Genomic DNA, 144,179 nt, shown 5'->3' with positions numbered 1-144,179 from the left:
GTGTCTTGGGCCAATATTTATCGCTCAACCTACATTACTAAAACTAATTAATTGTCCAGCCATGATCTCATTATGGTTTGTGGTGACAAGCTGCATGTGTATTTGCAGCATGTTTTCCTACATTAAAATAGAGGCTTTAATTCAAGCACTTCATTGCTTTAAAAGCTCTTTGGAATGTTTTGAGGTCCTGACAGGCATGTCGTAAATGAAGACTTAGGCTGATTCATCACTCCTCACACTTTTTTTTATTCATTCGTGGGACATGGGCGTCGCTGGCTGGCCAGCATTTATTGCCCATCCCTAGTTGCCCAAGGGCAGTTGAGAGTCAAGCACATTGCTGTGTCTCTGGAGTCACATGTAAGCCAGACCAGGCAGATTTCCTTCCCTAAAGGACATTAGTGATCCAGATGGGTTTTTACGACAACAACAATGGTTTCACGGTCATCAGTAGATTTTTAATTCCAAATATTTTTTATTGAATTCAAATTCCACCATCTGCTGTGATGGAATTCGAACCCGGATCCCCAGAATATTAGCTGAGTTTCTGGATTAATAGTCTAGCGATAATACCACTAGGCCATCGCCTCCACTCTGAAGCAGCCCATGTCCAAATGCAACAAGACCTTGACAATATCAAGGCTTAGGCTAACAAATGTCAAGTAGCATTCGTGCCACAGAAGTGCCAGATATAGACCAACTCAAACAAGAGAGAATCTAACCATCTCCCCTTGACATAGAAACACAAACAAAGGAGCAGAAATAGGCCATTCTGCCCTTTGAGCCTTCTCCGTCATTCATTGCTGATCATCAAACTTAATAGCCTGTCCCCACTTTAACTCCAAGAGTTATATCTATTTTCCTTCTTGGAAAACAATGCTTTGGCATCAACTGCTTTATGTGATAGTGAATTTCACATGCTCACCACTCTGGGTGAAGAAATTTCTCCTCACCTCAGTCCTAAGTGGTTTATCCCATATCATTAGACTGTGACTGCTGGTTCTGGATTCCCCATCATCAGGAACATCCTTCCTGCATCTACCCTATCTAATGATGTTAGACTTTTATTGGTTCCTATGAGATCTTCCCTCATTCTTCTAAATTCCAGTGAATACAATTCTAACTGATCCAATCTCTCCTCGTATGTCAGTCCCGTCATCTCGGAATCAATCTGGTAAACCTTTGTTGCACGCCTCTTTAAGTAAGAACATTTTTCTTCAGATTAAGGAGACCAAATCTGCACACAATATTCCTGCATGGTCACACCAAGTTCCTTGAAGGACAACATACAATTTGCTTTCTTTAATACCTGTTGCACCAGCATGCTTACCTTCAGTGACTGGTGTACAAGGACAACCAAATCTTATTGCACATTCCCCTCAATTCATCACAATTCAGATAATCTGTCTTCCTGCTTTCGCTACCAAGTGGATAACCTCACATTTAACCACATTATGCTGCATTGCTATGCATCTGCCCACTCACTAAGCTTGTCCAATTCACACTGAAGCATCTCTGCCTCCTCCTCACAGCTCACCCTCCCACCCAGCTTTGTGTCATCAGCAAATCTGGAGATTTTACATTTAGTTCCCTCATCTAAATCATTAATATATATTGCGAATAGCTGGGGTCCTAGCAATGATTCCTGTGGTACCCCATTAGTCACTGCCTGCCACTTGGAAAAAGGTCCATTTATTCCTGTCTGCCAACCAGTTTTCTACCCATCTTAATATACTACCACCAATCCCATGCACTTTAATTCTACACGCTAATCTCTTATGTGGAAACGTGTTAAAAGCCTCAAATGCCAAACAAACATATCCACTAGCTCCCCTTCATCAACTCTACTCGTTACATCCTCGAAGAATTCCAGTAGATTTGTCAAGCACAATTTGCCTTTTGTAAATCCATGCTGACTCTGTCCGATACTGCCACTGTTTTCCAAGTGCTCGGCTATAAGATCTTCCACAATGGACTCTAGCTTTTTTCCCCACTACTGACGTCAGGCTGACTGATCTATAATTCCCCATTTTCTTTCTAGCTCCCCGAGGGGTTGCATTAGCTACCTTCCATAGATTCTGGAAGTGTTCCAGAATCTATAGAATCTTGTAAAATAACCAATGCATCCACCATTTCTAGGGCCACTTTCTTAAGTAGTCTGGGTTGTAGATGATCAGGCCCTGGGGATTATTTGACTGTGAGGGACCTACATTTGTCTTCTCCAATCTTTTCCTCTTCACATACCTATAGAAAGTTTTACAGTCAGTCAGTTTTTATGTTGCCCACAAGCTAACTCTACTTTCGCCTTCTTAATCAATACCTTTGTCCCCCTTTGCTGAATTCTAAACTGCTTTCAATCCTCAGGTCTGCTGCTTTTTCTGGCCAATTTGTATGCCTCTTCCTTGGATCTAATACTATCTCTAATCTCACTTGTAAGCCGTTGTTTGGCCATCTTTCCCACTTTACTTTTGCGCTAGAGAGTAATAAAACAATTGTCACAGTTCACCCATGCGCTTTTTGAATGTTTGCCATTACCTTTCCACCATTACCCATTTAAGTAACGTTCCCCAATCCATCATAGCCAACTCGCACTTTATTCCATCATAGTTTCCTTTATTTTCAGGATCCTAGTCCCAGAATCAAATACGTCACTCTCCATCTCGATGAAGAATTCTATCATATTACAGTCGCTCATCCCCAAAGGCCTTGGACACCTAGATTTCCAATTATTATTTTCTCATTACTCAATAACCAGTCTAGGATGGACTACTCTCTCATCAATTCCCCAACGTATTGATCCAGAAAACCATCTCGTACACACTCCAGGAATTCCTCCTCTATGGTGTTGTTACTAATTTGATTTGCCTCCATGCAACCTTCGAAGGATGCCAAGGCAGATATAAAAAGCAGCAATCTAATCGAAGAGGGAGTCAAGCTTGGGATGGCAGCAGAGGGGTAGGAAAGTCGAGGAGTTGGAGTCAAGGATAAGAAAAGGCTGAGTACCTGAAAGAGGAGAAATGTAAGGAGCCTAATGACAGGAGAGAAGGGTCTTAAAGGGGCAGAAAAGCACAAGATGGGAAATAATACGGTCGAAATGGAATCAACGGGCTCAGGTCTGCAGCATCAGGAACGTGTGCATGCAAATTGACAGAGAACTTAAATTACATAAATAAAAGCAAATTACTGTGGATGCTGGAATCTGAAATCAAAGGAAAACCCAGCTTTGACAAAGAGTCATCTGACCTCGAAACGTCAGCTCTTTTCTCTCCTTACAGATACCGCCAGACCTGCTGAGATTTCCAGTGCTTTCTCTTTTGGTCTTAAATTACATAGGCTGGCTATGTAGCTTGTGGTGTGTAGAGAATATAGGGGAAACAATAGGGCGAGTCCAGAGTTAAAGTCATAGCAGTGGGTTAAAGTTGGCAAGTTAGGTGGGATCAGTGTGGTGCATTAATGAACCATTGTCCAAGTTTGGTGACAGATGCCACCAAACAAATGAAAATGAGTCTCAAAGGACATACTAAGGGAGGAATTCCTGCCAGAATGAAGGTCCAGGAAATGCGTAGAATCGGTTGCAGGACAAAAGATGACAGCAAAGTTAGAAGTCACCATACAATCCAGAAGTGACAAAGCAACAATGTGCTTCAGTTCAGAACGATATATAGCTTAGCAAGAACCAATTTATAACTGAAGCCGACAAACCAGAAGAACCAGTCCAAACACTGGCTACTGGCTCACCAGGATACTGAAGTCCCTCAGACCCTCCACAGCAGCAGGGAAAACGGCTGAAGCTGATCAAAATTACTTTAAAATATATGCAACAGAAAGTCAAAGACATGGTAGCTGCGTCTTGCAGTGCAATCCAGTGCAGAAGTATAAACTTAATATCCAGAGGATTCAAGAGTTTGAAACTAAAATTCGAGGATAAAAGCTCAGAGGAATTTGGTGAGCATATGGTCAGGGTTGGGCAGTTGAGTCAAGAGAACTCAATAGTGAAACAGGGAACATTTGGGGAGAAAAGGGCCAACAAATATGACAGCAGTTGGAGGGGGACTGAAGTTCACAATAAGCCGATTTCCCTGGAGCCGTCTTGGGGCGGGCGGGCGGGCGGCGGGGGGGGGGGGGAGAGACAAAACTACAAAGTTAAAACCTTGCGTCCCTGGATCATGTCGCAACTTGCCACCCAGTTCATTCCTGATCAGTGACATATTTTCAGTAGTAGGGCAATGTTTTTAAAAGCAATACAAAAATTATAGGCAAAACACACCTTGTAACTCACTTTTAACACTGCACGATATTCACAATGACATTTATCAGGAGAGCAATGACTGATATAATAAACACACGTACAGCTTCAGGGTAAGACAGCGAGCAAAGAGAAACCCTGCCGTTCTGGCGATGAAACGAGGCGGGGGGGGGGGGGGGGGGTGGAAATGTGCACGCAACTCAAGCGTGTGAAGATTTACGAGTTCCTCTTAATCTTCAACACGATTTCTGTCGATTTAAAACAAGTGAGAGCGGGGAAGGCTGTGGTTTGGAGGGTGGTGGTGGTGGTGGCGGTGGATGTGTTGAGGGTTGTAGGGGAAAGGGCTATGTGGAGAGGAGTGGCTGTGGGTAGGACTAACAGTGCATGGAGGGAGAGTGGTTGTTGTGTTGAGGGTGGAATAAATCTGCCAGTGCATGGAGCCCGACTCGGCGCGATGGTTGATATCTCTGACCTTTGGGGGGGGGGGGGGAGGAGTGCGGCCGCTGAGTGAATCTCAGGTTAATCTTGTGGTTGCCGCTTCCTCCTTCGTTTTAACCGAGGCCCCGGTCCCGGCCTCCTCGCCCACACACACACCCACCCAACCGGGAGAGGCAGGGGAAGGCGATCACACTCACACTGGCGACAAGCCATGAGGAGAAAGAGAAAAAAAACACAAAGGGAGAACAACAGAAACTTTTTCGCTGCAAATTCACTTCACGCTTCAAACTTTGAGCAATATAATTTTTTTTAAAAATTAAATCATCACGCACCTGCTCCGGGACGGTGGCGACAGCAGCCGGGGAAGGGGGTGGTTGGTGCAGGTTTAAATCACTGGAAACCTGGTTTAATGGCTGTAAACTGACGACTCCCTCACTGATGTGATTTTATTTCTTTGAATCATTATTCTAATCCCTCCAACAAACAACATCTCGCCTCGTTTCCACTGGCGGCGCATGCGCCCACCCGCCGCTCTGCCTCCGTCCGCCCGGGCTGCGCGCATGCGCCTCTCTTCCCCGTTGTGAACCAGCGTGCGCGCATGCGCCTCTCTTCCCCGTTGTGAACCAGCGTGCGCGCATGCGCCTCTCTTCCCCGTTGTGAACCAGCGTGCGCGCATGCGCCTCTCTTCCCCGTTCTGAACGAGTGTGCGCGCATACGCCTCTCTTCCCAGTTGTGACCAAGTGTGCGCGCATGCGCCTCTCTTCCCGGTTGTGAACCAGTGTGTGCGCATGCGCCTCTCTTCCCAGTTGTAAACCCGCTTTTCAACTGGGAAGCGATTGGACGCGCATGCGCCTCTCTCCCCGTTCTAAACAGCGAAGGGCCAGGGATATAGTTCAAACACGCACGCGCCTCTCTGCCCCGTCGCTCCAACTTAGACGGTGTGCGCGGGCGGCGCGGGCCGTTGCCTGGCAGCGACGCCTCGCGGCTGCATGGGGTCAGAGCGCCGGGCGCGTGGGACGCTGCCACCAACGGACAACAAAAGGCCCCGAGGCTGGAGGCTCAGGGTCTAATTATGGCGCAAGATCAACAGCCGCTCTCCTGGCTCTTCCCCAGCGCACCAAACCAAAGTAAATCGCACTCGCTGCCATTGGATGTGAGGGTTGTTTGAAGAGGCGAGCGATTACTAATTGTAAACTGTTAACAAGCAATGCAGGCTGCTGGATTGGCTGTGTTTCCCCCCCTGGCAGGCTGCTGGATTGGCTGTGTTTCCCCCCCTGGCAGGCTGCTGGATTGGCTGTGTTTCCCCCCCTGGCAGGCTGCTGGATTGGCTGTGTTTCCCCCCCTGGCTGATATCATTGATAGGACCCCGGGATCAAAACCTTGAGAATTACCCTTCAACACCAGCCCGTATCTGAGCTTGTATGAAGGATCTCCACATCTTGTATAAAGGAACAGGATCATTCTAGTTTCATACTTTAATTGCACATCAAGATGTCGAAGTGTAAGCAGCTTTGCTGCAAGAGGTTAACCTCAATATAATCACATCGCAACCGTCCACTCAAATGGGAGTTAGTACTGCGTGGGGCATTGATAGTTTATGAAGAAAATGACCCTGTGGATTTTCACAAAATAAACTGTGGCAAATTCATTAGAACGTCTTTTTAAAAATCACTATGTAGCAACAGTGGAACACCCAATTAGCAAAGGAAACTATTCTGGCTCCTCCAGTACATAGTAACAAGCTCAATTAAGTAATCAGGGACACCCAAAAACATATTCGAACATCCTCTTCTAAAAATAATAAAGACAGTAAAGGCGCTACTTCTGTTATGTCAGCAGTAGCTCTGTACCCCAATGTTCCAGATCCAATAAAGACATTTTTAAAGTTTCATTTTAAAGTAATCATTTCATTGATTATTTTTATTCCACATTGTGATTTTGCACAGGGTTGACAACAGCTAATACTGAGGAACATAGGAATAGAAGCAGAATTCAATGAGATCATGGTTGATCTGCAACCTAACTCCAAATACCCACCTATGTCTTTATTATTTTGCTTTTATTGTGCTTTAAGACTGTTGGTTAACAAAAATCTATCAATTTCGGTTCTAAAATGAATATTGAACTAGCATCAATTGCAGAAGAGGGTTCCAAACCTCTATTATCTTTTTAGTCAAGAAGTGTTTCCTAATTATACTCCTGAACATCTAGCTCAAACTTTCAAGCCAGAATTTTCCATCCGTTCACACCCCACTGCAAGGACAGGGAATTCGGCGCTCAGCCAAATCTCCACTCACTGCAGTGGGACCAGAGAGTCATGCCAGAGTGAATGGCCTGAAAATTCCGGCCTCAGACTATTCCCTCTGGTGCAGCATAAATAGTTTCTTACTATCAACCTTATCTAATCCCTGTTAATATCTTGAAAGCTTTGATTAAATCACCTCTTAACCTTCAAATTTCCTAGGAATACAACATTTCTTTGTGTAATTTCTCCTTGCAGTTTAAATTTTGGAATTTAGGTATCATTCTGATCAATCGATGTTGCACTCCTCCAAGGCCAATATATTCTTCCTGAGGTGTAGTGCCTAAAACTGCACGCAGTACTCCAGATATTGTCTAACCAGTGCTTTGTATATCTGAAGCATGACTTTCTGCCCATCACATTCTGGTTTTCTAGGTATAAAGGGCAGCATTACAATGTCATTTTTGATTATTTTCTGTACCAGTTCATGACATTCTAGTGATCTACATACCTCGAACCCCAAGTCTCTATGGACCTTTCGATTTGAATTTGATTTGATTTTTTATTGTCACATGTGTTAGTATACAGTGAAAAGTATTGTTTCTCATCATTCAGAAAGTACCCCATTCTATCCTTTGTAGGTCCAAAGTAGATTACCAGTTGCCTACATTGAAATCCATTTGCAACAGTTTCACTCAACACTTCATCTATCAATGTTTCTTTATAATTTTATGCTTCCATCTACACTGCTTAGAGTGTTACATATCTTTATTTCATTGGCGAATTTAGATCGGTGGCTCTCCGTCCAGTATTTAAGTCATAGAAACATAGAAACTAGAAGCAGGAGTAGGCCATTCGGCCCTTTGAGCCTGCTCTGTCATTCATCTTGATCATAGCTGATCATCAAATTCAATATCCTGATCCCCCTTTCCTCCCATATTCCTTGATCCCTTTAGCCCCAAGAACTATATCTAATTTCTTCTTGAAATCAGACAACGTTTTGGCCTCAACTACATTCTGCGGTCATTAATAAATATGGTGAATAGTTGTGGTCCCAACACAGATTCTTGCGTGACTAATTATATTGTGCCAATTAGAATACCTGCCCATTAATCTACTCACTGTCTCCTGCCACTCAGCCAATTTCCTAATCAGGTCAATAATTTTATTTGAATTCTGTGAGCTTCACCTTGAGCTAACAACCTCTCGTGAAGGCATTTACAAAATGCCTTCTGGAAGCCCATAATATAACATCCACAAACATTCCCCTATCCACTACTTTAGTCACAACTTCAAAATATTAATCAGATTCATCAGGCACAGCTTAACCTTTACAAATGCATACTGTTTCACTCTGATCTGCCTGCAGTTTTCAAGGTGTTCACTCCCCCTATCCTTAATTATAGATTCAAGCAATTTTCAGACAACAGATGTCTGACTAACTGGTCCAAATTGCCTGGTTTCGCTCTCTCACTTCTCCGAATAATGGAGTGGATTGCACCATTTTCCAATTTCACGGAATGAAATTTCACGAAATTTGAAAGATTCTACTTAGGGCATTTTCAATGTTCTCATCTACTTACTTTTAAACCCTGGGGTGGAAAACATATATTCTTGGGCATTTGTCTCTCTCTCTAGAGCGATTATTTTCTTCCTTATTGTTATTTTACTTCCGTTAATTTTGGCAGGTTCCTGACTCTGACTTAATACTAGTTTTCTTGGAAGTCTGGCATGATGATCTCTTCCTCAACTGTAAATACTTGTACAACATAGTTATTCAGCATGTCCACCATTTTCTTATTTTCATTAACAACATCACTTATCAGTTTTCCAAAGGCCCATATTCATATAATCCCTCATTATCATATAATCCCCACAGTGCGGAAGGAGGCCATTCAGCCCATCAAGTCTGCACTGACAACAATCCCACCCAGGCCCTATCCTTCTAACTCCACATAATCCCCCTGACACTAAGGAGCAATCCCACCCAGACCTGTCCCCCGTAACTCCAAGTATTTACCCCGCTAATGCCCCCTAACCGACACAGCTTGGGACATTGAGGGTCAATTTAGCATGGCCAGTTCACCTAACCTGCACATCTTTGGACTGTGGGGAGAAACTGGAGCACCCAGAGAAAACCCACACAGACACGGGGAAAAATGTGCAAACTCCGCACAGACAGTCACCTGAGGCCTGAATTGAACCCGTGTCCCTGGTGCTGTGAGGCAGCAGTGCGAACCACTGCTGCCATATTGTTTCTGACCATTCTTTTACCTCCGCCACTGAAGGTGGGTGGAGCATAGGAACTGGAGTAGGCCATTCAGCCGCTGAGGCTGCATTGCCACTCAATACGAACATGGCTGAGCAGATACTTCAGTGTCTTTTACACCCATTATCCCCATAACCCTTTATTAATTAGAAATCTATCAATCTCTGCTTCAAACATACATAATTACTGAGCTTCCACAGCCCTCTGGACAGACAATTCCAGCTCTCTGTGTAAATAGATTTCTTCTCATTTCGGTGCAAGTGGCACCCGCCCGCCCCCCTCCCCCCCCCCCCCCCTCTTAGTTTCACCCCTGTTAGTCTGTTTGCCTGTAAACAATATATCTCAGAAAATAGTGGACAGATTTAAATGAAACTTGGTGCACAGGTAAGTTGTGGCTCGGGGAAAAATTGATTCATCTTTCCAAATCTGCATCCTGGATTTTGTTTTTGTTATGTTACAATTATGAAGTTTGTAAGATTATTACGGTTTGGGACTGTACATTTAAATTTTGGGTAAATGAAGAGGGTCACGTGACTTGTTCTGAAGTCTGCCTGACAGTAAGCCTGGGTGGTTTGATTGTTAAAGATCAAGGGAACAATCGTTTTACTGGGAAGAACCTGTAAAGGATTTGTGCTTGGAAACAATGGCTGCAGTCTTTGAGTTCAAAAGGGTAGACTCCAAGTTTCCCTAAGTCTCAGAAATATGTTTCAGGTATTGCATTGTAAATAGTTGTGCTTTAAACTGACAATTTATTTCTAAGATGAAAGAGAATTGGGGTCAAGAATAGCTGATCACATTCCCACCTGGATATAAGGTTAACGTGTTTCACGTTGCCATGGAGAAGAGGGCAGAGGGAGCCATTTTTTGAGAGCAGGTTACAGGCTGTCCTATAAAACAATGAATATCTCAGAAAGAAGTGTTGCAAGAAAAAAAGACTGCTTGCTTTTGTGAATTGCCATATCTGCGAGAAGGAGATGCTCTCTAGTTAAAGAGACACATCCTGTGGCCCTCTAAGGATACCAGGAGATTTATCCAAGAAGAGGGAGAATAATTAGAACAGGCTTTAAATGCTGGTTAAAACTGAGCAAAGCACCTGGAGACGGTCAGTCAAAGTTACTATTCGGTGAAATGGGATATAGGAATCCATTCAGAGCTGGAAGCAACTGTGGACTATTTGCTAAAAGGACCTAATTCTGTGGAAAGTGCGATATGTGATAAGTTACAATAGTCTTTAGTCTATAGTGCTTTTATTCATTTGTTACAATTAAGCTTTAAAACATGAAATCTTGTTCATAAATTCATAATTTCTTATTTGTGAATCCAGTGTCATGACAATGGGTTTTACTGGAATACAAAGGCGACACAATGGAGCAGGATGGGATTATTGCTCATTCTGAAGGGCAGGACAAAGGGATAGTTGTATATGGTGTATTGTTTGATATTGTTTGATAATGGCATTTTTTTAAGGCTGTGGAAAGGGTACTGGTGATATGAATCAGCATTAGGCCCAGTAAAGATAGATCTGTGGGAAAGAACCTGGTCAGAAGGGAATTTCTCCTAGCTCTCATGATGGAACTCAAACTTCAGTATGGCTCCACAAATGTCATCGGCTCTCCATCTCTCACTCCAATGACTATTCATAACATATGCCAATGGATATCAGCAAAACTTTTAAGCTGTGAGGAGCAGCAGTGCCAGGAACAATACTATCCTTACCCAATATTTACATATGCATAATAATAATCATAAATGAATAAATATTTTCCCTCTCTTACCCAAAGATGCTATTATGTTCTACTCTGGTTGAGAACCACGTATCCAGTGTAAATTAGGAATCAAACTGAGGATCAGTGGAGCCAACAGGGAGCTCGAAGTCCTGTAATTTTTATGCATCACATATACACAGGGCAAAGGATCTGCAGCAGGAAATGGATAAATAACACCGAGCAATCAATCTCCATTTAACAAAGTAATATCCTGTCATATTTAATTTCATTCCTATTTCTCAAAACTGTTCAAAGGGATAGCAGGCTCACATTACATTTATCACAGATGTGTGCTGGATGATGTTTGATAATCTGTGTTTTAAATCTCAACCACAATCAAACTGACATATGTGCAATTCTAATAGTTCAATTACCAATAGGTAATTTGTTGCCAAATCTCAACTTTGCTGTTTATGTCATAATAATATAATTCTCCTGATGTGCTCTGAGACATGTGATGCAAGCCAGTGAGATTCAAAATAATATGATTAGGAAGAGATTATCTACAGGGAAATTAACTGAACTTCATTCTGCAAAACAGTGTACAGCATAGAAATTGAAGGATACATGTGCAGTGCATTATAATATTTGCATTATCTATTTAAGCATTAACCTGTAAGGGAGGCTCATGATCTTCAATTGGAAACAAAAGTATAGTAGAACCCATAGAATCCCTACCGTGCAGAAAGAGGCCATCCGCCCCATCGAGTCAGCACTGTCTCTCTGAAACAGCCCACCCAGGCCCACCCCATGCCCTATCCCTGTAACCCCACACAATTACCATGGTTAATCCATCTAACCTACACATCTTTGGACACTAAGGGGCAATTTAGCATGGCCAATCTACCTAACCCGCACACCTTTGGACTGTGGGAGGAAACCGATGCCGACACGGAGAGAATGTGCATACTCCATATAGACAGACACCCAGGCTGGAATTGAATCCTGGTCCCCGTGAGGCAGCAGTACTAACCAATGTGCCACCATGTTGCCCAATAGTAACATTAAATTGAAAATAAAGGGTAAGATTTTCAGGTAATTACAAGGGAGTAATCTTACTGAACCTCCAGTTGGGATTATTTTTATTGCCATTTCTATTTACACTTTGCTTTATATATGTAAATTAAATTAGTTTAAATGATAACAAAAGTAGCTCTAGCTTGCTGTTGGCATGTACTGCTTTCCATATTCACTTGATGTAAAATGTTTTACAGGAATGTAATCTGTAGTAAGTTCATGTAAGTAGCACTGCCTTGTGTATTTTGTTTCATGGGCATCACTAGCAAGGTGTGGAGATGCCGGCGTTGGACACAGTAAGAGTTTAACAACACCAGGTTAAAGTCCAACAGGTTTATTTGGTAGCAAATACCATTAGCTTTCGGAGCGTTGCTCCTTCGTCAGAGCAGATTTCCACTCCATCTGATGAAGGAGCAGCGCTCTGAAAGCTAATGGTATTTGCTACCAAATAAACCTGTTGGACTTTAACCTGGTGTTGTTAAAACTCTTACTGCCATCACTAGCAAGGCCAAGATTTGTTGCCCATCTCTTATTGCCCTCAAAATGAGTGGCTTGCAAGGCCATTTCAGAGTGCAGTTAACAGTTAATCACATTGCTGTGGGAGTCTGGAGTCACATATAGACCAGACCAGGTAAGGGCAAGCAGATGGTCTGAGAGTAGGGCCAGAATTCTCCAGCCATTTATGCCCCACTGCCGCTGAAAGCAAGGACACAGAATTTGGTACTCAGCCAAATCTCCGTTCACTGCAGCGGGATCAGAGAATCCCACTGGTGTGAACAGCCAAATAATTCCGGCCTAGGTTTCAATTCCTGTTTCTAAAAAAATTAATCAATTGAATTTATTAATTAATTGAAATCAAATTCCATCAGCTGCAGTGGTGGGACTGAAACCTGTGTCTCCTGGGTATTAGCCTGGGTATCTGACCAGTGACACTTCTGCTACACTATCATCTCCCCTGTATGATACATAAACCAATACAAATATAAGAAGCATACATGGATGAGCACTTGACACATTATAACATTCAGGGCTATGGGCCAAGTGCTGGTAAATGGAATTAGGTAGTTCAGGTGTTTCTCAAGTGTCAGTGCAGATTCGATGGGCTGAAGGGCGTCTTCTGCACTGTATGATTCTATGATTTTGCATTTTCACTGACATAATTGTGAATTTATGCTTGTATTCTGGTAAACAATCATTAAAATAAGCCTTAACAATAGAAACTGTTTTACAGTGAAAGCTCTTTATGAGCATACACAGTAAACAATAAAACCGTGCTAAATACACTTATCCAGATAAAAGGAAAAGGTCTCATATTTCAGGGAAAGCAAGAAAAGGCATTCAGATGTATCAAAGCATAGTTTGTCAACATTAAATGCCCAGTCTCTTTTGTTGAAAATATTGTTCTGTTATTGCAAAGCAGTCGCAAATGAAATAAATCAGAGATAATGACAAACAATTATCGTTGTGATGTATAAGGGTAACAAAAGATGAAAAGCCATCAGATTTAACTGGGATGCAAGTCAGCCAGGATTAAATTCCACAAGAAATGCAGAGTAACAGGGTCAGTGGAGCAAGCAAGTTGAAACTGGAAAAACATTATTATTTTCAAAATATTTTGATTTTTCATATATTGAACAAATAATCGATGTGGTAGTCTACATCGATGCATTGACTGAAAAGCCAATAAATAATGGATTATTTGCTTGGGTCATTGAAGGTTCCACAAAGTAAGCCAACAGAGGTGGGTTTTACAAAGTGCTAAAGGTGCAGCTTGAATGAGTGATTGTACAAAATATTATGTCAACATGTATTGCATTAAAAAATATTCCAGCTATCCTAGCATTAAAGGCTGAATAGCATAAGTTAACACAAAGCATTCATATGATTGGTTGAGCATTAATGCACCGACATAACGCAACCATTTAGTAATTTAGAAGCTGCAACCCAAACCAGTAGGAACTGTACTTGATCGACCAAAGATTAAAATGCCATTAACAAAGCCAGATTTACTGAACTTCTTAGCTTGTTTTTACAACATGGTTCTACAATGATATAACACAAATATCTTTACACTTCTTTAACAAGGGCTGCACCTAACCTGTCATTTGTTAATGTGTATCTTATGCTGAAACGCCAGCTCTATATTTACTGACAAAGTACAGCTTTCAGAGCAGAAACGGCTAAAGGGTGTGTCTGGCATTCTTCAGCAGCTGCAGGGTGATATTAGTAAGAAATGTTTACAAAGAAGGTGTGTGGTTGTTTTCACTATGCACCAAGCTTGATAGGAGATAGTGAGGTTTTGTGGCAATGTTACACACATTTTATACAGAAACTTCCTCTGAAGTACTTAGTAATAACCAATAATAACGTTTTTGTTTGAAAGAAATATTCCAATTTATGGCAGAGGGAATTTGGATCCAGATCCTGGATTTTTTAAAAGATCTGTTAACATTAAGAGACAGGGCAAATTAACTGCTGTAAATTTTTTACCTTCATGACTGAAGGTGGGTGAAGGTCATGTTTTTTAGTCTGTTCATCTCTTTGCAATCAATACATCTCAAAAACTAATGGATATCAACAAAACTGTGTACTCCCTCCCTATCCCACCCCCTGCCCCGTCCCCATACTCCCCTCCCCTTCCATCTCCTCCCCATCACCTGCCTCAACCTTCCTCCCATTCACCTCCCCTCTTCCTCCCTTCCTTCTCCGTACCCCTCTCTCTGCCCACCCCTCTTCCTCTCCTTGCCTTCCCCTCCCCCACTCCCACCCTCCCTCCCACCCCCCCTTCCCTCTTCCTACCCCTCCTTCCCTTTCTCTCACCCTCCCCTCCTCCCGCTCCCCCACCCCCTCCCCTTGCCTCCCCTCTGCCCACTCTTTCCTCCTCCTCTCTACTCCATCTCCGTCCCCCCGCCCTCCTTTAAAGCCTACTGCGGGATGTTATCTCAAGCTGTCTCTTAACTGACCAGTCTTCGGCACACAAAGAGATTGCAGATAAATCCTGCCGCTTGTACACTTCCTTCCTTTGAAGAACAAAGCAAAATAATCAAATATATTATCAAACTAAACTGCAATAGAATTATTCTTCATTAATTCAAAGTATATTTAATTGTCCATATTTTAAGAATAAATTGAACTCATAAATCTATTCTAATTAAACACTGAAGGTGCTGGGGGGTAGATACAGAGGAGATGTCAGGGGTAAGTTTTTCACTCAGAGGGTGGTGGGTGAGTGGAATCGGCTGACGTCGGTGGTGGTGGAGGCAAACTCGTTGGGGTCTTTTAAGAGACTTCTGGATGAGTACATGGGATTTAATGGGATTGAGGGCTATAGATAGGCCTAGAGGTGGGGATGTGATCGGCGCAACTTGTGGGCCGAAGGGCCTGTTTGTGCTGTGGCTTTCTATGTTCTATGTTCTATGAATTCACTGGGCTATGTTAAACATGGCTTGCTCTTTCATTGGAGATGAGATTTGTCTGTGTGTGGCTTCTGTTTTGGGGATTCAGTTGGGAGAACTCTTGGTGTTAGATAGCAAGTTGGTTTTCAGTTTTGGTGTTTAATACTACATTGCATCAAACGAGTCAGATTGGATTGTGTTAATTCCATTTTTTGAGGTTAATTTCCATTCCAGGAAACAGTTTTCCAGCTTGAAAGCGACAGGTGGCTTTCTGTTTGAATTGTGCCAGTTTCTGGCACACGCTGCTTACTGGAAACAGTGTGCCTGTGATATCCTTCCTAATCCTTCTGTTTCCGCTCCACCCTGTGTGAAAGTTCTTGCCTTCTGTCTGTTGCTTTCTCCTGATGATATGTTCCAGATTCACAATATTCCACGGAGGGGATCGTGAAGACAAATTATATCCTGCAGTCTGTGACAAGGAGCTGTGACAATTTGCACTTTTTTTTCCGCGTGCTACTTTCACCATTAATGTTTTGGTTCTCACAGCGTGTTATAAACATTATCGCAAGAGGATAGCCATGCATGTTGAAACCAAAAGAGAAAAGAGCTGACGTTGAGTCCAGATGATCCTTTGCCATGCATATTGGTCTAAGTTGGATTATGGCACTTAAAAAAATATATTGGGACGTGACATTGGAAAAATATCAAATCAAATCAGTAGCAGGCAGTAGGTGTAAGTGCAATTCCTGTTCAGCATGTGACGGAAAGGAAATTGGAACGTCTACAATCCATAGCTCCAGGTTGCAGCCTGCCTGGAAAAGTGCATGTTGCCACAGTACTCGGATTCCCTGAGTGAATTGTAACACACCACCACGTCAGCCAGAACAGACAGATGCAGGGGGAGACTGGATACGTATCAATTCCTTTCCACTTCCCCCTGGATTTCCCAGGGATTTGTTAACTGTGAGGTGATCCACCGCCCCCCCTCCCCCCCCCCACAGGAAGGCATTGAGCGCTCAACACATCATCATTGCAGCACTCAACTGCCACGTGTCTGCCTATTCCACCAGCCTGTCTATATCGTCTAATGACACCCATATCTTGAGTGACTTTTAAAAAATAGTTGCAGGTCTTATACTGTGACTCCCAGCACCAGGGAATCATTAGCAAGGAACATTGGATAATGGAATCAGCCTGAATTCATTCACTTGTACTGGCCAGATTTTTGATTTGATTTGATTTATTATTGTCACATGTATTAACATATAGTGAAAAATATTGTTTCTTGGGTGCTATACAGACAAAACATACTGTTCATAGAGAAGGAAACAAGAGAGTGCAGAATATAGTATTTACAGTCATAGCTAGGGTGTAGAGAAAGATCAACTTAATGCAAGGTAAGTCCATTCAAATGTCTGACAGCAGCAGGGAAGAAGCTGTTCTTGAGTCGGTTGGTACGTGACCTCAGACTTTTGTACCTTTTTCCCGAAGGAAGAAGGTGGAAGAAAGAATGTCCGGGGTGCGTGGGGTCCTTAATTATGCTGGCTGCTTTGCCGAGGCAGCGGGAAGTGTAGACAGAGTCAATGGATGGGAGGCTGGTTTGTGTGATGGATTGGGCTACATTCACGACCTTTTGTAGTTTCTTGCGGTGTTGGGTAGAGAAGGAGCCATACCAAGCTGTGATACAACCAGAAAGAATGCTTTCTATGGTGCATCTGTAAAAATTGGTGAGAGTCATAGCTGACATGCCAAATTTCCTCAGTCTTCTGAGAATTTAGAGGCATTGGTGGGCTTTCTTAACTATAGTGTTGGCATGAGGGGACCAGGACATGTTGTTGGTGATCTGGACACCTAAAAACTTAAGTGGGTGAGGCAACATTCTTGGTGTGGGAACTTGCTGGATGAAGTGTGTCAGAAGTAGGACTACAAAACATTGGGCCAAATCTGAGATCTGCCTTGCCATCTAATAAGATTCATCATTTTGAAGACATCATGCAAAATCATCCCTCAGAAGCACAATAAAAAGATACAAATGTTTAAGCAGTCGTTCACAAATGCTGACCATTTAGGCAGGGCAAAATAACTCTCTGGAACCAGTTCTACCCCGCCCGCTTTTTCCTGCCACCACAAAAGCTCAACAGAATAAATGGGAAGAATGGGACGGCCTTTGATGAGACACCGATGAGCTGATCTCTGGTTCAAAGGTAGAGAGCTCCACATTCAGCCGCTTCCTGTTTTCAACACCTCAGAAGTTGAAATCTGATCTTGCAGTTGTTTGCTGTAACAGTAACATAAATCTTGCTTATAAAATGACAGCAATATTGCTAGTGCTTATGATGACTCATACAGCACACACGGGGAGCCATTCTGCTTGTCTGGCCTTATGCCAGTGATGAGTGTTCTGGCCTGTTCTCTGGTACAGCTACCTATGTGCTGTTGCACGTCAGTGAGTTGCAAGGCATAAAATATATCCTTCTCAATAATATTTTTTATCTTTTACACTTCGGTTGGGAGTATTCCCCAGCATTTGGGAATCTATTGTGTCCTTTAAGCCAAAATAACTTGAGTTACAGGTGGTCTTAAAATAAACTAACTGACTGCAATCCAATTTTCTAGATTAAGGTTTCGTCCGGTGAAAATGTAACCAACATTTTATACAAATAGTGTCTGCTTCTACACTTTTGCAAGTAAGCAGCTATGTTCATCTGAGATCACCCAATAATCCACCTCTGCAGCAATTCCAGTGTGGTTGCACAGACTATTGGGGGTAGAGTGGAGGTGGAAGAGGGGGACAGGGTGAGTCCTACATAAGGATTTTGTGGGTTTCGGTTGAGCTAACTCTTTTAATAGCATTGCCATGAATGACTAATTTTATTTACACACAAACCATTTTTAATTCATTACAATTTAATTATTACTTTTATCTTCCCAGCATGCAGCAAGTGACTAATTTTAAATCAGATCACAATAATTAATATTTATCACATTACGATTGTTTATACATTGCAATTACATCACATAAATCACCTAACTGAGCTTCTGTCCCTCTGCCAGGAGAGAATAATGACACTCTCAGTGACTTTTCATTTCAGGGGTTGTGTGCATCGCTGACGAGGTCCTTTAACCTGAGTGGCTTTTTTTTAGGCTGTTTCAAAGAGCTATTTATTAAGCGTCAACCACATTGCTGTGTGGGTCACATGTAGTCACATGCATTAGTGAACCAGTTGGTCTTTTCGTGGTCACTATTACTGAAATTAGCTTTACAATTCCAGATTTATTAGTTGAAATTAAATTTCACCAGCTACAGTGATGGGATTTGAACTCATGTTGCCAGAGCATTAGCCGGGGCTGCTGGATTACTAGTTCATATTAGTACTATAATGCATATTGGTGCTACCGTCCGCCATGCAGAGCAGCTGTGAGTGCAATGACAGAGTCGTCAGAGACTTAAAGACATTAAACCTCTGGAAACTACAATGTTTATTATTTGAATGAAGACATCCCAGGAGCAGGATCCCTTTTTCCTGTTTTCATGATCTTAGCAGTGTTTTGAAATGCTGAATTGAAACCATGGCTTGTCACATGGCCAAATCATGAGCACTTTTGAAGGGGTAAAGTTGAGCACACTGTAGTTAACACTTTTGTTACAAACTGCGCCAGAAAATATTATCAGATTGTAAATCAGTGTCAGCTGCAGCCAAATGTGTCAAGCAGGAAGCTGTTCTGGGAGAGAGAGGGTAAGGGGCATTTGTTCTAGTGCTTTGTAGCACTAAACCCAATCCACCTCCCTGTTGTGACAAGTGAAACTTTGCATTGAACTTTTCCTTATTTTGTAACTGAAGAATATCCCTTGCATTGCACACATTAAATCAGAGAATATGCTGTTCCCCTTAACTCCTTCCTGTTGGTCATCTGAAATCGTTCCTTTGACTGGTCTTCCATCTGTTAGAACCAAATCTTCAAGAACTAATGTGCTTTTAAAATTTAAAAGGACATTACATTATTTGGATGCCTTTGAACTAAATGCTGACCCCCATTGTTCTCACCTCCCCAAATCTGTATGTCTCCTGCTCACTCCTCCATTCACACCATTTGAGGGGGTAGATAGAAACCCTCTACCTTTGGGCACCTTCACCCCACCGCCTTACACCATCCATCTTGCTGACTTCCATCTCTGCTTGCCTCACTATCTCAATCCTGTGTATACTCCCACATTTTGCAGCATTAGAGTTCAATGTGCGGAAGCACGAGGTCATTCACTGCAGACCTAAGCTCACTATAGCTCGAACACATAGTCAAGGCTGCAATACTGAAGGAATGCTGCAGAAATCCTTCTGATTGGATTTTAAACCCAAATCCAGAAGCCTTTTAAGGTAAACATAAAATATTCCCAGGCGGTATTCAAAGACAAACAGGGAGTTTCACCCAGAGTCCTGGCTAATGCCTATGCTTTGATCAGTCAAACATTGATTAGCTGGTCATTTACCACATTGCTGTTTACAGGATCTTGGTGTACACAAATCAGTCACCTTTGCCTACATAGGTCAGTGACGACGCATCAAGTGGGCTCCTCCATCATTGAGAATGGGGATATTTATGGTGCCTCCTCCTCCAGTGAGTTAATTCTTCACCATCATTTATGACTGGATGTGGCGCAACTGCAGACTTAGATCTGATCTGTTGATTGTGGAATTGCTCAACTCTTGTCTGTTACTTGCTGCTCCTCTGTTGTAACTTCACCAGATTGATACCTCATTTTTAGGTATGCCTACATTTTAGGATTTGAAAAGGTGGAGTGATAATAGCGTTTCGGTTTTGATTTTCCAGAATTGTCTAGATTCTAGAACAGTCTTAATGGATAGAAAAATATAAATCCTACTGTTTAAGACAGGAGGAAGAGAGAAAACAAGAAATGGTAGATGTAATAAGTGGAATGCTGAAATGATCAGTGCTTGAACAGCTATTTATCACCCATCTCAATGCCTTAGTGAAGGGGACACAAATACCACAAAAGGCTACTAGGCAGGTTCAGTGATTGGGCAAGAGAATGGCAGATGCAGTCTAGTGTGGGGATGCGTGAAATTGGCCAGTTTGGTAGAAAGAATGAAAAATCATCTTTCATAAAAAAGATGCCAGAATGCTGGTATGCAAAGGGATTTGGTGGTCCTTGTACACCAAACTCAAAAGTGAACGTGCAGGTATACCAAACAATTAAGGCGGCAAATGGGATGTTCATCTTTATTGAATAGAAGAGCAAAATTGTTATATTGGGATGTAGCCAGACCATATCTATTGTGTAGAGTTATTATTCTTTAAAAAGCAAAGAATAGGTTTGCTTTAGAGAGGGTGAAAAGGTTCACTCGATTGATTCCTGGGTTGATTCCTGGGATGAGACGACTGTCCTGTGAGGACAGATCGAGTGGAATGAGGATATTCTCCAGAGATTAGAAGAATGAGCGGTAATCTCACTGAAATATAAATACTTAGCAGGCTCGATAGGGTAGATGGTGAGAGGCTATTTCTCCTGAGTGGAGAGTCTAGAACATGGAAGCACAGTCTCAGAAAAAGGGGTCAATTTAGGACTGAGATGAGGGGAAATTTCTTCACTCCGAGGTTGGAAAATAACATGGAAACATTCAGCTTTTATCTGATTGAAATGTAGAGCAATCTTGATGGACAGTATGACCTGCTCCTGTGCCTATTTCATATGCAAGACAGTTGCTAACAATACATCATGTCTTTCAATCTGTGTGTTTGTGGACGGATCTAACCCAGGGTGGGAAACTGCAATCCTCAATTGGCGTGTTCAGTGCACAGTACATGATCTTTACTCAAGCAACCAATTTATTTTGCTAAAATTTACATGAACTTTACCTTTCATGACAAAATAACCCTCTAGCAAGCTAGACCATAATGTATCTAGGTGGTCTTTTAGAACCAAATAATCTATTTAATTCCTCAAATCAGGTTTCCACTTCTCCCACATGTAATAAATGACATCCTTTGCGCAAGGTAAATTGTAACTCCTGGCTCTTTACCTGTTTGTGGCCACTGACAAGGTTGACCACACCATATTCCCTCTTCCAACACCTCTCCTCTAATGTCCAACTTGGTGAGTCTGTACTCGGTTTGTTAGCTATCCAGTTGTCACCAGAGAATCGTTTGCAGTGGCTTCACACTTCAACTATGCTTTGTGTGACCCTAAGGATTTATTCTTGCACCCTGTCCCCCTCCCCTCCAAATGCTCATCCACCGGCTACTGTTTGGTGGCGACATCATTATAGAAAACAGTACCTGTTTCCACAACTATGCAAATGACTCAGCTCCACATCACCACCACCTCTCTTGAACCCTCTTGCTATCTTTAAATTGTCAGACCATCTAATATTGGTATTTTAAACATAAGTGAGGGCATGAAAGCTGAACTAGCTGAAGTGAATCGGGATTCTAGGCTAGAGGATAGATCCGTAGAGAAGCAGTGAGGAATTTCATAATATTCAGAATAAGTACATTTGTATGATAAAGAAAGGTTCTAAGGGAGGACCCACCATCCATGATTAACTATGATGAGAAGTCATATGACACCAGGTTATAATCCAACAGGTTTACTTGAAATCACAATCTTTTGGAGTGCTGCTCCTGTGTCAAGTGAAGTGTGACCTTCACCTGAAGGTGCAGTGCTCCGAAAGCTTGTGATTTTAAATAAACCGGTTGGATTATAACCTGGTGTCATGTGACCTCTCATCTTGTCCACCCAGTCCAACGCCAGCATCTCCACATTGTGATTAACTAAAGTAGTTAAGGAAAGCATCAAATGTAAGGAAAAGGCATATCACTGCGTAAAGAGGAGTGGCAGGACAGATGATTGGTCAAAATTTAAAGAATGGCAGAGAATGACTAAAAGGATAATCAGGACAAAGAAATTAGAACATGAGGAAGGTGGCTAGAAATGCCAAAGCAGATAGCAAGAGTTTCTACATTATTTAAAAAGAAAAAGAGCAAGTGTTATCACTCGAGTGACCACGAGGTGTTAATAAATAAGGAAATGGCGGATGAAATGACCAAATATTTTGATTTTCTCTTCACTAAGAGGATACAAAAAACATTCCAGTAATAGCTGTAAATCAAGAGAGGGTAGGGAGAGAGCAACTTGTTGAAATGGACTCTGGAAATCCTTCCTTAAGCATCCCTGCCTCATTTTCCACCACTCCTTAGAAATTACCTTTGACCGAGATTTTGGTCATCTCACCTAATATTTCCTGCTTGATGTGAAATTGTGTTCGATAGCATGCCTATGAAATACCATTGCACATTTTACTACTTTGCTGTTGCTTTTCAGACAATGAGATACTTGAGCAACTTACAAAATTCAATACTGCAGTTCCAAATACTCAAAAAATTGAAAATACTTGAAACACAGCTGGTGAGGTCCTCACTTTCATTTAATGTTTCTTTAGGGCAATTAATGGCTAATGAAGTTTGTTTATAGTTAATATACATAGTATGGCCAGAATTTTTCTGATGGTGGGAGCTCGCTTTCCGCCATCCAAAGAGTCGGTGGGGTACACATCCCCACACTTGGGAGGAACTACTGCCTTAGAGAGCTGCTGACCAATTTGATTGATCAGCAACTCTCCTGCGCCTGCAGCAACAGTGTTGTGGAGAACTCGAGAAAAACTGCACCAGGAAGCCCAAGACAAAGTACAGGAAGTGGAGGAAAAAATAAATGTCAAGGGTCCCAGGACAGGGAGGGTAGAGAAGGCCAGGGAGTCAGAGGGGGATGTTTGGAGTCCCAGACGAGGTAAGCAGGCCTCAAGAATGTGGAGGGGCAGGGGCAGTCAGAAGGCACTCCCCAGACCCCCAAATGTCAAAAATGTTCCACTAATTAAAATTGGGTCTTAGACCAAAGATTACGATCCAAAGATGGGGTGGCATGGTGACAGTGGTTAGTGTCTCACAGCACCAGGGACCTGGGTTCGATTCCCGACTTGGGTCACTGTCTGTGTGGAGTTTGCACATTCTCTCCGTGTCTGTGTGGGCTTCCTCTGGGTGCTCTGGTTTCCTCCCACAGTCCAAAGATGTGCAGGTTAGGTGAATTGACTGTGCTAAATTCTCCCTCTGTACCCGAACAGACACCGGAGTGTGGCGACTAGGGGATTTTCACAGTAACTTCATTGCAGTGTGTATGTAAGCCTACTTGTGACTAATAAATAAACTTTAAAACTTTAACTTTACTTTAAAGATCATAGGTTTATAGCTTATATGTAGTGTTATGAAGGAAGAAGTCTATACCTCAAAAATAACTCACTTTCATTATGGTATTAATTTAACAAACTTTTCAGCCACACAGTAATAACCAGCGTTATTTTAATTTGCAAACAGCTGGGCTAAACTCAGACTAGAATTTTCATTAACTGGACTGAATATTTTCCATATGAACTTTCCACTGGACAACTTGGTGCGAATCTAGGTGAACACTGCATTTGTTTGCATAGAAACACCAAGATTTGTATTTTATAATAAAGCAGCCATTAGGTGTGTGCTGGACTGAAGTTTTAATATAAAAAATGTTTCTACTCAAAAGTTCACTGAATTCCCAGACAAAAAGTCATTTATTTAAACACAAATACATTTACAGCATGCAGTCAGTCAAAACTAAATGATGGCTTAACAAAAAACAGAATTTTATGTGCCTTCCGCTGTCCGACTTATTCTGCACCATATTCCACAGGCGGAAACCTTAGTGTCATCTCATGTCAAATTTAGAACTATTACAGTAATTTCCTTAGCATTGTTTAAATTATGCAAATAATTTAGTTGATCACCATGAATAAATACGAGGTTTTTATTCAATTGCGTTTATGCTTTAAAACCATTCATTTCTACAAGATCTGAGGAACAAGCTTACAATAAGCACTTGAAGAGTACACTGCAATGCAATCAGGATAGCAAGGCATTTACTATTCAACAGATGAGAATAAACACCCTGGGTGCAGTCCTGTCCAGATGATTTGCCATGGCAACTTTGATGCATGTCACATATTTGAAATTGTACAAAGAAAATTGCAATACAAGAGATAGGTCCTTAAACCAGTCATGTCACCAGTGCAGTGACTGCACTTTCTGGCCAATATTGAGTGTTAGGCACATATACGACCCAATATGCCAAACAGAAAATCCAACAAGTAAATATGCAAAATTAGGTTGTTTGTACTATTGTCAAGACAAGAAATGTACAAAAGAAATTACATTTCATCTTAGATAATAAATCAAGCCTTATGGTCCAAATATTTTTTTTTTGAAACCAGATGGAATAATGCATTGTTTTTTGAAGTAAGGATATTCCAACAAAGATGTTTATATCAATCCTTGAAAGCCTTTTTAAAAATAAAATCAGATGCCCTGATATACTGACTGGTTTATCAGTATCAAGAGCAACAGATCCAAGACCGATTGACCTTGCAATGAAAAGGCTTTGGATATAATTGACCTTGAAGTATGTTCGGCACTATGTTTAACTCGAGTTGCTTTATTGGCGGATTTGTTGGTCAGCCTCCAGTAAGTAAAACATAGAGCTGGAAAATTTGGAGGCTGTAGTGCACAATGCCAAAAATAACCATCTCATGTTTAAAGTGGTACATCAATGAGTCATTTATTCAGACCACACAAAAACATTTATACTACCTGTGAATTTGGCTTTTAAGTTGTAAAGTGCATTTTCTTCTGCACAAGAATGAATTCACTTATTCACACATCCAATAGTCTTTTTTTGCCAATGCCTTGTCACAAGGCTTGATCCACTAAGTTTAGGGTAAATGGAACAGAACAACCGTCTGCCTATAGTCACACGTATTAACACCCCACTGGTAATCTTTAATGAATCAACAAGCAGAGACCTGTATTTTTGTAATTATAAATGACACATTATGAGACATTTTAGGGAAGGACCACTTCAGGATATGCCTCAACAATGTTTACATCAGGACTAGATTTCGACCACTGGCTCCTTTGAGACACTTCATTGAAGTTTAGTGCATCACATACTGCTTTCTCAATTTTCCTCCCCCTAATAAATGAATCTTACCCAGTTATCTGATCATATGCATCATTTATTTTGTTCATCACATTTTCCCTTATGTTAATAACCAGCCTCTTGTGTTGTAAAATGTTTTCTGGATAAGTGCCAGAATAGAATCAGTTTTATTTCGTGTGGATAAGATTTGTTTTTAAAGACAAGGTAGATCAGTATTTTGCTTTTCTAGAAAAACCCAATGATGGTAAAATAGTAATTTACAAATTTGCACCCACTTTCCATTTGTGCCTATTTTTATCAGCCATTTTGCATTTTATTGGTTATCACTAAACAGTGTGATTAACAACATATATTAAGTACTTAGACACACCAGAGAGGAGGGCATAATGTTCAAGCAATGGCCAGTTGTTAATGATTTTATCAATGACAACTTAAAAAAATTAAGTGTTTGCATTTCACCTGAAATCCATTATAAAACTAGTACAAGTACAATGTCTTAACTCAAATACTTTTAAATAATGCTGTCTTGCTATATAAAGAACACAAGGGTGAAATACTGATCCTTAATTTACCACAAAAAGCAATGACAAAAATCTGGACAGAATATGCTGTTGTGTGCTCCATCTCAAAATATAAAGCCTTTTAATTTTCCCTCATACATTTATGGTCAGCCAATGTGTTTCAGCGTTCTCCCATAACCTTAGTCAGACAATGCCACAATATATTCATGTTTAACAGTTTCATTGAACATTCCTGTATTTCACTGTTAGCAGCTTTTTATTCAGTACTACCCTAACACTCTGCTCTAATCCCATACGGTCATGAATGTACCTTCAGTATTCAAATTGTACTACTCCTCTTCATCTCAAACCAAAAAAAATCAGTTTCAAGAAAAACTTCAAGTACTATCTTAATTTACACGAGGGTGATAGCTGCGTTCCTCCAAATCATTTTTCACTGTAAAACAAGCTTATTAAATCTACTTGGCGACATTGTTTCACAAGTCCTAAAACAATGAAATGTACACAAATTAGGCTTCAACGCTTCTGCTAAAGTTTTCCTGCAACAACGTACATTCAACTTGGCACAGTGCAGACTAAATTTAAGACATGAATGACAATGTACTGTGCAATGGAGCTACACGTTAAATTAGATGTAGTTATTTGCAAGACGCCTACATTGCACTCTTGTTTTGCAAGGAGATCAGTAAGGAGATTCTGCCAAGGGTGGAGCTGTACAGGCCAATTTTTTTTATTTTTCAAAAATAATCCTGTGAAAAGTCTTAGTTGGAGAGTTCACACTGCTTTGGAATGATGGGTTGTTTGGATTATGTCTGCGTCTCTTTGATTATGTTGTTGCTTTAGCAGCTGTGAAGAAAAAAAGAAACCAGCATTAAAAAAAAAACTAGTAAATCCACATTGTAGCTTGTAGAAAGTCACTTCAATGATACAAATGCCTGAACATTATTATAAAACAAAGAGCATTTTAAAACAGAAAGCTGGCACAAACTTCCCCCTTAATGAAGCTGTAGGAGAGACAAGAGAAAAAGTAAAAAAGGTGATTGAAAATTGAGGAACTGTAACTGGGAATCCGGATTTTAAATAGAGTTAAATTCAGCATTCATATTTTAGTATTTAAAATCAGTGATACGTCTTTCACAAGAGAAGTTGGGAAGTGTTGAACTTCCTCCCACAATCAGTAGATGCTGGCTCAATTAACATCTTGAAATTGGAGGGATAGATAAATAGATTTTGGCTGGGCCAGGGTAAAAAGGCCATGATGTGGAGATTCCGGCTTTGGACTGGAGTGGGCACAGTAAGTAGTCTCACAACACCAGGTTAAAGTCCAACAGGTTTATTTGGTATCACGAGCTTTTGGAGCGCTGCTCCTTCGTCAGGCGAGTGGAGTCTGGTGTTGTGAGACGTCTTACGAGGGTATAAAGAGATATGGCGCCAAGGAAGATGGGCACAGCAAAGGACACAGATTAGCCATGATCCCATTGAATGGCAGAACAGGCTCAAGAGGCTGAATGGCCTAATCCTGTTCCTAGCATTTGTTGAGCAAAGCAAACAATTAAATCAATTTACTTTTCCCTTTCAGATGACCATCATGGAATGAAATGTATAGCAAAGCTGTAATGTGTTCAATCAGCCTTTAAGTTTTTATACTAAAATTCTGAGTTTTTATTGCAATTCGAATATTAATAAACTTCGAAAAATACTGATAGATTCAACAAACTGTTAAAAGTGGAATTCCCTATACACAGGGAAATTAGATCTTTTGCCCATCACATTGTGACAAAATTATGGGTCACATTCAGAAGACATATTTTCACCAGAAAAACACAATACCATCAGATTACCAAAATCTTGGCTACCACTTAATAGTCTTGCGAATTCAGCAATAACCTAAGACTATTAATCTTAATTTAAGTGCTTTCCACATAGGAGTGAAGTATGCTCACCGTAGAAGGCAAACTGTTGTTGTGTACTATTAATAGGATATCAGTGAAAGCAATGTGATGGTATTGGATGCAAGGAGTTAATCTCAACTGCTCCAAATTCATATTACCAAAACAACAAACTTAGTTAACTTTTTGAAAATGTATGGTGTTGAATAGATTCCACTCATCATTTTTGAAGTTTATAATTTTAAGAAAATACCAATTATCTTGTGTTTCTAACAGAAATATAACAAGCTAGTTGGAGGCTTTTGAGGAGGTGGGTAATTGTATTTTGTTCTCTGTTTGGAAAGCAGTGTAAATGAGCAGAATACTGGTGTTGTTTTCTGGCAACTTAAAGTAGTTGAGTGTGACACCAAGAGAACAATGTAAAATCATGATGTGCTGGACTCGTGCACACAGCAAGAAAAATCTTAACCAGTGATCTCTGTATACAAATCAATAAAGTCCAGTCTTATAAAGAATAACTTGGGAGGGGTCAGTACAAATGGGACGGATAAAAAAAATCCTAAATTATTTAATATGCGATTTCATTGCACTACTAAAAGTCACAGGTAAATTCTAAAGGATTTTAATTTAAATTATTTCAAATACACAGAAGTTCAATGGGGATCTACAGGATTAGGAAAGATTTTGGGGGAGGGAATTAACTATCACTACAAGTGTGAAAATAGAGATTATGTATTCACCTATTGTCATTTACATCTCTCAGGTGACCTGCATGATCCAAGAATATCCAGAAGAGAAAGAGAGAGAGAAAGTGCAACAGTAAAGTTAATGAAATGTTAAAAAATTATGTTATTGAACAGGAGAATGCGAAAGGATGAGGAAAGCTTGAAGACAACTCTTCTTGAAAATGCAATGTTGCTGGAACAATACTTCAAAAAAAATTCTTGCCTTCCACTGATGTAGTGGAGTAAACTCAACTATAACTGCCAGTGCAGCAAGGGCAACAAATTAATGTGAGACAAGGCAAATGACAAAAACAAGATGGTTTACTCAAAACTGCATGTAGAAATTTTCAAAATATTTGCATTTACATTTACAGATAATGGCCCACATATGGTCAGTGGCAAAGTGACAGTGCTCACCTGTGACCTTTTTATAGAACCCCTACAGGGCAGGAGGCTGCAAATTGGCCCATCAAGTCTGCACTGTCAACAGTCCCACCCAGGCCCTATCCCCATAATTCCATATATTTATTCTGCTAATCTCCCTGATGCTAAGGGGCAATTTCGCAAGCCAATCAACCTAACCCGTACATCTTTGGAGTGTGGGAGGAAACTGGAGCACCCGGAGGAAACCCACGCCAACACAGGGAGAACGTGCAAACTCCACACAGGCAGATAGTAACCCAAGGCTGGAATTGAACCCGGGTCCCTGGCGCTGAGAGGCAGCAGTGCTGACCACTGGGCCACTCTCTTAAGAAAGCTGTCCGCAAAGATCTAGTTATCTTCAAGGCATGGATTTTTCCCTTCCCAGATATCCAGGGGATCTCCAAGGATGTTACCAAACAGGATAAACAACCAATCACACTGAAGTACTCACAGCAAACCAGGAAGTAAAATGCACCATAAAATGGTATTAAAAAGTGAAGGCTAAATAGAAGGAAATGAGTGATTGGACCATGCAAATTGGATTAAGGTAGAAACTGGAATATCAAAAAATTAAACCTGTGTTTCTACCACAATGGAGAAATTTGACATTCATTAAATAAAAATGAGTTTATGGTCAGAGTGGTTCTTATAAACTTTGTATGCCATTAAATACCATTCAATAAGGCACAACTTGAACAGTTCAGGACTTAGAGATTTCTGTTTTTCTGCAAAGAACTCAAGGGGTTGCTGTCAATTGAAGAGGAGAAATGCCAGTGAACACGGACTGTTTCACTGTCACTGCAAAAATCAAGATCAATATCTCAAATGTCATTCATCCGTTCTTCACAGTAAACAATTAATCCACAACTTTTGCATAGAAAACTAAGCAGAGATGGTTTAGGAACAATTACAGGTGTTCAAGAACACAGAGCAAAATATGCAAGACCATATGCACTTAAATACAGATTGTTACATAATTCTGAACATACCCAATAACCTGTGGAAAATACATTCAAAACACTCCCTTAACCTCTAGCTTACACGTTGAGTAACAAGTTTGGCGTCACTTTTATATTTAGCAGATGACCTACCTTTAACAGATGAAGGCAAGAAGCCAATGTCTCCAATTTCAGCATTATTAGCCATCCCTCCACTGACACTACAAAACAAAAAAAAACATCTTATTTAGTACAATTCCAGACTTCCAAACAAATTTGATTTTTATATTTTGGAGACCAAGTGACTATTAGAAATTTTTGTCTAGTTGACCCACAATGATTTGCAATCTGAAATAGCTTCTGATCTGCAGCTAAAAAGCACGCAATTCTAATCAGAGTACAGAATTTTCAGACACATTACTTCACATCCAGGACCAGGTTCCACATCACTGTTCACTGCGGCTACTGCTACCCACTACACTACACCACTTCCTTTTTGATGACCATAAATGCTTTTCCTGAAGCTACCACATCCCTCCACAATATGGTTATCATTTCATAATAAAAATGTTAATCCTCTGAAAAGAGCTACTACAACTGCAGTCTTGATACTTAATATATTTTGTTCCTTGAACATTTTTAATAAGAGTTTGTAATGAAATTTAAATGGTAAATTGAATATACCACTGGAAACATATTTTGGGCAAACATAAAAGGAGAAATATTGCACTTGAAATTGCTAGTCAGAACTGTTATCACACTATTCATCCAAAATAGTTGTGGTCTGTACACAGAAGCATCACAGAAGATCCAAAATTTGATGTCAAACTTCAAATCAAGAAACCAACTGAAGGTGCTAAGTAATTTATGTGGTAGATACATCAGGAATGGGCAACAATTGCTGGCTTTGCCCACAATGTCCACAACCTGTGAAGAATATAAAGAAAAATCACTCCAATTGAGGGCAGCTTCAATCTCAACTTAGTGATTTCACAAAATAAATGTCACAGCCAGGCCACTAGCTGCTGACAGCAGGTTTCACACCTCTTTCCTTTTCAGTGAACCACTTCAGTGAGCAGTTTATAGACTAAACTATTGCAGCTTCCCAGCTGAGGGTAATAGTGCAGGGTTAAATGATGGGGTCAGATAGTATGAAACATTTTAAAATAACTACCTGCTCACAATCTACAGTACAATCAGCTAGTATCAATGGAAGGAGTTACTTCACAAAATTCTGCTGTATAGAATTATAGAAACTTACACCACAGAAAGTCCTTTGTACCTATTGCTGGGTTGTTGAAAAATCAGTCAATATTTTTGTCCATAACTCTAATTCATTCTCTTCAAATGCCCTTCCAACTGTCTTTTAAATTTTGTGAATTTGCTTTCAGCATCTTTTCAGGCTGAACGTTCCAGATCCAAGAATTCTGGGGTGGAAAAAAAACTACCCCCATATTCCTGCACATTAGATCCTTTGCTAATGATTTGAAATCTGTGACTGCCGATTGCTTACAGACTAGTCAGAGGGAACAGGTTTTCTTAGTCCTCCAATGTTCTTGAAATTGAACTCCATCTCCCATGTTTCTGACTATTTAGTCATCCAATTCAGGTTATCCTGCAGTCTACAACTACCCTCATCAGTTTGGCAAATTTCATAACATCTGCAAACATTACATCGTTGCTTCCTACATCAGTGTCAGGGTCATTCATAAAAACAAAGAGTAACGAGAGGGGGGATTTAATAGTGGGAAATGAGGAAATGGCTGAAACTTTAAGTTTTTGTGTCGGTCTTCACGGTGGAAGACACAAATAGTTTCCTGAATATTAACGATAGAGGGTTGGTAGGAGGGGAGGTACTCAATAGGATTAATGTTACCAGGGAGGCAGTGCTTGGTAGACTAACGGGACCGAAAGCGGACAAGTCCCCGGGCCCGGATGGAATGCATCCCAGGGTACAGAAAGAAATGTCAGAGGTAATAGTGGATGCGTTAGTGGTTATTTATCAAAATTCGTTGGATTCTGGGGTAGTGCCGGCGGATTGGAAAACAGCTAATGTTACGCTGCTGTTTAAAAAAGGAAATAGACAAAAGGCGGGTAACTACAGGCCGGTTAGCTTAACGTCTGTAGTTGGGAAAATGCTGGAATCCATAATTAAAGAAGAAATAGCAGGCCATCTGGATAAGAATGGTCCGATTAAGCAGACGCAGCATGGATTCATGAGGGGAAAGTCGTGCTTGACGAAATTGTTGGATTTTTATGAAGATGTGACTAGTGCGGTTGACGGAGGGGAACCGGTGGATGCGGTGTTTTTGGATTTCCAAAAGGCGTTTGATAAGGTGCCTCACAAAAGGTTGCTGAAGAAGATTGGGTCACACGGAGTTGGGGGTAGGGTGTTAGCGTGGATTGGGGATTGGCTATCTGACAGGAAGCAGAGAGTCAGAATAAATGGGTGCTTTTCTGGTTGGCAGATGGTAACTAGCGGTGTGCCGCAGGGATCGGTACTGGGGCCTCAACTATTTACGATTTATATAGACGATCTGGAGGAGGGGACTGAGTGTAGAGTAACAAAGTTTGCAGACGACACAAAGATAAGTGGAAAAGTGAATCGTGTGGAGGGCGTAGAAGGTCTGCAGAGAGATTTGGACAGGCTGAGTGAGTGGGCGAGGATCTGGCAGATGGAGTATAATGTTAACAAATGCGAGGTTATTCATTTTGGAAGAAATAATAGCAAATTGGATTATCTAAATGGAAAGAAATTACAACATGCTGCTGTGCAGAGGGACCTGGGGTCCTTGTGCATGAGATGCAAAAGCCCAGTCTGCAGGTGCAACAGGTGATCAAGGCGGCAAATGGGATGTTGGCCTATATCGCAAGGGGAATAGAATATAAAAGCAGAGATGTCTTGCTGCATCTGTACAGGGCATTGGTGAGGCCGCAGCTGGAATACGGTGTGCAGTATTGGTCCCCTTATTTGCGGAAGGATATATTGGCCTTGGAGGGAGTGCAGAGAAGGTTCACCAGGTTGATACCAGAGATGAGGGGTGTTGATTATGAGGAGAGACTGAGCAGATTGGGTTTGTATTCGTTGGAATTTAGAAGGCTGAGGGGGGATCTTATAGAGACCTATAAGATAATGAAGGGACTGGATAGGGTAGAGGTGGAGAGATTCTTTCCACTTAGAAAGGAAACTAGAATTAGAGGGCACAGCCTCAAAATAAAGGGGGCTCAGTTTAGGACAGAGTTGAGGAGGAACTTCTTCTCTCAGAGGGTGGTGAATCTCTGGAATTCTCTGTCTACTGAAGTGGTGGAGGCTACCTCGTTGAATATGTTTAAATCACGGATAGATGGATTCCTGATCGGTAAGGCAATTAGGGGTTATGGGGATCAGGCGGGTTAGTGGAACTGATCCACTTCAGATCAGCCATGATCTTATTGAATGGCGGGGCAGGCTTGAGGGGCTAGATGGCCTACTCCTGCTCCTATTTATGTTCTTATGTAACAGATGTAAAACTGACCCTTGGAAGAACACCAATGCAAACTGCTTCCTCGTCTGAAAAACATCAATCCACCATTCCACTAACCTTTGCTTTCTGTCACTGAGCTAAACCATGTTTGTACCACCACTTTCCCTTCAATTCCATGTGTTTCCATCTTCTTAACAAGCCTTGTGTGTAACTTTGTCCAACGGTCCATCTATTACACTACCTTCATCAACATTTCCTATTGCCTCAAAGAATTCAATTGTCAACCAGACATGATTTACTTTTAACAAATTCCCACTTGCTCTCTTCATGTGTATTTGCAACATGAAAGTTTATTTTGTCCTTGATAATAGTTTCTCCATCACTGATGTTAGGCTGACTGACCCATTGTTTCCTACCTTACGCCCCTCTCCTTTCTTAAATAATGACTAACATTCCAGCCCTCCGGCATTAACCCTGTATCCAATGTGGACTGAAAGTTTGCAAAAAACAGCTGTTATTTCTAGCGTTGCTTCTTTAATCAACCTAGGATGTAGTTGACCCAGACCTGGTAATTTACCAACTTTCCACTTTTAATATAACCTTCGCAGCATCTGCTTCCTTGGGAAGAGTACTCATTTAATACCAGGTCTTTTGCCTTGACATCAATTCAATGTAACCGTATCTGAATGGAAGTTCATTTTGGATACATTCATTAAAACATTACATATAAATGAATAATTGCTGGAAACAAAAAGGGACATGCTATTGAAGCTTTTGATCTTGCATTCACAAGGACAGAGTCACAAGAAAATGGTAGAGACAGTGCCATGGAAAATGTACCAGGGAACAGTTAATTGCTAAGCCTGTGTTTTAAATTCAAATCAGATAAGTCGACTCCAATTGGTCATGGCATTGCACTAGGGAATGAACCAGGCAATGGCTGTCCCCAAGCTTCTGTTTAGCTGAAAAAGAGTTAATGCACAGACATGTTCCTCTGTCTGCAAAGGACAGGGCCCTGTTAGCGAATGCAGCTTCTAACAGTTGTAAGTAGTCACACTGCGAACCCAACTGATAACCTCAAGTATAATTCTTAGCATGATAAAGATTGTTTAGCAAATGCTGTCCAATTGCAGGTTCACATCTAATGGTGGGCATGCGTTTGCAAGGATGGGCTGGTTGGGTCTGATCAGTACTTTGCCTGTTATGTGCTGCTTGTTATGATCTGCTAGTTGTTGGGATATACAGGGTGGGGTTTTATGGCTTTGCTCTCAAATTCCCACCTGAGGTCAATGGACCTTTTCACTGTCTGCCCCGCTTCCCATGGCAGGAGGGGCGGTAAAATTCCAGCAATGGAATCCTCACTGGGATTCAGACTCAGACTCCACTGTGCTATGGGGTAGCGAGTTCCACAAATTCACCACCCTCTGCGAGAAGTAGTTCCTCCTCATCTCAGTTTTAAATCTATCATCTCTCAACCTATACCTGTGACCTCTTGTTCTAGATTACTCCACAAGACGAAACATTTGGTCTGCACTTAATTTATCAATCCCTTTTAGAATTTTATATACCTCGATCAGATCCTCTCTCATCCTTCTACTCCAGCGAGTACAAGCTCAAACTGTTTAATCGCTCTTCATACGTCAACCCTTTTATCCCAACAATCAATCTGGTGAACCTCCTCTGAGCTGCCTTCAATGCCACCACATCCTTCCTCAAATAAGGAGACCAAATTGGACACAATACTCCAGTTGTGGTCTCACCAACACCCTATACAATTGCAACAACACTTTTCTACTTTTACTCTCCAGTTCTTTTGCAATAAATGCCAAAATTCCATTTGCCTTTATTACATGCTGTACCTGCATACTAACTTTGAGATTCATGAACAAAGACACCCAGATCCTCCTGTCCAGATGCATTTTTAATAGAATGTTTGCCTTCATAGAAAGATGATTCGAGTACAGGAGCAGAAGATGTCTTGCTGCAGTTATATAGGGCCTTGGTGAGACCTGGAATAGTGTGCGCAGTTTTGGCCCCTTTATCTGAAGGAGGATGTTTTTGCCATGGTGGCAGTGCATAGAAGGTTTGCCAGATTGGTTCCTGGGATGGCAGAACTGACGTATGAGAGCTTGACTCAGTTAGGATTATCATAGAAATCATAGAAACCCTACAGTGCAGAAAGAGGCCATTTGACTCATCGAGTCCCCATCGACCACAATCCCACCCAGGCCCTACCCCCATATCCCTACATATTTACCCACTAATCCCTCTAACCTATGCATCTCAGGACACTAAGGGGCATTTTTGTTAGCATGGCCAATTAACCTAACCCGCACATCTTTGGACTGTGGGAGGAAACCGGAGCACCCGGAGGAAACCCATGCAGACACGAGGAGAATGTGCAAACTCCACACAGACAGTGACCCAAGCCGGGAATCAAACCCTGGTCCCTGGAGCTGTGAAGCAGCAGTGCTAACCACTGTGCTACCGTGCCGCCCATTATATATTATATTTGTTGGAGTTAAGAATGAAGGAGGGAATCTCATGGAAACCTACAAAATTCTAACAGCACTAGATATGGTAGATGCAAGAAGGATGTTGCGATGGTGGGAGAGTCCAGAACCAGTGGTCACAGTCTAAGGTAAATCATATAGGACTATGATTAGGAGAAATTTCTTCACCCAGAGAGAGTTGAGGGCCTGTGGAATTCTCTATCACAGAAAACAGCTGAGGCCAAAACATTGTATGTTTTCAAAGAGGAGTTAGATGCAGCTCTTGGGTCTAAAGGGATCAAAAGATCTGGGGCGAATGCAGGAACAGGTTAATGAATTGGGTGATCAGCCATAATCAAAATGAATGACTGAGGGGTCTGAAGGGCCGAAAGGTGTACTCACGCTCCTATTTTCTATAATTTCTAGTTGTCTCAGGGATGGTATTTGCTACAATAGGATTCTATCATCAAGCCATAACAACATTCTGCCTCACACTTGGATGAGTATGTGGTAGATGAATTTCAATGCCCGTGTGATGTCAGGTACATAGACCGTATGTCCCAGCAATTGGCAGATTGCATCAAACAGCAATGTCCCTTTGGCTGCTAGCAACAAAGTACTGACTGTACCCAATCAGCCTGTGCGGGCAAAACTCAAGTGTGTCCAATAGTTGATGTGATTCAGCAATTGGACAGCACTTGCCAAACAATCCTGATTGTGCCAAGAATTACACTTGCAACCAAATTAAGATTATCAGTTGGGCACACAGTGTGGCTCAATTACACATATTCACAAACAGGGCTCTGTCCTTTGCAGACAGAAGGAGCACGTCCACACATTGCACCTTTTTCAACTAAACAAAAGCCTGGGGGACAGTCACTCTGGTTCATTCCCCAGGGTAATGCCTTGACCAATCAGATTCAACCCACCAGGTTTGAACTTAAAATGCTTGGCAATAAATGGTTCCTTGGTGCATTCTCCATAACAATGCCTCTACCAATTACTTGCCAACCAATCAGCACTCTTATGCTATTGTTGTTTCCTTTACAATTGGCATTCTTGCAACTCGTCCTGCGAAGTGCAAGATGAAAAGCTTCAACACCAAGTTCTGTACAACCAAACGTCTATAAATGAAGTATAACAATAAAAGAAAAGTACCCCATCACAGAGATCCAACTTTAATTATGTATTAACTATTCCACCACATTAAAATAAATGAGCGAGGCCCATCGTGAGTGCACATCATGATCAATATATTAAACTTCTGTTAAAAGTTCAGAGAAAGGCATAAAGGAGTTCAGGAAACAATTTGTCCTGCATTTGAGGGACTGTAGCATTTTCCCAGAATACAAGTTGCAGTAATATTGAGACAAAGGGATGATCTAATTGTTCATGACACTTTATTTCTATCAAAATTCTTTAAGAACCGATTTAATTTAAAAAGAGCCCAAATACCCTTGTTGCTTGGTTCAATAATCTCTGCACTCATAGGGAGTCTGCTTTCCTAACACAACAGCACCAGGCAAGACATCCAAAAGGGATAGCACTCAACTACAGCCATATAGAAACATTTGGTGATTATACGATCTACTCAAAAAGGATTGAGGTTGTATAATCGTGCATGTCCCCTGGCTGCTACATCTGTACACTGTTCCCTCCAATTCAACTTGTCATTTACTTTGCCATCTTGAGACTTGTAGTTGGTAACAATTTCAACGTCCACGTCATGAGTCTTCACAGGAACAATAGTCAATTACTGGCTCATTCTTCTTGTTTTTGTTCAGTTTAAGAGAATTGTTATCACACCATTTTACGAACTTCTTCAGAGTTCGAGGTTTACAGCATGGAAACAGGCCCTTCGGCCCAACTTGTCCATGCTGCCCTTTTTTTAAAAACCCTTAAGCTAATCCCAATTGCCCGCATTTGGCCCATATCCCTCTATACCCATCGTACCCATGTGACTATCTAAATGCTTTTTAAAAGACAAAATTATACTCGCCTCTACTACTACCTCTGGCAGCTTGTTCCAGACACACCACCCTGTGTGAAAAAATTGCCCCTCTGGACACTTTTGTATCTCTCCCCTCAAACCTATGCCCTCTAGTTTTAGATTCCCCTACCTTTGGGAAAAGGTATTGACTATCTAGCTGATCTGTGCCCCTCATTATTTTATAGACCTCTATAAGGTCACCCCTCAGCCTTCTACACTCCAGAGAAAAAAGTCCCAGTCTATCCAGCCTCTACTTATAACTCAATCCATCAAGTCCAGGTAGCATCCTAGTAAATCTTTTCTGCACTCTTTCTAGTTTAATAATATCCTTTCTATAATAGTGACCAGAATTGCACACAGTATTCCAAGTGTGGCTTTACCAATGTCTTGTACAACTTCAACAAGGCATCCCAACTCCTGTATTCAATGTTCTGACCAATGAAACCAAGCATGCCGAACGCTTTCTTCACCACTCTGTCCACCTGTGACTCCATTTTCAAGGCGCTATGAACATGTACCTCTAGATCTCCTTGTTCTGTAACTCTCCCCAACGCCCTACCATTAACTGAGTAAGTCCTGCCCTGGTTCAATCTACCAAAGCGCATCACCTCGCATTTGTCTAAATTAAACTCCATCTGCCATTCGTCAGCCCACTGGCCCAATTGTTCAAGATCCCACTGCAATTGGAGATAACTTTCTTCACTGTCCACTATGCCACCAATCTTAAGAGTCATCTGCAAACTTACTAACCATGTTTCCTATATTCTCATCCAAATCATTAATATAAATGACAAATAACAGTGGACCCAGTACCGATCCCTGAGGCACACCACTGGTCACAGGTCTCCAGTTAAAAAACAACCCTCTACAACCACCCTCTGGCTTCTGTCAAGAAGTGGAGATGCCGGCGTTGGACTGGGGTAAGCACACCTGGTGTTGTGAGACTTCTTTCTGTCAAGAAGCCAATTTTGTATCCATTTAGATACCTCACCCTGAATCCCGTGAGATTTAATCTTATGCAACAACCTACCATGTGGTACCTTGTCAAAGGCCTTGCTAAAGCCCATGTAGACAACATCAACTGCACTGCCCTCATCTACCTTCTTGTTTACCCCTTCAAAAAACTCAATCAAATTTGTGAGACAAGATTTTCCACTCACAAAGCCATGCTGACTGTCCCTAATCAGTCCTTGTGTCTCTAAATGCCTGTAGATCCTGTCTCTCAAAATACCTTCCAACAATTTACCCACCACAGATGTGAGGCTCACTAGCCTGTAGTTCCCAGGCTTTTCCCTGCAGCCCTTTTTAAACAAAGGCACAACATTTGCCACTCTCCAATCTTCAGGCACCTCACCCATGACTATCAATTATTCAAATATCTCGGCTAGAGGACCCGCAATTTCCTCCCTAGCCCCTCACAACGTCCTGGGATACACTTCATCAGGTCCCGGGGATTTATCTACCTTGATGCGCTTTAAGACTTCCAGTACCTCCTTCTCTGTAATATGTACACTCCCCAAGACATCACTACTTATTTCCCCAAGTTCCCTAACATCCATGCTCTTCTCAACGGTAAATACCGATGAGAAATATTCATTTAGGATCTCACGCATCTCTTGTGGATCCGCACATAGATGACCTTGTTGATCCTCAAGAGGTCTTACTCTCTCCCTTGTTACTCTTTTGCCCTTTATGTATTTGTAGAAGCTCTTTGGATTCTCCTTTGCCTTATCCGCCAAAACAATCTCGTGTCCCCTTTTTGCCCTCCTGATTTCTCTCTTAACTCTACTCCAACACCCCCTATACTCTTCAAGGGATTCACTTGATCCCAGCTGCCTATGCATGTCATGTGCCTCTTTCTTCTTCTTGACCAGGGCCTCAATGTCCTGAGTCATCCAGGGTTCCCTACCTGTGCCAGCCTTGCCCTTCACTCTAAGAGGAATGTGTTTACCCTGAACCCTGGTTAACACACGTTTGAAAGCCTGCTACTTACCAGATGTCCCTTTTCCTTCCCACAGACTCTCCCAATTAACTTTTGAAAGTTCCTGCCTGATACCATCAAAATTGGCCTTGCCCCAATTTAGAATTTTAACTTTTGGGCCAGACCTATCATTCTCCATAGCTATCTTAAAACTAATAGAATTATGGTCACTGGTCCCAAAGTGATCCCTCACTAACACGTCTGCCTCCTGCCCTTCCTTATTTCCCAAGAGGTCGTCAAGTTTTGCCCCCTCTCAAGTCGGGCCATCCACATACTGAATGAGAAATTCCTCCCGGATAACTCAACAAATTTATCTCCATCCAACCCTTTAATACTATGGCTGTCCCAGTCAATGTTGGGAAAGTTAAAATCTCCGACTATTACCACCCTATTATTCTTGGAGCTATCTGTAATCTCCTTACATATTTGCTCCTCGATTTCCCGCCGACTATTTGGGGGCCTATAGTACAACCCTATCAAAGTGATTTCCCCCTTCTTATTTCTCAGTTCTACCCATATAGACTCAGTAGCCGAACCCTCGGATATATCCCCTCTCAGTGTGGCCGTGATGCTTTCCCTAATCAAAGGTGCAGTCCCCCTCCTCTCTTACCTCTTGTTCTATCTTTCCGATAGCATCTATACCCTGGAACATTGAGCTGCCAGTCCTGTCCCTCCCTTAGCCATGTTTCAGTAATTGCTATAATATCCCAGTACCACGTACCCATCCATGCCCTGAGTTCATCTGCCTTGCCTGTCAGGCCTCTTGCATTGAAATAAATGCAGTTTAATCTGGATTTCCCTTGCTCTCTGTCTTGCTTTTGCCTAAGCCCGGGGATTTCCAGAGTTCTTTCATTATTCCTGGAGACCGACAAGCACTATATCATCAACATACTTCAAGATTGTTATGTCATTGTACTCTGACTAACAATCATTTGTAAAGATGACAGTACACCAATACAGCCTCGAGATCCAGTAGTAGTTAACATGGGTTCAGGGTAAGTCTCGGAAATTAACACCCATTGGTTTCTGTTGTGGAAGGAAATCACTGATCCAAAATATGATTGACATCAAGGTTTTTTCAACCACCTCAAATGATTGTGCAGTATTAAAAACTGGAAAAAAATATCAACAAATGTAGCACAAGCATAGTTGACTGATCTATCAGTGTGCTGTTGGAATAGATGGACCAAGATCAGCACAGGGTCATCCACTGACTTAGGAGGCAAACGATTATCAATCAACATGTGGAACAAGAGGATTTAAATGTCCCTTTAACACAATGTGCTCAAAATAGTTCATGATCATTGATGTAAGAGCAACTAGTTGGTAATCATTCAGCTCAGCAGGCCAATTCCATTTGTGAAGATTCCATTTTGTGTTTCTAATGAGCCCATTTGTCTCCAAACCTGCTCCATTTTATACGTTTATAAAATGTTTTATGGTTCAAGTTAATATGCCAAACATATAAATCTTATTTGCAAAGTACTCTGCTGTTTAAAATTTGTCTGCCTATTACATTGCTTGTCTAGGTTCACCAAGTCTTCAAGACTTGAAAATTGGGGTGTAGCTTTTACATCAGTATGACCTGTGCATTAGCTTTTTGTTAAACAGTGGCTACTTTTCAAATTCCTGGAATCAACCAAACTCACTATAAAATTCAAAACCGAGAAGAAACTGGACATAGCGCAGAAAATTATCACACATTAAAAGAAACATGCAAACAAAAGCTTACATAGCCACAATTGAAGACTTTAAAAAAGCTGCCGGGAATATGTATTTAATTACTGAAAGTAACAATGTGCAGGCATTTATAGCCTTTCCTCCCCCAAAGACACCATCAATATCTGTATATATATATATATATATATATTGCTATCTTAGCGTGATAAATCAAGGAAACCAAATAACTCCACACAGGAAGATCTCATAAATCATGTTGATGCATTTTAATTGCAACATTCCAGTCAGCAAAATCAGGTTCAGAAGCCAATTAAAGGCATTGAAATAACATTGCTGCTATCAGTGTCATCCATTTTCTGCTTCAATCCTTCAAGCTCTTTCAATGGGGCCTAACTTGTAGTTCGTTCCTTTTGGTGGTTGAAGAAAATAGGGGAAAATCCTGCACATTTGTAAAACACCTTCAAATTGATCTTTACAATTTGGAGAATTGCTTCGAGCACCAACAAACAAGGTATGTCAATCACAGAAATTTCCTTAGGACAACCTCCTCAAAAGTTGATGCCAGCAGTCTGGCAATGGGTGTCTTTTTCCTTCATTCTGTTGGTGAAACCACTGCTGAAAAAGGTAGCTTCACAAAGATGACACCCTGCCTTTGTATGTTATCAAGGTGAACAAACACACATTTCAAACAAATCTACAGAAATAGCATTTTAGAATAAAGACAGGATGCAATTAATTATAGCACTTGCCTTGAACAAGTTCAACTAATCCTCAAGTCCGCCTTTCATACTGCAGGTCAGTCAATAATTTAATTTAACTTCTATTATTCACACTTCAATTATCCACAATAATAATTTCCAAAACTTTGACAGCATAAAATCTCAAGAAATATTTCCTCACTCCACAGCATTAGGACATGAAGCTCCCCAATCTGGTATTAACTTTACAATTGAGGATTATATTCAATTTGTACTATTCGTTTAGTCCTTGATCCATTCTACGTTCAGAAAGTTGACAAACTCCAGCAAAATTTTGAGATTTTGAATTTTTCACTTAGCGGGGTAGGGGGCAATTATCTTCATTATGGCAGAACACGATGGTTCCACTATTCTGACCAATAATTAATGGTTCAAGCAAGATAGCATATCCATAGTTTTCAATGGAAAAGGGTTTGACAGAGCATGAACAGAATTCTGTAGATTTGAAAAATCTGCATGTGATTAAAGGTGTACAAATTATGAGCTTGCAGGGCCTCAAGACCCTGTGTCCCACATGCAGATTTAGTCCAAAGCATTTGCTTTATCAGATCCTTCTCAAACAATTTTTCACATGCAAGATACGTACAACTTATCTGATTTCACACCGCCTCCACCTCCACGTACGGCAACTGCTTGGCTGTTCTGGAAGAATCCGCCTCCCCCACGAATTGCACTTGGGTGAGTTGGGGAAGCCATAGGGGGCTGACCAGGCCGGATGGGTTTAGCTAGACAAAGAAAAGTACATTTGTGAAAACACTAACTGCTTAAATCTTCCTTAGTGACCAAGTTATAGATTTGCACATTAAGAGCTTGCAAATTTACATAGATAAGAAAAGGTCAGTCACTTTCATACAATTTAGGAATGGTGCATTGATTATATTGGCAGAAAAACAGACCATTATGCCCAATTGGTCTATGTTGGTGTGTACATTGCACAAGCCTCCTTATATGCTAATTATCTCTACCAATTCTGATTGCCTTTTCCTCAATGACTATTCCCCTATTCGCTTCTTGTTCATACCACTCCCTTAAATGTCTCAATGCTACCTGCTTCAACTCCATGTGGAAGTGAGTTCCACTTTGTTACTGTTATTTAAATTCTGTGAGCACCTTATATCTTTGGTCCCTTGCTCCAAATTACTCAAGTGGAAACTGTTTCTCCATATCCCTCCATCAAGCCTTTCATCCCTCCATCAAAGCCTTCATAATTTAAAAACCTGTCAGGTTTCCTCTTTTCCAGAGGAAGCAGCCCTACCTTGCTTAATCTTTCACCCAGTTTTCAAACAACCAAATCTGACTACAGTTCCAGGTGTGTGCTTAATACAATTGAGTGTACAATTTGTGACTCAAATTTAGTTGCTACATTTAAGGGTTAGGTAATGAATAAAAGTAAAGCATTGATTTGATTTCAATATCATAGAATGGTTAAAACACAAAGAAAGCCATTAATCCATCGTGTCCATGCTTGCTCCCTGCACGAGCAACCATTTATTTTAGTAAGTTATAAAATAACCTGTTCTTAACCATAAACTAAGCCATAAGATAAGTGTTAAATCAAATGTTAAAAACACTTTAAAAATAATCAATTCATGACTAGATAAGTTGTTGGATTCTACACTGCTTTAATGTAGCTAACATACCAATCTGTGCAGAGTGCACTCTCTTTGCCAAGTTCTTTGCTCGCACAGCATCCTTGATGCGATCCACTTCCTGCTGGTAACGTTTGCGATCTCGGGCTGCATTCTCTTTGGCTTCCTTTAATGCAGATTCCAATGCCTTGACTCTCTCAGCTGTAGCTCTAAGTCGTTTTTCCAGTTTTGGAAGCTCACAACGAAGATCTGCATTATCTCGTACCAACTAAAAGGCAAGTATAACAATTTAACGTTAATAAAATGTGAAAACCTGATCGGATTGCATTGGGACTTCACAAAATTACAATTTAAAATGGTTCATTTAATGCACACACAATATACCAGATTTATTTCCCAGTCCTTGACTTATACAAATCTACTGATTATATTTTTATATCTTCAGGATGGTTTAAACGTTCAATTGAAGCACCAGGGAGTTCTAAATGCTTCAAATGAAATCACAGGGCAACAGTTTCTGGGCCTGCCCACTGTGGGAATTGTGGCAGGCGAGACGGAAACTTTGACGGACCATTGAAAGGCTGGTTGACCTCTGGTCAGAATTTCTCATCTCGGGGTGGGCAGGACCAGAAAATCCTGCCTATAGTATTCCAGAATATACTGAGTGAAATCAGCATTATAAATAGATTTATAGAATCCCTACCATGCAGAAAGAGGCCTTTCAACCCACCGAGCCTGCACAGACTCTCCGAAAGAGCATCTTGTGGGGGATTGATTTTATTGGTAGTCATGAATTAATTAAAAACCAAGGGCAGGATTCTCCAGCCTCCCAGCCGCATGTTTCCTGGCGGCAGGAGGCGGAGCCGCGTTTGTTGACGGTGGGATTTTTTGTTCCGGCCGCTGTCAATACGATTTCCCAATGAAGCCACCCCAGGCTGCCAGGAAACCCGCAGGCAGGGGTGGGCTGCCAGCGGGCCAGAGAATCCCGCTGGCATGAACAGCCGGAGAATTCCAGCCCTTGACTTTTATTGCTAAGAACTGAACATTAAAGTAAGATTTCTATCTATATAGTCCTATCTGATCACTGAATAATCACAATCTTGCATTTATTCAAAGCAGACACAATCAATAATACTTTGTCTCTTCAGATCTTAAGCTATTCAATGTCCAGCCATTAAACTGGCCTGTCTTTATGGGTTAGTGGTTTAAATTGGGACAGTTCAGGCTGTTTTTTTGAGAGTTGCTTAGGGCCTTGATTAACAAGAAGCTTAAATGTAGACTCATTGATTTGTATATTATGTTAGTTACAGATCTTGGGTGTTCTGAATAAGGGTTTATCCATCAACGAAGTAGCTAAAAGGCAACCCTTATAAAATCCTGACCAAAAGATTCAAACAGGACATACCAGAAACATGAATTACAAATGTACGTTGGACTATATTCAGGGCCAGAATGGCATAGCTCAGGCACCACAAAATACCATCTAGGGTTACAGAGTGGAAACTCTAATATAAATAGGAAAATCAGAATAGATGTAGCTGCTTATAAACTGCTAACATCAAGGGCTTGTTGCTACGTCTCAAATTCTAGCCTTCAAATCAATGACTCCTTTTCTATTATAAAGCAGATAGTTTTAATCTGCAAAGCATCAACCTGAGAGAGATAGGCACAAACCAGACAAAATTGTTTACTTACACCAACAGATTTATCATGACATTTTTCAGTGCAGGAAAGACAGTGTGGTGTTTTTGTGTGGAAGTGGGGGATGGATGCACATCTTCAATGAACAACATTGGTGAGATCTTCACGAGGCAAGAAAGTATTTTCCAAAAATCAAAAGGCAACAGTATATTTCTCATTGCATGGTTCGTAAATAAGCACCAAAGTTACAAATCAAATTTCAACATAATGTGGAGAAGCAACTATTTATCTTTCATCGTTTTATCATTTTAGAATTGGGCTTTGAATAAAAGCTTTAGTTCAATCTTGTCTTTTGTGCATTTTCCTTTTACTGTCTTGCTATAATTACAGGACATCAGCTAATACACACTATACACATTTTTGCTTTCTTAAAGTTAGCTCAGAAAAAGCTGGAGTTCATAATTGATGCTGTTCTAAAGATTTAAACAAAAACATATTCTGATTATTCCTAAAATTGTTTCCGTGGGTTTTGTTTAGTAATTTACCATTTGAGTGGGTAGAATGAAATGCAAGTCCTGGCACTCAGTGGCTGGCCTTGCGTCAGCCGTAAGAAATTGAAGAAGTTGTAAGTGTGTGGCTGGATCCTGGCAAACACAGGCTGCAACACAAATCTCTTTCGTTAATTGTGCTGGATCTGGGCATAAGTGCTTAGGATTCTCAAACTGGCACCGGTCTCCTGTGAATTTACTAACTTTATACCTAGTCACAGATTTTATTTAAGCAGTAAGTACCAAATTCAATGAAGAATTCAGGATGTGCGCTAAATGATTTTCAAAACCAAAAACTGGCAGGTTATTTGAATGGTCACTTTTACTTTATAGTTTTGGAAGTTTGTGATTGGTTATTTTTAATCTCTCATCAGTATGTTTCCTATATTTTCAGCTGTTATTTGCTGTTTTCTGAATATGAAATCTGTATCAATTAAGCATAAGGTCTGGTGTCTGAAAAGGTTTCCTTGCAGAAATGTTAATGCCTTTGGCTTACCTGTTTGTGAACCTTTGTGAGCTGTTCAAGGTTGTTCTCGAGAAAGGAGATCTTTTGCTTCTGTGCAGCACTACCACCAGTGTCGTCAGAATCCATTTCTGCACTCTAGGAGAAAATATTATATTGAGCAATGATAAAGATTTACAGCTGCAAGGCATTCAGACATCGAGTTGGAACTTATTACTGTAAGACACAGTACAAGTAAATGTCAACAAACACATCAGCCCAGAATTATTTTTTCCTCCAGTGACTGGAGTGTTGGACAATAAGTCAATTAAGTAAAATACCTGGATAGACAGAGGCTTTTCACATTTATAACTGAATGCTGGTAATAGTGTGTACTGTTCAACCTGTGTGCGTAGATTTATTTTTCAATTACTCCCAATAACAGTATTACATTACTGTATACTAACCACAGCACAGAATCAAGCCATTCTGCCCAACTGATCTATGCCAGTATTTTGCTCCACAAGCCTCCTCCCACCCCTCTTCACCTAATACCATCAGGGTATTACTGCGAATATCTAGTTTCATGGTGCTTGTGTCTTAGAATATAAAACTAATTCTTAACATCTAATTAATATAACTAAAGTTATAACTGTTGACAATGCACAAACTCAAAGTAAAACAAGCTGGGGAAAAAAGTCAGACGAGAACAGCTATATAACAGCAGGCAGCGAGACTTAATGTATGACCTAACTAAAGACAGAAACTGGCCCTCCCAGTTACTAAGGAAATAAAAATAGAACCTGAGATTTGGAAACCAAAACTTCTGAACAGATTGAAATTGGTTGAGGCTCTATAAAGGGATGCAGAGCCATCCAAGCACAGTTGTTGCAGCTTGGAACTTGATGTTTGCAGTTTTCAGCTCACTGAGAAGACAGCCAGAGTAAATGACAGCTAGACAGACCTGCACTGCAGGCTGAGTAAAAACCTAACTTCATCATTCACTGTGTCGATTGCAGGCGAGGCTTAATTTTGGTTTGAATTTTGTGAGGAAATAGAAGCTGGAGGGAAGGGGGGGTTGGTAAGAAGCTCTTTCGGAAGGCTGGTGCAGGCTCGATGGGTCGAATGGCCTCCTTCTGCATTATAGGGATTCTATTGGGAAAGTAACCAGAGTGAGGGGTTGAGACATCCAAAGTCGAGGTCATAAACAAAGGTTTTACATCTGAAAATAGCTGGAGCTGAAAAGGACTGTGGCATAGATTCCTGTAGAAGTAAATAACCTTCAGACTGATATGTCTGAAGAGAATTCTTAGGGGAAGTGACAAGTTATAAACCATATCGTTAAGTGCTTTTTGTTTCAGGTCTTTTGCATACAATAAACTTGGTGTGTTTGTTTAGAAACATTAAATTTTATGGCATAGTTCTATTGGTTAAAACAAGGGGCCCGATTTTACCATTGAGACTAAGTGCCGGGTGCGGGCGCCAAATAGATCCGAGCCCGGAGGTGCGCTGCTTTTTTCTGACGCTGATTCAGTGGGCGGGGCTTAGCGCCACCAGAACGATAGAGCTCCTGACAGAACGCGCCCGGGTGCGAAAAGAAAAGCAGAAAGCGGAGAGAGCCTCTCTGCCATTCCGCAGACCCAACGGAACCCCCGACCACAGGATGAGAGTCACACACCCTCTCTTCCCCCGCCCCCCCCTCCCCAGGGGATGATAAGTCACACCCCCTCCCCTCCTCCCACCCCTCCAAGAGGGCGATGTGGGCCCACCCCTCTCCTCATCCTCCTCCTCTCCCCCCCGCACCAGAGTTCCAACTGGGCCCGCCCCCCCCTCTGGCAGATGCCAGTGGACCTGTGTGAAGCCCGGTCCCTTCAGCCATGGCTCGAAGTCAGTTTCGAGCAACGTGCTGCAGGCTGTCGAGGGACTGAAGGTGAGCGGGAAAGATGGTGGAGGGAGACCACGATCAAGGTAGGTTAGGGGTGTGCTCTGCCGGGGGTGCCTGCCTCCCAAAGGGGTCCGATCCGGGGGGGGGGGGGGGGGCTGCCGGGGTGGTTAGCGGGTGACGGTCCGTGAAGGGTGGGCCTCGGCGACTCCCCTGCTGAATAAAAGTCCAAATCGGACTTTTATACAGCAGGTCGCTTAATGCCCGGATGCGAATTGGGCCGCACGGCGGTAGAGTGGAAATCGGCGGTGGAGTTGGGCGGGAGCTTCATTAAGTCAATTTAAATGCATGCAAATGCATTTAAATAGCCACGCCGGTCGATTCGGGCACGCATCGGAACCGCGCCAAAATCGGCTGTCGGTAAAGGCGCGATTTGCAAAAACTCTGATGCGGATCACGTTTTAGGCCCAACGCTACCGCGATTTCCTGCCCAATCGGGCCCAAGGTGTTCAGATTTCTCATGAAATGTTAATTGTCCCTAAACAGATCGTAACAAAAATGCTGTTTTTTTTTCTCCCTGATGTATTTATCACGCTTCCCTTAAATGCATCAATAGTTGTTGCCTCAAATGCTCCCTTTGCAGTATGTTCCACAATTTGTTTTACATTCTTCAGGTAAAGAAGTTCTCTTGAATTCCTTTTGTAACTATCTTGTATTTACGACTGCTATTATAGACTCTCCACAAGTTGAAACATTTTCTTCTTTATGGAAGGGTTGATAGGTAAACTTAAAAATCACCAAGTCAGTGACGGCACGGTGGCACAGTGGTTAGCACTGCTGCCTCACAGTGCCAGGGACCGGGTTCAATTCCTAGCTTGGGTCACTGTCTATGCAGATACTGCACCTTCTCCATGTCTGCGTGGGTTTCCTTCGGGTACTCTGGTTTCTTCTCACAGTCCGAAAGATGTGCTGGTTCGGTGCATTGGCCGTGCTAAATTTTCCCCTCAGTGTACCCGAACAGGCGCCGGAGTGTGGCGACTATGGGATTTTCACTAACTTCATTGCAGTGTTGTCAGCCTACTTTTGAGTTTATGTATTAGGGCGACACGGTAGCTCAGTGGTTAGCACTGCTGCCTCACAGCACCATGGACCCGGGTTCCATTCCGGCCTCACGTCACTGTCTGTGAGGAGTTTGCATGTTCTCCCCGTGTCTGCTTGGGTTTCCCCCAGGTGCTCCGGTTTCCTCCCACAGTCCAAAGATGTGCGGGTTAGGTTGATTGGCCATGCTAAATTGACCCTAGCGTCAGGGGGATTAGCAGGGTAAATAAGTGATGTTGCGGTCAGTGCAGACTCAGTGGGTCAAATGACCTCCTTCAGCACTGTAGGGATTCAATGATTCTATGAAGTCACCCTCAACCTTCTCTTTGCTAGAAAAAAGAGCCTCAGCTTTTTCAGCTTGATAAATAGAGCCCCTCTGTTCTGCTATCATTCTTGCAAAGCCTTTTTCTACCATCTCCAAGTTCAAGAGAAGAGCAGGAGACCATGACTTTCAGAGTGAGAGGATAGTTTGTCAGTATTCGGATTCTAAGCAACAACTTTTATTGTTTGTATAAACTAAAATCTGGATTTAGGGACTAAATTGTGGTATGAGAAAATCCAAATGCTCGTCACTAAAATTAATTATGACTGAAAGGCTAAAAATGCAGGTGTAAAAGTTGCTCACAACTAATAGCAGTGCAGTGATACGTTACTGGACAAATGATTCAGAGGCCTGAACTAATAATCTAGAGAAGAGTTCAAATTCTATGACAACTTGAGCATTTAGATTTAGCTTTAAAGACGACTGGAAATTTTGTTAAAAATGGAATCAGTAAAAGTGACCATGAAGCGGAGAGATTTCAGTTAAAAATCTAACTGGTTCAATAAGGTCCCTTAGGGAAGGAAATCTGCTGCCTGTCCTTATATGGTGTTGGTCTTCAGTTCCATATTAACATTACCTTGGCTTCTGATGAGCCCTCAAGAACCAGCAGAGATGGGCAATAAATGCACAACAACATTCCAATAATGTGAGAAACGGCACTCCCCCAACCGGAATTACTGAATCCAAGCACTGAGCAGCAAAATTTGTGGAACTATTTCATTCAGCAATCGTGAAATCCTAAATTTTGAGAATCAAAATTCATCCCTGACCAAAAGCCTAAACCACATCAGTATTTCCACTCATGGAACTTTCTCCTCCGGAAGCAACCAAAAAGATAGTAACCAGAATCCAAGCAGTCTATGCTCTGGACTTAAAAACACATCTCTGCTAGTTTAAAACACCATTCAAATCACAAATAGTACTACTTTGCCATTTAAAAAATGCTGAGAAACCTACATTATTAATACTTTATCTGAATAAGAACTGACATAGGACATCTAGTGGTATAAAATAAGTACTACAGCAGTCGTATTACACAGGATATTGAAAAACTGGGCCATGTTCCACACAAGAGAGCAGGTGGCAAATTATCTTAGGGCAATTATGAGTTGCTAATATTTCATAATTCCTAAAGATAAAAAACATCAGCAAATTCAATTATAAATTTTAAAATCATACTGAAATATCTCCAATAGATTTCAATTTATTTTTAAGCTTGAAACCAGCCAATAGGCTTCATATCTTCCATCCTTTTCAAGGTTTATTTAGAAATTTTAAGAGTTAAAAGGCAGCAGCTATGCTGCTGCACCTGCTATCAATCAAGATTGTGCAAAATCTAGACAAATCATTTTAAACCAATGGACTGCATGTAATAAACAATGCCATGCAGGCTTAATACATGGATTTAAATTGATGCAATTACAAATAAAACTTCCTGGGGGATCTGAGTGATATAATAGGTTAGGCAGCAGACTCTCAGTCCTGGAGCAAGTGTTTAAAGCAGCTTAGACTGATGGGCTGACACTGTCTTCGTTTGCTGGAAAAAAGGTCAACATTCCACTCGCTTGGAGGGCCTTAAAACAATTCTTAATGGACTTGGGTCCAACAGTGCTAATTGCCCATTGTGCCAATATACATCCACAGTATTTTGCTTTTATTATTCATGCTGTAACTGGGTGCTCGAAATAGAGACTGCCCCATTCCCAGGATCAAGTTCTCTTTGTTTTGACCAAAGTTTACAAACATGTCAAAAGAGAAAATTTCTAGACAGCACTCAAAATTAAGGATGCAAAACCAATAATAAGACTCTTGTAATAAGAACATAAGAACATAAGAAATAGGAGCAGGAGTAGGCCATCTAGCCCCTCGAGCCTGCCCCGCCATTCAATAAGATCATGGCTGATCTGACGTGGATCAGTACCACTTACCCGCCTGATCCTCATAACCCTTAATTCCCTTACCGATCAGGAATCCATCCATCCGCGCTTTAAACATATTCAGCGAGGTAGCCTCCACCACCTCAGTGGGCAGAGAATTCCAGAGATTCACCACCCTCTGGGAGAAGAAGTTCCTCCTCAACTCTGTCTTAAACCGACCCCCCTTTATTTTGAGGCTGTGTCCTCTAGTTTTAACTTCCTTACTAAGTGGAAAGAATCTCTCCGCCTCCACCCTATCCAGCCCCCGCATTATCTTATAAGTCTCCATAAGATCCCCCCTCATCCTTCTAAACTCCAACGAGTACAAACCCAATCTCCTCAGCCTCTCCTCATAATCCAAACCCCTCATCTCCGGTATCAACCTGGTGAACCTTCTCTGCACTCCCTCCAATGCCAATATATCCTTCCTCATATAAGGGGACCAATACTGCACACAGTATTCCAGCTGCGGCCTCACCAATGCCCTGTACAGGTGCATCAAGACATCCCTGCTTTTATATTCCATCCCCTTCGCAATATAGGCCAACATCCCATTTGCCTTCTTGATCACCTGTTGTACCTGCAGACTGGGCTTTTGCGTCTCATGCACAAGGACCCCCAGGTAATCCACAGACAACATTATTGGTTTCACACTTACTGTAGGTTTTGAGAAGGTATTGGTGTATTAAAAAAAAATCTGTACTTTGTCAGACATTACTGTATTCAAACTGGCTGCTGCATTACCTAATAATGTTAACTAATTCAAAAATAATTAATTGTAGGTTAAGCACTTCGGAGGTCTAGAAGACATGATAAAACATATAAATGCAAGATTTTTTTCTTAAGACTACAATAGAAGCCAATTCCAGTAAACATGCTTCAATAGTACAAGTTTACTGATCCAAATCTCCAACAAACAAATATGCTCAAGCTCTCTTCTACCTATATTTTTTTTCATATTGAACGGAGCCAAAACATCATAATTCTGGTAGCTGTGAAATGGTTTCCACCATGTTCCAACACATGTATGACATTACTTGGCAGCAAGACCACTATTTAAATACCTTTTTAACTCTGGTCGCCAAGTCTTGAACGAACAACTTTCGAAGGTTATGGAGTGTCTGCAGTTCTTTTGCCTACAGAAATTAAAATGAGAACAGGGATTAATTTTTGCACATTTATGAATGGATTCTATAAAAATCTAAAATCCAAACTCAACATCTTCAATTTCACTTACCACTGTCTCTTCCAGTCCTTTGAGGTCCTGTCTTGCTTGTTCTCGTCGATCCTGCATTATACTAAATGACAATAGATTGTATTATTTAGAATGATATATTTACACAAACAATGACATATTATATGCACTACCAATGATTTCGAAAAAAATACAAAACAGGCGGGATTTTCTGCACAACCCACAGCAATGAAGGCGGCTTGCCATTAGCTGGTGACAGGATCATCTGGTCCTACCGTTGTCAACCGGTATCCCATTGAATGCACCCCTCGCTGCCAGGCAAACCCACGGCTGGACCCGAAGATCCCGCCGGTGGGAACAGCCAGAAAATTCCGGCCGAAATTCCTGCTCCATTAAACAGGAAAGCGTTTGAGCTAGTGTATTGATTACAACTTGTCCTAAAATAATTTTGCTTCAACACCACACAGTTTTAACCTTAAAAGTAATTTTACAAAGTCTATTAAAACTTTAAAAGTCTTGTAATTTAGACACACATAAAACCACACATCACTTACGTCAGTTCATGTAATTTGCGGCTTTTATCCTGATCCACAGCTTTTAGCTTTTCATGTTCTACATGTAGACGCTCCTGTTCCAGCATCATTTTCTGATTTTGGCTAAAACGAACACAGCATATTTTGTTTTAAGCTGTAAATATTACCATTTTAAAACCAAACCACCACCCAGCAAACCCTCCTTTGAACACCAAATAGACAGGGAAATCATCAGTTTCTGTCAACAGTTCAGCATTGGGGCCAGAACATTGTAAACTTGAGCTTTGTGTTCAATTCTCAGCCAGCATACTGTGTAATTCCAGGGCATAAAGTTCTCTGATACAAGAACTGACCATCAACTTATTTCGCCAATACAATATTTTTTAAAAAGGTACACCCGGAGAATAGCAAATCTTATTTAATGAAGCTTGTAAAGTTTGAACAGTTGTTGGGAGTCAAATATTATGTTAAAGATTTCAAACTGGATCCCTTGTTTGTTGAAAACATTAAAGATCCGTTTTAATCATTGAGCCAAATGTCATGGATCATAAGAAATCAAAAGGAAATTGATGTACTGTACAAGTGATCAGATTTCTCTTCCAAAAGAAAGACAAAAATACTTGTTTATGAATTCAAGTATTATGCTTAAAAAACATACTCTTGAAGGTCGGTAATGAGCTTTTCTTTCTTTTCAATCTCATCCCTCAAACTACTGATCTGTTTCTGATGGGCTTCACGGTGGCTCTGCATTTGTTGCTCTACAGCTTGCTGTAGACAAATGAATGAGAAATATTATACACCAGTTTGAAGAGCGAACAATCTATAAAACATTTTAATATAGTGAAATGTTATATGCATGTCATAAATTAATATACAGGCCTACTCAGCAATCACTTAAAGCATCAGAGCAAAATGTAAAGTAATTCATTTGGACAGTAACAATGGATAGAGTTACCTTCACTTCATTTGCAGTCTGCACTTTGTTCAAGTGCTCCTTTTCCATTTTGTGCACTTTTTCTGCAAATTCATAAAAGATCATTTATAGTCTATAAAATCTCAACTAACAAAATCTGAATTACTTAACAGTTTAACAACTTCAGAACAAACTATTTAAAAAAACATTAAACGTTTACTTTCAGGTCTATTTTCTCCATGCTGTCAAATTTTAAGAATTCCTGGCTTTGATCCCATGGCAAACTGCAATAGTTTATTAAAACAAAAGCAAAATATTGCAGACGCTTGAAATCTGAAATTCAAACAGAAAATGCTGGGAAAACTCAGCAGGTCTGGCAACATCTGTGGAGAAGAAACAGAGCTAATCTTGTGTGTCTAATTGGAACCTGTTCTGAAGAATCAAATTGCACTTAGTTTTGAAGTGGACTTGAAACCTTAACATTGTTTCTCCCTTCCACAGATGGTGCTAAACCTGCTGAGTTTTCCAGCATTTTCTGTTATTATGTGCCTACTACAGCCATGCTGAGATAGTTTTCTGACCCTGGCTTCTATCTCAAAGAGCATTTTTTGGCTCGATGAAGCCCAAATCACAACTGCACCCAGTTGAAGACATTTGCTTGATATGTTGCCAGACCCATTTATCTCCCTTGCTAAACTTTAGTGGCCATACCAGTCAGTTCACCCCACCACCTATAATTGTGAATGACTGCAGTCCCTGGCAGACCCCACTGCTGAGATTATCTGCAGTATGGAGCTCGTCACTTTCTCTTTAGCATCTCCTCTCCTTGCAAGCAGGTAGCCATTTTGCCCCCAGTCTGGCCTGCAGCAAAATGGCTCAGGGCCAGGTGGTGCCAGCAAATTGGCATTGCTGATCAGCGCTGTGAAATTATGCTCCCCAAATACACCCACCCATCTCAGTCCTCATCCCATATCCAGGTGAAAACCCTGCTGCATTTTACTCTTCTCCTTTCCTCAATTCAAAATTCTGCCTCTACAATTTCAGACAAAAAACTCCTCCAAATTTACAGAATAAACATATTTTCTTGGTGAAATGTAAGCAATTGCAAAGGTAACTGGTGAATAAAAGATTATAATAGATGCATCTAAACACTGCATTAGAACATTATTTCTATAAACTGCAAACCTGGTTAGAGAAATACATATAATCAGCAAAAATACTACAAGTCCATGAAAACATACTCTTCTCCAGAGAGTTATGAATCTTGAACATACCTTGTGTCTGAAGCTTGACCAAGTCTTCATTGAGTGAATCAACAGATTCTTCCAGGTGTCTCTTTTTGTGTTCTATGTTCTGCAGATACTCTGTGAGTGACTTGATCTTTGCCTCATGCTAAAGTCATTGATTAAAAAAAATATGAAGCTATGGTTTAACTAGAATGAAACAGAATCTGCTCTCCCTCTCGCTGCACCCCTCCCCCATGTAAACAAAGATTCTGGTACAAGTTTAGGTGGCCTTTTCTTTGGATATTTCTATTAAATGATAAACAGGTTAAGGTGGCAATCTAGGTTATTTCTAATTGTTAGGCTTTTGCCTTTTGCAGTTTTAGTACAATGAATCAGAATCACAGAATCCCTACAGGGCAGGAGGCAATCATTCGGTCCATTGAGCCTGCATCAACAACAATCCCACCCAGGCCCTATCCCCCTAACCCCATGTATTTACCCTCTAACACAAAGGGGCAATTGAACATGGCTAATCAACCTAACCAACAAATCTAGGGTGTAGGAGGAAACCGGAGCACTCGGGGGAAACCCACGCAGACACGGGGAGAATGTGCAAACTGAACACGGTCACCTGAGGCCGGAATTGAACCCGGGTCCCTGATGCTATGAGGCAGCAGTGCTAAACACTATGCCGTCCGTATTAAATTACTATATATGCAGAGGAGGCAGAAAAAAACCTTGGAGATGGGGGTAGTTAATATATAGCATCAATCTAAATCGAAATAGCAAATTGTAAACAGTTTTAATGAAACTATTTTAAACACGCTGTGTATTGTTTTGTACACAACAGATTTTTAATCTTGTGGTGACAACGGATACAGGAATGCTTGTGCAATTGTTACCAATTCAATGTTTCATATACTAGAACAGCATTTATAACTTAATTTCCTCCTAAATGCCACAGTGAACTTCACTGTGACTCAGTGCAGCAATATGGTTTACTAGCTCAGTTCCAATTTTATGTCAATCATGATGGTATCACGTAGATTGACATAACCGTGGAACATATGACCTGACTGAACGGAGATGGAATAAAACGCACAAATAATTCTAGAGTTGCAAACCTCAAATCAATATCAAGGTTGTTCATGGGTCAATCAAATGCATCAAAATGACTGTGGGCTAAAAATGCTGAGTTGAGATGTTTATTCAGCCTTTTGAATCATGTTGAAAAATAAAGCCTTTGCAATTTTATGAAGTGAACTTCAAAATTCATTTGATGGCCTAATTTTCAGATGTGGGATATTTTAAGTGACAACTTTCTAGATGGGAAGACAGCACGGATCATCAGCTTTCAGCAGGGCATCAAGCTAAGATTGAAGGTCCACTAGCATTCAGTCAGTGGAGGGGGTTTCCAAGAGGGGAAAGGGAGATCACAATCATAGAATCTTTATGGCACAGAAAGAAGCCATTCAGCCCATTGAATCCATGCCTCCTTTTCGATGAGCAATTCAGTCAGTCTCAATCCACACACCCCACGTCTCTGTAGCCTAGCAAGTTTATTTCCCCTCTAGTGCCGATCTAATTTCCTTTTGAAATCACTAATCCTCTTCATTTCCACCAGCCTTATAAGTGAGGAGTTCAAAGTCATTACTACTTGCTGCGTAAAAACATTCTGCCTCATATCTCCTGGTGGGAAGAAAGTTGTGATTTCCTTCATAACTTACAGGAAGACTCCGCTCTTTGTCCCCACAAAGTTTCTAACTTACTCAAAAGACCTCTTTGAACTTTCCACAGGCTACAAACCTGTTTCAGGCTGGCAGCAAAGCCACTGTAACTGTCACACTCAAGCCCTGGTAAAAATGCCATTGCAATGTTATTGCTGCAAAGGGAATATCAGTTTTGATAAATGCAAGATGATCCTGCTTGCTTTAGACAGGCGCCCATCTGCCTGCAGAACGCAGGAGAAGGTCAAGCTCCACATGGAACTAACACTAACCTCTCATCATCCGAATGACATTACCCATTAAGCTTCTTCCCATTGTTTGATATAATGGTCCACTCAGTGGGCAGCCCATTTCCAGTTTTCACCAGAACAGGTTATGTACAATGACATCTTGCTTTAGATGAGCACTTGAAACACCATAGCATACAATGCTACGCATTAAGCGCAGGAAAATGGGATTAGAATAGATAGCACTCCCTGCTCCCTGGGATCCTCAGTTTTGATTTACTTATTGGATAGTTATCTAGGAAACATTAGACAGAAAAATCCTAGTCTAACTCCTGGGTAATTATACAACCGACCTTCCCAAACAAACAGTCACTGACTATCCTGAGCACCCCCCCCCCCCCAACCAAACTGCTTGGCTCCACCACGTAAGCTGATCCCCAAGCCCCTACTCCACCCAAATACACATTCTCCTCCCCCCGCCCCTCCTCACCCACCCAAACCATTTACTCAAGGCACTCATACACTAACATGGATACTGGCTTTTCAATGCATTAAATGACCATTTACCAGAATACATTAGCTAGTGCTATTAAAGGGGAGTGGTTTGCCTTCTCCAAACAACCCTGTGTTACAAGGAAGCAGCTGGTTTGAAGGTACACGCCACATTTCTGAAGCCGCCGGGTTCAGAAGTCTTAGCCAGAAAGGCGGCACTCTGACATGTAGCAGTGAAGTAGGAGTAGTGTGGAAATCTGACCGTGACTTCCACTCCTCAGATGATTCGGGCTAATGTCGCTTTATGATTGATCATAACTTATTTGAAGTTACATGAGCCCAACATATGGTAGGACCCAAAGTTTCCAGCCTTTATTTGAAAAGCAAAAGCAGGGAAATGAGGCAGGGTAGCGATGGGATACACGAATAAAAGTCAGTTTATTCAAATACTTGACTCCTAACATGCCCTGCGAATCATGACAACGTGTTTTCATAGATCTTTCCAATTTGAAACTGCTGATATTGACTAGTCTGACAAAATTAACTTTTGGCCCTGATGTAAACATGGTGAAAAGGTTCACTGTTCAAATTATTGAGCAAGCCGATCAGAACTTTGTAGGATTTGTTGAAGCTCTGCAAGATAATGCTCTTCCTTGACAGCTCTTCAGATTGAAACTGTAACTAGCAGAATAATAAAATTAGACAACCAACTTTAGATTATTACATCAATTACCTGGGAAATGCGAAGTTGACAAGCTGCCAGTTCCTTCTCGTTCTCTTCTAACTTCTGGTTACTCTCAACCTGTGTGCTTTCCAACTGCTTGCAGCGTTTCACCATGGTCTTCACTTCAGATTTCATTTTACTAATGTACAGTCGTGCAACTGTGAATTCCTCATCTAGGAGGCCACTTCCCTCAGGCTGCAAAGAAGTAAATTTATATTCACGTAGGTTGTCACAATGCCAGTGCTGTTTTCAGACAAACAGTGAATACATATCTGAGTTAGCTTTTCTTTAATAACCAATGTGGATTATTGAAACGCAAAGTTCAGCAAGGTGTAGCCGAAATGATTTTATTAGTCTATTCTCTGCCTGCTACACTACTTACAGCAACTTGCATTACTACAACACAACTTCGTAAAGCAACACAGCGCACTTGTGCAGCAACAGTATCTCACAAATACTGACATCAAGACAAGAAATCAGAAGTTTGATCAAAAAGGTAAGTTTTTAAAGGAACATCTTAAAGGGAGGTACACTGAAGTAGAGAGGTGAAGAGATTGAGGGAGCGAACTCCAGATCTTTTGCCAGGTCGCCAATGGTAGAACAATGAAAATCAGGGTGTACAGACCAGAATTCGAGGAGCGCAGAAATGGTTACGGATTATATGACTGTACGAGGTTAGCCAACGTAATTGCTGAAAGAGCTACACATGAGCTATTTACATCCTGTGGCAATTCCTGCTTACTAAAGCAGGTTCTTTCCAATGCTATCATTCTTGGTGTTTCAGCAGCAATTCACCCCAAACACCAAAAGTTTACTAATTAAGTTCATCGTGGCTTATAGCAGTGAGATGGTGTTTTACTAAATTATAATGCTAAAACACCGTGGCTGAATCTGTGGAGTGTTTATTTTCCTGTCATCTTACAAACATACCAAAAAACAAGATGGCTCATTTATTAAACACAGACTGCAGAGCTCCATGCTAAACAATTCAGTGATTCACTCAAGGCAAACATTCTGATAATCCATTCTTACCAGAAAAGAAACCCATCATTGCTTTCCAAAAAATGGCTATCCAGATGAAGGCGGCTAGATGATATCAGATGGTTAATGAAGTCTAAAATTTGCAGATGGATTTTTAAAAAACCCAGATGGTTCCTCTTTCAGAAACCAATGTTTGAGTGCATAATTTCAAAATTCATTCACAGCATCCAATCTTCAGTTTCATCACCTCTGGCTACTCTCTCAATTTTACATTCCAAATGTACTGCAAGATACCTTTGATAACAGAAAGCACGAAGTCTAAAAGTGCTCATTCACAGCATCAAATATTTATAATCTTTTAGATAACCTACCTTTTGGCACCCTTAAGTGACAAATTGAGACAAAATTCTCAGCACTGAGAGGAATCCTAAAAGGAGGAACCTGCGCCAAAATGTGTTACAATTTTCAACCCCAAAAGTTTTTGCGCAATACAGCAGTTTAATTGAAGATCAAAATCTGTTAACTAACTCATCTATGATGCCCTAAATAGAAAATCTACACTTCCCAAGAAAATAAGTATAGATTGTGCCCTTTGTCAATATTGACTGAGCTCCAGTATTACAAGAATCTCAAAAATGACCAATTCTCATACAAAACAGTTCTTTCTCTTCTGGATTTAGTGGCAGCCATGGAAAACAACTTCACTTGAATTTAACATGAGGATTTTAGCATTACCAACTATGGGAAAGACATTATTTTTAAAAAGGTGAAGGAGGATGGTACATATGACTACATAGGCCTCGGCAAAAATAATGCCGCCATTGTAAAGGGCAGCAATATTCACTTGCATAGTCATGACCAACTGAAGTAAAATAGCAAGCCTGTTTTAGGATTTTTAAGAATCAATGTCCAAACAGCAGCAAGATAATGTTGCAGATTCTTAGAGGCAGGAGTGGGCAAAAACTTTTGTTTATATCCAATTCAATCCAATCAAAGTCCAATTCAATGTCTCAGCAAGCGAGACATTCCAGATCCAAGCTGACAAGACAGACAAGCCTCTTCATGTCTTGGGCTTGATCTACATGATCCAAGCTGATTGGAGTAGGCATTGCACCTCCTCCAAGGTTTGATCTCATTTGTATTTTAGCCAAAAGACCGAGATGCCGCTTTAGAAAATTGCTTCAAATGAAGCCACAATGTAACCTTATGACTTCAACCAAGTACAGCATGTTAATACTACACGATCTTAGCCAAAAGGCCAAGATGACGACCAGCACATTATTTTTGCAGAGGTTTGTCGGTACAATTTTAAAATATTTTTTTCAAGATTCTATGCTTACTTTAACATCATTGTTACCAACTGCAATTCCAATTTCTGCAAGATCTTTTAATAATGATGTCATCATCTCAGTCACTCGTTTCTTCTGATGATTGGTCATTTCCTTCAGTTTTTGCAGCTCTGCATCGATGGATGTTAATGTAGCCTGAGATAACGGAATTAAAAGTAATCATCTTAAAATATTCATTAACACTTTGAATAAACAAGTTAACCATTTAGGCTATAAATTAGAATCAGAGGTTCAAACCAGGAACAACTAAATGTTGGTTTGGCACGTAAAAATGGTACAAGCTCATGTTAATTTGCATGAGGGCTACTTGGAGAGAAACATCATTCTGATATCCTACAAGTTTTATTTAAAATATTCAGCACAGAAACTTCATCTTTAAACCATAAACAGCACCAAGATCTTCTCATGGAAGTTACCAGCTATGATGTTTTAACAAAATGTACAATTTTGAGAGCTTCGTATCTGGAGCAATTTCTTACCGACTTTTGACCCAGCTCATCGCTTAGTAACTCAAATTCCCTAGTCTTGTCCTCCACCTCTTGTGATTTCTGGTCATAGTTAACTGCAAGTTCTTCCAAGGCTTGCAGCACCTCCTTCACTTCCTCTTTGGAGGCATCATTCTCAGCCTGCAGGCGATTTAGTTCTGACTGCATATTATCTTGGTCTCGTCTGGTGGATGCCAAAAGCTACAAAAAGATGGAAAATCAGCACCACATAGATGAAAGTACTTTTTTCCCCCATATTGCCCACAGTATTGTAAACAAGTTACATGTTCAATGTTATATTTTAAAAAGGGACAGTTATGTCTACACTACTTCAGCCATTTTATTCCCAAAGATTAAGAAATGCCTTAAATGATGCATTTAATACTGTTGTTCATGTCAATGGTTGAAACATAGAAGATAGGAGTAGGAGGCCGCCATTTGGCCCTTCAAGCCTGCTCCACCATTCATTACGACCATGGCTGATCAACCAACTCAGTAGCCTAATCCTGCTTTCTCCCCATTCGCCCCAAGTGCTACATCCAGCCGCCTCTTGAATACATCAACTACTTTCTGTGGTAATGAATTCCATAGGCTCACCACTCTTTGGGTGAAGAAATGTCTCATCTCTGTCCTAAATGGTCTACCCCGAATCCTCAGACTGCGACCTCTGGTTCTGGACACACCCACCATCGGGAACATCCTCCCTACATCTACCCTATCTAGTCCTGTTAGAATTTTATAAGTCTCTAGGAGATCCCCTCTCATTCGTCTGAACTCCAGCGAAAACAATCCTAACCTAGTCAATCTCTCCTCATATATCATTCCCACCATTTCTGGAATCAGCCTGGTAAACCTTCATTGCACTCCCGAGAGCAAGAACACCCTTCCTCAGAAAAGGAGACCAAAACTGCACACAATATTCCAGGTGTGGCCTCACCAAGGCCCAGTATAATTGCAACAACACATCCCTGCTCCTGTACTCAAAACCTCTCACAATGAAGGCCAACATACCATTTGCCTTCTTTACCGCCTGCTGCACCTGCATGCTTATCTTCAGTGACTGGTGCACAAGGACACCCACGTCCCTCTGCGCACTCTCCTCTCCTAACTTAGACAGTTTTAAAATCTTTCAATATTTTAATGCATAATCACATCGGCATGTTGGATTAATGCAATAGAAATGAGATCCTCAAGTAGGATCTCTGAATTATAGAATCCCTACAGTGCAGGGGCCATTCAGCCCATCAAGCCTGCACCAACATCAATCCTACCCAGGCCTTAATCCCCATTTCCCCAATCCCTATAACCCCACGTATTTACCCTGCTAATCCCCCTGATACTATGCAGCAATTTAGCATGGCCAATCAACCTAACCCGCACCTCTTTGGACTCTGATCTATTCAGAGTTAGTCAGTGTAATAGTTGTAGCATCAGCCTAAAGGGTCTTAACACCTTGAGCTAGAAAAACTAGTTACACCCAATGATTTCTGCTTAGAAGAGTACCCAGACACCCAACACTAACTGAGTGGGTTGTTGATGGCTGTCACCATCCAGTGAGCCATCGCCTGACGCAGGTCTATCTCTCTCTTATATAACTACATGAACACAATTATGTCAACAAGTTTGATCAGGCTTACTTCTTCCTGGTCCAACATCTGCTGCTTAAGTTTTTCCACCAGTTGGCTCTGCTGATTGATCTCCTCATCCTGCAACCAGTACAAGCAGTTAGTGAATTATCAACAATATTATTACACAAAAGAATTCCTTGTGCAAGGCTACATCAGTGCAGTTTAATTTCGAAGTACTTTGTTTTCCCACTGCCAGCAAACAACATGTATGATCTATGAAATGGAAAAGTGATCCCTTAAATTTTAAAGTTTTTACGTTTATTTTAGTGTCACAAGTAGGCTTACATTAACACTGCAATGAAGCTACTGTGAAAATCCCCCAGTTGCCATACTCCGGCACCTATTCGGATACACAGAGAATTTAGCATGGCCAATGCACCTAACCAGCACGGCTTTCAGACTTTGGGAGGAAACCGGGGCATCTGGAGGAAACCCACGCAGACATGGGGAGAATATGCAGCCTCCGTACAGTGACCCAAGCTGGGAATTGAACCCGGGTCCCTGGCACTGTGAGGCAGCAGTGCTAACCGCTGTGCCACCCACAATCTTAAATTGTATTTACAATCTTAAATTGTGTTTAAGATGCACGCAAATACACATTTGTGTTTTGTGACCAAATCCCGAATGGTAAAATTAGGCCAAATAATCAATTTCTTGCAATATGCAGTTTCTAAATGACTAGTGCGCCGTTTTTAAAAATAATCTGGCATTATTTGCTTTGGCCCATTAAATTCCACAGGTGACAATCATATAACTCGAACAGGACAATGGCAAAGATTCGAGTCATTCATTTCCATCCTTTTATTTGTTAATCTCCTTTCTAGGTAATAGTCTGACATCTCCGTTTTTAGGAACTAAACAACACAATCAACTAGCTATCATTTAAATTATGTCACAAACCTGGCACTGAGGAAATTGGAGTCTATTTTGATTTCACATAATCAACCCAACTTAACTTGTTTATATCCATATTAAGCAATCCTTTCAATCCTATTTTAAAGACATGAATCATGCCATTCTTAATTTTACCGTCTCTGAAATTAACAAGTTCAATTACGTTACATCTTCATTATTGTGAATTTTGCTAAACTGACATTTCCTCTCCTACAATGGAATGCATATCCAAATCAAAATTACATTTCCTTTCATTTGAGATGTAACATCCAGTCTTATTTCAAAATTATTCATCTTCAACACTGCTCAGAATATTTGTTTTCTTAAACAAATTACAATCGGAATAGATTTAAAAGCATTGTGGGGTATCCAGTTTTTGAGTTAGTTCCTTCAATTTAAAATGACAGATATATAATATTTTTTATTACTGGAGATCAATTCAACTGCATCGGTCAACTACTTCACTAATTCTAGAGAAGTCTGTTGCCTTAAGAATTATTTCTGGGGATTGGGAATCAAAAGCAATGATCTATACAGTAAAGCTAACATGTTTTCAACAGCAAAGAATTGGATACTAGAAAAGAGCATTTCTACCTATTGTATAAAAGCATTGTAGAAAAATTAGGGGCAGAGGATTAGCATACCTTGTCATCAAGCTGCTTGTACAGTTTTGAAATTTCTGAATCCATCTTTAATTTTTCTGCATCAGTGAGTTTAACAGTAGGAGTTTCCTCTATTTTGTCATTGGTGAGAACAATCTCAAGTGCTTCCTTGTGTTTCTCTTTGTCATACTGTTCTTCCACAGGTACAGATTCACCTATGGGAAAGAATTGAAGATATAAAGTAAATAGTACTGGTTAAATTACTTTAATTTACCTAAAATCTCATGCAACAATGTTTACAAACTTAAAATTGTAGAATACAAATTTAGGCAGCCACTTTCAAATGGATGTGAAAATTAGCAATAGAGGCATATTAGACAATTAGGAAGTCATCGACGCTGCAAAAATAAACACATTTGAATAAGATTCTATAACATTTTGGAAGTGAGGTCACTTCACTCATTTAAAGGGACACTTGGCAAGTTTTTGAGAAGACGTCCTTTGCCAGTGACAGGAAGTTCGTGTGCAGTTTGCACATTCTCCCCATGTTTGCGTGGGTTTCCTCTGGGTTCTCCGGTTTCCTCCCGTAGTCCAAAGATGTGCGAGTTAGTTTGATTGGCCATGCTAAATTGACCCTACTGTCAGGGGGATTAACAGGGTAAATATGTAGGGTTACAGGAATAGGACCTGGGTGGGATTGTGATCGGTGCTGACTTGATGGGCCGAATGGCCTCATTCTGCACTGTCGGGATTCTATGATTCTAAGTGCTAATTTGCTTAGATTGTGATAGGGAACCTCATTCGTCAAGAGCTTGCTCGACTACCTTTGGAAACCAGAGAATTTTTTTTCTGAATAGGACACGAGGCTTTTTGCCTCTGCCAGGGGTTGGGTGATCATGTGTGGAGTTATAAAAGTCTGCTGAATGGAGCAACCTTATCAGCTGATATAGTTTTCTCACCCTGCATTTTGTATTCAGGTGTCTTTATAATAATTAGCTGAAGATCAGAGTATTCTAAATTATGATCCCACTCAATAAAATGTATGTTAATTCAAAGAAAACTCATTAAAGTTTGTTTAGAAGACAATTTCTGAATTGTATATATGCATTGCAGCTCCTGAAATTAGAACAGAACATTGCAAATGTCAACACAACTATGCGTAGATCCTCTCTAGTCAAGATTTCTAAATAACATGGGTAACCTAATAAAGCAATTGGTTGGAAAGTTAAATCACCAAGTGTAACTTGTGCGGCACAACTTTATTGATGAAAGGTTACACACCTTTCCTCCATCTATTGAGTTCATTTTCAAGCCACTGTATTGTATTTCTTAAAGTCTTGTTCTTCTCCTTTTCTTTTTCATATTTCTTCTTCCACTGTTCTGCTGTGAGCTCAACATTAACAGTTACAGTATTCTTAATGGTCTTGGCTCTGTAGGAAACAGAAAAATGAAGAAACTAGTAAATTACTTTGGTTAAAGAGATAAAAACAGTATCCTCCCTAGCCTGTAATCAGAATTCTATACATATAAATATCTCCAAAAAACAAGCATTTGCTCTTGAAGTAACATAGGTACATTTATGCACACACTACACTACAACTATTCAGCACTTTGTCATACTAGCAGAAGAAAAGACAGAATTGCCCACTACTGGCACACTTGACATTCTTATAATATACCTGTCACTCCACTGAATAATGCCCTGCTTCACAGAGGCGTTCCAAGGTTACCATCATCTGGAATCACTGCCAATCCCTATAGCAATTGAAGAGTTTCAATAGCTCCTCACATTTGAACCTTATTGCCCTCTGTGGCCCTTGTGGATGGCCAATTTTTTTTTCTTATACCATGCCTGTGTTGTGAAATGTCTATCACTGCATCTTTGATAGCCACATTGTAAAATGTATGATCAATAATACTTTACATCCCCTTTGATGCAGAAGCATGTCCAACTGTTCCCTGAGCAGCGAGCCGTTGTTCCAGAGTCAGACTTTCCATACACAGTGCAACATACAGCACCCAGATACACTATGGATCTACAACTGCCGACATAGGCTTCTGGTGCTGCTATCTAATCTACATCTAACTTAAAAATAGTGCAAGCTGATGACTCCCACTACTACTAAACTTTACTTACAAACTTAGCAAAAGTATTGATTGTACAATTAAAATCCTCCTGCCCAACTGCATTTAAAATCTGAACTCCCACTGAGATTACGGTTCACACTGTTCCAGGTTTTTGTTATCCACTGGCAGCTGTCCAAGGACAGCCTGGTAATTTCTCAACACTCTTATGGTAGATTTCAGTATGCAATATTCATATCTTTATGATCAATATAGATCAGCTGTGGTTAACCTAATCAATGCCGGAGATAGAGAGGATAAGGATGGAACTAGGAAAAAATATTGACATAGGTTGAACAGTAGTGGGAGATATTCAGCATCAAGAAAGTTTCACTAAAAACATGATTGAACGAGGTAATAATGAAACACATGGATGAATAGATACGGATGAAATTGAATCCAAAAGAAAACTACCATAGACCAGGAATACAAAAGAGTTAGCCAAGTTAAAATTATGAAGGCAAACAGGGATTGCGCAGTGAATTTATTGAAAGTATTTTAAAGACATAAATAACAATGAAAATTACAATAGGGATAAGACCACTAAGGGGTACACAAATTAATTTCATAGTTAATAACAGTGAAGTAGCAGAAATAAGGCATAGTTACTTTTCCCAGCTTTTAACCAGAGGCCAACAATTTAACATAAGAATCAAAAAGGTCATCAAGGCATTTGATTTAGAATGGAGATAAACAATTGAAAAATTATACATAACGAGAGAGCTTAAAACCCATGATCTGCATGGACTGTATCCATGCAGTAGTTCCAAATGACTGGCAGACAGCTATTATTCCTATATTTAGAAAAGAATGATAGAACAAAATGAAATCAAAAATAAAATAGCATGGATTTCAAGAGAAAAGGTTATAGTATCAAATACAGATACAAGCAGAAGCTAAGAGAGGATGACATCCTCTCTTAGCTTCTGCTTGTATCTGTATTTGAAGTGTACGGGCCTTTCTAGCTGGATAGTTGACTATGATAACCATTATAGACAGTCAAGTACGATACAAAATCCAGAAGTGATACATGCACAATTACACCAACGATTGTAGATAAATGTGAGGAATAGGAACATTGGGCTGAAAAGGTTATAGTTGACCAGCTTCTCTGAAATTAGCCAACACTTTCAGGAAAGGATAAAGATAGAAAGATAGAAAAACAAGAAAAAGGGAGTTTCAGATGAAACTCTGACTAAAATTAGTGTGCCTACTTTATAAAATCCTGTTTATTTTCATTTTGCAAAGAAATTCAAGGAAGTTCTCCATAAATTATATTTGTTTTAAACAGTAGAATTGGAAAAGATGAACAACACAATAGAATATTCTTAAAGCAAATAATACTTATGAAGTAAATGTCACAAGGAAATGATCTAGCATGAATAAAGGATACCTCCCTCTACCAGCACAAGACTCTGCCAGGAGTTTATACAACACAAAAAACATTTGTAATAGTTCCTAAAATACTTAAAAGTTTACTTACCTCTGACCGAACATCAATGTAGTTTTAGTCTCTGCTTCATTGTAGGATGATGGTGAACAGCAAATAACTATTGTAGTTCTGCAGTTACCACCCAGTGAATCTTGTAAAATTCTGGTCATTTTGCTGTCACGGTACGGTACATACGTCTAAAAGAATAACCAAGGTTTTAAAAGCATACTTTATGTACAAACCCATCTTAACTTTTATATGCCTACAAGCCTATTTTTCAAATGCAACTTGCATTCATACAGTACTCAACATTGAAAGCATCTTATGGCACTTTGCAGGGGGAGAAACAAAAATAAAATTAGCACTTCAACCTTTGAAGGACATTGGTCAAGGTGACTCAGTTAAAGAGATGGATTGTTTGGAAATCTTTAAGAATATGAAAGTAAGTAGAGGCAGAAGGGTTTTGAGGAATAGTGGAAGGAACAGTAGAAAAGGTTGGAAGCAGTGCAGGGATGCAGGGTTACAGGATGTTGCACTGGCACAGCAGGGAAGGCTAGAAAGATTTGTAAATAAGGACTTCAAATTTGTTGCAAAAGTGGAAGCTGGGAACCTGCGCAGGCTGGTACAGACAGGAGTGATGGAAGAGTGGAAATTACAACAGTTCAAAGCAAAACACACAATAGGATAGAGTGTAAATTTCGGAACAAAGGCTATGAACAATTAATGATTTCAAATTGTCAATAACTCAAGACAATAAGCAAAGAAATTATTTTTAAAAACATGCAACAAGGGCGATTCTGGCCTTGGGTGACTGTGTGGAGTTTGCACATTCTCCGTGTTTGTATGGGTTTCCTCCGGGTGTTCTGGTTTCCTCCCACAGTCCAAAGATCTGCATGTTAGGTGGATTGGCCACCCTAAATTGCCACTTAGTGTTTAAAGACGTGTAGCGTCGGTGGATTAGCCTCGGTAAATGTGCGGGATTATGGGGATAGGGTGGGCTTGGGCAGGGGCTGGGTAAAATGCTCGTGTAGAGGGTCAGTGCAGACCCAATGGGCCAAATGGCCTCGTTCTGCACTGTAGGGATTCTATGGAAAGACATTTCATAAGATGCATATTTATTATGCTTTGTTAATTCTCCTGCATAGATTGCATGTTCTCTGGAATTCTCTTGTATTTAAATTTCCTCCTAATAAAAATATATGGCAATACAACTGAAAAGTCTCAAATTGGTGGATGTATTCTATGATGTCTTTGGTCAAGTTTCAAAGGTATGCACAGGAAAAATCCTTGATCTGTTAAGAATTACACTAACAGTATATGTAGTATACTCACGCTTGATTCTGCTAGAGAAGCAATGACATTCCCCAATGCTGACAAAGATTTGTTGATATTCTTGGCTTCATCCAGTACAGCCCCTTCTGCTCCAGTTTTACTGACCTTAATGGATTTTCAACAGAAGAAACATTCATAACATTACTACAATAATTTCCACATTTTAAAAATAGTTTCCCCCATCATTCACATTACTTACTACCATACACATCAAACCAGAATGGAATGTCAGACCAGATAGACTACTTTATAAATCATGCTCATGAGGAAGCAGCCTGTTGACCTCTCAGTGCAGATTATGTCAGATAGAGGTAAAGGCGGTAAGGGCTGGGCAAGAGCAGAGCCAAGCCGCACTTCAAAATGCTCCGAGATAACATCCAGGGCATCACTCTACCAGCCATTTCCCCCCTGCCTTGCAGTGGGGCCATCAAGTGCAATTCTGAGCTAATCTACAAGGTGGTCTGCAGGGTCCTGAAGATTTTCCTCGAAAACATCAGGGACTCTGTGACCTGCACCAAACACACCAAGCACAAAATGACGATGGACAGGGATTTGGTGTACGTCCTGAAGCACCAGGGATGGACCTTGTAGGGTTTTGGTGGTTGAAGACAGTTTTAAAATCTGGAGTAGAGCAAATCACATACTTGCCCCTTTCTCAAACACAGCAAATGAGTAGAATCAGAGGCTTACAGCATGGAAACAGGCCCTTCGGCCCAACTTGTCCATGATGCCTTTATTTTTAAAAAAACCTCGAAGCTAGTCCCAATTGCCCTCACTTGGCCCATATCCCTCTATTCCCATCTTACCCATGTAACTGTCTAAATGCTTTTAAAAAGACAAAATTGTACCTGCCCCTCTACTACTACCTCTGGCAGCTTGTTCCAGACACTCACCACCCTCTGTGGAAAAAATTGCCCCTCTGGACACTTGTATCTCGCCCCTCTCACTTTAAACCTCTGCCCTCTAGAAATCATAGAAACCCTACAGTGCAGAAGGAGGCCATTCGGCCCATCAAGTCTGCACCGACCACAATCCCACCCAGGCCCTACCCCCACATATTTACCCACTAATCCCTCTAACCTACACATCTCAGGACTCTAAGGGGCAATTTTTTTTTTTTAACCTGGCCAATCAACCTAACCCGCACATCTTTGGACTGTGGGAGGAAACCGGAGCACCCGGAGGAAACCCATGCAGACACGAGGAGAATGTGCAAACTCCACACAGACAGTGACCCGAGCCGGGAATCGAACCCGGGACCCTGGAGCTGTGAAGCAGCAGTGCTAACCACTGTGCTACCGTGCCGTCTAGTTTTAGACTCCCCTACCTTTGGGAAAAGATATTCACTATCTAGCTGATCTGTGCCCCTCATTATTTTATAGACCTCTATAAGGTCACCCCTCAGCCTTCTATGCTCCAGAGAAAAAAGTCCCAGTCTATCCAGCCTCTCCTTATAACTCAAACCATCAAGTCCTGATAGCATCCTAATAAATCTTTTCTGCACTCTTTCTAGTTTAATAATATCCTTTCTATAATAGGGTGACCAGAACTCTACACAGTATTCCAAGTGTGGCCTTACAATGTCTTGTACAACTTCAACAAGACGTCACAACTCCTGTATTCAATGTTCTGACCAATGAAACCAAGCATGCGGAATGTTTTCTTCACCACTCAGCTCCCTGAAAGTGGAGTCACATGTGGGCAATGAACATGTACCCCTAGATCTCTTTGTTCTATAACTCACCACAATGCCCTACCATTAACTGAGTAAGTCCTGCCCTGGTTCAATCTACCAAAATGCATCACCTCGCATTTATCTAAATTAAATTCCATCTGCCATTTGTCAGCCCACTGGCCCAATTGATCAAGATCCCATTGCAATCCGAGATAACCTTCTTCACTGTCCACTTGCCACCAATCTTGGTGTCATCTGCAAACTTACTAACCATGTCTCCTATATTCTCATCCAAATCATTAATATAAATGACAAATAACAGTGGACACAGTACCAATCCCTGAGGCACACCGCTGGTCACAGTTCTCCAGTTTGAAAACAACCCTCTACAACCACCTTCCGGTTTCTGTCATCAAGCCAGTTTTGTATCCATTTAGCTACTTCACCCTGGATCCGTGAGATTTTACCTCATGCAACAACCTACTATGCGGTACCTTGCCAAATGTCTTGCTAAAGTCCATGTACACAAAATCAACTGCACTGCCCTCATCTACCTTGTTCGTTACCCATTCAAAAAAAACTCAATCAAATTTGAGACACATGATTTTCTATGAATAGTAAAAAGCATTTGAAATAGAGAGGATTTTGAATATTTAACTTCCCATTCAGAGGTCAACCTCTTTGCTTTTTTCTATTTCTATGACCTATGCATTGCTGGCAAAGCCACCCTTTATTACCCATCCCCAACTTACCAGAAAGTTGACAGTGAAACTTCTTGAGTCTGGAGGGATGTCAGAAGTTACAGAGGGACATAGATAGGATGCAAGACTGGGCGGAGAAGTGGCAGATGGACTTCAACCCAGATAAATGCGTAGTGGTCCATTTTGGCAGGTCAAATGGGATGAAGGAGTACAATATAAAGGGAAAGACTCTTAGTACGGTAGAGGATCAGAAGGACCTTGGGGTCTGGGTCCATAGGACTCTAAAATCGGCCCCGCAGGTGGAGGATGTGGTTAAGGCGGCGTATGGTGTGCTGGCCTTTATCAATCAAGGGATTGAGTTTAGGAGTCCGGGGATAATGATGCGGCTATATAAGACCCTCGTCAGACCCCACTTGGAGTACTGTGTTCAGTTCTGGTCGCCTCATTACAGGAAGGATGTGGGAAAGATTGAAAGGGTGCAGAGGAGATTTACAAGGATGTTGCCTGGATTGAGTGGCATGCCTTATGAGGATAGGCTGAGGGAGCTCGGTCTTTTCTCCTTGGAGAGACGTAGGATGAGAGGAGACCTAATAGAGGTATATAAGATGTTGAGAGGCATAGATCGGGTGGACTCTCAGAGGCTTTTTCCCAGGATGGAAATGGCTGCTATGAGGGGACACAGGTTGAAGGTGCTGGGGGGTAGGTACAGGGGAGATGTTAGGGGGAAGTTTTTCACACAGAGGGTGGTGGGCGAGTGGAATCGGCTGCCGTCAGTGGTGGTGGAGGCAAACTCAATAGGGTCTTTTAAGAGACTCCTGGATGAGTACATGGGACTTAATAGGATGGAGGATTATCAGTAGGCCTAAAAGGTAGGGATATGTTCGGCACAACTTGTGGGGCCGAAGGGCCTGTTTTGTGCTGTAGTTTTCTATGTTCTATGAACCCTGCAGTTCAATGGCCCTTTCACATTGTTGTAGCTATTTGAAACAAGTAAATGACTAGCTAGGCAATTTCAGAGGACAGCAAAGAGTCACAGTATGGGACTGGAGTCATAAATGGGCCTGACCAGGCAAAAGCAGGAAGGTTTCTTCCCTAAAGGAGATCTCGTGAAACAGCTGGGACTTTTAAAAACAATATGATGGCTTTGTGGTTATTTCTACTGCCATCAGCTTTTAATTTCCAGATTTTAGCTGAATTCAAATTCTCCAAAAACTTGCATTTTCTAAATTCAGTCCCCGCCATTGAAATATGGGAACATTGTGAAAGTCACATCTATCATAAGAAATATGGCTTTAGCACGCCAGCATTTCCTTCTGAATGGCAATCGATACAGCTATGAATCAAGCTTTCAAAAGGACAACAGCACTCTAAATACATTTGTGAAACAGTGCCAGGAACCATATTAAAATGGAAACTCACTTCAGTTACAAGCTTTGGGAGACAGAAAAGACCATTGTGTTGTCTAATTTTTATTTAGAGGGCAACAGTAAATGAATTAACCAACTTGTTGCCCTGTCCTAGCTTTGTGTCAGACAGTTGTTAGGATGCATACCAATCTGATTTCAGAGCCCGAACTGAATTATCTTGTTTTTCAAATGTATGCTAACAAAAAAAACCTTGAAAAATGGCATCGTTGGCAGGCCAACATTTATTTTTCATCTCCAATTGTCCTTGAGGGATGGCAGTGAGTCACTTTTTTCAGTTACAGCTGAGTAGGTAGGTGGGTAGGTCATTTAAGGGCAGTTCAGAATCACCCACATTTCTGGTGGGTTTGGAGTCGCATTTAGGCCCAATCGGGTAAGGGCCAAAAGCTTTCTTTCCTTCAGGGACATAATGAATAAGTGCATATCTAAGTTCACATTAAGACCAATAGTAGAGCTCTTGCTGTCTACATCTTAATGGCCTCTCAAAGCTAAATCATCAATTAAGTTGCCAAAGTTTGCTTTTCCATTTGGTACATGAACATTTTTCACTTGGTTGCTACTGTTTCATTACCTCTTGGATGCTTGGGATTCTCAACGGCACGTGGTATTCAATATGACTTGGCACGAATTAGTTATGCTGCTAAAGTATTTTTCTAAAACTGTACAAACATATGAATCAGGAGAGTAGGCCATTTGACTCCTCCAGCTTGCTCTGCCATACAATATGATCATGGCTGATCTGACTATGGCTCCCAACTCTACATTCCCACCTACCCTTGATAACCTTAGATTCTTGACTAACAAGAGAGTCCCATCTACCTCTGCCTTAAAACAGTCAATCATTCTGCCTCCACTGGTCTCTGGAGAAGGAGAGTTCCAAAGACTAATGGCCCTCTGATAGAAAAAAAATCTCATCATCTTCTTAAATGGGATACTGCTTATTTTTAAAAACTATGTCCACCATAATAGGTCTGGCCACTCCCATGAGAAAACATCCTTTCATCATCCAACCTGTCAAGTCCCTCAGATGCTTGGGTTTCAATAAGATCACCTCTCATTCTTCTAAACTCAAATGGATACAGATCCAGCCTAGCCATCCTTTCTTCAAGATAACATCCCTACCACCAATCCCAATTATCTGTCGAATGCATCTTCTATGAACTGCTTTATATCTTTTTATAAATAAAGAGAACAAAACTGTATAGTGTATTCCAGATGTGGTCTCACCAAAGCCCTGCACAACTGTAGCAAAACATCCCTACTTTTATATTTCATTCCCCTCTCAATAAATGACAACATTGCATTCACCTTCCTAATCAATCGCTCTACCTGCATACAAATATTTTGAGATTCATGCACCAAGATACCCAGATCCCTCTGCACCTCAAAGTTCTGCAATCTCTCTCCATTCAAGGTATAGCACTGTAAAAGAATATTCAATCTTACCTTTTCACTGCCTGCCAAGTCAACCAGATAAAGTTTGCCACTTAACTTCTGCTCTGTTGCAGTGTTTTCTTGTTTGACATTAATTTGAAAGATACTGTGGCTACGTGAGCTGTGTTCATTCATATCTGAAACAGACAGAGGCTACTGATTAAAAATGTACATTTCGTCCAGCCTCAAATGCAAAAATTACAGGGTAGTCAAATTTCATTTCTTCACTTGGTCTCCAGAGCTGTTGCAAAACCAGTGAGTGAATAGTTATAGCCAAAGGTTGATTTTCTTTTGGCGTGGTGCCATCAGTTAAATTTATGAGCTTCAGATGATGCATGATATAGAGATCATTAGGAAATGGACTGGAAGGGAGATATAACTATTCGTCTCTAGGCATTGCAGATGCAATTTTGTAAAATAAACCACCTTTATTTACAAATTTGTAAAGTTTTCATATAGTCACAGATGCAGAGAGGGAGTGATTTAAAATACCTGCAAACTTTAATGGAAAATGGTTAAGTAATCTGTAACAGAGAAATTAGAAGTGTAGTACAGACAAACTATGTTGAGGTGGGGGAGAATATCAAGCTTAGTGAAAATTTAATAGTGTTTAATTAGTTGTCAAGGAACATTACAAAAATGCTTCCAGATGCATTGATCAGAGATCAAAGATCACCTCCTATAATTTTTTCAAAGCTTGAAATTAGCTATTGTACAAGTGGAAACCTGAAAATTACTGTCCATTTCATTAGTTTTATAAAGTTGCAGATTGAAATAAATATGATTTTTAATAAATCAATCACATCAACACTACAATGACGCACATAGTTTAAAAGAGTTGGTGCTTAATGCATTGTGGCTACACTTACTTGTAACTGCTACGTGTCGGTTGGATTTTCCTTCATCAATTGTATCCATGACCTCATCAGGACTGCAGACAAAGCGCTCAGTGCAGCCCTGTATCAGGAGAACAATTAAAAAAAGACAGGTCTTGTAAAAAAAATAGTATCAGCACATTATGGGAAATACATCTTTGGGATCTTTTACCCACCTTCACATAAGGAACTCTATTTTTATCTTCGTGGACTGAGAGATTGGTCTTAGACACTGCAAACAAGAAGGAACAATGTTTTATCTCATAATCCTGCAATTAAGGTTTACACACAAATATATCAACTACACATCCATTCGCATCCCTATTTCTTGCCCCAAGTTTCCTCTACATGGAACATACTTTGACTGTATTCAAATTCTTAAGGCAACTCATTGTTCAATTAGTTTCACCTGCTAATCTTTGATTTCAATTTCTGGACCAGACCCTTTCTTACCCCATTGAAGTTGGCTTTTCCCCAGTTAATTCTTATTCTGGACTGCTCCTTGTCCAATTCCATAGCCAACCTAAAATTTATGATGCAATTTTCATTGTTACCCAAATGTTTCTCTGACACTTGATCCACCTCATTCTCAAGAATTAAGTCCAGCAACACCTTACCTGTTGTACTGGAAATGTACTGCTATAGACAATTCTCCTGAACAACTCTAAGAATTCCTGCCTTTGTCCTTCCTGTTGTAAGACTTTGATAATTCTACTAACTTTTTGGATTTGTTGCTGGTTTGCAACATCAATTTTTTAACCACAGTTTAAATTAAATAGTTCAGTTTGAATTTCTATTAGAGGCACAATGTCAGTCAAGGCAGTTGAGATTCTTTATGGGATGCCAATGGTTTGTTTAAAACTACACAAACTAAGAACTTTTGTTTAAAATCAGTTTGAAAAATTAGTTAAAAAGCAGTTTGAATATCTTTAAATAAAACCTATGCATTGATTTAATTGATTAACTACATTTGTCTGGTGGAACATCTTCTGTTTTAACATTATGGTGTTCTTAACATTTGTTCTTAATGGTTTTAGTATCGGAGAGACTTGGGTTACATTTATTTGTTGTAACTGTTCTGTAACTAAAGGAAATGTTATTTGCTTGCAAAGAAATGTTAACTCTAGAGGCCAGGGGACAAGGGATAGACCTTTAACATTAGTCTACATGGCTCTAATTACAGAGATAGAGTGACATGAGATGAATCGCAGCCCAAGCCAATGGAAGAAGTGAATTTGGACTATCTCCAAATAGGAGATTGTGAGATTCTGCAATAATGAGAAATGGGGATAAAACTTGGAAAAAAGTGGATTCTTTGTTGGTGCAGTGTTACCATGGCTTCTGGACACAGTTCAACGTCACTTCAAAGATAGAGAAAAGAAAGACATCACTTTGATTGACAATGCTCAATGACTTCTAGGAACTTGAGATACAAGGAACTTGAGAGGCATGCTTGGTTTCATCGGTCAGAACATTGAATATAGGAGTTGAAATGTCTTGTTGAAGTTGTACAAGACGTTGGTAAGGCCACACTTGGAATTCTGTGTGCAATTCTGGTCACCCTATTATAGAAAGGATATTATTAAACTAGAAAGAGTGCAGAAAAAATTTACTAGGATGCTACCGGGACTTGATGGATTGAGTTATAAGGAGAGGCTGGATAGACTGGGACTTTTTTCTCTGGAGCGTAGGAGGCTGAGGGGTGATCTTATAGAGGTCTATAAAATAATGAGGGGCACAGATCAGCTAGATAGTCAATATCTTTTCCCAAAGGTAGGGGAGTCTAAAACTAGAGGGCATAGGTTTAAGGTGAGAGGGGAGAGATACAAAAGTGTCCAGAGGGGCAATTTTTTCACAGAGGGTGGTGAGCATCTGGAACAAGCTGCCAGAGGTAGTAGTAGAGGTGGGTACAATTTTGTCTTTTAAAAAGCATTTAGATAGTTACATGGGTATAGAGGGATGTGGGCCAAATGCGGGCAATTGGGATTAGTTTAAGGGTTTTTTTAAAAAGGGCAGCATGGACAAGTTGGGCCGAAGGGCCTGTTTCCATGCTGTAAACCTCTATGACTCTAAGGAAGTTCCATATTGTTTTCACTGTGGTTAGGTATGCCTGTATGTAAATTTTGCTTAAATTATATTTAATAAATACTAGTTGTTCATACCTTGTTAGGCCAAGCACAACTGAGGACTCTTGTATGTGAAATTAAGAATTAGGAGCTTAAAAATTTAACTTGAGGGGTTTTATACCATGAGCCCCTAAAATCTTTCACTATCCGAGATATATTTAGATAATTAGTCTCCCATCATAACAACTCTAATTTCCTTGTAAATTTGTTCATCTACATTTTTCATACTAGTTGGTGGCCTATAGAGTAGAAAAAGTAATTGTACCTTTTTCCTTCCCTTGGCCTCGAGCCGCATTGATTCTGTCCTCGACTACTCTGGGACATCTCTCTCCAGCACTGCAATTTTCTCTTTAGTTAATACTGCTACCTCCACTTTCCTATCATTCCTGAACACTGGATAGCCAGGAATATTTAATACTTAGTCCTGTTCTTCTTTGAGTCAAAGTCTCTGCTATTGCTACATCATCATATTTACACATGGCTATCTTCATCTGAAAGTAATCAATTTTATTTCCCACACTCCATGCATTCACATACATGCACTGTAATCCCAATTTAGACTTTACTACTTACCCTCTTATGCTCAGCCAACCCAACACGTTATTAGTCCCTACTCTAGTGCTATCAGTCTCTCCCATCTTGGCATTCCTCTCTAATCTTGTGGCTCCCACACCCCTGCAAAATTAGATTAAACCCTCCCCAATAGGAGTAGCATATTGTCCTTGTACTTGTCCCATCTCCCAAGAATTGATCCCGATATCCCAAGAATCTACAGCCCTCCCTCCTGCACCATCTTCTCCAGACATACTCCCAGTGCCACACACGAGTGAGTAATTTGGAAATTACTACTTTTGAAGATCCTGCTTCCCAATTTCCTATCTAGCTCCCTAAATTCCAACTGCAGGGCCATTTCCCTCTTTCTAGCTATGTCGTTGGCACGGAAATGGACCACAACTGCTAGCTGCACACATTCTCCCTCACCTTCAGTTCTTCAGCAGCACCTATGACTCTGGCACCAGGAGGCAACATACCATCCTGATTCATGCCTTTGGCTGCAAAACATCTGCCTATTCACCTAACTATCAAATTGTTATCGGTATTGCGCTTCCAGTCCTTCTTGTGCCGCCCTTTACAGCTGAGCAAGACGTGGGACAATGGGCTTCGCTCTGGCTGCATTCCCAAGTGCATCACTTTTATCAACATTCAGAATGGAACACTGATCAAAGAGCAAGATGCACTACCTGCCGTTTCTTCTTAACTGCCTGTTGGGCACCCATTCCCCCTCTCCTTGCACACTCAAGCTGTGAGGTTAGTATGTCTATACATATGCTTTCCACAAAGTTCTCAGCACCACAGATATGCTGTAGTGACAACAGCTGTTGCTCAAGCTCTGAAAACCAGAGCTCAAACATAGCAGCTGATCGCACTTTCTGCATATTATTTTCCAGGAAACAGGAGATCCCACATGGAACAGGATGTGCACTCCACGAGTCAGAGCTGCCCTGGCATTTCTCCATCTATTCGGTCATCTACCGCTTTTGTCCAGAGTAAGGATATCAAAATAAATTTACATGCTGAAATGCATGCTGACAAATCATATGGCTGCTGCAGAAATGCAACATTAAAAAAAAAGTCATTGATATCCTCCAGATTTTATAGTTTCATGAATGGCGCTTCTTGAACTGGTTAATACTTGGACATTGTTGATTTAGGATGGCCATATGAGGAACAGGAAATCAATGCTTCACATAAATGAGATATATGCTATGCTTGCAGTCTTACTGGAAAGTTAGAGAGACGGATGTTAAAATAGAACAGAACTGCGCTAAAAAGAATAAAACTCATTTTATATAACACCTGTCACAACCAGAAGACCACCCCCCCCCCACCCCAAAGTACTTTATAGCCATTGAAGTACTTTTGAAGTGTAGTTACTGTTCACTACAGGAAATGCAGCAGCAATTTGCACAAAGCAAGGTCTCACAAGCAGCAATAAAAGAGTTAAAACTTTATTTGTCACAAGTAAGCTTACATTAACATTGCAATGAAGTTACTGTGAAAATCCCCTAGTCGCCACACTCCAGCACCTGTTCAGGTACACTGAGGGAGAATTTAGCATGGCCAATGCACCTAACCAGCAGGGATGAGTTAATGAATCCCTTCCCACAGTCCCCACATTTCCATGCCATCTCTTTGTTGTTACCTCAATTATGTTCCGAAAGGACAGATTAGCTGAAATCTTGTCCACACAAGAACACATGTACAGTGTAATCTATAATTAGATAATCTATTCTTAGTGATGTTAATTGAGGGATTATGTATTAGGACAGTGGGGGTGGTACCATGGGATCTTTTACATCCACCCCAGGGGGGCAGATAGCACCTTGGTCTAATGTCTCAACTGAAAGATGGCAACTTCAGCAATGCAGTACTCCCACATTACTGCACTGGAATGTCAAACTTATTTTTTGTGTTAAATCCTAGAACCTTACTTGAACCCATACCTTTTGACCCAAAACGCAAGGAAGAGGGTTATAGGTAGGTCTAGAAGGTAGGGATGTGTTCGGCACAACTTGTGGGCCGAAGGGCCTGTTTGTGCTGTAGTTTTTCTATGTTCGATGTTTCTAAGACTGACAAAAAGTGGTGATACAGGCTAAATTGATCTGTTTTCAAAAGTTTTGATGGTTTGTGATAATGTTAAAGAATTACATTTGTAATTCTCTTAGTAACCCTTTAAACTACCACTTGATTTTCTTTTGCAGTGCGACAAATAGAAAATAAGCTATCAATCCAATAGGTGGCACTAGCCACAAGCAGCAACAGCAAGATATCCCATATTCAGTGGGTATTTAGCCTATATAGGAATGTCCTTGTTTACTGCCACATACAAGACTGCCTAAAGATATGGCAACAATGATAACCATTTACCTCAAGCAAATCACATGTCAGGAAGAAATCATTTTGCATTAAAGTACATGACTCAGATGCCAAATACAATTATGTTTTGAAACCAATATTCACACAATTGACTTGTAGTTTATATTCTAAGGGTGTTCCATCACCATAGCCACACCTCATTTTTGAGGAACAAAACAAGCATTTTCTATTACATGCAAACTAAAGAGTAATTCAAGACAATTTGTTGTTTACATTTGTGCATAATTCAGTGATGGTCAAAATATAGTAAACTCAAGCAGTTTGGATCAAAATAATTGAGAAGTGCCAAGATATGTTCCCGGCTCGGGTCACTGTCTGTGTGGAGTTTGCACATTCTCCTCGTGTCTGCGTGGGTTTCCTCCGGGTGCTCCGGTTTCCTCCCACAGTCCAAAGATGTGCGGGTTAGGTTGATTGGCCATGCTAAAAATTGTCCCTTAGTGTCCTGGGATGCGTAGGTTAGAGGGATTAGCGGGTAAAATATGTAGGGATATGGGGGTAGGGCCTGGGTGGGATTGTGCTCGGTGCAGACTCGATGGGCCGAATGGCCTCTTTCTGCACTGTAGGGTTTCTATGATTCTATGATATGTAGTCTGTAAATGTCTTCTTGTTTGTTACTTGTAAATAATTATTTAATCAATATCTTTTAAAATGATTAGCCCAATTTATCAGGCTACACCAATAGAAAATAATTTAAAAGCAAGAATTAATGATTCACTGATCCCTAATTATGGGTTCTAGTGCTACCTTACTTCATCTATCACAAATTAACCAAGCAAGTTTTTTAAATGGAAAAGTGGGTTAAAAATTTCCTGAGTAGAATTTAGTTTCCCCATTCATATTCCTTTACAAACCTGTTTAATGCACAAGATTTGTTTTGATGTTTGGTCAACAGTCCATCCAAGTAAAGCCAAAATAATGTGGAGGTGAATTAACATGCATAGACAAAATATTAAGATGCTGAAGAGTTGATGTTATGTCCACTCCTACCAATGTTAACTACACTAATTATTTATACAAAAATACTCCGATGAAGAGATAATATAATTTAGAAGTCTTAAAATATTTTTTATAATTATTCTAATTTATGATCAGTTTGTTATAAAATGGAGAACAGATAATTGCAGTATTGATGTAAGCCTACTCGTGACACTAATAAACAAACTTTAAAACTAAACTTTAGATAACAAGGCTTTCCCTTCTCCATTAAAATTTTTCAAACAGTTTATACAGCCTACAAATGAGGGACAATGAAATAAAAATTAGAGTTCAGTTAAAATCATGTGTAAAAGCAAAACTAAAATTGCACTATGAAATCTGATGGTAAGCCTTATAAACAGTATTATCTCTAGAATATAGCACTCTTGTGCAGGAAATTAAGTTTTGGGCATTCACAGGTGGGTGAGACTAGTCTTTCTGGAAAAAGTTACTAAACAGCGAGGTCATTAAATTATGAAACAAAAACAAAGCTGCTAGTTAGTGAAACAAACTGCCTGCACAGAAAGCAGGTTTTTAAATGACATTGTCAGCCAACATCCAGAATCTACTTTGTTTCAGAAAACAAACAGGAACAGAAGGCAAGATATATATTGGGTATCAACCACTATTTTTGTCACATAATGCAAACAACCTGCATACATGTACAATGTTATAAACTAGTCAATATTTAAAATCTAAGCATCAATACTAATAAAAATCAGTTGATGCTGAGCAGATTATTTTATGACAATGACCAAAGTGAGCCAGAATGGCATTCACTATCACGCCAGTGGAACGTTTCTCAGAATAACGCAAGTTAAACCAATATAACTGAGCAAGAGTGAAACACATTACATTGTGATTTCACTCAACAAACATGTGTAAAGTCCAACTTCATTTGCAAGGAACCAACTCAAAATAATGGAGATTGAGCTTACCCACACCAATCTGAGAGAGTGATATTATCTAGAATAAGTAGAGAACTCACTGAGCAGTGGGAGTAAACTCACTCTCCATTTGAAAACTATCAGCCTGTAATGGTAGCATGAGGAAAAGCAAAAAGGGAACGTGCAGAAAAGTAGAACAGGGAGAGATACTAGAACTTCATATTACTAATGCCAGTATCTACAACCATTATGAAAACTATACTTAAATTTGTTGAGAATGGAGATCAGGAATTTGATGGAACTCAAGTTGTTGCGCATGTGCAGACCTGGCATGGCCTTCATATGTGCAATTCTGCATTTTATTTTGAGTTCTTTGGGCCCAGCGCACCTGTGCTGGAAGTAAGCATGGTGCAAATAGCCCAGATCATGTGCCTGGGAGCAGCACACCATTGAGAACAAATGTTCAGGCTGGGAACAGGGCCCCAAGGGAGGGGACAGGAGCAGGAAAAGGTCCTAGTTCAGTTAAAAAGAGAGGAGCAGAAAAAATAGGAAATGTCTACTTCTTGCAGCTCTAAGTGAAAAAGGGAACTGAACGTTGTTGACTCCATACTGTGGGCAAAGGTACCCACTTTCGAGCAGTTGTGTTTTGCTCAGGACAGTCAAAGTGCTAAAGTTCTGCTTGCAAATTGGTGCTGGAGTATATACACTCAAGAATCCAGGGGGACAGAATCTCAAGAGACGAGAAGGAAACCCTGCGATGTGGGCCATCGATCATGCTGTCCGAGTTGGAGCAGCTTGTGGAGAAAACATGCAGGTTAGATCTTCAAAAGGTAAAGATTGGAATCCCTTGCGAGACATCGAATGTCAGTGAGATTGGTTGACTCAGTGTTACTAACATCTAGGTGGGCTGTTGAGAAATCCATGGACTGTTTTGGTCCCATATGGCATTTATTGTGCATGTGGTGTGTTTGACCAGTTTGCCTGTTAACTCAATGTACCTCATATTAACCCTGAATGTTAGAGTACAAGGTAGATATTGTAAATTATACCTTTTTGACCTTGTATAGTAATGTTCATTTTTTTTTTTGGTTAAGACCTGTGGAATCTTGTTGCTTTATTCTGTATCCTGAATCTCAGATGTTGTCTATTTTAAATAGCATGTTATTAGTCCCCAACCGAATATCAAAAACTTGGGGGCCTGGTCTAAGATCATAACATTTCAATTTTCATAAATTGTTTCTTTTAAACAGTAAAGCAACCATTTTGTATCGCAGCAATCTTCAGTTGTGTAAATAAATTTTAAAATAAAATACTTTTAAAATCTCCCAATGGCAGAAAAAGCAAATCTCAAAAATAAATTATGTTGGCGGCAGATGACCCAGTTCTGAGGAAAGTTGGAATGGTGTGGAGCGATGGTATAAAGCTTCAAATCAATGATTAAACATAGAAACATAGAAAACTACAGCAGAAAACAGGCCCTTCGGCCCCACAAGTTGTGCCGAACATATCCCTACATTTTAGGCCTACCTATAACCCTCCATCCTATTAAGTCCCATGTACTCATCCAGGAGTCTCTTAAAAGACCCTATTGAGTTTGCCTCCACCACCACTGACGGCAGCCGATTCCACTCGCCCACCACCCTGTGTGAAAAACTTCCCCCTAACATGTCCCCTGTACCTACCGCCCAGCACCTTCAACCTGTGCCCTCTCGTAGCAGACATTTCCACCCTGGGAAAAAGCCTCCGAGTGTCCACCCGATCTATGCCTCTCAACATCTTATATACCTCTATTAAGTCTCCTCTCATCCTACGTCTCTCCAAGGAGAAAAGACAGAGCTCCCTCAGCCTATCCTCATAAGGCATGCCACTCAATCCAGGCAACATCCTTGTAAATCACCTCTGCACCCTTTCAATCTTTTCCACATCCTTCCTGTAATGAGGCGACCAGAACTGAGCACAGTACTCCAAGTGGGATCTGACGAGCGTCTTATATAGCTGCATCATTATCCCTGGACTCCTAAACTCAATCCCTCGATTGATAAAGGCCAGCACACCATACGCCTTCTTAACCACCTCCTCCACCTGCGGGGCTGATTTTAGAGTCCTATGGATCCGGTCCCCAAGGTCCTTCTGATCCTCTACAGTACTAAGAGTCTTTCCCTTAATATTGTACTCCTTCATCCCATTTGACCTGCCAAAATGGACCACTACACATTTATCTGGGTTGAAGTCCATCTGCCACTTCTCCGCCCAGTCTTGCATCCTATCTATGTCCTTCTGTAACTTTTGACATCCCTCCAGACTATCCACAACACCACCAACCTTCGTGTCGTCGGCAAACTTACCAACCCATCCCTCCACTTCCTCATTCATCCAGGTCATTTCTGAAAATGACAAACAGCAAGGGTCCCAGAACAGATCCCTGGGGCACACCACTGGTGACCGACCTCCATTTAGAAAAAGACCCATCTATACATACACTCTGCCTCCTTTGGGCAAGCCAGTTCTGGATCCACAGGGCAGCAGCCCCTTGGATCCCATGCCCTCTCACTTTTTCTAGAAGCCTTGCATGGGGGACCTTATTGAACGCCTTGCTAAAGAAAGCTCTTCAGCAATAAAGTCTACTTTAACTACTCTGACCACATTGTGATAGGGTAGCACAATTACATTTGGGTCAAGTGAAAATCCAGAAAAATAAAAGTCACAGAAAACATGGCTTAAGTACATCTTCCAGCCAGAACTAGCCCTGGTGTGATTTCACTGTACACTGTAGAAACTAACATGTCTTATTTAAACAATTTAAACTAATTAAGGATATCAACCACTACTTTTAAATTCTATAAACTATAGCAACAGCAACTTCTACAACTCTCCAAGACTTCAAATGAATATCTGGCAACATCACTTCCAAATATATAATTCATGCCCCCAAAAAAGCCCCAGTTAGTGCTAGGATAGCTTAAAATACAAACCAATCTGTCATTTACAAACACTATATCAGAAAAATTAAGAATCTTACCATCTAAAAGATCCCTAATCTTGTCCAAGTAAATTTCAAAATATGAAACCTGGAAGATACAATTTAAATGACACCAGTGAATCTCAAAGAACATGGTAATGTTCATTAAAACATATTTACATGGTAATGTTCATTAAAACATATTTTAAGTAGTGGTTGCAGAAGTTCTTTTTAACAGTTATGTTACTCGAGTAATGTTCCAACAAATGCAAACAAATCCTAAAGCAACAGTTTGAGGATCTTAGTTTCTTTTTAAAAAGTCTGCACACAAATAAAACCTGTAAAAGTGACCATTGCTGCCAAAGAACAAAAAAAGCAGCAACAGGTTACTACTGCCCTTCAAGGGTGGAAACTTTCCATTCTTATCTGGTCTGGCTAATACATGACTCAACTGCTCTCTAAAGTGACCCAAGCAAGTTACTCCAAGTGTATCAAAACACTACATTGGCTGAAGAAAAAGATCCAGCATGACCTACTCAAGGGCAACTGAGGATAAGCAATAAATAGCAACCATGCCAGTGACAGCCACATCCAGTAAATTTGCTTACCTTGATGTGGAATTCCAAATTTTCATCCATGGAGTAAATGTAATTAAAAATATCTTGGGCTATTCTGGGAATTATTCCCATACAATCAGGATCATGAAGCGTTCCCTGTAATTAGAAATACAATTATGGTATTATAAAGTACACTCAATAGAATATTTCCTTAAACCAGAGAAGTTAACTTATTCAGAATGCAACTGCAGTAAACTGTTCAGTTGATACCAGTATAGAGAGAGGGTAAGATCAGTTTTTACAGCCCAGTATTCCTAATGTTGCTGCAAATAAATTTGCAGCAACTTGTCCTGAATCACTTGTTAAACAAAAAGTTAAACTCGAGTAATGCAGGTAGAGCCCTTCAATCTTTTTGTATCTTTGGAAATAGTTTTCAGGAGCCAATGGCGAGTGCCCATACCGGTAATATTATTTGCTTATTCAAGATAAACTTTTACGGAAAAATACTTGTTGCTTTTACAAATAAATTGGTCAAGAATTGGCAGACACAGATCAATGAGGGTGAAATGAACAAATAACAGATGGGTGGGGAAAACACTTACCTCCATAGTGTGAGTTTTACCAGAGGATGTCTGCCCATATGCAAATATTGTACCATTATATCCATCAAGTACATCTAAAAAAAAGATCAATAATAGAAAGTTAGCACAACTGACCATAACAAATCTCCATGCCAATTTGTTGCTAGTACTTTAGCACATAAGAACACAAGAAATAGTAGTAAACCATATGGCCCATCAAGCCTGCTCTGCCATTCAGCACGACTAATCTTGGGCTTCGGGGTCGGTTTGGCTCAGTTGGCTGGTCAGCTGATTAGTGATGTAAGGTGATGCCAATGGGCAGACTCAATTCCCATACCAGCTGAGGTTATTCATGAAGGCCTGCCTTCTCAACCTTTCCCGAGGTGTGGTGACCCTCAGGTTAAATTACTATCAGTCATAGCCTATAGTCATCTAGGACAATGGCAACTTTACCTTAATTTACCTTTTAATCTTGGGCTTCAACTCCACTTTTCTGCCCACTTCCCATATCCCTCAATTTCTTGAGACACCAAAGATATCTCTCCTAGCCTCAAAAATGTATTCAATGTGACATTATAATACTTGAATAGAGGACAGATTTACCGATATCTGCACACCAATTGTACATTCCAGGGGACTATTGAGACACATTATTGCAGGCAAAGATTAAAAGATGTCATGTTTAACTATTATTGCTTTAAAATACTAAAAAGTATTTTGTAATCTATCTACAATCAACATGAAATTACTAGCCAGCACAATTAATAATGGAAAGTAAGGACATTGCATCTGAATTGAATCAGTATTTTGCATTGGTCTTCACAATAGAGGATAGAAGTAACATCCTAGAAATAGCTGTAACTCAAGAAATGGAAGGGAGGGGGGAGCTCAGGAAAATTACAAATCAGCTGGGAAATGGTACAGAGCAAATTGATGGAGCGATGGGCTAAGTCCCTGGGTCCTGACATTCTTCATCTTAGGGTCTTAAAAGAAGTGGTGAGGGAGATAGTTGATCTGTTGGTTTTACTTTTCCAGAATTCCCTAGATCCAAGGAAGGTTCCAACAGATTGGAAAATAGGTTACTCCCTTAGTTTCATATCCATTTTCCCAACATGCTTCTAAGAGCCTTGGGATATTTTCTATAAAAGCTCGATTCAAATGCAATTTGTTGAAGTAATATGCAAAATGGACTGCTCCTATGATGTATGCACTTTGAATTCCAAAACATGTTTGATAATGCTCTGCAAAAAGAAACTACAACTAAAGCTTAAAGCAGTGAAGATTCAAAGCAAAAAAGCCGGAGATAAGAAATTAGCAAAACAACTGGACACGATTTCGTGTTTAACTGAATTATGGTATGGATGAGTAGGGCTATTCTCGAGTTGAGGACCACAGGGATAGTATTTGGAATTCTGACTGTTTTTCTAGTCTTTATTAATGATTTGGATTCAGCAGCTCAAATGCAAAATTTCTTACATTTGCAAACAGGGATGGCAGTAGAATCTATGGAAGCATATCAGAAATTTCATGTTTTTTTTATTTGTTCATGGGATGTGGCATCCCTGGCAAGATCAGCATTTATTGCCCATCCCCAATTGCCCTCAAGGTGGTGGTGGAGGGTCACCTTCTTGAACTGTAGTATAGGTGATGTAGATGCTCCCATGGTAATGTTAGGTAGGGAGTTTCAGGATTTTGATGAAGGGATGGCTACATATTTCCTAGTTAGGGACAAGAGTGACTTGAGGGAAAAACTTGCAGGTGGCAGTCCTCCCACTTGCTCATTGCTCTTTTTCATCTAGGCAGTGGAAGTGGCAAGTTGATAGGCTGTGAAGAAGCCTTTGAAAATTGCTGCAAAGATGGTACACTGTGCAGCCATAGTGACAGATGGTGGATAGGGTATCAATCAACGGCTGCTTCATCAGGGATGGTGTAGTGTTTGTGCCTTGTAGAAGATGGTAAGGCTTTGAGAATCAGAAACCACCACAAAATGTCATGCCTCTAGGCTGCTTCTGTAGCCACAGTTAGGCAACTGGGGGCACAGTGGTTAGCACTGCTGCCTCACAGCGCCAGGGACCCGGTTCAATTCCGGTGTTGGGTGACTTTCTCCCTGTGTCTGCGTGGGTTTCCTCCGGGAACTTCTGTTTCCTCCCACAGTCCAAAGCTATGTAGGTTAGGTGGATTGGCCATGCTAAATTGCCCCTTAATGTCAGAGGGATTAGCAGGGTAAATATGTGGCGTTACAGGGATAGGGCCTGGGTGGTGTTGTGGTCGATGGGTCGAGTGGTCTCCTTCTGCACTGTAAGGATTCTATGATGCATGTGATGATTCCCCCCAGAAATTGAAGGCAGATTCAGCAATGATAATCCTTTTTGAATGACAAGTAGTGGTGGTTAGACTCTGCCTGGTACTTGTATGGTGTAAATGTTAATTGCCACTTGTCTGCCTGCCCAAGCCTGAACACTGTCCACAACTTGCTGCAATTGCAAGTGAAACGGCATACTGCACAACCTGCAGCAAATGTCTTCACTTTTTGATAGTGGGAAGCTTACTGATGAAGCAGCTGAAGATGATTCAGTCTTGGACACTGCACTGAGGAATTCCTGTTCTTAGGCTGAGATGATGGGCCTCCAACAATCATTTATGTTTGTGCTGGGTATGACTCTAGGCAACGCAAAGTATCTGTTGATTCACATGGCCTTTAATTATTCTCAGGTTCCTTAATGCCACACTGTCAAATGCTACCTTGAAATCAAGGCCATCATTCCCACTTCACCTCTGGAATTTAGCTCTTTTGACATGTTTGGATCAAGGCTATGACACAAAAACAGAATGCTGGGAAATCTCAGGAAGTCTGACAGCATCTATGCAGAGGGAATAGGGTCAATGTTTTGAGTCTGGATGACCCTTCATCAGGCTATAATGTCATTTGGAGTCAATGGTCTTCGTGAAACCAGAATGGAATATCTGTAAAATGGTCATTGGTGAGCAAGTAATGTTTGAAAGCACTATCTACAACCTTTTTCATCACTTTACTGATGACAGTATACTGATAGGACGACAGCTGGATGGACTGTCCTCCCTTCAGTGGCCATGACATAGCTAGGGACTTTTCTGCTAGACAGTTGCCAGTGTTGTATCTGTGCAGGAATGGTTTGGTTAAAGGCATGGGTAGATCTGGAGTGCTGAAGAAGTCCATCAGCCGAGATGCGTTCCAGGGCCCATAGCCTTTGTTGTACTCAGCGTGTTCAGCTATTTCTTGATATTGCATGGAATGAATGGAGTTGGCTGATGACTGGCATCTGTTATGGTGGGGGCCTTAGGAGGCCAAAATGGATCATCCATTCAGCACTTCTGGTTGTAGGTGTCAGAGCCAAGTACAGCTTACAACCGTCATTCAGGAGCCACCTCAGCCATCTGTTAACTATTTAACTGTCTATCACTATTCATGTGGCAGGATTATAGAGCTTTAGCTGGATGTGGGTTTGCTTAGCTCTCTACAATTTTGTTTTGCATGTTTGTAACTGGTGTTCTAACTTCACCAGGTTGTCATCTCATTTTTAGGTGCATCTGCTACTGTTCGTTGCATGCTTTTCTATACTCCTCATTAAACCAAGGTCAATCCCCTGTCTGGCTTGGTGGTAATGCAAGACTGATAGGTCAATGTTGGGTAATCCATGTCCAAATGCAGCAAGACTGAGACAATATCCATGCTTGGGCTGACAAGTAGTAAGTAGTATTTGAGCCACGCAAGTGCCAGGCAATGACCAGGCATTCCTCAGGGTAGTCCTTGGCCCAAACATCTTCAGATGCTTCAACAACCTTCCCTCCATTAAGCGGTCAGAAGTGGGATGTTCGCACAATGTTCAGCATCACTGGCAATTCCAAAACAGAAGCAGTCCATGTCTAAATGCAGAAGGACCAATATCCAGGCTTGAGCTGACATGTGGCATCATCATCGCACAAGTATGAAGTAATGACAACCCCTAGCAAGAGAGAATCTACCCATCGCCTCTTGACATGCAATGGCATTACCATCACTGAATCCCTCATTCTCAGCATCTTTGGGGTTACCATTGACCAGAAACTGAACTAGACTAGCCATATAAATACTGTGCCTACAACTGCAGATTGGAGGCTAGGAATCCTGCACTGAATAACTCACCTCCTTGACTCCCCAAAGCCTGTCCACCATCTACAAGGCATAAGGCAGGAGTGTGATGGAATACTCTCCACTTGCCTGGATGAGTGTCACTCATCCTGGCAAGGTAGATTCTCTCTTGCTAGGGGTTGTCATTACTTAGTACTTGTGTGGTGATAATGCACGTCAGCCCAAACCTGGATATTGGCCTTTCTGCATTTAGACATGGACTGCTTCTGTTTCGGAATTGCCACTTCAACAACACCCAAAAAGCTCAACACCATCCAGCAGACTGCTTGTTTAGCGCCTCTTCCAAAAACATTCACTCCCTCCACCAACAAGCAGTAATGTGTACCATCTGCAAGATGCTTTGTATGAACTCACCAAGGCTCCTTCGAATTATATTGCAAAGCCAAGACTGCTACCATCCAGAAGGAAGAGGGCAGCAGATACATGGGAAAACCACCACCTGGAAGTTGCCCTCCAAAACACACACCACGCCAACTTTGAATTATAGCATCTTCCTTCACTGTCACTGGGTCAAAATCCTGGAACTCCATCCCTAACAGCACTGAGAATGTACCTATGTACCACAGCGGTTCAAGGAGGCAGCTCACTACCACTTTGAGATTGGCAATAAATGCTAGCTTAGCCAGTGACACCCAGATCCCATGATTAAATAAAAAGAAAATCCTGTTTCATTTTTATCTGACATTTTCAAAGTGGTATGGCCATTTCAGAGGGCAGGTAAGAGACAACCACATTGCTGTGGGTCTAGAGTCATTTATTAGCCATTGGGTAAGTACAACAGAATTCCTTTCCTACAAGGACTTTAGTGAACCCGGTAGATTTTATGGCAATTTGTTGGTTTCATGGTCTTCATTATCAAGATGAAGATTTTATCATTGATTTAATTAACTGAACTTAAAGTCCTCAGCTTTCATGGTGGAATTTGAACTCATGTCTTTGGATCCTGTAGACAAGTACTCCATAAATTAAACTCACCCAGCTAAGGATGAAGTTGAAGGTGACAAACTTTAGCAGACTAAACAATCATCACATTCAAATATTGCATAATGACAATTAAGAGGAACCAAATGAACTATACAGAAAAGACAATGCAGTAATGGAAGGTGTACTGAAAGTAGGAAGTGCTCTGATAAGACCACATATAAAGACAGACTGGATCGACTGGGTTAGTACTCCCTGGAATTTAGAAGAATGACAGGGGATCTCTCAGAAACATAAAATTTTGATGGGCTAGATGCAATGTTGGGAAAGTCCAGAACTAGGGGTCACACTCTAAGAATAAGGGGTAAGCCATTCAGGACTGAGATGAAGAAGAACTTCTTCACTCAGAGTTGTGAACCTGTGGAATTCTCTACCACAGAAAGCTGCTGGCCAGTTCATTAAATATGTTCAAGAGGGAGCTGGACATGGCCCCTGTGGCTAAAGGGAACAAGGGGTATGGAGAGAAAGCAGGAGTGGGATACTGAAAGTGCATGATCAGCCATGATCATATTGAATGGTGGTGCAGGCAAATGGCTTACTCCTGCACTTATTTTCTTTGTTTCTATCTTCAAGTGGTGTATCCTGTAAAGAGATGAGAAGCACCTTCATATCCTAGAGATGGTACAAAGAGCTATGAGGTAAATTCCTTGCCTTAGATGGTTGAATTATACTGTGTGTTTCTTGAGTCATAGTCACTGTTGTAATGTAGGAAGCGTGGTAACCAATTTGCACACAACAAACTCCCACGAACAGCAATATGATAATGACCAGAAATCTATTTGGCAATGTTGATTGAGGCATAAATATTGGCCAGGACACCTACTCTTCTTCAAAATAGAAAACCATAGAAAGCATTCTTTCTGGTTGTATCACAGCTTGGTATGGCTCCTGCTCTGCCCAAGACCACAAGAAACTACAAAGAATCATGAATGAAGCCCAGTCCATCATGCAAGCTAGCCCCCCATCCATTCACTCTGTCTACACTTCCTACTGCTTCGGAAAAGCAGCCAGCATAATTAAGGACCACACACACCCAGGACATACTCTCTTTCAACTTCTTCCGTCGGGGAAAAAGATAGAAAAGTCTGAGGTCACATACCAACCGACTCAAGAACAGCTTCTTCCCTGCTGCCATCAGATTTTTGAACGGTCCTACCTTGTATTAAGTTGATCTTTCTCTACACCCTAGCTATGACTCTAACACTACATTCTGCACCCTCTCCTTTCCTTCCCTATGAACGGTATGCTTTGTCTGTATAGCGTGCAAGAAACAATACTTTTCAATGTATATTAATACATGTGACAATAATAAATCAAATCAAAAATTAGTGTCATGGGATCTTTTTTATCTACCCAATAGGGCAGATGGGACCTGGGTTTAATATTTCATCTCAAAGTTGGCACCTCTGACAGGTCAGCACACTCCCAGTACTACCTAATTCAAGTCCTGGGTGGGACTTGGACCCACAACCTTCTGCCTCAGAGGTGAAATTGCTATTAAAAGCAATTTCACCTCTGACATTGATCGGAGAAACTTGGAATCTTGTCTAGAGAGGAAGTAACTTCAAAAGTGACTTGGTATACATCAACAAATTATATTTATGTAACACCCTTAACATAAGAAAATGTCTAAGGTTCTTAACAGGAGCATTTTAAAACAAATATGTTTTAAGCCACATAAGGGGATATTGGGGCAGACAGTCAAAAGCTTGGTCAAAGAAGCAGTTTTTAAGATGTACATTAAGGGGAAAGTGAGGGAGAGAGATATTGGAAGGAATTCCTGATCTTGGGTCCAAACGTGGAATCGTTGTGGGTGGAGATAAGGAATAGTAGGGGGAGAAAGACACTGGTAGGCGTGGTCTATAGGCCCCCAAATAATAACTTAGAGGTGGGGAGGGCGATAAACAAGCAAATAATGGAGGCGAGCAAAAGTGGAACGGCAATAATCATGGGGGATTTTAACCTACATATTGATTGGTCGACTCAAATTGGACGTGGAGGGCTTGAGGAAGAGTTCTTGGAATGCTGTCGGGATTGTTTCATTGAACAGTATGTTACAGAACCTACGAGAGAGCGAGCTATCTTGGATCTGGTTCTGTGCAATGAAACAGGTAGGATTAAGGATCTTCTTGTGAAGGATCCTCTTGGGATCAGTGATCATAATATGGTGGAATTTCTGATACAGATGGAGGGTGAGAAAGTAGGGTCCCAAACCAGTGTCCTCTGCTTGAACAGAGGGGAGTACGATAGGATGAGGGTGGAATTGGCTAATGTAGACTGGGTGAGCAGACTGGTAGGTAGGACAGCTGAGGAACAGTGGAGGATTTTTAAGGAGATTTTTTTAAGTACTCAACAAAAATATATTCCGGTGATAAAGAAGGACTGTAAGAAAAAGGATAACCGGACGTGGATAACGAAGGAAATAAAGGAGAGTATCAAAATAAAATCAGATGCGTACAAAGTGGCCAAAAATAGTGGAGAATTACTGGATTGGGAAAGCTTTAAAGAAAAACAAAGAACGACTAAGAAAGCGATTAAGAAAGGAAAGAGATTATGAAACTAAACTAGCTCAAAATATAAAAAATGATAGTAAAAGTATATAAAAAGGAATAGAGTGGCTAGAGTGAATGTTGGACCCTTGGAAGATGAGAGGGGGGATTTAATAGTGGAAAACGAGGAAATGGCTGAGACTTTAAATAAGTTCTTTGTGTCGGTCTTCACGGTGGAAGACACAAATAGTTTGCCGAATATTAGAGATCGAGAGTTGGTGGGAGGGGAGGTCCTTAATACAATTACTGTTACTAAGGAGGTGGTGCTTGGTAGACTAATAGGACTGAAGGTAGACAAGTCCCCGGGCCCGGATGGAATGCATCCCAGGGTACTGAAAGAAATGGCTGAGGTAATAGCAGATACGTTAGTAGTAATTTATCAAAATTCGCTGGATTCTGGGGTAGTGCCGGCTGACTGGAAAACAGCTACTGTTACGCCGCTGTTTAAAAAAGGAAGTAGACAAAAGGCGGGTAACTACAGGCCGGCTAGCTTAACGTCCGTAGTTGGGAAGATGCTAGAGTCCATTATTAAAGAGGAAATAACAGAGCACCTGAATAAGAATGGTTCGATCAAGCAGACGCAGCATGGATTCATGAAGGGAAAGTCGTGTTTGATGAATCTACTGGACTTTTATGAAGATGTCACTAGTGCGGTTGACAGAGGGGAACCGGTGGATGTGGTGTTTTTAGATTTCCAGAAGGTGTTCGATAAGGTGCCTCACAAAAGGTTTCTGCAGAAGATTGGGGTACACGGAGTTAGGGGTAAGGTGTTGGCGTGGATTGGGGATTGGCTATCTAACAGGAAGCAAAGAGTTGGGATAAATGGGTGCTTTTCTGGTTGGCAGTTGGTGACCAGTGGCGTGCCGCAGGGATCGGTGCTGGGGCCTCAATTGTTTACCATTTACATAGATGATCTGGAGGAGGGGACTGAGTCTAGGGTATTCAAGTTTGCTGATGACACGAAGGTGAGTGGGAAAGCGAATTGCGTGGAGGACGCGGAAAGTCTGCAGAGAGATTTGGATAGGCTGAGCGAGTGGGCGAGGATCTGGCAGATGGAATATAACGTTAGCAAATGTGAGGTTATCCACTTTGGAAGAAATAATAGTAAATTGGAGTATTATTTAAATGGAGAAAAATTACATCGTGCGACTGTGCAGAGGGACCTGGGAGTCCTTGTGCACGAATCGCAAAAACTCAGTCTGCAGGTGCAGCAGGTGATCAAGAAGGCGAATGGAATGTTGGCCTTTATCGCGAGGGGGATAGAATATAAAAGCAGGGAGGTCTTGCTGCAACTGTACAAGGCACTGGTGAGGCCGCAACTGGAGTACTGTGTGCAGTTTTGGTCCCCTTATTTGCGAAAGGATATATTGGCCTTGGAGGGAGTGCAGAGAAGGTTCACCAGGTTGATACCGGAGATGAGGGGTGTGGCTTATGAGGAGAGATTAAACAGATTGGGTCTGTACTCGTTGGAGTTTAGAAGGATGAGGGGTGATCTTATAGAGACATATAAGATAATGAAGGGGCTGGATAGGGTAGAGGTGGAGAGATTCTTTCCATTTAGAAGGGAAACCAGAACTAGAGGGCACAGCCTCAAAATAAGGGGGGGGGGGGGGGCGGTTCAGAACAGAGTTGAGGGGGAACTTCTTCTCTCAGAGGGTAGTGAATCTCTGGAATTCTCTGCCCATTGAAGTGGTGGAGGCTTCCTCGTTGAATATGTTTAAATCACGGGTAGATAGTTTTCTGATCGATAAGGGAATTAGGGGATATGGGGAGCAGGTGGGTAAGTGGAACTGACTCGCTTCAGATCAGCCATGATCTTGTTGAATGGCGGGGCAGGCTCGAAGGGCCAGATGGCCTACTCCTGCTCCTATTTCTTATGTTCTTAAAACAACTGAAAGTATGGCTACAAACAGTGCACTGCTTAATTCAAAGGATATCTAAGACCAAATTTAGGAGGAGTGTAGCAGATATCTTAGAGGCTTGTTGGACTAGAGGAGGTTACCAAAATTGGGGAAGGGCAGGATCATGAAGGGATTTGAAAACAAGGGATGACAATTTTAAAAATCAAGATGTTGCTCACAATATGGATCCGCAAGCACAAGAGTGATAGGAACAGACCTTGGTGTGACACAAAACTGCCTGCAGCTTTGTTGACCTCAAGTTTGCAGAGAATGGAATGTGGAAGACCAGCCCGTTAGAACAGGCATGTCTCAAGCTAACAAAGGCATGAATAAGCATTTTAGCAGATGAGTGGAGACAGAAGTTAGGCAATGATGAGATGCAGAAATAGGCCATCTTAGTGATGGTGCAAATAAAACATGGCACCAAGATTGCAAACACACCAACTTTTTGAGACTGTCGTCAGGGAGAGAGAGATGGAATTGGTAGTGAAGTTAAGAAATAGAGTATACAAGATAATATGCATTATAAAAAGTAAATTTCCAACAGTACATCAAGCTATTCTGGGAGCATTGTAAATTCAAATAAAAGGGAAATTCTGAGCTTATAGCAGGAGGTTCAACAATAGCAACTTTCATTTATATAGCCTCTATAACATACGAAAACGTCCCAAGCCGCTTCAAAGGCACTGAAGACAAAAATTGAGAGCCAAATATGATGCTATGTGACAAAATACTTGGTCAAACAGTGGGCTTTGAGGATCTTCAAGTGGGACAGAGAATCACAGACAAAGCAGTGTTCCTGCCTCTACCACCCTTTCAGGGAGTTCCAGATTCTCACCACCCTCTGGGTGAAAAGGTTTCTCTTCAAATCCCCTCTAAATCTTGTGCCCCTGACCGTATACCAATGCCTCCTGGTATTGACCCCTCTACTAAGAGGAAGGTTTCTCAACCCCAGTCCAACCAGCCTTTCTTCATAGCTGAAATGCTCCAGTCCAGACAATATCCTGGTGAATCTCCTCTGCAACACGTGTGCAATCACAGCCTTCCTAGTGTAGTGACCAGAATTGCACACATTAATCTAGCTGTGGTCTAACAAGCATTTATACAGTTCCATCATAACCTCCCTGCTCTTATATGCTATGCCTTGGCTAATAAAAGCAGATATCCCAAATGTCTTCTTAACCACTTTATCACCTGCTCTGCTGCCTTCTGGGATCTTTGGACATACACCCCAAGGTCCCTCTGGTTCTCTGTACTTCCTAGTGTCTGACCATTCATTGTGCATACCCTTGTCTTGTTAGTCCTCACAAAATGCATGACCTCACACTTCAGGATTAAATACCACCTGCCACTGTTCTGCCCATCTGACCAACCGGTCTTGTAGTCTAAGGCTTTCCTCATCACCATTTACCACACCACCAATTTTCATGTCATCTGCAAAATTACAGATATACCCCCACATTCACATCTAGATCACTAGTATACATTACAAACAGCAAGGGTTCCAGGACTGAAAGCCTGTGGTGTGCCACTGGCACTGGTTTCCAGTCACAAGAACGACCTTCAACCATCATCTTCTGCCTCCTGCCATGAAGTCAATTTTGGATACAATTTTCCAAATTGCTCTGGATCTTGGGGGCAGAGGGGATGAGGGAGGAAGTGCCAGAGCTCTTTGAAAACTTATAAACCCATGCAATCAGTTTTGATGGATTAGTGAAAGCAAAACCGTAAAACCATATTTTGAAAAGTTAGGTAAAGAAAATCGCAGCATTTCTAGATGATTGAGCTCTGATGGGCCAAAAGCACTTACGCACCTATTCTACTTGACCAGTTAGTTAAAATTGGTTTAGGCCAGACATGTCACCTTTGCAAATTTATTGTGGGAAGTGTGATTTTGAAGTAAAATTGAGCGTTACTAACAACTGGGTTCCAAGTTCTCAGGACCTTTTGAACAGTAAAGATTAAAAATTGCCGTGATTCTTATTCCTGATTACTAACCAGGCACTGCAGGGAGTGTGGATGCTGGGTCAGGGCAGGCCAAGAATCTCCATGTGTGGGACACAGTAAAGTATCTTCAGACATAGTAATATCGTTTTTGTAAACAGTTCACTCTTTGATACAATTAAATAAGCCACTAGTGAGGTCACATACACTCAAATAAAATGTCAACCTATATTGATTATATCTGAAAAAATAGCTACATGAATATTATACTAAATCAAGAGTTTGTGTCTCGAATTCTGAAATGGTGGGGCTGGCCTTACCAATGGGTGCACATAAGAATAAAGACTTGGACAAAGTTTTTGGATTGCAAGATTCTTCCTACTAAGAATACATGCATGCAGAAGTAAAGCATTCGCATGCAAAGTATTTGTGGTTAGTGAAATCAAAGAATTGTATACACATTAATATATTTTGCCAAGTAGTCATTGTTAATTTTAATGCATTACAATATACTGTGAAACTCAAAAATTAATACTTTGCAATGGAAAATTTATAAAACAAATTCAAACACATCTACTTTTCATTAACATAACTCACCTTTGACAATATTTTTTGCACAGGCATTGTACACTTGTTCTTGTGTTGAATTTGATGGGAAAACATAGTCATACATGTAAGACTTGCCCTGTAAAAAAAATTAACAACTTGAAAAATAGTTTGCACAGAACTTATAATATATAGCAATACAGTGTATATGAACAGCTTTAAGTATTCATTACTGCACAAGTGGAAATTCATTAATTGGCTGTAGCTGTTTTGATCATGAGCATGCTGCTGTAAAACACTAGTGCACAAAACTAGAAATTAAAGACAACTAAATCCATTTGAAAATAGAAATTGATGGCTCCAAAGCAAAACATATCAAGTCCAAATGTTCAAAAATAATAAATGTGTAAAGACACATAAGTGAAGATGAAGTGTTTGTTGTGTTACAACTAACAGAACAGACCATTGCCACTGGGATGAAAATTAACTGAATGAAGTACATTTCTTAAACAAGGTCATATACACTACATAATCGATGTAGTACCCAAATGGCTAATCTGTACAGCCTCCTGATTCCATGATAGTTTATTAAATGAGAAAATTAAATGAAGGATAACCCAAAATCAATATAGTAATATGTTCAAGATATCCCCAAACTCTAGAAGAAGAAAAAAGAAAATTACAGCACAGTAACAGGCCCTTTGGCCCTCCATGTCTGCACCGACCATGCTGCCCAACTGAACTAAAACCCCCTACCCTTCTGGGGACCATATCCCTCTATACCCATCCTATTCATGCATTTGTCCAGACGCTCCATAAAACTCACTATCGTATCTGTTTCCACTACCTCCCCCGGCAGCGAGTTCTAGGCACCCACCACCCTGTGTAAAAAAAACTTGCCTCGTACATCTCCTTTAAACCTTGCTCCTTGCACCTTAAACCCATGCCCCCAAGTAATTGACTCTTCCGCCCTGGGAAATAGCTTCTGACTATCTACTCAGTCCATGCCCCTCATAATCTTGTAGACTTCTATCAGGTCGCCCCTCAATCTCCGTCATTCCAGTGAGAACAAGCCAAGTTTCTCCAATCTCTCCTCATAGCTAATGCCCTCCATGCCAGGCAACATCCTGGTAAATCTTTTCTGTACCCTCTCCAAAGCCTCCACATCCTTCTGGTAGTGTGGCGACCAGAATTGAATACTATATTCCAAGTGCGGCCTAACCAAGGTTCTATAAAGCTGTAACATGATTTGCCAATTTTTAAACTCAATGCCCTGGCTGATGAAGGCAAGCATGCCATATGTTTTCTTGACTATCTTCTCCACCTGCATTGCCACTTTCAGTGACCTGATCCCTCTGCCTATCAATACTCTTAAAGGTTCTGCAGTTTACTGTATATTTCCTATCTGTATTAGACCTTGCAAAATGCATTCTCTCACATTTGTCCAGATTAAACTCCGTCTGTCATCTCTCCGCCCAAGCTTCCAACCTATATGTAGATAGGCTGGAAAATTGGGCGGGGATCCTGGATTCAGGATTCAATCCTGGATTCAGGATTCAATCCTGGACCGGGGAGCGGCGTGGGCTTGGAGGGCCGAAGGGCCTGTTCCTGTGCTGTATTGTTCTTTGTTCTTTGATCCATATCCTGCTGTATCCTCTGATGGTCCCCATCGCTATCCGCAAATCCACCAACCTTTGTGTCATCCGCAAACTTACTAATCAAACGAGTTACATTTTCCTCCAAATCATTTATATATATATTACGAACAGCAAAGGTCCCAGCATTGAGCCCTGAGGAATGCCACTTGTCACAGCCCTCCATTCAGAAACACACCCTTCCACTGCTACCCTCCATCTTCTACGACTGAGCCAGTTCTATATCCACCTTGCCAGCTCACCTCTGATCCCATGCGACTTCACCTTCTGCACCAGTCTGCCAGGAGGGACCTTGTCAAAGACCTTACTGAAGTCCATGTAGACAACATCCACTACCCTACCCTCAATCATCTTCGTCACTGCCTCAAATAATTTGATCAAGTTAGTGAGACATGACCTCCCCTTCACAAAACCATGTTGCCTCGCGCTAATACGTCCACTTATTTCCAAGTGGGAGTAAATACTGTCTCGAAGAATTCTCTCCAATAATTTCCCTACCATTGACATAAGGCTCAGCGGCCTGTAATTACCTGGATTATTCTTGCTACCCTCCTTAAACAAAGGAACAACATTAGCTATTCTCCAATCCTCTGGGACCTCCCTGTAGCCAGTAAACTGGATGACAAATTAAAAGAGGGAAGGAAAGGAATTTAGGTTTGCCCAAGTTTTTTTTATCCATTCGTGGGAAACAGGCATCATTGGCTGGCTAGCATTTATTGTCCATCCCTGGTTGCCAGAGGGCAGTTGAGAGTCAACCACATGGCTGTGGCTCTGGAGTCACATGTAAGCTAAACACAGCAGATTTCCTTCCCTGAAAGGACATTAGTGAACCAGACGGTTTTTCCGACAGTCAACAATGGTTTTACGATCATCAGCAGATTCTAAATTCCAGATTTTTTTTAAAATTAAAATTCCACCATCTACCATGGTGGGTTTGAACCAGAGTCCCCAGACATTAGCTCAGTTTCTGGATTAATAGTCTAGCGATAATACCACTAGGCCATCGCCTCCCCAAGGATGGTGAACATATGACTGCTCAGAGGATGGCAATATGGAAATATGAGAAAATTAGACCTAGGGAAATAAGTGAAAGAGGGGATGCAGGCGAGCTCAGAGGCTAGATGGATGAGCGCCATGCAGAGCAATACCAACAGCACAGGTTTGATCCCTATACTGGCTGAGGTCATTCCTAGATTCTGACTCCTTGCCCCATTGTGATAAGCAACCCTCATTCTACATGGATGCTAGAGGGAGAGACAGAGGGGGAAAAGGGAAAGTGAGCATATGAGGAGAAACTAAATCGATTAGCATTATAATCATTGGAGTTTAGAGCAAGAGGGAATCTCAGAAATGGGGGGGAAATAAGGATATGGGGTAAACCTTTTAGGACTGAGGTGAGGAGAAATTTCTTCACCCAGAGAGTGAGTGATGAATCTGCCAAATTCACTACATAGAAAGTAGTTGAAGCCAAAACGTGCGATTTCAAAAAGAATTTAAATATAGCTCGAGGCAAAAGGGATCAAGAGGTATGGTGGTGGTGGAGGACGGGCGAGATTAGGATATTGAATTTGATGATCAGCCATCATCAAAATGAATACTCCTGCTTCTAGTTTCTATGTTTGAGAAGAATTGGCCAAATGGAGTAGATGGTACTCTCTCATCCGATGTACCTACGTAATACATCACCTACGATTTAGAGAACATTAAAAATTACAGGCAACATTAGTAACCATAACTTCAAACAGTCCTGCATCAAATACCACAAACGCATGTATGGTCATAGATGCCAAGCCCACCCCATGGTTGATTAAGGACTGTTGGATAATCTCTGCACTGTCCTGAGGTGGGGCTTGGTAGAATATACATTTCAGATTGGATATTTAAAAATGAAAACAATTGGTACTAAAATAAAATCTGAACACACAAGAAATATATTAGATCAATTAGCACCCATGAAAAAAAAAACAAGTTTTTGGGTACACACCCTTTAACTTGCCCTTTTTGAGAAGCTGCCAAATTGTATATACTTCAAATCTCATTTTACCTATGTATTTTGACTGTTGTTTCTGCTGAAGCCCAATTTCTTCAACCAAGCCTCAGCTCACCTTTGATTTCTGCTATAAAGATTTGGCATCCATTTACACAATGCATCTTGGGAATTTTTCCAAAATTAACTGCTATATAAAACCTTTTGTGCAAGGTGCTGTGCTTCACTCTTTGGTTTAATGTTTGTTATTGTCACAAGGCTTACACATTAATACTGCAATGAAGTTAATGAAAATCCCCTAGGCGCACTCCACCGCCTGTTCGGGTACACGGAGGGAGAATCTAGCATGGTCAGTGCACCAAACCAGCACATCTTTCGGACTGTGGGAGGAAACCCGGGTTCCCTGGTGCTCTGAGGCAGCAGTGCTAACCGCTGTGCCACTGTATCATAACACCCCTGATTTGCATGTGCATTCAGATATTCGAGGGTATCCATCTGCAGTATCTCTAGGGTGACTTTTTAAAAAGAATTTCAGGATGGGGCTTCACTGTTTTGGAGCCAAACTAACATTCCATGTTCAGTACAGTAATCGGAATCAGCAACTCAGCTTCCTCCATGAGCTGAATGGAATGCAAAAGTCCAGACAAGATCTCAGACAAATTAAAATGATGAGTTTGTTATTTTTTCCTATTTCTTCTCAAACTAATGATCAAAATGAGCCACTGTTCCACAGACAGCAGCCATCTCATGCCCATCAGGAGGCTATCCTTTACCTAAATCAAAAGGAGGCAAGTCCTGGAAAGCTATTCAACCTTGAAGGAACAAAACAGCTGATCTTAACCTGTTCTCACGTGAATGAGAAGCAGATACTTTCTAGAAGTTATTGTATAGCCATCAGAAGCTAGGCTACTTTTCCATCCTTATTTCACCCTACTTGCAGTGTTCTAATAGTAGAGACAGGCTTAATATAAATGTATATAAACAGTACATTTAGCACTACATTCAGTTGCTGAGCTCAGTGTAGCCAGAGTGGATCAGACCCTGAATATTCAAAAATGACAACATCCGTTGAAAACATATTTTCCATGGTTCACAGCAATAAACTATCAAAACAGTATGGCAGCTACTTAAACAATCAATCATTCAGACAGGCATGAGATCAACATTAGGTGAATGTAATGGGTTAATAAAATACACAAAATGCCCTTGGCGTAGGTGCTGAGATTGGAAGGACTAAAGGTCCTGAAGCCCTGGAAATTGACAGCAGACTCCCAAGGATGAATAGTTATCAAAAATGGAAAGAATGCAGATGATAAAGTAGCTAACATTTACAGAGCCAAATGTAAGGATGCCAATATTCACAAAATTATAGAATCCTACAGTGCAGAAGGAGGCCATTCGGCCGCATCGAGTCTACACCTGACCACAATTCCACCGAGGCTCTATCCCCATAACCCCATGGATTTACCCTAGCTAGTCCCCCTGACGCTAAGGGGCAATTTAGCATGGCCAATCTACCTAATCCGCACATCTTGGGACTGTGGGAGGAGACCGGAACACCTGGAAGAAACCCACGCAGACACGGGGAGGATGTGCAAACTTCACAGACAGGTGACTCAAACCGGGACCCTGGAGCTGAGTCAGCAGTGCTAACCCACTGTCACCGTGCTGTCCTAATTATATCAGTCCAGTGCATTTACTTCACCAGGAGATTATTACATCTGGCTATACAAATGTTAAAGTACATTTAAAATCTGGGAAATAAATGCAATTGCAACCAGCAAGAAAAGCTGCTGTCATGCAGCATGGATAGTGAAAGGATTTAAAGGAAAAGGGCAAGCACTAAGATGGAGTCTAGGTGAATCTTTTACCGGAGAGCAGAGCCTGGTCTGGTATTGTTTTTATGAAGGAATTAGTATCACTGTATTCACTTTGAGTTGGTCTTTAATACCCCATTCTGTAGTAAATAGAGTGCAATGTCCTCTAAAAACTATGATCATGGTGCTACTTTGCTGGTATACCCACAGAATATCAAAAATAAACCTTTAAAAAGTCAATATAAATGTACATGCGTATGGAATTGCATTTGACAAACTGAAACTCAAAATATACTGGGTGCACTCAATGTACCAGACTAACAGTACAGCCAATCTTGGCTTTGATTTGCATAGCAAAATTTGAAAAATGTACTCAGAGCTCCAGGTGATGGTTAGGCCATTGCCAAGCTAATGAGCTGAAAACCGTGGAAAACTTTTAGGACAAGCAATGTAACTTCTGAGTCACAAGGGGGAAAAGTTTGCTACAAGAAAATGGAGAATGGTTGGGTCAAGGCTTGTGTATCATTTTTAAAAGATGGGTGCTGACCACTGATCTAAAAGGAAGGAGAGGGCATCTGAAAAGAAAGATTAACAATATGTGGTACATGGGTCCAGAAGCGAAGTTAGGTGGTCAGCAATTTAGTGGGAAGCAGTAGTGACTCACCAGGGAAACAATGTCATTGTTGAGTGACTTAATGGCAATGTAGGTGAAGATAAAAGTAAAGAAGCTGGTGAGCAGCTCAATGACTATAGTGAAGTGAGCACACAGGAGCACCATTTTTGATGGAATGAGTAGAGGGGAAAGAGCGTTAGGCAAGAACAAGTGGATGTTATGACAGTCAATATAGTCATCAAGAGTAGACACTGATTGAGACCTAGTTGGCAGTGAGGTCACACAAAATTGCAATGTTGAGGGGATATGAAGTGTAGAAAGGAACAATGTAAAGGTTGAAGTTAATGTAGAACTGGAAGTCAGAAAAATTATTCCTTTTCAGGATATGGTGTCACTGATAAAACCAGCATTTATTGCCCATAACTTGCTGCCGTGAATGTGATGGTGGATTGCTCTCTCAGCAATAGTGTGGTTGAACAATTAGCCCAATAAATATATCCATTACACAATGTGTGAATAGCCACACCTGCACTGTAGTTTGGGTAATGAAATATGCAGCCTAGCAGGTAAGCTTTAATGGATGAGAATGAGTCACTACCTGTGAGACAGGTTTCTGACAGTGGCAGGGAATCAACTTGTATTTTTTTGTTCCTTCACTGGATGTGGGCGTCACTGCAAAGGCCAATTGTTGCCCATCCCTGATTGTCCGAGTACGTGATGGCATGACACCCTGGAAATATTGGATGCATTGGGGTTACGGGGAAAAGGCAGAGAATGGAGACGAGAAAAATACCAGCCATGATTGAATAGCGGAGTAGACTTGATGGGCCAAGTGGTCTAATTCTGCTCCTATGTCTTATGGTCTTATCTTCCAAAATTCTATAGACTCTGGAAAAGTCCTACAATTTGCAGGATGGCAAACGTAACCCCACTATTTAAAAAGAGAAAAAAGGCACAATAACAGATTAGTTAGCCTGACATCAGTAGTGGGGAAAGCGCGAGAATCTATTATGAAAGACGTGACAACTGAACATTTGGAAAGCACCAACTGGATTGAATAAAGTCAGCATGGGTTTATGAAAGGTGAATCGTGCTAAACAAATCTACTGGAGTTTTTTGAGGATGTAACAGAATAGAGAAGAAGCATCAGAGAATGTGGTGTATTTGGACTTTCAGGAGGTTTCTGTTAAGGTCCCTCATAAGAGGATAATGGGCAAAATTAAAGCACATGCGATAGAAGTCCCAGCACTGAACCCTGCGGTACCCCATTAGTCACTGCCTGCCACTCTGAAAAGCACCCATTTATTCCCATTCTCTGCTTCCTGTCTGCCCCAGGTTAAAGTCCAACAGGTTTATTTGGTAGCAAAAGCCACACAAGCTTTCGAGGCTCTGAGCCCCTTCTTCAGGTGCCACATCCTGTCTGCCAACCAGTTCTCTATCCATGTCAATACATCACCCCCAATACCATGAGCTTTAATTTTGCTCACTAATCTCTTGTATGGAACCTTGTCAAAAGCCTTCTGAAAGTCCAGATACACAACATCCACTGGTTCAGCCTTGTCCACTCTACTGGTCACAGCCTCAAAAAATTCAAGCACAATTTCCCTTTAGTAAATCCATGCTGACTTAAACTGATTCTGTCACCACTTTCCAAATGCTCAGTAATTACATCTTTAATAATTTACTCCAGCATTTTCCCCACCACCGATGTCAGGCTAACCAGTCTTTAATTCCCTGTTTTCTCTCTCCCTCCTTTTTTAAAAAGTGGGGTTACATTAGCTACCCTCCAATCCACTGGAACTCTTCCATAGTCTATAGAATGCTGGAAAATGATCACCAATGCATCCGCTATTTCGAGGGCCACTTCCTCGAGTACTCTGGGATGTAGAGCATCAGGCCCTGTGGTCTTATTGAGTTTTAATCCCAGCAATTTCCCCAATACAATTTCCTGACTATTAAGGATTCACTGTCCCCTAGTATTTCTGGAAGGTTATTTGTGTCCTCCTTAGTGAAGCCAGATCCAAAGTATTTGTTCAGCTGGTCTGCCATCTCTGTTACCCATTATGAATTCACCTGATTCTAACTGTAAGGGACCCACATTTGTTTTCACCAGTCTCTCTTCACATATCTATAGAAGCTGTTATAGTCAGTTTGTGTGTTTTCTGCAAACCTACTCTCGCATTCTCTTAACCTAAGAAAGGATGTACTTGCCATGGAGTTCATCAGAGGTTCACTTGGCTGATACCAGAACTGTCCTGTAAGGAGACATTGGTTCAACTGGGCCAATGTTCACTTGCGTTTAGAGGGATGAAAGGAGATCTGATTGAAACATGTGAAATTTTAATAGGCTGGACAGACCAGTTGCAGAGAGGATGTTTTCCCTTTTGGAGAATTGAGAAGTCTCACAACACCAAGTTAAAGTCCATCAGGTTTATTTGGTAGTAGTATTTGGTAAATAAAGCTGTTGGACTTGAACCTGGTGTTGAGAGACTTCTTACTGTGTTTATCCTAGTCCAACACCAGCATCTCCACATCAGGGAGAATTGAGAACCGGGGAAACAGTCTCAGGATATAGGGTAGACCATTTAGGACTGAGGTGAGGAAAAATTTCTTCACTTAAAGGGGTAGTGAACCTGTGGAATTCTCTACCACAGAAGGCCATGGGGACCAAGTCACTGAATTGATTCAAGATAGACATATTTATTTATTTTAATGGCATCAAGTGGGAATTTGGCATGAGATAAAGGATCAGCCATGATCATACTGAATGGCAGAGCAGGCTCAAGGGGCCAAAAAAGTGTCTAGAATTTCTATACACCATTGGGTACAGGTACACCCACAGTGCTGTTAGGAAGGAAGTTCCAGGATTTTGATTCAACAGTGGATGAACAGAGATATTAGTTCCAAGTCAGGATGGTTTACTGCTTGGAGGAGCTTGCAAGTAGGTAGTCCCACCTTCTGCTGCCCTTTCCTTCTAGGCGATAAAGGTCACATGTTTGGAGGTGCTGTCAAAGAAGCAGTGGCAAGCTGCTGCAGTGCATTTTGTAGGTGGGACATATTGCTGCCACTGTGCATCGTTGATAGATGAAGCATCAATTTGGTTTTGCCCTGAATAGACCTCGGCTGTTTACAATATGAACACGCTTTGAGAAGTCAGGAGGTGAATTCCCAGTCTCTGACCTGCTCTTCTTTCAACCCCGGTATTGGTCAATATCTTAGGATATTGATAGGCAAGTGATTTGGCAATGGTAATGTCCTTGAATGACATGGGGAAATGTTTAGTTTCTCTCATGCTAGAGATGGTCTTTGCCTGGCACCTGTGTGACTTGCCACTTTAAGCAGAATGTTGTTCAAGTCTTGCTGTGTATGGACACAAACTATTTGTATGAGGAGTTGAGAACAATACTAAATACTGCATTATTAGTGAACATCCCCACTTCTGATCTTATGATGGAGGCAAAGTTCTTGATGGAGTAGCTGAAGATGGCTGGGCCTAGGACACAGAGGAACTCCTGCAGTGATGGCCTGAAGATTGGTCTCCAACAACCATAACCATCTTTTGTGCTAGGTATGACTCCAACCAGTGGAGTTTTATATCCTGATTTGCTGACTTAATTTTGCAGGGTCCCTTGATGCCGCTTGGTCAAATGCTGTCTTGATAGCAATGACAATCACTTCCACCTCACTTCATATTCAGCTTTTTTGCCCAAGGCTGTAATGAGGGCAGAACCCAAAAGTGAGCAGTGCACTGCTGTCTAAGTGCCACTTGATACCACTGATGACAACACCTTCCATAATTTTTCTGATGGCAGGCTGATGGGCTGTAATTGGATTTGTCCTGATTTTGGTGGATAGGACATATTTGGGCAGTTTTCAGCAATTGTTGGGCAGTGTTGTAGTTGTACTGGAACAGCTTGACTAGGGCATGTCCTCAAAACTTTTGCCAGAATGTTGTCAGGGCCCATAGCCTTTGCAGTCCCCAATGCTTTCAGCCACTTCACAATATCATGTGAAGTGAATTAAATTGGCATCAGTGATGCTTTGGACCTCAGGAGGAGGAAGACATGGATCATTCACTCAGCACTTCTGGCATGTGCTTCAGCTTTGCCATTGGTATTAATAGGCTGGGCCCCTCCATCATTGAAGATGGGTATATTTGTGAATCTGCCTCTGCAAAGTGGTTCAACTGCCCACCGCCATTCACAGCTAAATGTGGCAGGACTTCAGAACTTTGATCTGATCCGTTGGTTGAGTGATCACTTAGTTCCATCCATCACACCCTGCTTCCACTGTTTTGAATGAAAGTAGTCCTGTGTTGTAGCTTCACCAGGCTGGCATCTTATTTTTAGGTGCTTCTACAGGAGGGTCATTTGGACTTAAAATATTAACTCTGTTTCTACTACAGATGCTGCTAGACCTGAGCTTATACAGCATTTTTGTTTTTATTTTAGATTTCCAGCATCCGCAGTATTTTGCTTTTACTTAGAGCAAGTTTTACTTTTGCAAATCAATGCGGCGTGCTGCTCCTGGTATGCCCTCCTGCACTCTTCATTGAACCAGGGTTGATCCCCTGGTTTGGTCGTAATGGTAGAGTGGGTGGTATGCCAGTCCACAAGGCTACAAATAGTGTTTGTGTTTTATTCTTTGATGGAATATGAACATCATTGACAGGGCCAGCATGTGCTGCCCACCACAACTGCCCTTGAACCAAGTGACTTTTTAAGCCATTTCAGAAGACAATTAAGAACCAACATTGCAGCAGCTCTAGAATCACAGGTAGGTCAAACCAGGAAATTACTGAACCATATGGGCTTTCACAGCAATCAAATAAGCGACAGATGTTATGGTCAGAATTACTGAGTAACGTATTCCCAATTTATTAATTGAATTTGATTAAATTTAAATTCCACCAGCTGCCATGGTGGGGTTTGAATCTATACCCCCAGAGCATTCACCTGGGCCTCAGGATTACTAGTCTAGTGACATTACTACTATGCCACCATCGCAGCCTATCCGCAATGAACAAAATATTCTGAAAGGCAACAGTGAGAAAACCACCAGTTGATGACATATTGAACTTGAACAGAAGACAATGGAGTGAAAGAAAGGCATGGATCGGTACTTAAGCTTCAGGAAGCAACTAGATAGGATGGTCATCAGAAACAAGTTCGAGTCAGTTGGGGTTATCATAACTGGCCATGACAGAGAATACCAAAAGGAAGAGCGGAGGGAAATAGTGGGTTTGTTGAGAAAAGACTGGGCAACAAGAGAAAGAGTTCACTGAAGATTAGGATGGACTAAGAGGAGCATATTTTAAAGAATGTCAAAAAGGGCAAGTAGTAAAAGCAAGTTTCAGTGAAAGAGGAAGAAAGGGTGAAGTTGTCATCAGCTGTCATTTGATTTGAGGATAACTTCTATTCAGCGTTGAGCTTCTTTCATGGATCTTCACATGACTGAACAGGTCAATCCTTGACCTGCATATCTTTGGATGCAGGGGCAAGACATCCCACAGGTAGTGGGATCCAAAGTGAAGAATTTGCTTTTTCTTCCCTTCTTTGCTGCCGCTCTGCCTCATCAAGACGTGTGACTCAATGCATGATGCAGCTTGACGGAAAAGTTGCTGCTATTTTGGACAATTTGCAATAAGCTCCTCCCAGTAATTAACGTCAATGCTATCAATACTTCCAAGGAAAGCTTCAGAATGTCTTTAAATTGTTTGCTTTGTCCTCCTCTGGAACGTTGACCATTTGAGAAGTTGAGAAAACAGGACTTGGCATGGGAGGCAGTTTTCACCTATCCAGACAGTGTTCAGTCTATGGAAGATGATTTGCAGGAGTTTTGCCTGAATGCTGTGCAGTTGGCTTCAAGGAGGACACTAGAGTTTGTTTGACTGCTCTCCTATTGAATTGGAGGATGTGGCAGAGAAACCAATGATGAAATTTCTCTAATGCTCTTACATGTTGCTGATACACAATCAAGGTCTCACTGCTATACAGGAGCGTGGTGATAACAACACTCAGACTTTTTTGACTTGCAAAGGTCTTTGTTATCAAACACTAACTGCTATAATTTGCAGAAGGTTGAGCAAGAACAACTGAGTAAGGAGTCTAACAACACCAGGTTAAAAAGTCCAACAGGTTTATTTGGTAGCAAACGCCACTAGCTTTCGGAGCGCTGCTCCTTCGTCAGGTGAGTGGGAGATCTGCTCATAAAGACACAAACTTAATTTACAGAATAATGAATAATGATTGGAATGAGAGTCTTTACAGCTAATCAAGTCTTAAAAGGTACAGACAATGTGAGTGGAGAGCGCATTAGCACAGGTTAAAGAGATGGAGCTCCTCAATGGTGGCCTTTTGATAGAGTTGACTACCAAGGAATGGGAAAACACTTTCCAGAGTCTCTCCAACATATATGGAAAGTGAAATATTTAGTTAAGCACATGTGGGTTAAGATTTTTTTGTTTTGACAATAGGCTGAATTTCTTGGATGCAGAGTGGGCAACACTGCAGTCATCCACAAATTGCGTATGCAGAATAGAACAGGGACATGGTAAGCTGATTGTTTCACAAAATAGAAAGTAACAGCAAGTACTGCATATCACAGGGTTTTGAGGTCATTGCTGTTCTGCCATTGAACCCATAGTATCCATACCAGTTCAGAGAGCAACTCAGCTCGTTCCACTTACCTGCCTTTTCACCACAGCCCCACAAATTTCTCAGATAATTATGCAATTCCCTTTTAATGCATATTGAATCCGCCTACATCATACTTTTAAGCAATACATTCCAGATCCCAACCACTTGCTTCATTTAAAAAAAATGTCATGTCCCTTTAGTTCCTTTGCCAATCACTTTAAAAAGAGATCTTAACCCTTTCTCCAATGGGAACAGTTTCTCTATTCTGTCCAGACCTCCCTCATCATTTTGGGCAATTTGATCAAATCTCCTGTTAACTCTCTCTTCTCCAAGGAGAACAATCCAGCTTTTCTAATCTATCCATGTAACAGTGGTGCCTCATCCCTGGAACTATTCACTCATGCCCTTCCTAAAGTGTGATGCTCAGAATTACACACAATATTCCAGTGAAGGCTGAACCAGTATTTTATAAAAGGTTTACCACACCTTCCTTGCTTTTGTACTCTTAATGCATCTATTTAGAAAGCCCAGATTCCCTGCATCTTTAACCATTTGTGCACACGGACCCCCAGATCCCTCTGTTCCTACACCTTCATAACTGAAGATTTTAGTTTACATCGCCCTATATTTTATACCTTCCTAACAAAATATATTACTTCATACTTTTTTGCATTAATTTTCATTTGCAATATTTCCACCCATTCCACCAGCCTATCCATGTCCTCTAATGCCCAGCCTGCAGGTGCAACAGGTGATCAAGAAGGCAAATGGGATGTTGGCCTATATCGCAAGGGGGATAGAATATAAAAGCAGAGATGTCTTGCTGCATCTGTACAGGGCATTGGTGAGGCCGCAGCTGGAGTACTGTGTGCAGTATTGGTCCCCTTATTTGCGGAAGGATATATTGGCCTTGGAGGGAGTGCAGAGAAGGTTCATCAGGTTGATACCAGAGATGAGGGGTGTTGATTATGAGGAGAGACTGAGCAGATTGGGTTTGGACTCGTTGGAATTTAGAAGGCTGAGGGGGGATCTTATAGAGACCTATAAGATAATGAAGGGGCTGGATAGGGTAGAGGTGGAGAGATTCTTTCCACTTAGAAAGGAAGCTAGAACTAGAGGGCACAGCCTCAAAATAAAGGGGGGTCAGTTTAGGACAGAGTTGAGGAGGAACTTCTTCTCTCAGAGGGTGGTGAATCTCTGGAATTCTCTGCCCACTGAAGTGATGGAGGCTACCTCGTTGAAATATGTTTAAATCACGGATAGATGGATTCCTGATCGGTAAGGGAATTAGGGGTTATGGGGATCAGGCGGGTAAGTGGAACTGATCCACTTCAGATCAGCCATGATCTTATTGAATGGCGGGGCAGGCTAGGGGGCCTACTCCTGCTCCTATTTCTTATGTCTCATGTTCTTATGTTCTTAAGGAAAGGAAATCGGCCATTCCTTTCCAGTCTGACATACATGTGACTCCAAACCCCACAGCAATGTTGTTGACTCTCAACTGCCCTCTGAATTGGCCAAGCAAGCCACTGGGACGGGCAACAAATGCTGTCCTTGCCAGTGACACCAATTTCCATGGAACAAAAAAATAAAATGATGATACTCCTCACAGTTCACAACACTTTCAGCATGTGCCTCAGGTGCAAGTTTTGAAATTGTACCCAGCACCCAGGTCTAGGTCATTAATACAGATCAAGAAAAGCAGTGATCCTAATACTGACCCCTGGAGAACCCCAACTGAGCTTCAGTCTGAAAAACAACCATTCGCCACTACCGTTTCCTGTACCTCAGCCAACATCTGCCATTGTCCTTTTTATTCCAGGGCTTCAGCTTTGCTGACAAGTCTGCTTATATGACATTTTATCAAAAGTGTTTTGGAAGTCTATGTACATCACATCAATACAGTAAGAAGTCCCACAACACCAGGTTGAAGTCCAACAGGTTTATTTGGTAGCACAAGCCACTAGCTTTCGGAGCGCTGCTCCTTCATCAGGTGAGTGGGATTTCAGTTCACAAACAGGGCATATAAAGACACAAACTCAATTTACAAAATAATGATTGGAATCCGAGTCTTTACAGGTAATCAAGTCTTAAAGGTACAGACAATGTGAGTGGAGAGAGCATTAAGCACAGGTTAAAGAGATGTGTATTGTTTCCAGCCAGGAGAGTTAGAGATTTTTTGCAAGCCCAGGCAAGTCGTGGGGGTTGCAGATAGTGTGGCATGAACCCAAGATCCCGGTTGAGGCCGTCCTCATGTGTGCAGAACTTGGCTATCAGTCTCTGCTCAGCGACTCTGTGCTGTCGTGTGTCACGAAGGCCGCCTTGGAGAACGCTTACCTGAAGATCAACGGCTGAATGCCCATGACCGCTGAAGTGTTCCCCAACAGGACGAGAACACTCTTGCCTGGTGATTGTCGAGCGGTGTTCATTCATCCATGGTCTCCCCAATGTACCATGCCTTGGGACATCCTTTCCTGCAGCGTATCAGGTAGCCAAGTTGGCCGAGTTGCAAGTGTATGTACCGTGTACCTGGTGGATGGTGTTCTCATGCGAGATGATGGCATCTGTGTCGATGATCTGGCATGTCTTGCAGAGGTTGCTGTGGCAGGGTTGTGTGGTGTCGTGGTCACTGTTCTCCTGAAGGCTGGGTAGTTTGATGCGGACAATGGTCTGTTTGAGGTTGTGCAGAGGTTTGAAGGCAAGACGTGGGGGTGTGGGGATGGCCTTGGCGAGATGTTCGTCTTCATTAATGACATGTTGAAGGCTCCGGAAAAGATGTCGTAACTTCTCCGCTCCAGGGAAGTACTGGATGACGAAGGCTACTCTGTCCGCCATGTCATGTTTGTCTTCTGAGGAGGTCGGTGCGGTTTTTCACTATGGCGCGTCTGAACTGTCGATCGATGAGTCGAGCGCCATATCCTGTTCTTGAGGGCATCTTTCAGTGTCTGGAAGTGTCTGTTGCGACATCGCAGAGTCACTGAGCAGAGACTGATAGCCAAGTTCTGCACACGAGGATGGCCTCAACTGGGATCTTGGGTTCATGTCACACCATCTGTAACCCCCACAACTTGCCTGGGCTTGCAAAACCTCACTAACTGTCCTGGCTGGAGACAATACACATCTCTTTAACCTGTGCTTAACCCTCTCTCCACTCACATTGTCTGTACCTTTAAGACTTGGTTACATGTAAAGACTTGCATTCCAACGATTATTTTGTAAGTTGAGTTTGTGTCTTTATATGTCCAGTTTGTGAACTGAAATCCCACTCACCTGATGAAGAGCAGCGCTCCGAAAGCTAGTGGGGCTGGTGCTACCAAATAAACCTGTTGGACTTTAACCTAGTGTTGTGAGACTTCTTACTGTGTTTACCCCAGTCCAACGCTAGCATCTCCACATCATCACATCAACCACATTGCTCTCATGAACCCTCTGTTGTCTCAAAAGATCAAGTTAGCTAAATACAGTTTCTCTTTAACAAATCCAAGCTTCTTTTCCTTAATCAATCCACATTTGTCAAAGTGACTTGATTTTGTCCTCTATTATTGTTTCTAAAGTTTTCTTACCATAGTTAAACAGACTGACCTGCAGTTGCTTGGCTTATCCCTACTCCTTTTTTGAACAAGGGTGCAACATCTGCAATTCTCCAGGCTTCTGGCATCATTCCCAGGAGAACGGGAAAATTATGACATGTGCCTCTGAAATTTCCACTCAGATGCATTTAATCCAGTCCTGGTGATTTATCAACTTTAAATACAGATAGTACAGAGACCTGAAGGGTTTAAAATTGATGAGGACATGATGGCTATTTCCCTCTTTCACCATGATCCTCCCCGCCTGCCCATCATCTTCCTCTGTAAAAGGTAGATGATACATGATGTGGAGATGCCGGCGTTGGACTGGGGTAAACACAGTAAGGCGTCTAACAACACCAGGTTAAAGTCCAACAGGTTTATTTGGTAGCAAATGCCATTAGCTTTCGGAGCGCTGCTCCTTCGTCAGATGGAGTGGAAATCTGCTCTCAAACAGGGCATACAGAGACACAAAATCAAGTTACAGAATAACTTGATTTTGTGTCTCTGTATGCCCTGTTTGAGAGCAGATTTCCACTCCATCTGACAAAGGAGCAGCGCTCCGAAAGCTAATGGAATTTGCTACCAAATAAACCTGTTGGACTTTAACCTGGTGTTGTTAAAACCTCTTACAAGGTAGATACAAAACATTCATTAATACCTCAGCCATGCCCCCAAAGTGCAAAAATCCTTTTTAGGTCCCTAATCAGTTCTACTCCTTTTACCATCCTTATATTTAAATGTCTACAAAAGACTTTTGGATTCCCTTTTATGTTAGCTGCTGGTCTCTTGTACTCCCTCTTTAGTTCTCATTTCTTTCTTCACTTCCTCTCTGAACTTTCTATATTTAGCCTAGTTCTCACTTGTTTTATCACTGCATATGAACAATTTAGGAGGAAGAGACACCTGAACCTCTACCACTGTGTCAATGACACCAAAGTGAGAGGAATTATGAAAAGTCGGGAAAGCAAGCCAGTTGTGGAGGAATCTGGAGGGGAGAGATTTTTAATGCAGAAGAATACTGAGCTACAGAAAACAGAGAAAATACAAACGAATAATCTACAGCAAGGAACTGGAGGCTATAATGGCAAATACTCTGTGCAATGATATTGATTTTGAAGCAAATAGGATCCAAGAATTCAGAACAAGAGCACAAGTTTCAGGAAGTGAGCAGTTTCAGCAAAGAATTTGCCCATCCCCAACTTTTGATTATGGTGCACCAATCTAGGCATTTACTATATTTCAAAGCAACACAAAAAAAACTAAGTAGCTTAAAGGGATTGAGCACATCACTGTGGGAGATACTAGGGATCTTTGCATTAGAAAATGAATAACAGGTAATATTTAAGATTACAAGGGGAACAGATAAACCGGGTAACTAGAGAGATGCTCAATATTAACAGAGACATGAATATTTGATGAAAAATGATCTTACAGCTCTGAAACAATTTAATCAGGGAGGATGTTGAATATGTAGAATAGACTGCCAATGAAAGTTGTAACTTTCAAAACGGTGATTGATAAATTTTGGGAGGCAAAGTGAAATATTGAAGTTAAAATACTACCCTTAGATTCAACAGTTATTTCCAGCCCTGCCATTGTGTGATGTTTGCAAGGGGAGGCTGTGGAGGGAGTGGTTAGCCTAAGCTAGCAACAAGTCATAAGTGGCCTGGTTTCCTGGAACTCACTCGATTGAAAATTCCGTCCTCAATTTCCAAGACAAAGTGCGACTTTTTAAGAACATACTTGGGCAATTTTCCACAATGACATGCCATTTTAATAATTTTTTTAAAAGTGAATCCATCTGGTCTTGCATTGGAAAAATTTAGCACTTGCTTCATTTGCTGCTTCTCACTTCATTTGACACTAACATCTGTCCTTTATGAAGTTGGTTCTCCCATTAAAGGTTAAACTTTTAGAAGTAACTTGCATTTTTGAAGGGCCTAATGACCTTCTGCTGCTTCCATGATCTATGTTTCTATGGTGTGTGATGAGGAGTAGCACAAAAAGGAAGACTAATCCCCATCTATACACAAATCTTTAATGATAAACTGTAATCAAATCACTGCACAAGCAATGCCTCACATATACCTACTCCAACCTAGTGCAAAACCCCTTTGTTGCTTCTAATTCTCTAGATAATGTCCAAAGTACCCATAATACAATATGCAACTGCTCTAGGCCTTTTACCTTTTTGCTATTTTTAACTAACAAGTTACTTTCTAAATAGGCACATTTTGTGCCCATAATGATGCTTTGGGGTTCGCCTTAAGAAGTGATTGTTTATAAAAGTTAGTTTCCGTTTCATTGTCCAAAGTATAGAAAACCTACACATTAGTTTTAAAAGCAAAAGTGGATCTCCATATGAAAACTAACTAAATATTGCAGTTACAGCAGGTTTACTACTGCAGTGACATGCAGGATTCCATAATGAAAAAGGAAAAAGCAAACAGAACAAAATCATCAAGACAAATTGGAGATAAATATCAATATCTACATCCCTGAGACATGATAGATCCAAGTTGAATAGTTTGGCTGTAAACCAAAGAACAAAGTTTGCCTTGTGATCAAAACTAAACCTCCAGCAGAAAACATTTTTGGGATGGAGTTTCCTCCTGCAAACCCAATTATACACAGAATGCTCATGTAATCAGATAGCATAAATTTAAGACAATAAAATGAGTTTGAACGTAAAGCTTATTGCTTTAGTCTATATGGAAGGTAGCTGCTTAACAAGGGGAAACATAAAAAGGTATGAGGATTAAACAGCAGTATGGACTAAGTTAGATGACTCGTGGAGAAATACATTAGATCAGCAGATTTGATTTGTCTAATGGTGTATTTTTGTGCTGTGTCACTTAACAACTCTATACAATCTCGGGTGCTGTCCAATGCTTTTTATCTTGGCTCTTTTAAATGGTTGTATACAATATTTAAATATTGATTCATATGATTGATCTAGCAATGCAGTGCCTATTCTGTAAATAAGGGTAGCACGGTGGCTAGCACTGCTGCCTCACTCCACCAGGGGCCCGGGTTCAATTCTGGCCTTGGGTCACTGTGAAGTTTGCACATTCTCTGTATCTGCGTGACTTTCCTCCGGGTGCTTCGGTTTCCTCCCACAGTCCAAAGATGTGCGTGCGGGTTAGGTTGATTGGCCATACTAAATTGACCTTAGTGACAGGGGGATTAGCAGGGTAAATATGTGGGGTTACAGGAATAGGGCCTGGGTGGAATTGTGGTTGGTGCAGACTCAATGGGCCAAATGGCCTCCGCCTGCATTGTAGGGATTCAATGATTCTATGAAAAAGGAGTGGCAATCCAGAACATCATGATTTTCCATGACAGAATCAAACAGTTCCAGGGTCCTTAAATATCATTGTTCTTCATAGCACAATGAACCCAAACTTCATCTAAAAAACTAGAATCTAGTTTTAATGAGGTCAGTCACAAATTGCAATGATTTTGTCTTCATCAAGTTGTGAGGAATCAAAGCTGCGAGAAATAAAAGTTGCAACTTTCCTTTATAATTATTTTACAAATTATCTTTCTATTGGAGAGTACTTATATTTTTAATAGAATGCTGCGTAGAGTTGAGTGAAGTAGGTTTAAAAAATAATTGCAGAACTATAATCAATATGGGGAATTATAGGTTAAAACCCCCAAACGGCTCAGGTATTGGGCAATTTTGATTAAGTCATGAGATCAAGCTCCTCAGCAATAAATAATTGCTCTACCATATTAAACAATGGACCTAACTCAGCTTTCATCTGTGCCTTTCCCAAGTCACTTACTATTGAACTTGCAAAACTTTGGCCCTCTCTTTTTAAACAATGCTGTTTATCTGTTCTCTATTAGTTTCTTACTTCTATTACTGATGTTTTTTTCCACTCAAAACTCTGCCCCAAATCTTCATACAATTTGGACCAAGCATAAGGAGCAATTAATTGACAGAGCTAAGCGATTCCATAACCAAACGATCAAATCTAAGCTCTGCAGTCCTGCCACATCCAGCCGTGAATGGCAATGGACAATAAAACAATTCACTGCAGAAGGAAGCTCCACAAATATCCCCATGCCTCAATGATGGAGGAGCCCAGCACATTAGTGCAAAAAATAAGGGTGAAGTATTTGCAACAATCTTCAGTCAGAAGTGCTTAATGGATGGTCCATCGCAGCCTCGGCCGGGAGATCCCTGCATCACAGGTGCCAGTCTTTAGCCAATTCAATTCAGTCCACATGATATCACGAAACGGTTGAAGGCATTGGATACTGCAAAGGCTGTGGGCTGACAATATTCTGGCAACAGTACTGAAGACTTGTACTCCAGAACTTGCCATGCCTTTAGCCAAGTTGTTCCTGTACAACTACAAAACTGGCATCTATCCGACAATGTGGAAATTTGCCCAGGTGAGTCCTGTGCACAAAAAGTGGACAAATGCAACCTGGCCAATTACTGCCCCACCTGTCTGCTCTCAATCAATAAAGTGATGCAAGGGGTCATCAACAGTGCCATCAACTGGCACTTGCTTGCAATAACCTGCTTACTGACGGTCAGTTTGGGTTCTCAGCTCCTGATCTCACTCCAGCCTTGGTTCAAACGTGGCCAAAAAAAAAAAGAGCAGAATTCCAGAAGTTAGGCAAGAGTGACAGCCCTTGACCAAGTGTGGCATCAGAAAGCCCTAGCAAAACTGGAGTGAATAATTTCAACTCTTTTGTCCACGTTTGTCACAGAATTTGAAGACCAGCATCTGATATGGGGGACTTACGAGGAGGCCATGCATCATCCACTTGGCACTTCTGGCTGAAGATGGTTGCAAATGCTTCAGCCTTGTCTTTTGCATTGATGTGCTGGGTTTTCCTCATCATTGAGGATGGTGATATCGGAGGAGCCTTTGCCTCCTGTTAATCGTTTAATTGTCTCCCATCATTCACAACTAGATGTGACAGGACAGCATAGCTCAAACATGATTCGTTTGTTGTGGGATTGCTTAGCTTGGTTTATCGAATGCTGCTTCTGTCTGCTGTTTGGCCTGCAAGGTTGTCCTGTGCTGTTGCTTCGCCAGATTGACACCTCATTTTTAGTTATGCCTGGTGCTGCTCCTGGCATGTCCTCATGCACTCTTCATTGAATCAGGATTGATCCTTTGGCTTGAAGTTATGGTAGAGTGGGGGATATGCTGGGCTACAAGGTTACAGATTGTGGTTGTATATAATTCTGTCACCCTCAACCCACCTGAGGCTCTTAATTTGAATCATAGAATTCCTACAGTGCAATTTGGATCAAGGATATAAATTGGGATGCCTCCCTAAGGGCCTCCTTTCTCAACTGCTCTAAATGGGCCACAGGGATGTGTTTACTCTGCAGTCATAAAAAGCCTTCATCCTGTCTTCATGGACCAGATTAACTAAAAAGGACAGCAGCACAAGAGTTAGCTCATGAAACATACTAAATTAGCCTGGCTCCCGAAAGGTGAAACAGCAATGGCTGACCACCTTCTGGATTGCTTGAATAAATAATACCACAGATTGCTCATGTTGGGATCATGATTCATAATTACATTTTAGCAAACTAGTTTGCAAAAGTGAATGCTTGATAACTGACTATCATGAGCTATTACAAAGACGGGTTAAAAGGAATGAGATTATGATATCATTGCAACATTACCATGGCTATAAAAATGATCATGCAAGACTTCAATGAATGGACAGGCAGGACAGTCATCACCCTTCAATAATAATAATTAAAAACAAATAGTAATTAGCCCCCTCAAAAGAATGCAACAACAGACCATTACCAATACAAGTAGAAAACATCCTGGGAGCATTCAAGACACAAGGATTTACATCCTATTGATCACATCAGTAAGCTGCAGGTACAAGAATCACTTGAGCTATGCAGCAAAGATTGAATACATTATACAATATATTTCAAGCTACTGCTGGCAATCTAGCTGCACTTCCAGAACAAGAGCCAGCTGTGCTCAGTTGTTGGCAACTTTACCAGTGAGAATTTTGAGTTCCAATCCCATTGTGGATTTGGACGACAGGTATTTTAGCCTAGTGGAGTTAGCATACATGTTCAAAGCTTGCCATAGCCAATTGTGGATGGAGTTCAATAAATCATATCACCATGAAAACCGCTGTGGCTTACATGTAGAATTGTTAGCAAAATTCAAGGCCAGTGGATTAAAGGGACAGTGACAGCATGGATACAAAATTGGGCAAAAAGGACAGAAAGCAAAGAATAGTGATGAATAGTTGTTTTTCAGAAGTATATTCCCTAGAGGTCAATATTAGGACCACAGCGCGTATCTATTAATTACCTAAACATGGTTATGGGGGCATAATTACAAAGTCTACAGAAACTTGGAGCTGTTGTAAAAAATGAGACTTGGAGGTCAAACTCAGACTTAGAAAATGCACAGCCACATGACAGATGATAGTCCATAGGACAGGGGGGTTCAGTTGTATGGAGAATTAGAAAAGCAAAGTTAAAAGAAAGGGTAGAAGTGCAGATTAACGATGAGGACTTTCAACTAGTTAAAGGAGCCGAGGGCTCAGGAAAGGTTAATAAAGTTTCAAGACCATGTAACAGAGTACAGAATATAGAAAATGGCAGGAATCTAACCTCAGGCAGAGCAAAAAAGAGCAAGTATGAGACGGGAGGTGGTCAATACAGGACTGAGGGTGTTGTACCCAAATGCATGCAGTATACGGAACAAGGTAAATGAGCTTGTTGCGCACGTTGAAATTGGGCAGTACGATGTTGTGGGCATCACAGAGACGTGGCTGCAAGGGGATCAGGGCTGGGATCTTAATAGCCAAGGATATGCGTCCTATCGAAAGGACAGGCAGCTGGGCAAAGGGGGCGGGGTTGCATTATTAGTAAGGAATGAAGTTAAAATTGATAGCAAGTAGTGATATAGAATCAGAAGGCATAGAATCTCTGGAGGTAGAGTTGAGGAATTGCAAAGATAAAAAGAACCTGATGAGAGTTGTGCACAGGCCCCCTAGCAGTAGTCAGGATGTGGGGCAGAAAATAAATCAGGAGATAGAAAAGGCATATAAAAAAGACAATATTACAATAATCATGGAGGACTTCAATATGCAGGTGGACTGGGAAAATCAGGTAGGTAGTGGATCCCAAGAAAAGGAATGTGGAATGTCTAAGAGATGGTTTTTTTGGAGCAGCTTGTGACAGAGCCTACTAAGGAACAGACAATTCTGGATTTGGTGATGTGTAATCAGGCAGACTTGATTATGGGAACTTAAGGTGAAGGAACTCTTAGGAAGCAGTGACCACAATGATAGAATTTACCCTGCAGCTTGCAAGGGAGAAGCTGGAATCAGATGTAACGGTATTACAATTAAATAAAGATAACAACAAAGACATGAGGGAGGAGCTGGCCAGGGTTGATTGGAAAGGGAGCTGAGCAGGGAAGACTGTGGAACAGCAATGGCAGCAGTTTTTGGTGGTTATTCGGGAGGCACAACAGAAATTCATCCCAAGGAGGTGGAAACATGATAAGGGGAGGATGAAGCATCCATGGCTGACGAGGTAAACCAAGGACAGCACAAAAGCAAAAGAAAAAGCATACAAAGTGGCGAGGATTATTGGGAAGCCAGAGGATTGGGAAAGCAAGCAGAGGACAACTAAAAAGTAATAAAGGGGGGGAGAAGATGAAATATGAGTGTAAGCTAGTTGTAATATAAAAGATAGGAAGAGTTTTTTAATATACAAAAGGTAAGAGAGGAAGAAATAGACATTGGACCACTGGAAAATTAGACTGGAGAAGAAATAATAGGAAACAAAGAAATGGCAGAGGAACTGAATAGTTACTTTGCATCAGTCTTCACGGTGGAAGACACCAGTGGGATGCCAGAGCTCCAGGAGAGTCAGGGGGCACAGGTGAGTGTAGTGACCATCATTAAGGAGAAGGTTCTGGGGAAACAAAAAGGTCTGAAGGTGGATAAATCACCTGGACCGGATGGACTACACCCCAGGGTTCTAAAAGAGATAGCTGAGGAAACTGTGAAGGCATTGGTGATGATCTTTCAGCAATCACTGGAGGCAGGAAGGGTTCCAGTAGCTAATGTAACACTGCTGTTTAAGAAGGGAGGGAAATCATAAGCCAGTTAGCCTGACTTCGGTCATTGGCAAAATTTTAGAGTCCATTATTAAAGATGAGATTGCGAAGTACTTGGAAGTGCATGATAAAATAGGATGGAGTCAGCATGGCTTTGTCAAGGGGAGATCATGTCCGACGAATCTGTTAGAGCTCTTTGAGGAAGTAACAAGGAAGTTAGATAAAGGAGAATCAGTGGACGTGATTTATTTAGATTTCCAAAGGCAAGGTACTGCATAGGAGACTGTTAAATAAGTTAAGAGCCCATGGTGTTAATGGTAAGATCCTGGCATGGATAAAGGATTGGCTGACTGGCAGAAGGCAGAGAGTGGGGATAAAGGGGTCTTTTTCAGGATGACAGCCAGTGACTAGTGGTGTGCCTCAGGGGTTGATGCTGGGACCACAACTTTTCACAATATATATATATAAACGATTTGGAAGGAGGAACTGAAGGCAATGTTACTAAGTTTGCAGATGATACAAAGATATGTAGGGGGTGGGGGCGCTGCAGAAGGACTTGGACAGGTTAGAGTGAGCAAAGAAGTGGCAGATGGAATATAATGTGAAAAAGTGTGAGGTTATGAATGGGGAAATGCTTAGGAAATCAGAAACACAAAGGGACTTGTTCAAGATTCTCTTAAGGTTAATGTGCAGGTTCAGTCAGCAGTTAGGGAGGCAAATGCAATGTTAGCATTCATTCAGAGAGGGCTAGAAAACAAGAGCAGGGATGTACTTCTGAGGCTGTATAAGGTTCTGGTCAGACCCCATTTGGAGTATTGTGAGCAATTTTGGGCCCCGTATCGAAGGATGGATATGCTGGCCTTGGTAAGGGTCCAGAGGAGGTTCACAAGAATGATCCCTGCAATGAAGAACTTGTCGTATGAGGAACGGTTGAGCACTCTGGGTCTGTACTCGGAGTTTACAAGGATGAGGGGGGATCTTATTGATACTTACAGGATACAGCGAGGCCTGAATAGAATGGATGTGGAGAGGATGTTTCCACTAGTAGGAAAAGCTAGAATCAGAGGGCACAACCTCAGGCTAAAGGGACGATCCTTTAAAACAGAGATGAGGAGGAATTTCTTCAGCCAGAGTATGGTGAATCTGTCGAACTCTTTGCCGCAGAAGGCTGTGGAGGCCAGGTCATTGAATGTCTTTAAGACGGAGAGAGATAGGTTATTAATTAACAAGTGGATCAGGGGTTATGGAGAAAAGGCAGGAGAACGGGGATGAGAAAAATATCAGCCATGATTGAATGGCGGAGCAGACTCGATGGGCCGAGTGGCCTAATTCTGCTCCCATGTCTTATAGAATCTCTACACAGTGCAGGAGGAGACCATTTGGCCCATAAAATCTGCACCGACTGTCCAAAACAGAATCTTACCCAGGCCCACCCCGGCAACCCTGCACATTTAGCAAGACTAATCTACCTAACCTTTGGATACCAAGGGGCAATTTAGCATGGCCAATGCACCTAATCTGCCCGTCTTTGGACTCAGTAAAATGTGAAGTAATGCAATCTTGCTGGAAAGAATGGGTAAGGCAATATAAACTAAAACGTACAACTTTCAAAAAAATGTGTGAACAGAGACACTTAGGGTGTACACACACAAATCTATGAAGGTAATATAACAATTTGAAAATATATGAACAAGGAGCCAGATTATGTCATAATGGCCCCTCGAGCCATTTCTCAAGGTGGTCACTTTGGGTTGGTCTGAGGATGTGATAAGGTGGTATATAAATGCTGATAACTGCTTCCAGATCTATTACTTAGATGCAAAGTGGTTGAAAATCCAAATACTAAACTGATATGCAGTACCATGACTCCAGGGCATGTTCATCATGTAGCACCTAGAGATGATGCTATTTAAGAACTCAGCAACCAACCTGAATGAATACGCCATAACAATAACAGACTTCATTAGTAAGTGCGTAGAAGACAGTGTGCCAAAGAAGCCAAACCGCGCGTTTCCCAAACGGAAACCATGGATGAACAGGAACATCCACAGCTTAGAACATAGACATAGAACAGTACAGCACAGAACAGGCCCTTCGACCCACGATGTTGTGCCGAGCTTTATCTGAAACCAAGATCAAGCTATCCCACTCCCTATCATCCTGGTGTGCTTACTTAAGTCCAGGCCTCAGGCATTCAAGTCAGGTGACCCTGACCTAAACAAGAAATCCAGATACAATGTACAGAGGAACAAAGATGTCAAGAGACAATACCGGACCAAGCTAGAGTCCCAGGCAGCCACATGAACATCCACCGATTATGGCAAGGTTGACAAGACATAATAGGCTATAAGGTGAAGGTGTGTAGAATTGTTGGCAACTATGCACCTCTCCCTGATGAGCTCAATACATTCTATGCCCGTTTTGAGCAAGAAGTCAGCGAGAGGATGTCATCTGCCCCAGAAGCCTTGGCCAAACCGGTATCTGAGGTCACCATTGCAGGCGTCAGATCAGCATTCTTGAAAGTTAACCCACGGAAAGTGACTGCCCCGGATGGGGTACCCAGACGAATACTCAGATCCTGCGCAGACCAGCTGGCGGAGGCATTCACAGACAATTTTAACCTCTCCCTACACCAATCTGTGATCTCTACCTTCAAGAAGACAGCCATCATCCCTGTACCAAAGAAAAGCAAGGCAGCATGCCTTAATGACTACCGCCCGTGTCTCTGCCATCCTTCATTATGAAGTGCTTTGAAAGGTTAGTCATGGCATGCATCAACTTCAGTCTCCAAGATTGCTTGGATCCATTACAGTTTGCCTGTACCACAATAAGTCCACAGCACATGCCATCACCCTGGCCCTACACTCAACCCTGGATAATAAGGACACATATGTCAGACTCCTATTTATTGACTACAGCTCAGCTTTCAACACCATTATCCCAAAAGAACTCATTTTCAAACTCTTGTGGCCTAGTACCAAGCCCCTCCCACTGCAACTCGCTCCTAGATTTTCTAACCCACAGACCACAATCAGTAAGGATAGGCAACGACATCTCCTACATGATTATCCTCAACACTTGTGCCCCACAAGGCTGTCTCCTCAGTCCCTTACTATATTCACACACTAAGTGTGCGGCCAAATTCCATTCTAACTCCATTTGCAAATTTGCTGATGACACCACTGTAGTTGGTCTTATCTCAAACAATATTAACCACATTATCACATGACTGTCAATCAACCTTAGCAAAAACTCCAGGGGAAATCTTCATCTAGAAACAAAAATCCACAAGCTGTCTGGTAATGAGTAATTATCCAGCTCTCCAAGCATCTGAGCTGTGTTCCTTCCAGGCATAGTTGGTTAGCTGGATTGAACATGCTAAATTGGCCCTTAATGTCCCAAGATGTGTGGGTTAGAGGGATTAGTGAAGTAAATACGTGGGGTTCCAGAGATAGGGCTTGGGTGGGATGCTCTGTCCGAGGGTTGGTGCAGAATCGATGGGACAAATGGCCTCATTCTGCACTGTAGGAGTTGTATGATTTTATGAGATGGAGTACAGGAAAGAGATAAAGAATCTGGTGAAATGGTGGGACGACAATCATCTCTCCCTCAAGGTCAGGAAAATGAAGGAGTTGGTTATAGAACATAGGACAGTACAGCACAGTACAGGCCCTTCGGCCCTCCATGTTGTGCCGAGCGTTGTCCAAAACCAAGATCAAGCTACCCCACTCCCTATCGCTCTGGTGTGCTCCATGTGCCTATCCAATAACCGCTTGAAAGTTCCTGATGTGTCCGACTCCACTATCACAGCAGGCAGTCCATTCCACACCCCAACCACTCTCTGAGTAAAGAACCTACCTCGGACATCCCTCCTATATCTCCCTCCATGAACCTTATAGTTATGCCCCCTAGTAACAGCTACATCCACCCAAGGAAATAGTCTCTGAACGTCCACTCCATCTATCCCCCTCATCATCTTACAAACCTCTATTAAGTCGCTGCTCATCCTCCTACACTCTAAAGAGAACAGCCCTAGCTCCCTCAACCTTTCCTCATAAGACCTACCCTCCAAACCAGGCAGCATCCTGGTAAATCTCCTTTGCACTCTCTCCAATCGACTTCAGGAAGCGTAGTGGAGGACATGCCCCTGTCTACATCAAAAGTGATGAAGTGCAAATGGTCGAGAGCTTCAAGTTTCATAGAATAGAATCCATGCAGTGCAGAAGGCGGCAATTCGGCCATTCAAGCCTGCATTGACAACAATCCCTCCCAGACCCCGTATCCCTGTAACCCCATATATTTAGCCTGTTAGTGCCCCGACACTAAGGAGCAATTTTGCACAGCAATTAACCTAACCTGCAAATCTTTGGAGTGTGGGAGTAAACCAGAGCGCCCAGAGGAAACCAACGCAAACACAGGGGGAACATGCAAACTCCACACAGACAGCTACCCGAGGCTGGATTTGAATCAGGGTCCCTCGTGCTGTGAGGCAGCAGTGATAACCACGGTCCACCGTGCTGCCCTGGTTCTAGTTTCTAGATGTCCTGATCTAGATGTCCAACAACCTGTGCTGGTCCCTCCACGCCAATGCTTTAGTTAAGAAAGCCTACCAACGCCTCTACTTTTTCAGGAGGCTGTCCACTCCGACTCTCACCAACTTTTACAAATGCACCATAGAAAACATTCTTTCTGGTTGTATCACAGTTTGGTATGGCTCCTGCTCTGACCAAGACAGCAAGAAACTACAAAGGGTTGTGAACATAGCCCAGTCCGTCACACAAACCAGCCTCCGATCCATTGACTCCACCTACACTTCCCGCTGCCTCAGAAAAGCAGCCAACATAATCAAGGACCCCACGCACCTCGGAGATGTTCTCTTCCACCTTCATCCATTAGGAAAAAGATACAAAAGTCTGAGGTCATGTATCAACCGACTCGAGAACAGCTTCTTCCCTGCTGCCGTCATACTTTTGAATGGCCTTACCATATATTGAGCTGAACTTTCTCTGCACCCTAGCTATGACTGTAACACTATGTTCTGCACCCTCTCTGTATGTTTGAGAGGGTGCAGAAACATAATGCGCAAGAAACAATACTTTTTCATTGTATCCCAATACGTGACAATAATAAATCAAATACATTGGTAAAGAAAAACTCATTGATTTCAACTAAATCAATGACTCAAAGGAAACTTGAACATTTGTACATTAGATAGAGTTTACATAACATAAGTTTAAGTTTATTTATTAGTGTCACAAGTAATGAAGTTACTGTGAAAATCCCTTAGTCGACACACTCTGGCGCCTCTTTGGGTACACTGAGGGAGAATTTAGCATGGCCAACGCATCTAACCAGCTAGTCTTTTGGACTGTGGGAGGAAACCCACACTGACACGAGGAGAACTTGCAGACTCCGCACAGACAGCGAGTGACTCAAGCCGGGAATCGAACCCAGGTCCCTGGCACTGAGAGATAGCAGTGCTAACCACTGTGCTACCGTGCTGATAGATCACAAGAATGGCTTCTATGCAAATCACAAATGCTATAACAGCGCATTAGGTGCTCGTATGGAGTCAATATTCAGACATAATTGAGAATGCTTTATTTAGACCATGCTGGACCTGATCTCAAAATGACAGCGGGAGCACTGGGTGCCAAGTGTTTCACTTTCCAACACTGACATCACTGACCTTGATGAATTCAAAAATAAATCAGAAGCAATGCGTGGACATGTAATGGGTACATGTGTAGGATAAATCAACCACCATCTCAAACAAAGCACCAAGACTCCCAGTCTGCAATGTAGAAATCCAATTACCATCAGCTCCATAACTGCCATTGAATAGGGAGTGACAATGATATTTGGTGAAAACAAATATAAATATCCTAAAGTTCCACAGGCAATTTTTAAAAATGAAATTACATCCTCAGTCATTTAGAATACAATGTGCTGTGGGGTTTCAGCTGGTATTTGTCCTACAATTTCCTTGCAAAGATCGTATTGCTTCTCCAGCAATATCCCAAACACACAATTTATCAGAAAATGTTGTCGGAGAACAAAGTTATAAAACTAATCCAAACTAGTTACATATTTGTTATGATTAATATCTCTTTGAATGAATTGACATTGGAGAGCTTATAAAGCCATAAAGTCAAATTATTCCACAACCAAATGATCAGATCTAAGCTCTGGAGTCGTGAATTGTGATGGACAATGCAACAACTCACTGGAGGCAGCAGATCCATAAATACCCCCATCCTTTATGATTAGAAAGTATAGTAAATCAAGTGCAAAAGACTGAAGCATTTGTAACAATTGGGCCATTTAATAATTGGGTAGTGGATTGGATCTCCAACAATGATGAGACAGAGTACAGGAATGAGATAGAGAATCTGGTGAACTGGTGTAATGACAAAAATCGCTCCCTCAATGTCAACAAAATGAATGAGATTGTCATCAACTTAGGAAGCGTAGTGGAGAACATGCCCCTGTCTACATCAACGGGTACGAAGTAGAAATGGTTGAGAGCTTCAAGTTTTTAGGTGTTCAGATCAACAACAACCTGTCCTGGTCTGCCCATGCCGACATTATAGAAAACCCACCAATGTCTCAACTTTCTTAAAAGACTAAGGAAATTTGGCATGCCAGCTACAACTCTCACCAACTTTTACAGATGCACCATAGAAAGCATTCTTTCTGGTTGTATCACAGCTTGCTATGGCACCTGCTCTGCCCAAGACCACAAGAAACTACAAAAGGTTGTGAATGTAGCCCAGTCCATCACACAAACCAGCCTCCCACCCACTGACTGTCTACACTTCCCGCTGCCTCGGCAAAGCAGCCAGCATAATTAAGGACCCCACGCACCCCGGACATTCTCTCTTCTGCCTTCTTTCCTCGGGAAAAAGATACAAAAGTCTGAGATCATGTACCAATCGACTCAAGTACAATTTCTTCCGTGCTGCCATCGGACTTCTGAATGGACCTACTTTGCACTAAGTTGATCTTTTTCTACACCCCAGCTATGACTGTAACACTACATTCTGCAGTCTCTCATTTCCTTCCCTATGAACAGTATGTTTTGCCTGTATAGCGTGTAAGAAACAATACTTTTCACTGTATACTAATACATGTGACAATAAATCAAATCAATTGCCAACTGGATGGTTCATGTTGGCCTCCTCCAGAGGTCCCCAACATCACAAATGCGAGGCTTCAGCCGAGTCGATCCATTCCACGTGATGTCAAATAACAGCTGAAAGTGCTGGATACTGCAAAGACAATGGGTCCTGAAACCATGCTCCAGAACTTGCCATGCCCCTAGCCAAGCTGTTCCAACATTGCTACAACAATAGCATGTACCGAGCAATGTGGAAAATCACTCTGTATGTCTTGTACACAAAGAGTGGGACAAGTCCAACATGGCCAATTACCATCCCATCAGCCTACTCTTGATCATTGGTATAATTATGGAAGGGGTCAACAGTGCTATCAAGCAGCACTTGCTTAGCAATAGCCAGCTCACTGATGCCAAATCTGGGTTCCACCTGGGTCACTCAGCTTCTGACCTCAATACAGCCTTGTTTTAAATAAGACCATAAGTAGTTTTGTCCAAATATGGACAAAACAGCTAAACTTCAGAGGTGGAGCAAGAGTCACTGCCCCTGACATCAAGACAGCATTTGACTGAATGTGGCATCAAGGATTCCTAGCAGAACTGGAGTGAATGAGAATCAGGGGGAAAATTCTCCGTTGGTTGGAGTCATACTGAACAAAGGACATCATTGCAGAAGTTCCTCAGGAGAGTGACTAGGTCCAAACATCTTCAGCTGCTTCAACAGTGGCTATCCCTCCATCATAAAAGGTCAGATGTGGAGATGTTCACTAATGACTGCACAATGTTCAGCACCATATGCAACTCCTCAGATACCGAGGCAGTCTGTGTTTAAATGCAGCAAGATCTGGATAACATATCTGGGCTTGGACTGACAAGTGGCAAAGTGCCAGCAATAATTATTTCCAACAAGAGAGAGAACCTAACCACATTGTCCCTTGACATTCAATGGCATCACCATCACTGAATCTCCCACCATCAACATCTTGGGGGTTACCATCGACCAGATACTGAACTAGACTAGCCATACAAATACTGTGTTGTATTGTGTCCACAAGGGCAAATCAGAGGCTAGGAATCCTGTGGTGAGTGACTCACTTATCGACTCCCCAAAGCCCATCCACCATCTACAAAGCAAAGTAGAGAGACGGAATACTTTCTACTTGTCTGGATTAGTGCAGCTCCAATACTACAAGAAGCTTGACACCATCCAGGGCAAAACAGTCACTTGAAACTCCACCCACAAACATCAACTCCTACTAGCGCCAATGCACAGTGGCAGTAGTGCAAACCATTTACAGGATGCACTGCAGGAACTCGCCAAGCCTCCTGAGACAGCACCTTCCAAACTCGCCAACACTGCCATCTAGAAGAAGGGCAGTAGACATGTGGGGGAACACAACCAAGTTCCCCTGCCATTCTGACTTGGAACTATATTGTCGTTCGCCTAAAATCCTAGGCCTTCCTTCCTAACAGCAGTATCTACATCACGTGGACTGCAGCGGTTCAAGATGACAGCTCACCACCACCTTAAGGGCAATAAGGGCCTGGCCAGCAACACCCACATCCCATGGATGAATTAAAAATAAATAATTTCAATGTAACCTAGTTAGCAGTCAGGCAGTTAGTATGATGTTTACTGTGCAACAAATGGTTATTAAAGGGGGCAAAACATTCTTACTCGTTAATGTTGTGAATGAATGTAAACTAGTCTTTTGCTAAATCACAAAATCTCATAACTTTGTAGCGTGCAAGTTGTAAAGTCCTCATGATGTATTGAGTTTTTAAAATTAAACTGCACAACTATTGTGCACAACTATCAACTACCTGTATGAAAATCACAGAAATAATCCAATAGCAAGCTGTGAAATAGATTAATCCATTTTGGCCTACCAACTACTCAGTGCCAACAAAAATCAGGAAAACACCGAGCACTGCACAACTACCTTACATGAAAACTTAAGAATGGTCTGTATTGCTTAATTTTCTAACAGAATGCAGTAATCTATGATTGACCTTTTCAAACTTTGAAGTAATAAAAGAGATGAATGGGCTCAAGTGGATATGGCTGTTGCTTCAATGAAAATCAGCCGTTCAAGAAAACAGAATGACAAAAGTAAAAAAAAATTAAGTTGGAACGATACTATGCCCTGGTCAGGTAGGAATTTATTGGAACGAAATTGGAATAGGTCATAAAACAGTTTAGGATAATTCAAAATCCAAGTTTTAAAGAGTTATGTGTCAGTGATTATGACAAGGGACAATCAAGCTCCAAGACATGAGGTTGTCCCAATGCCATTGGACTGAATTGCATGCATGTCTACCAACTCGTTTTCACAGGAAGAAAAATTGGCTGCAACTGTAGAATTTGATCCTTAAAACAGCAGTAAAACAAAAATTGCAGAATCCTATGCAATTGAAATGGAACTTGACGTGTTCAATATAAACCAATAAGGTATATTGCGAATCAACAAAAGAATTAATTGCTATCCCCCAAGCACACAAAAATCTAGAACAGAATGAGCTATTCAATCACACTAATCAGTGGTCAATGCTCGAAATCCCAAATAAATGGGGATGACTGAGAGGGCTTTCACATTGTTATATGAGAAAGTGACTAGCATAAATCAAGACAACTACTTTGGAGCAAACTGTACACTTGGCCGAAGATGATGGATACAATTTCACAGAAAGAGAAATTTTAACAGTTCTTTTGTAAATGCAGCAAGAACAACAGTTGGAAATGACTTCTAGGTTGGTTGATGAGGTGAACTACAATACTTTGTTAGATAAGCTATAGTGGGTAAAATGGTCTTCTTCCATATTCACTGCATGGCTTGCTGTAGCTGCGTAATTGCAGGAGTAGAAAACAAAAAAAGTTTCAAAAGCTTCAGGGGTCCATATTTCAGAACAAGTCAATGCCAAACATTCCAATAATTTCATATGAAAACATGCAACAGTGGAAAGAACAAGTTTGATGAAGTTTCAAAAACCAAGGACAGCAAAACCTTGCTTTCAGGTGGAGTTGGCACATAAAATTGAGCAAAAAGCTTATTTAACATTTCCTATCAACTACTTTGTGTACCAAGTTTAAGTGTGTCCTTCCGTCAGGAAAAAGATAAGTCTGAGGACACATACCAACCAACTCAAGAACACCTTCTTCCCTGCTGCCATCAGACTTTTGAATGGACCTACCATATATTAAGCTGATCGTTCTCCAGACCCTAGCTGTGACTGTAACACTATATTCTGCACCCTCTCCTTTCCTTCTTCCCTATGTACTATGAATGGTATGTTTTGTCTATAGCACGCAAGAAACAATACTTTTCACTATATCTCAATACATGTGACAATAAATCAAATAAGATCAAAAGTTGCAAAGCAACTTCACACTTTTGAACAACTTCACAGAGTTAACTACAACGTGCAGTGACTGCTACGCACAACAAGATGGAACAATGGTAAGTTAATCAGTTTTTGATAAATCATAGTATCCCTATAGTGCAGGAGGCCATTGAGCTCATCGGGTCTGCACTGACTCTCCAAAAGCATCCCACACTATCTTTGTAACCCTATTTATTTATCCCACTAATCCATCTTTGGACTGTGGGAGGAAACCAGAGCACCCAGAGGAAACTCACGCAGACACTGGGAGAACATGCAAACTCCTCACAGTCACTTAATGCTGGAATCGAACCCAGATCTCTGAAACTGTGAGGCAGCTGTGTTAACCACTTTGCTTTAAAAGGAGAAAATTTAGTCAGGGCAATTCTTGAAATAACATCTTTTTATCCTCCACTGAACAAACTGACAGGACCAAGATTTAATGTTTCATCCAAAGAATAGAAACACAGGAAATGGAAGCAGGAGTAGGCTATTCAACCCTTTGAGCCTGTTCTGCTATTAATTTTGATCATGGCTTATCAAAATCAATATCCTGATGCTGCCTCCCACCCCCCACCCGCTCCCCTCAGTCCCAAGAGCTATAGCTAATATCTTCTTGAACTCAGTGTTTTGGCCTTAACTACTTTCTGTGGTAGTGAATTCCTGCACCACTCTCTGGGTGAAGAAATTTCTCCTCACCCGAGTCCTAAAACGTTAACTCTTTATCCTCAAACTATGACCCCTAGTTCTGGACTTCCTCACCACTGGGAACATTCTTTCAGAATCTACCTTGTCTAATCCTGTTAGAATTTTATAAGTTTCTATGAGATCCCCTCTCACTCTTCTAAACTTAAATGAATACAATTCTAACCAACTTATTCTCTCCTCATATGACAGACCTGCCTTCCCAGGAACCAGCTTGGTAAGCCTTTGCTGCACTGCCTCTATAGCAAGAATATCCTTCCTCAGATCAGGACACCAAAACTGCACAAAATACTCCAGGTGAGGCCTCACCAACGCCTTGAACAATTATAGTAAAACATCCCTATTCATATATACAAATCCTCTTGCTATGAAGGCCAACATACAATTTGCCTTTATTGCCTGCTGCACCTGCGTGCTTACTTTCAGCAACTGATGCACAAGGACACCAAGATCTCGCCGAGTACCCACCTCTCTCAATTTACACCAAATCAAATAACTTTTGCTACTGAAATGGATAATCTGACATTTATCCACATTATATTGCATCTGCCATGATTATACCCACCTCACTCAGCCCATCCAAATCTCACTGAAGCATCTCTGCACCCCCCTCACAGCTCAACTTCCCACCAACTTTGTATCAACTGCAAATTTGGAGGTAATACATTTAATATTTAGCAATTCCAACTTCCATAAAACTACACTGGAGTCCCAATTTCTAATGTGGGCACAAACCAAGAGTAATACAGTAATAACAGGAGAATTCAATCTACATAAAGACTGAGTAAACCTAATTAGTGCTAATGCTGTGGAGGACAAATTCTTGGAATGAATGGGAGATGATATTCTAGAGCAGTACATTGAGGAACCAATTAGGGAATTCTAGTATTGTGCAATGAAAAAAGGCTAATTAATAATTTTGTTTTAAAGGAGCCTTTAGGAAAGAGTTGCCATAATATAACACCATGTGGGCAGCATAGTAGCACAGTGGTTAGCACTGCTGCTTCACAGCACCAGGGACTCGAGTTCAATCCCAGCCTTGGGTCACTGTCTGTGTGGAGTTTGCACGTTCTCCCCTTGTCTGCATGGACTTCCTCCAGTTTCCTCCCACAGTCCAAAGACGTGTAGGTTAGGTGGAATGACTGTGCTAAATTGTCCCTTAGTGTCGGGGACTAGCAGGGGGTTACGGGGATAGGGCTTGGATGGGATTGTTGTCGGTGCAGGCTCGATGGGCAAATGGCCTCCTTCTGCACTATAGGGTTTCTATGATTCCATCAGAAATTAGGATCTTAAATTCACGGTAGCACAGTGGTTAGCACTGCTGCTTCACAGCTCCAGGGACCTGGGTTCGATTCCCGGCTTGGGTCACTGTCTGTGCGGAGTTTGCACGTGCTCCTCGTGTCTGCGTGGGTTTCCTCCAGGTGCTCCAGTTTCCTCCCACAGTCCAAAGATGTGCGGGTTAGGTCGAATGGCCATGCTAAAATTGCCCCTTAGTGTCCCGAGATGCGTAGGTTAGAGGGATTAGTGGGTAAAATATGTAGGGATATGGGGGTAGGGCCTGGGTGGGATTGTGGTCGGTGCAGACGCGATGGGCCAAATGGCCTCTTTCTGTACTGTAGGGATTCTATCATTCTATCAAAAGAAACTACACCAAAAAGTATAACGGCAGACAGGCAATGGCTAACATTTAAACAACTAACACATTTAGATATTCAGAAAGCTTTTGATAAGATCCCGTACAAGAGGTCTGTTAACATAATTAGAGCAATTGGGATGGGATAAATATAACTGTCATGTATTGAGAACCAGCAGATGGAGAGAAAAGAGTCAGAGTAAATGGGTAATTTTCAGATTGACTAGCGGGCTACCTCAGGGATCAATGCTTGGGGCCCCAGCTATTCATAATCTATAATCAATGATTTGCACATGGGGACTATTTCCAAGTTTGAAGACGACAAAACTTTGGGAGGGTTCCTGTGGGGGCTTTATAGATGGCCGCTCTCTATACAGTCCCATAGCTCTTCTTCCCCTCCCTAAGATTACTGAGATAAACATTCACTTCCTTCATTGGATATTATTTTGAAACAAAACAATTAAAATGTTTGGCCTAGATTTAAACATTGATTTTTCACCATTAAATATAACATGACGCCTGTTTTCCAATATTCACATATGTCCACATATCTTTTAGAACATGTTTCAGACTACTGAACACTGGCCCCTTGATGTATCATGCTCCTTTACATAACAAGCCAATGAGAGAAAAACTCTGCTTTCTTGAACTGCTGGAGATGGAATATGCAATTTTTTCTCATGCCTATGCAGCTGTTGTCAGTTTGGGGTGTCTTTATTCTGCTACTTAGGTTTTTTTATGTTATTAGGTTGCTTAAGTGACAGCTCCTCCTTGCATGAAAATTCTGCCATGTGACAGGAAGAGATGAATATGTATACTGGATTTGGGTTAACCGGAAATAAAATAAGAGATTTGCTCTAGCTATCAAATGTTGTGCTTTCATTTCTTTGAATGCATGTTAATTTGTCATGTTTCAATATAACTGCCCACACATACAGCTTTTCAATTACATAAATCAATATAAAAGTACTGTACAAAGTTAGTATCACTTAGATTTCCATTGATTAGGTCAGAGGTAGCATAAAGACTTTCAACTCTGCATTGTATTGTATGCATTGTATAGTATGCATTGTATAAAGCATACACTTTCTTGAGAATTAAGCGAGGGTTTTTGAGAATTACGCGAGGGTTTTTGAGAATTACAGATGGCATTAAATTAATGCCACTTCACATAAAATTGGGGTTGTGGTTTGCATACTAATTCATAACTTTAGAACTGGGTCAATAAGGGACTTTTAAACAGCACCAATTTCCATAAAAATGAACAGTGTTTACATTATTTTCTATATAAACTGAAGTAAATTCATAACTGCAAAAGATCAAGAAATTAATCGATCATTAATTCCCATGAGGATTTCAGTCAAGAAATTTATCAAGAGCAGTTTATCTATTTAACCAGCCTTTGCTTTCCAGGCCAATAACAAATTTCTATAGGAAACATGCAATTCCAGTCAGAATGCATCTGAAACATTTATTTGCCCACTTGAATTTCGCTGCTCAATCCTGATGCTTGAGGGATTTTGAAGAAATTTTACACAAGGGATATTAGAGGTCGAGCTCGAAATTTCCCACATGACAATCCTTGTCAGCATACTTGCACAATAAATCACCAAGTCAAAGAAACACAACACAAAAGTCAGTCTTTACTAACACTTACAAGTTGCTAGCTATTAAATAATTTATAAATCAGAACTTTAAAATGTTTCATAAACTAGTATTTATTAATACCTCATCTCCTAAAATACTCCCCAACTTTCATCATGACCAGCTTTCAGGGCGGAGAAGTCAAAACCAGAGTAGTTTTATACCTGAACTAGTTCCAGCTTGCAACTTTGTCATATACCATTTGATTAGGATAATCTCAATTTGAATGCGACTCAAAATAACTACCAGGTTGACTTTAAATTCTGACCAATCAATACACAAATGAGTTGCCTTTTAAAAAAAGCTCCAGTTCATTATTGCGAGGTGTGTATTACATTGAACTATAATAATTATTGTTCCCAACCCCCCCTCCCAAAAAAGTATTAAGAAAAGATCGTCCCAAATGTCAACTTAGGGCTCGTCCTATTCGCCTCAAGCGTTGAGAATTACGCAGAGCATTTTCGTCAATTTAAAATATCCACACCCTACTCTATGCTTTGTGATCACTCCAACTAAGACGTGGCATTTTCCAATATTTCGGCAGTGAAAAATACATCATGATTTCTACTGTTAAAAACAAAACATCAGAGTTAAGGCAGGAGACGACCTGGGAGAAGTTTTTTTTAAACAACAGCCGCACTTGGGGAGACGCCTTGACAAGATGAATGTACTATATTTTACAGCCCCAGCCCCTTTCAGTCTCACGCTGCATCCGATTTTAGCGACACATTCACTCTCAGCACAAACTTGAACTGTCTGTATTAACGCGCAAATCATCATCGAAAAGGATCTGGCTTCAGAAAGACAAGAGAAGTAGCCAGAAAAACAACACTCACCCCGACCGACACGGTTTCACTCCCTTGAAATTTGCAGATATATTTATCGCCGCGATGGACCTCAGAGTCATTCAGGGGCCTGAAACGGCACATCACTTTTATGCTGCACTCTGCCGGGTCCGCCATTGTCCTGTTTTTATTGTATTAGGGAGGGGGGGAAATTTTTCAATAAAATACAAATTAAACTTTCCCCCCCCCAACCGTCACTACCCCCACCAACAGCTTCGCTTCTTTCGCCCGCCCTGATCGATGGGTGATGTTTCCTCCGGCGACCGTGAAATGCCGGTTCCCGTTGCTGACGGCGAATTTCTGGGAGGCGGCGGGGGGGGGGGGGGGTGTTTTCCGCTCTGTCCCTTTTCACTTCACTTCCCATCCAACATGGCGGCCATTAAACCGGCGAACTCCCGTCTCGCAGCCGCGGCCTCGCTCTGACGCAGAGCGCGCGGGGCGGGCGGAGGGAGGGAGAGACAAAAGGGGGCGGGGCCCCCGACGTCACATCTGCCGATGAACTCCGCGCGCGCGGCTCCTCTGCCCGCTCGCCGTGCAGCCGCCACACTGCGCGTGCGCGGTCTGCTCTTCCCCCCCCCCCCCCCCCTCACGCCCCTGTTGCCGAACAGGTTCGGGAAGGTTGACTGTTAAAGAGGAGGAACGGGAAAGAAATCACTGGTATCGTTCGTGCTTTGCTCTGAAGGATTTCACGAAGACAATTTCCTGGCGAAAAGGAAGGAGCACTAATAATATGTGGTTGAGTGATTTGGAAGGAGGCGAAATCCTGTCACACTAACATCAGCAGCAGCCGCCGCTTCGCCTTGTGGGTGGAGAATGCGAGGGCGAGGGAACGGGTGATGTCATCTGGAGCCAAATATCGCGAGACTGGTCGCGCTGACAGTGCCGAGAGCAGACAGCTCAATCACGTGATCCACTGTCCTGTCACAACCCTGTCCTCTTGTACACACCCTCTCTGACCCACCCTGAACAAGAGGGGGAGCAATAATGAAGCAAGCCAACTGACCACATTCATAATTAATAGGGCTGCCAGTACTGATTGTACATACGATGGAGGTTTCATCATGTGACTTCCTGCCTATGACTGCTCCACCCAGTGAAAAAGATTATTTCCTCCCCACCCTCCACTCCTAATACCTCTATAACTAATAAACGAATTGTTGATGAAATGAAATGTTCTTATGCCCCCATAATTTACCACTTGTGCACACCGGTGACTAGGATATTAAATATAAATTTCTGGAGACTCCAGCTGGGACGATCATTGGAGGATTATCCACCCTAGGAATCACAATCGGAGAATTATTACAGTGCAAAAGGAGACAAAAGCAGCCTTCTCGAAAGTCAACCCCACAGAAAGCGACTGGCCTGGATGGGATACCTGGATGGGGTACCTGGATGAGCACTCAGATCCTGCTCCAACCAGCTGGCGTGAGTATTCGCAATCATCTTCAACCTCTCTTTTCAACAATCTGAGGTTCCTAACTATTTCAAGAAGACGACCATCATCCAGTATCTAAGGAAAACCAGGCAGCGTGCCTTAATGACTATAGTCCTGTGGCTCTGACATTCATCATTATGAAGTGCTTCGAAAGGTTAGTCATGGCATGAATCAATTCCGGCCTCCCAGATTGCTTGGATCCACCTACTGCTGCTACAGGTCCACCACAGACGCCATCTCCCTGGCCCTACACTCAACCCTGGAACACTTAGATAACAGACACATATGTCAGACTCCTATTTATCGACTACAGCTCAGCCTTCAACACCATTATTCCATGAAACCCATCTCCAAACTCCGTGGCCTGGGGCTTGGCTCCTCCCTCTGCGACTGGATCCTAGACTTCTTAACCACAGACCGCAATCAGTAAGGATAGGCAACAACACCTCCACACATCTTCAACACTGGTATCCCACAAGCTGTGCCCTCAGCTCCTTACTAAACTCCTTATACACCTATGACTCTGTGGCCAAATTCCCCTCCAACTCAATTTTCAAGTTTGTTGATGACACCACCATGGTGGGTCGAATCCCAAACAATGATGAGACAGAGTACAGGAAAGAGATAGAGAATCTGGTGAACTGCTGTGATGACAATAATCTCTTCCTCGATGTCAACAAAATGAAGGAGATAGTCATCGACTTCAGGAAGTGTAGTGGAGGACATGCCCCTGTCTACATCAATGGGGACGAAGTAGAAATGGTTGAGAGCTTCAAGTTTTTAGGTGTCCAGATCACCAACAGCCTGTCCTGGTCCCTCCATATCGACGCTGTAGTTAAGAAAGCCTACCAACACCTCTACATTCTCAGGAGACTAAGGAAATTTGGCATGTCCATTATGACTCTCCCCAACCTTTACAGATGCACCATAGAAAGCATTATTTCTGGTTGTATCAGAGCTTGGTATGGCTCCTGCTCTGCCCAAGACTCCAATAAACTACAAAGGGCCGTGAATGTAGCCCAGTCCATCACTCAAATCAGCCTCCCATCCATTGAATCCATCTACACTTCAGGCTACTTCAGAAAAGCAGTCAGCCCATGCATCCCAGGAATACTCTCTTCCACCTTCTTCTGTCAGGAAAAAGATAGAAAAGTCTGAGATCATGTACCAACCGACTCAAGAACAGCTTATTCCCTGCTGCCATCAGACTTTTGAATGGACCTACTTCGCATTCAGTTGATCTTTCTCTACACCCTAGCTATGACTGTAACACTACATTCTGCACTCTCTCCTCTATATACGGTATGCTTTGTATAGCGTACAAGAAACAATACTTTTCACTGTATACCAATACATGTGACAATAATAAATCAAATAAAATCGAATGTCTGTGCTGGCTCTTAATCTGATTTGATTTTAATTTATTATTGTTACATGTATTGGTATACAGTGAAAAGTATTGTTTCTCGCATGCTATACAGACAAAGCATACTGATCCTAAAGTATATAAGAACATAAGAAATAGGAGCAGGAGTAGGCCATCTAGCCCCTCGAGCCTGCCCTGCCATTCAACAAGATCATGGCTGATCTGAAGTGGATCAGTTCCACTTACCCGCCTGATCCCCATAACCCCTAATTCCCTTACCGATCAGGAATCCATCTATCCGTGATTTAAACATATTCAACGATGTAGCCTCCACCACTTCAGTGGGCAGAGAATTCCAGAGATTCACCACCCTCTGAGAGAAGAAGTTCCTCCTCAACTCTGTCCTAAACTGACCCCCCTTTATTTTGAGGCTGTGCCCTCTAGTTCTAGTTTCCTTTCTAAGTGGAAAGAATCTCTCCATCTCTACCCTATCCAGCCCCTTCATTATCTTATAGGTCTCTATAAGATCCCCCCTCAGCCTTCTAAATTCCAACGAATACAAACCCAATCTGCTCAATATAGGGGAGAAGAATGTAATGTCACAGCCATGGCTAGCGTGTACAGAAAGATCAATTTAATAAAAGGGATCATAAATCTGATAGCAGCAGGGAAGAAGATGTCTTTTAATCAGTTGGTGCGTGATCTCAGACTTTTGTATCTTTTTCCCCACACACAAAGGTGGAAAAGAGTATGTCCGGGGTGCGTGGGGTCCTTGATTATGCTGGCTGCTTTTCCGAGGCTGCCAGAAGCGTAGATGCAGTCAATGGATGGGAGGTTGGTTTGCAAGATGGACTGGGTTAAATCTCCCGTTATTCTTGATCCTTCCAGCACCAGGAACAGTTAATCCCTATGTCCAGGCCTCTCGTGATTTTGAATATCTCCATCAACTCGCTCCTCAACCTTCCCCACAGAAAACAGTCCGGATATGGGGAGCAGATGGAGCAGAAGATCAACTATGATCACATTGAATGATGGAGCAGGCTCGGGGGTGGAGAGAAGAGTAGGCTCATGGAGAAAACACCACCAAAGACCTGAGGGATCAAATAGTCCTTTTCTGTGTTCCAATATTGTATGTTCCTCTGAGAATTAAATTACAATTGTCAATTCATATCAATATTGTCTTTATTAACAATGTAGGATTTTTAAGCTGCAAAAGACCATGGTCTGTCTTGTTTACCTTTTACTAACTTGATATCACATGATACAACAATAAAGGAATTGGTGACTAATCATTGTATTCAATCTACAACACTCAGATCTGAGATGAGATAAGTTTTTATAACCTTTGTGTATTGCAGTAATCAGGAATGTACACATTATTCTACATTCAGCTGCCACTATGATTTATACAGCAGCAATATTACCTAATTCATTCAGCTCAATATAGATCTTTTATTAAATTGCAATATCTGATTTACTTTGCTCACTTCCTCCAAGCAATGTTGTGACAGTTTCAATTTATTGACAACCCAGATCATTAGGTCTTTCAGTTTCCAGGCAGATTATTTTCTGTCTCTTTAGCCAATGAACCCTTTTCAGAAATTTTGGCCCCCCACATGAAGCAATTCACATTTCTGTGCATTGAATTCTATCTGCCTAATTCCCAGGTACATTCAGATTCTCCTGCTGTGGCTCATGGACCGAGAAAAGGATGAAACAGAGCACTTTTTAAATGACGAAAAGCTGGAAACAGTGAATATCCAAAGATACTTTAGGTATGGAAAATAATCAAAAAGGTTTAAGGAATACTGGTCTTTATAGGAATAGAAAACTAGGGGTAGAAGTCATGCTTCGGTTATACAAAGCCCTGTTTAGTCCACACCTAGAGTTCTTAGCAGTTCTGGGCACCAGAACTTAGGAAGGATATTTTGACCTTGGAGGGAGTACAAAGAACAAAGAAAATTGTAGCACAGGAACAGGCTCTTCGGCCCTCCAAGCCTGCACCGACCATGCTGCCCAATTTAACTAAAACACCCTACCCTTCCGGGGACCATATCCCTCCATTCCCATCCTATTCATGTATTTGTCAAGACAGCCCCTTAAAACTCACTATCGTATCTGCTTCCACTACCTCTCCCCCAGCAGCGAGTTCCAGGCACCCACCACCCTCTGTATAAAAAACGTGCCTCATACATCTCCTTTAAACCTTGCCCCTCGCACCTTAAACCTATGCCCCCTAGTAATTGACTCTTCCATCCTGGGAAAAAGCTTCTGACTATCCACTCTGTGCATGCCCCTCATAATCTTGTAGAATTTTATCAGGTCGCCCCTCAACCTCCGTCGTTCCAGTGAGAACAAACCAAGTTTCTCCAACTTCTCCTCATAGCTAATGCCCTCCATACCAGGCAACATCCTGGTAAATCTTTTCTGTACCCTCTCCAAAGCCTCCACATCCTGTAGTGTGGCGACCAGAATTGAACACTATATTCCAAGTGCGACCTAACTAAGGTTCTATAAAGCTGCAACATGACTTGAAATTTTTTTAACTCAGTGCCCTGACCGATGAAGGCAAGCATGCCATATGCTTTCTTGACTATCTTCTCCACCTGCGTTGCCATTTTCATTGACCTGTGTACCTGTACATCCAGATCCCTCTGTCTATCAATACTCTTAAGGGTTGTGCCATTTACTGTATATTTCCTATCTGTATTAGACCTTCCAAAATGCATCATTACCTCACATTTGTCCGGATTAAACTCCATCTGCCATCTCTCCGCCCAAGTCTCCAACCGATCTATATCCTGCTGTATCCTCTGATGGTCCTCATCGCTATCCGCAAATCCACTAATCTTTGTGTCATCCGCAAACTTACTAATCAAACCAGTTACATTTCCT

At 41.4% G+C, this 144,179-nt stretch overlaps 2 protein-coding genes across 5 annotated transcripts in view; both read right to left on the bottom strand.

Annotated features, from left to right (window-relative positions):
- arhgap12b (Rho GTPase activating protein 12b) overlaps positions 1 to 5,263 on the bottom strand; it is a 191,967-nt gene extending 186,704 nt beyond the window's left edge. For 2 of the 4 annotated variants that reach the window (XM_078233355.1, XM_078233365.1), the window contains exon 1: positions 5,014 to 5,263. The gene's annotated coding sequence lies outside the window, so the exon portion shown is untranslated. The remainder of the gene's footprint in view (positions 1 to 5,013) is intronic. The other 2 variants (XM_078233375.1, XM_078233385.1) reach the window with 1 other exon arrangement.
- An 18,691-nt stretch (positions 5,264 to 23,954) lies between these two features.
- LOC144506938 (kinesin-1 heavy chain) lies at positions 23,955 to 139,288 on the bottom strand. Its single transcript, XM_078233343.1, has 27 exons — positions 138,472 to 139,288; positions 98,838 to 98,925; positions 86,719 to 86,792; positions 86,168 to 86,272; positions 85,620 to 85,668; positions 75,852 to 75,907; positions 75,670 to 75,757; positions 74,813 to 74,937; positions 69,567 to 69,671; positions 68,286 to 68,431; positions 65,960 to 66,108; positions 64,721 to 64,893; positions 63,192 to 63,260; positions 61,549 to 61,755; positions 61,061 to 61,204; positions 58,749 to 58,934; positions 55,618 to 55,735; positions 54,386 to 54,447; positions 54,089 to 54,198; positions 53,452 to 53,553; positions 52,940 to 53,000; positions 52,767 to 52,838; positions 46,539 to 46,643; positions 43,905 to 44,121; positions 42,851 to 42,989; positions 30,053 to 30,120; positions 23,955 to 26,770 (listed from the first exon to the last, which is right to left on the bottom strand). The coding sequence occupies exons 1-27, from the start codon at positions 138,595 to 138,597 to the stop codon at positions 26,751 to 26,753; spliced, it is 2,964 nt and encodes a 987-aa protein (XP_078089469.1). The 5' UTR covers positions 138,598 to 139,288; the 3' UTR covers positions 23,955 to 26,750.
- Positions 139,289 to 144,179: the final 4,891 nt, after the last annotated feature.

Source organism: Mustelus asterias, chromosome 2, assembly GCF_964213995.1.
Source record: "Mustelus asterias chromosome 2, sMusAst1.hap1.1, whole genome shotgun sequence".
Taxonomy (NCBI): domain Eukaryota; kingdom Metazoa; phylum Chordata; class Chondrichthyes; order Carcharhiniformes; family Triakidae; genus Mustelus; species Mustelus asterias.
Note: the sequence above shows the minus strand (reverse complement) of the source record. Positions and strands in the feature narration are given on the sequence as shown.

Bases quoted from the DNA above. Each gene is read 5' to 3' on its own strand.
- LOC144506938 (XM_078233343.1), bottom strand. From the start codon at position 138,597: ATGGCGGACCCGGCAGAGTGCAGCATAAAAGTGATGTGCCGTTTCAGG. The intron at 75,758-75,851 runs GTGGGTAAAAGA...CTCCTGATACAG, and splicing joins ATAGAGTTCCTTATGTGAAG to GGCTGCACTGAGCGCTTTGT. The intron at 61,205-61,548 runs GTAAGAAATTGC...CCGTTATCTCAG, and splicing joins ATGAGCTGGGTCAAAAGTCG to GCTACATTAACATCCATCGA.